Source organism: Pipistrellus kuhlii, unplaced genomic scaffold (genome assembly GCF_014108245.1).
Source record: "Pipistrellus kuhlii isolate mPipKuh1 unplaced genomic scaffold, mPipKuh1.p scaffold_m20_p_8, whole genome shotgun sequence".
Lineage (NCBI taxonomy): Eukaryota > Metazoa > Chordata > Mammalia > Chiroptera > Vespertilionidae > Pipistrellus > Pipistrellus kuhlii.
Genome location: NW_023425584.1, coordinates 36,551,430 through 36,695,608, shown reverse-complemented (window position 1 = coordinate 36,695,608; position 144,179 = coordinate 36,551,430). Strand labels below are relative to the sequence as shown.

General features: G+C 38.1%; 1 pseudogene; it reads left to right on the top strand.

The window, feature by feature from the left end:
* Window positions 1-121,970: 121,970 nt before the first annotated feature.
* On the top strand, window positions 121,971-122,079 carry LOC118711944 (annotated as a pseudogene).
* The last annotated feature ends 22,100 nt before the right edge of the window (window positions 122,080-144,179 follow it).

Genomic DNA, 144,179 nt, shown 5'->3' with positions numbered 1-144,179 from the left:
ATCCCAGGCCTACACTCAAGGCTACAAAGTTTCAATTATAGAATATAAATGAATTCCAGATACTAGGGCCTCCACTTGGGGAGCTAGGAGGTGTGGCCAGCCTGCTCACCACCACAAGCCCCTTGCCCAGGTTGCCCAATGCCCCAAGGGAACCCCCACCCTGATCCGGGTATCCAGATGTGTGGTTGTCCATTCAACCAAAGTGTAATATGCTAATGATATGCTAAGGCCACTTAACCACTTGCTATGATGTGCACTCACCACCAAGGGACAGATTCTTCAACCAGTAGGTTAGCTTGCTGTTGGGTCCAGTTGATCAGTACTGAGCAAGATGGACCAAACATGCCCTGGAGCCCTCCTGTGGTCCCTCCTCAGCTGGCCAACCTCCCATGTCCTTCCCTGGCCCGAGCTTACACCAGTGGGGTCCCTCAGCCTGGCCTGTGCCCTCTTGCAATCAGAGACCCCTTGGGGGATGTCAGAGAGCTAGTTTTGGCTTGATCATGCAGGCCAGGCTGAGGGACCCCACTGGTGCATTGGGTCTGTAGTGTGTGGGTGTGTGTGTGTGTGTGTGTATGAGAGAGAGAGAGAGAGAGAGAGAGAGAGAGAGAGAGAGAGAGAGAGAGAGAGTTGAACAATCAGAATAGCATTGTGTTCCTAGAAATTTTTCAAAAAATAAACGTAGGAGTTGGGGAAATTGCCAGAAAATATTCAAAAAGGGAATTCCAAGTATCTATCTACTAATTTACTCTTTAATTCAATCTTTGTGTGTGTATGTATGGGACAGGAATATGTCATAAGTGTATGGCATTCATATGCAATTGAATGTCTTCATTGATATAAAATTTTAATCTAAGTAATTATTTGTATATTTTGCTATGCAGAATAATTCTAGAACTCAATGAATTCTTACTTAGACTGGAAATACAGGTACCCCTGGAGTGGAAGTATTTCCTTAGTGGAATATAAGACAAAGGTGGTCTTTGCTTTATTCTTATAAGAATCTAATTGCCACAAATTGAATCAAGGAAAACTCCGTCCAAACTTATGATATTCAATAGGGACTAAGCTCATGAAGAAACAAGGGACCTTTTGGTATACATTTGTTGACTAGCTCTTAACATTCACAAAAATTAAATTTAGGACTTCTAATTTTCCTCCTTTAAATTTAAAATACTGAGATAGTTTGAGAAAAATATGGTCACAACTTACATTTTGTGCCAAGTGTTAATATTTATTTTATCCAAGGGAGAATTTTTAGCCAATATTTAAAGAACACATATGGTTCTTTTCTGTGGAAAATATTTAATATCTTTTTTTAGAAATCTGAAAATAATAATAAGAGGTGTAATCTATCAATCGTATATTTCCATCTGCTCAGGAAGAAATAAAGCACAAATAGTCTTATTTACTTAAATTTCATCCAGTAGTTTTAAAACTCCATACCTCATTTAATTTTGGCATTATTTGTTTTACCATTTCTGATTCATCAATTTTCTTGGTTGTTTTATTTTCCTTACATCATTTCACTATTCAGAAAAAAGTAGTGATAATATTATTTTAAGTTGAAGAGAAGCTAAGTTATAGCCACTATTTTTAAAAATATTTAAAGTATTAAACATGTAAAATGCAGTTACTTATTATGAATAGTTAGGTTGCAGATAATGTATATATTATTATAAAACCAAATATTTCAAGTTATCAAAGTTAAATTTAATAAAATACAAATTAAAATTATAGTTAAAATTTAATAAAATGCAAATTAGGATCCTGCAACAATTTTTGCCATTTTTAACTTTCTATGTGTATGTTAATATTTTTTTAATTCTTTATTATTTAACTAGAGACCCAGTGCATGAAAACTCATGCACTGGAGGGGGGATCCCTCAGCCTGGCCTGCCCCCCTCTCACAGTCTGGGAACCCTCAGGGGTGGGAGGTGACCTCCATCACACCTCTGCTGCAGCCACTGCTGGCAGTGCAAGCCTTGGCCAGCCCTGATTACCTGAGTCTTGGGTGGCCCTGGGTGACTGGGCATCTGCCATCCAAGGTTTGGCTGTATCTCAGGCCTACCCTGGGCAGCTGGGAAGCTGCCATCTGAGGCTTGCCTGCCCTTAGGGCATATGCAGGGCAGCCGCTATCCGAGGCTTGGCTGCACCTTAGTCCGGCCCTGGGTGGCTGGGGGCAAAGGGGTCTGGGGTACATCAGAGGCAGGTGCGTGGAGTGGCCAGGCCTACCTGGCGGGGCTGAGGGGACTGGGCACCACTATCTTGTGGTTATGGGCGCCATCATCTTTGAGAGTGTGGCAGTCAATTAGCATATTCCCTCCTTATTGGCTGAGGGTGCCACCATCTTTTTTAGGGCATGATAGTCAATTATCATATTCCCTCTTTATTAGATAGAATGTTTTTTAAATGTGTTGGGGTGACATTGGTTAATAAAATTATTCAGGTTCAAGTGTACAATTGTATGATACATTATTTGTATATTTAATTATGTGCCTACTACCCCAAATCAAATCTTCCATCACCAATTAGTTGATCCCCTTTACCTTTTACTTTCCTTACTCCCTTTTTCTCTGGTAACCATCTTACTGCTATCTGTGTCCATAAGTTTTCTTGTTTTTCTTTGTTCATTTGTTTCATTCAGTTTTATGTCCCACATATGAGTGAAATCATATGGTTCTTGACTTTTTCTGACTTATTTTGCTTGATATTCTTAAGATCCATCCATGTTGTCCATTGGTAGTACTTCATCTTTGCTTATGGCTGAGTGGTATTACATAACTTTTCATTTTTAAAGTTAATATTTTTCATCTCCAGATGTACTGCCTGTGAGGACCTTATTAGTATTGTAGTTTTTATCTCAGTTTTAAATCATCAAGTTTTATAGATAACAATGGAAGAAATTTAATCAATTCAGAAAGACAAGACCGACCTAAAAAGATTAAATAGATAAGATTAGATTAGATGTGTTAGTGAAAAAATTTTACATATATGGAAATGAAAAAATACATAATGGGAACATCTTAAAAGAAGTATATAATATACCTGAAAAAAATGACATAGTTATGACTTTCCCTATGTTCTCTGGATAAGAGATTTCTTATGTATTTAGGAAACTTACCTCTTTCATTTGAATGGTAACATCATAAAATATTTTAGGCTCTAATACATGTTTCTTTGTAATAAATGAGTATTTCTATTTATTAAGGCAGTGCATTAGTTCAGGAACTTAATGAAAGAGGGTTTATGAATTTAAAGGAAGCAAATTGTGAATGAATTTTAAACATATGTACTTAAGGGGAAAGTTAGTAGTAAGGATTAATGGCAAAAATAGTTTAGGAATAAATGCGATACTCTGTCACGCACAACACATTGAACAATTACCTCAGCAAGATGGTGCTCATTCTACATCCCCCTTACCATGCTCTGGACACTTCCTTTGATTGCACCTTTCTGCATAAAATCCTGTGCAAATGCTGGAATCCATGCAGAGAGCCTAAAGTGGATGAAAAAGGGAAAAAAAGAGAGAGAGAGAGAAAGAGAGAAAGCTCACACATTATTATATTAATAAATGTATGTTTGTGACTAATTTGATCACCATGTAAATATATATTTCATTATTGTTTTAATAATTTTAGTTAAAATATTATAAAAATTTTATTTTAAATTCTATTCCTTTTCCCAAGCAATTTAAGGAAATCATTTTGCTCCTTACTACAATTAAAAAAAAAAACAAAACCTCTAAGGAAATATTATTTTTATAGAGTATCCAAATATGTGCTGTTCTTTGATGAAGAATACTACATTAACTGAAACAAATAGAAATAGAAAATATCTTGAACAAGATCGGATAACTTATTTTCAGCATTATATTCCTAGCCATTTTGAGATATAAAAAAATTAAATAGAAAATATACCAAGTTTAGTGTCTATAATAGAAATCATATTTAAGGCAAAACAACAACAACAACAAAAAACTAACGGTTTGTTGTCATTTGCCTTTTCACAATACGACCTTCTCCCTAATCAGCCCTGGGCATCTATGTTCTTCAAATAAATTAAAACCGCTAGGGTAAGGGTGCAAAAGGAACACTTTAAAAAAAAATCAATATTTAGATTATGTTACTACCATATAGATCTTCAAGAAGATATTAAGCTTAAAAGCCAAGCATTGCTGAAGAAGAAATTAGTTTTAAAATTTTTTACCTCCCATTTTTGACCAATCAATATCCAGCCTCTGAACTAGACAAGGGAGAGAGAAGCCCTAGGCGGACCACAAGTAATAGGCAGACAGTGCGGTTCCTGGGCATTAAAATGAAAGCACCAGGCAGGGGGGCTGCTAGATGTATGTCCTCATCTCTCCTCTCTGGGCTTGGCCTTGAAGAATAAATGAGCCAATCAGTTTAATTAGGGAGCCCAGGACAAGGAGCTCCGCCCAGGCCTCCGTGTGGATCACGTGGGAAGGACCGCCGGGCAGAGGACCTTGTGTCTGAGTGAGGGGGAGTGTTATGGTTATGGGATGGAGAAAAGGACCATAGCTAAACAGAGATCATCTCCCACGCTTCCCTGAGTTCCCATGTTGGCAAGAGCCTGCTTTGGGGTAGCGGAGAGACAGAACCCAGGATCCAGAGGGGAGAAGTGTTGGCGTCTGCGCCACAGCAAGGGCTGAGTAAGCAGAGAGCTGTTGATTGAGCGGAGAAGAATTGCGTTTTGTGTTCATCAGCTCCAGATGTCAGCAGCAAATGCCAGCAGAAGATCCTGAGGAAGGACAAGGCCAACATCTGCAGCAGACACAGAACACCCACTCGGCAGTGGTCTGAAAGCCAGAGAGCATCTGATGGGTCCAAACACTCTTCCCGTTTCCTTGTATGGTCATAGAAGTCCCCAACTGGCAATATCCCCACATCCAACCTACTGCCACTCAAGACTGTCAAGTGTGAAGGGACCTTAGAAATAACGGAGTCAAGTCGTTATTTTCAAAAGACAGCAATTTTTTTTTTATGGACTATTAAAATCATTGAATTTGATTAGGTTTTAAAGCAAATTGAACAAAATGTAGCTTTTTATTTCCAGCTAATCATAAGGGAAGCCAGATTGTTGTGGCCGAAATGAAGCAAATAAACTATTTTTTTTTCTTGTTTTTCTATTTATAATGTGAGCCGCACTAAAATCTCTGTGACACAAATACCAAGTGAGCATTTAAAAAGTATTGATTTTTTCAAAGGTTAAAGATTAGTAATACTGTAGGGGAACTATAATGGGAAACTAGAGAGTAACAATGATTGATTTCCCTGGCTAGAATGAGCACTGTGTTAAGCATTTTACATTATTCAAGAACCCAGTAATTTTACAACTGAAGCCGTGAAAGTTTAAGTGATATACTGGTCTCAAACTTTAAAATGTTGCCCTTAATATGAACTGTTGTTTTAGGAAATTATGTGGTACCTGTCAGTAACTTTGTTTATTTTCATGTTTTTATTTAGGTAGTTGTACCATTATAATTCAAGATGTGAGGTTTAGTTATTTATGGTATCCTCTTCTGTTATGATTGGAGTCAAATGTGTCTACCTATTATTTAATTCAAAATAAATAGATGAGCATAGGTGTGAGAAGCTGAGATTTTAGTCATTCAGGGGGAAAAAAGGGATGTGATTATTTTTAAACCAAAAGAATTTTAAAACTAACTTTCATAAAATTATATAAAAGCAAAAAATACACTTATCTCTTCCAAAGTGTTAAAAGATAGCTATTGCAGAAGCTAGTGGGATGACTGAATATTTGGAAGTTCTTTAATTCCCTATGATATTAGGAAAATTATACATAAGCACACCAGATTTGCAATAGTATAACTTTAATATAGACTTATGATGGAAAGGAAACAATGCCTATTGACTTTTACTTGTGATAGAAGATTTAAGACTTCTAACAGCTCTTGAGATACTATTCACTCATTGCATACTCTCTAATCACTAAAAGATTTCTTAAGAGGCCATGACAGTTATATCCCAAAGTTACTATGCTGGGGGCCCCTATTTCATAGTATAGTTCATTTGCTATATTCTCATAATCTAAAATGTACATATGTGTGCACACACATGTACACACATATACCCTTGCAATAGTAGTTGCCCAGTAAAAGTGGTTTATAGCAAACACAGATTATTCTAGTTAAGTATTTAACAAATATATGAAGTAGAAGTATCCAGGCAAATTTTAAACTGGCCAAAGAATTTATAGTCCTCTGGGCATAGACTGGTGTTTTTTTCTAGGAAAACTAAGTAACATCAGTTAAAAGATTATCTCCTGAAAGATTATCTCCTGAAGATTTGCTACTAGTTTTCATTGTAATTTATAGCCTAATGTCATTGATTCTTTAGAGATCTGGAAAGGTAAAATACAAACTGAATTATTATCTATATATAAAGGGCTAATATGCTAAGTGTCCGACCATCCGATCGGTCGCTATGATACACACTGACCACCAGGGTGCAGATGCTCAATGCAGTAGCTGCCGAGTTGCAGTGACTTAGCAAAGGCAGTTCTTGGGTGATGCACCCTAAAACCAGAGAGGAGGGAGCCTGATTCTTCGCAGGGCTGTGCGATTCCACCTTCAGCCATGGGTGATGTTGTTGCTTGGGTACTGTCGGCCCAAATATGGTTTACTGCACACTTGCATCTGCGTTCCACACCTGATAAAACAGCAACATTGCAGAGTGTCCTCTCACACTCTGAGAACCCTTGCAGGATGTCAGAGAGCTGGTTTCAGCCTGATCCCTGCAGGCTAGGCCAAGAGACCCCACATTCTGAAGAGACCTTATTCACTTTGTAGACACCAGGGAGTGACCACAGGAGATTGACTCCAGGGTGTGTCTGGCCAGTCTCACCCAGTCCTGTCCCACTGGTCACCTTCTAATGAATTTCCTTTTAATGTGCATGAATCTGTGCACCAGATCACTAGTGGAATATATGAAGTTTGTCTTATAAATAATTAATATAAAGCAATGTTGAAATATCTCATAGTTAGGGCTTTTGGAAGTTACCGATTAAAAACAAAATTAAACTATTTTTTTTTAGAAGAGTAAGTGCTTGGTAAAATAACTGGAATACACAAAATAATGTTAGGAAAAAAACTATTAGCTATGGTAAGAAAATAACTTGTAATTAGTTCAAAAAAGATTACTTTTCAATGTCAAGTATGTTTACTTTTCCATTTTTTGGTAAAAGTAAAGAGACCTGATTCCAGGTGAAAAAAATATGTAAGAAAATATTGTTCCTACTCTAATTTGAACTCCAAGTAGAAAGTCAAGTGTAAAATTTTTGGATTGAGACTTTAGAGACTGAGTTCAAGTCCTGATCTAGTCACTGTTTGGCTTAGAATAGACAACTTAACCTTTCTATTGCAAGGTGAGAAGATAGAGGTGTTTAATCAGATCATCACCAGAGTTACTTTCAACACTAAACTTCTATGACTGTAGGGTTTCCAAAAGACTGGGAAAATAGAAAACTTAACTGACAATATGTCAAGATCTAAGAGATATCCTCAACCTGGTAAACCAATATTTTCCTAGTGATACGTGCATGGTGATGGTTATGCATGCAATTCACTCAAAGTGCTACATAGACCAATGAGATTTAAATATAACAGTACTAGAAGATAAATAACGTTTTTAGGATCCACATGGCAAATGCCTTCTAAGAAATTACTAGCTGAGTATTGCGTATTGTCTAAGAAAAATGTCTGTAATTATCTGAATTGGCTATTACAATTTCCTTACATTTTCCAACTGTATGTCATCTTCTTTCCTTCCTTCCTTCCTTCCTTCCTTCCTTCCTTCCTTCCTTCCTTCCTTCCTTCCTTCCATTTCTTGCTTTCTTATGTTTGCATTAAATACTAAAGTGTGTTTGAAATAATTATTGCTGACTTTAAAACATAATTTAGAGGTTACCAGCAATATCACATTGTGCTTCTTGCACATTTATGCCATCTATAAACACATTTTGTAAATTATTTTTATTTTTATTTTTAAATATTAAAAATGAAGGTATTTTTATAATGGAAAATACTGTAAAGAATCTCAATGGAACTGTGGACTCAACAAATAATTTGGAAATTCAAAAACTATGTCAAGCTTGGCACTATATATCAAATACTAGTTGGATTTTATTCTGTGGAAGTTTGAAAACTACAATTGTAGATATATTCAGTCCAAGAGACCCAGGGGTATTTGGCTCTGTCCTCTCTCTTTATGACTGAGGAGTCTGACTAGAGATATTTGCGTAGCTCATTTGCATTTAGACACTTGATACCAGAATAGGTACTAGAATGCAATGTGCTGACTCCAATCCAAAGCTAATTTGTTTCCAGCCTAGCATTCTGCCTTTCTGGAAGTGATTCATTGCACCATGCTCCCCACTGCATTCCAGCACCTCAGATACTTTGAATTTGGACTTTGATACCTCAGCACAGTGATTCTGTCTCCAGAACAAAAACTTAGCCAGGGAGATGTTGCCATCTTTGGACATGAGGCTTGTCCAACTACTTGTATTGGAATGAGCCACTATTTTGTTACTATTTAATTTAATGGAAGGGAATAAAAAAAATAAAAGTACTACAACTTGTGATTAACATCATTAATCAATAACATTATTTAGGCCGCAGGCGTCTTCAAACTACGGCCCGCGGGCCACATGCGGCCCGCAGAGGAGTCTGATCCGGCCCGCCAGGTTTTTTGGGCAGTGAGCGCAGCCGAGGTGTTACAGTAGGAATTAGTAGTTCATATAGTCCTGCCCTCCAGCTCTCTGAGGGACCGTGATCTGGCCCCCACTTTAAAAAGTTTGAGGACGCCTGATAGGGTAATCATAGGAGTCCCTTGCCCTTCTCAATCTGCAGCATCTAACAGTGCTCAATATTCAGTAAGTATTCAACAGAATCCTGTGAAATTGAATGGAACGAAAGTGAATTGAACTGAATTGAGTTGAGAAGTGAGCTACCCCTAGTGGAAAATGTGGTAACACTCTGAGACCACTAGGAGGAGATGCAATTCAGAACATCAAATTATTTCTAGGAAACCACAAATGTCAACTTTCCCCCAACGCTAAGTCTTATTTTAGTGTTGAAATTTAAACCAATGTTATACTTAGCATTCCAGGAGAAGATGAGAATATATCATTATCAAAATGTTGCTGTACTAGGTTAGGTAAAAAGATAATGTACTCTTTATTTTGAATAAAAATATGCCAAATGCTGAGGCACCACAATTGGTTTACTGGGGTTGGGGGAGGCTGGGAAAACCCTGGAGAATGTCCTTGCCACCCAAGAAAGATAACTGTCTTTCTTTTTACAATAGTCTCTGGAGATGGGAAAACCCTATCTTGGTCTAAACTTCCTATAAACAGAGAAACAAGCAAACCCCTGCCTGCTATTAATCTTAAAATGATATATACAACACAGATGGTGGTACTGAAAGATGTAGCTGAATGCTTCTCTATTATTGAAGAGTTTTAAACTTTGTAATTGCTGTACTATTTCATTTCATCCCCTTATGTCATTTTAATAATATATCTAAGACAAACAAAGAAATGTCTATAATAAATTACTCGGAGAGCGCACTTAGTTTTCTCAAGCACAAATCTGATGAGAATGGAACTTTAATGATTCTGACTGGTGCCTCTTCAGTCTTAACATGCAACCACTAGATCAACAAAACCAGCTGTTTTCAAGTTCCATTAGGAGCCAGTATTCAAATAAAAGTAAATATTAAGTCTGAACCTAATTCTATTTTACAAATATCGTCACTTATTTTTTAAAAATACTTTGCTTGATTTATCTTTTTAATTTTAACTTCTTCAGCTTGATTGCAAAATATTTTTCCTTCTCGTTTTGGATGTCAGATCATACGTGTCCCTCCCTGGAAACAAGATTTTCTGAACTACCCTTGCTACTTCACCTACCACCTCTCCCCTCCAAGAACATCTCACAGCAGTGTGAGGGCAGGGCTAGAGTGGCTTTCTGTAAAGGTACTTAAGCATGTTATAAAAGATCTGTGTGAAGTTTTACTACTTCAGCCGGATACTCAGAATCTGGGATGGTCCGAAGCATTTGGGTGAATGGAAATGTAATCTTCTACTAGGTCAGATTTCAACAATAGGAAGGACAGAGAGACTTCCTCAAAAGTCCATTTCTATGTAACCATGAAGAATATGTGCAAGGCATGTACGTTCTCCTAGGACCTGTTTGCCCTGTGGTTCATGTACATCAGCGCATATGAAATCAGTGTTCATACAATGGACGTTTTAAAACTCTATACTTGGGAAATTTAAGTAATACCCAAAAAAATCTCCTAGCTAGTAATCAGTAAAGCAACTATTCAAATGATTTTCTACCTCCTTCTTCCTGGCCTGTGTTGTTTCCATTCCTCAGTAGTCTTTACAGTCTCCAAAGATTCTTGTTTTTCTTTCTTTTTCCCCCCATGTGGGCAGAGTCACCCATCCACAAGAATCTGAAGAGTCTGTATATACTGACATGAGAACTTTACTTTATTGAACGAATTTCTTTTCCTTTATTATTTACTAGTTTGTTTAGTAAATTTATTGAAGTATTATTAACATTGGTTAATAGCATATACATTTAAGGTGTTTGATTAATAACATGATATAAACTTCAGATGAACAACATTACAATTCAATATTTGTATCCTCTTTGGCATGCTCACATCCTAAAGTCTGGTTCCCTTCCATTATTTTCCCTTCCATGTATGTGACCTCCTTTGCCTAATTTGACCCCTCTTCCCCTCCCCCATTGCTCTGGAAAGCATCAGTCTGTTGTCTTTATGAGTTTGTTTTTATTTGTTTTGTTATTTCATTTGTTACTTCTTTACTGTATATTCCACATATCAGTGAAATCATAGGGTTTTGGTCTATTTCATTCATCTTATTTCACTTCATATTAAACCCTCAAGATCCAACCATGTTGTCATAAATGGCAATATTTCATCTTTTTTATGGTTGAGCAGTATTTCATTGTATATATGTAACACAACTTCTTTATCCATTCATCCTCCAATGGACTGTTAGATTGTTTCCATATCTTAGCTATTGTAAATAATAATGCAATGAACATAGGGGTACATATATCTTTTCAAAGTAGTATTTTCATATTCTTCAGATAAATGCTCAGAATAGAAATTGCTCGGTCATATGGTAGCTCTATTCATACATTTTAAAGGAACCTCCATACTGATTTCCATAGTGGTTGCCTTAATTCATAATCCTACCAACAGTGTATGAGGATTCCCTGTCCTCCACATCCTCACCAGCACTTGCTATGTTTTTGCTTTTTTATAATAGTCATCCTAACAGGTGTGAGATGATATCTCACTGTGATTTTCATTCTAAAGATTCTCCAAGCCCATTAGCTTTGGTAACTACCTGTCCACTGCAGTATTAGGGGCTCTACTAAGTTCAAATACGGCGCTCAAAGACAAATGAGTATTCATGATTCCAAGAATCTTCTGACTTCTTCCTTTCCTAGCTCTGGTCTCTGAAGACATTACGCCCCCTTTATCTCTCTCTCTCACAGGCCATCTTCTGACCTGACCCAGGCAGTTTAACCTCTTGATTAGGAGCAGTTACTCCAAGCCTATTATTTTAGCAGTTTTCAAAATCTTGGCTCACATAAAGGCAACCCAGGGAAAAGATTTTTTTAAATGTTTTAATTAATTTTTTAAATTACATTTACAATTAGGTTTGCAATTCAGTTTCTTCATTTTATAAACAACATGAAAAATTATTCTAAGCCAAAAAAGTGATTGTTACTATCTGAATTTAAATGAAAATTAATTTATTTCACCCTAACTGGTTTGGTTCAGTGGGTAGAGTGTCAGCCCTCAGACTGAAGGGTCCCGAGTTTGATTCTAGTCAAGGCATGTACCTTAGTTGCAGACTCAATCTCCAGTAGGGGGCGTGCAGAAGGCAGCTCATTGATGTTTCTCTCTCATTGATGTTTCTAACTCTCTATCCCTCTTCCTTCCTCTCTGTAAAAATCAATAAAAAATATATTTTAAAAAATTAATTTATTGCAATTTTGAAGATAATTTTATATTTTTGCAGTGGGAGCTATATATAAGGTCAGGATGACAGAAGAAAACAAAGTTAGAGAGCAACATATAAAAATTCAAGAGACCAAAAATGTACAATGAGCCCATTTTGCATTCTTCAGAACATTTTGCTTTAAATTAAATAAAATCAACAAACAATCCACTTAAAAAATTATTAAATGGATCCAAGACACCTGAAATCATCAATAGTAATTTCTTGGCAGGTCTAAAATGTCCTTATTTTCTAAAAAAACTTTTTAACTGCTTTTCATAAGCTTTATTTGGACAATACTTTTTTAAAAAATGTAAGTCTTTAATTCTCTGTATTAAACACCTTTCTGCTCAGATCATCTGGGGTAATTTCTGTTTTCCTGTATGACTCCTGATGGTAAAAGTCTGCTTTGCTTTTTATAATTAAAACCATCTAATGAATCACCACCTCATAGGTATATATTTCATATGTGATTATATAATCACATTCTTTAATAATATGAATAGCAAATTATTGAATATAATGGGAAGATAAGTGAAAAATTTGGTGAATAGATTATGCAATTTATTATTTTTTTTATCATTATTTACATTAGTGAACTGTTTCCAAGCCCAATTAGGAAGGAATTAGAGTATATAATAACTCCCAGGATTTTAACTTCTAATACCTCAATTTTAATATTTTTAAATACTTCTAAATTGCTAAAATGCTGTATACCAATTAAATTTAAGCAAAAATATCAAAATTAGTTTGCGAACTGAAGTTTGCTAAAAGCACTTAGTAACTTGTGCTCACTGATTTCTTCCTAAGTAGTATATTTCCTTAGCAGCTAAAATAAAATTATTTTGTTTGCTGCCCTAATACACACTTCCAACATCACAGTTTAAGGTTTGGAAATTTTTAAACCAGATAACGTTGGCCACTATAGAAGACAAAGGTTTATCTTAATTACCACCCAAACATAATCCAAATAAAAAATTAGGGTTATCGAATATTCACCACATTTCACTTTTTTGTGAAGCATTTATAATATGTAACTGGGTTTTTTCCTCTAAATATTTCCTCAGCATTTTCACAGTAGCTCTTATTGGGTCTCTCTGCAAAAGTCTTTCTTTTCCATTTTCCTTCTAGACCACAACCAGAGCAATTTTCCTAATCAACATATGAACATGTCACTCTATTTTCCTTAGAAAAAAGGTCACTTCGATGCTAAAGTCAGAATCGTTAGGATCACAGACCTGCAGGCCTCATGTCAGCCATGCATCTAAAGAGGCCTAGAACATTCTCAGCACTGGCAGGAGCTGGCTAGGCACTGAGTGCATGGTGGGAAGGTCTCTCTCCTTTAATTATTCACTACATATAGGTTACATTTCTGTGAAACATTTTTCTAATCCACACTTCACTTTCTCTAGTCAGTATGCATGTTTTATCTACTTCTTTACACATAGGAAAACATTGAGGGAGACCTAATAGGGTAATGACAGAGCATATGGAAACCATAATTATCCCACACTGCCTCGAAACTTACCTGGTGACCTGTGACTCAGCGTATGCTTCTCAGGGGCTTAGGAAGGAGGCCTGTGCCCCACCCATGCACCCGGGCAGACATTGTCACCAAAGTGACCCAGAGCCAGGGGCACCAGCGTTGCCTGAAGATGACCACATGTTACACATTATTTGAGAGGGAAATAATTAACTTCTCTATCACTTAAAAATAAGATATGGGATTACAATGTTTTATTATGAACAGATATTTTTACAGGTACTTAGTTAATAAAGCTCTATTTTCCATCTATTCCTACCTGAAAGAAAACTTTTTTGTGATCACACTTTAGAAATATCATCATAGCTAGTGAATTTTCTCAGCAGTGGATAATGTACTATACTGTATGTGTGTGTGTGTGTGTGTGTGTGTGTGTGTGTGTGTGTGTGTGTAATATTTTAAATCTGTACTAAATACTATATAATGTCTATATAGATTATATATTTATGTTTTACATATTTCATAAGAATTTAGAATAGAGGGCAAGGTAACATTCCTTAAATACCAAGAATTGTTTAGAAGTCATGCTCTGTCCGGACTATAGGGCAGTACATTTATAACCAGCTGATCAGTTTTTCTACTTACTGTAGAGAAAATGGAGTCAGTGTGCTTAATAAACAATGTCCTTACCCAAAGGATCACCATGTCTATTTTAACTCAGTTCGTTTCAAAACCAGCAGTTTTGCAAAGGAAATCTGTATTGTTCAGGACAGTTCCACTATTCTTTTCTAAAACAAGGAGACTGTATTAAAAGCAAAGCTGTTCATGGCTATTTGTTGGGGGTTTTATTTTACTACTAGTAAAAGAACAAAATCTCAGACAGGACTATTGTCTGGCTCATCTGGTGCCGTACTTCCTCCACACAAACCTTGTACGACACACAATATTTCAACTGCAAGTGTTGTTTAGCTTTTCAAACAATTGCCTATCAAAGCATCCAGGTTGCATTGATAATGGAGCAAAGCCTTTCCTGCAATTGTGAGCCAGGAAATGCTGGCCCGGTTGGCAAGTCTCACATGTCCTGTTGCTTATAATGTCCCTCCCTCCTTGCTGGAATGTGTTATTTTTAAGCAGCTAGGCTAACAGGAAGAGAAAGTTGTTACTTCTTTCCATGCGATGTAGAGGGGCAGGGAGAGGCAAGCGTGCAAAAATGGGGCTTGATCAAATATTAAGAGCACTTACCAGATGCCCAGTCACCTCTAAGAGGCAAATCTTCAGTTCCAAACATAGCTTTGAATTGATAGTTAAGTTCCCCGTTCCACAACCCCAATACATTTTCCAGGCTTCCGAGGACTGAAAAATAGCCACCAACTGTATTGGAGGTGCATAGAACTCCATTGTTCTGTACTTACATGGATGAGTGTGTTTCATTTTGCAGCGAGCTGCCCTGAGAATAAATCACTTTTAAGAGAACCACAGAAATAGAGATGCACTTTATTTCATGATGATTAATGAATGTTGAACAGATATTCAATGGAACATTCTACTGACTACCCTAAACAGAATTATAAAATTTGAAAAAGAAACCATCTTTCATACTTACCTATGTAAGAAATAGCATCATAGCTTCAATCTGTCACATCAACTCATATAAAAATTTATCTTCTTGCTTAAATAATTCATGTTTTTACTCTAAGAGAATTTTCTTTAAAAAGCAGATCAGTTTTAAAAAATATACACTGAGTGACCAGATTATTATGATCTCTGAACGCATAATAATCTGGCCACTCAGTGTGTGTGTGTGTGTGTGTGTGTGTGTGCATGTGCGTGCGTGTGTGTGTGTATATATATATATACATATATATGTATATATATATAATGTGTGTGTGTGTGTGTGTGTGTGTGTGTGTGTGTGTGTGTATATATATATATATATATATATATATATATATATATATATATATATTAGAGGCCCTGTGCATGAATGTGTGCATAGGTGGGGTCCAGCCAGCCAGGCCAGGGGGAGGGTACGTGGGCCGTTGGCCAGCCTGCCTGCTGGTAGAACACCTAGTCCAGGGGATAATTTACATATTAGCTTTTTATTATATAGGATATATACTGAGTGGCCAGATTATTATGCATTCAGAGATAATAATATTCTGGCCACTCAGTGTATATCCAAGGACACGTTGAGTATAAAAGGCAGTTTTCCTGGCTCTTCTTGAACAGACAAAACCTGTCCCTGGTTTGGTGCCTTTGCTCCTGCTGTTCCTTCTCCATGAAATGCTATCCTCCCAGCCTGGACTCTGACAAGTCTTCTTTCCAACCTCAGTCAGGCCCTGCTCCTGTGTCACCTTCTGGGGATCCTATAAAATACCACACCCTCGGCCCATCCTCTTCCTCACGTCATATTTTTTCATAGCTCTTAGCATCTCTGATTTACTCTATGCATCCACTTGATTAGCTTGTGTTTTTTATAATTAACAATTTCTCCTCATAAATACTGTAATGCCCATGAGAGCAAAGATACCGTTGTTCTGTTCTCTGTGGCATCCTGAGCATCTGTGAGCGAGCCGGCCACAGCAGTAAGAAAGTGTGAATGATTGAATGAGGCCATTCTTTGTAACATTCTCATGGTGGACCCTTGTTTCCAGTTATCATTCCTCCTAGATATTCAGGTAGTTCAAATAAATCAAGACTACGGCACAGAGCAATGTGGTTTAATTTACATAAAAAATATCACCTAGGTAGTATAAAAAGTCACACATGACAATGTTTGTGTGTGCATGCTCTCATCAAGGTACTGAACACGAAAAAGGATCTGGATATAATTAATTTATCATTATTATTCTTGCCTCCATCCATCCCTTATTTGCCCTGAAAACGTAACACCAAACCATCATGGGTATAGATAATGCATTTTGAAGAGTAAACACCCTTTAAGCTCATAAATTTTACAAAATCCTCTTCCCTGCACTGATACCAAAGGCCTCCAGTATCCACCCCAGGTTTTCAGATCCATTCCTGCCAGAATTTCTCATTCATTCTCTGAGCAGTCAGGTATAAATTCTAGAAGATTCCAAGTTCATTGGTATTGAGAACAGCTCTACTATCTCTCCCTTTAGCCAGACCTTGATCTTATAAAGTTAAAATAAAAATAGTAGAAATAAGTATGGAAGAGATACAATTTTATCAAAATGTATTCCTCCTTGAATTTTTAGGCCCTCAATCTGGGCTTATATTTAAGGGGAATAGAGATCAGGCCATAGTGCTCGCTGATTTTGCTGATTTCAATCCACAAGACTGGTAAGCACAACGGTTGGCTCTTGTTCTTCTGATCATCTTCATATCAAAGTGAGGCAGCATTTAGCATGCAGGGTGATGCAGCAGGGAGAACAGTGAGTGAGGGTAGAAAACCCTCCCCATGAGAAAATTTGTTCTTCATTAAAGACTTAAATGATATAGGGACTCTCCAAGTCAGCCATAACTATTGGTGTTTTTCTGTACTTTTTCTCTCTCTTCCCATTCCTACCCCTGAGTAGGAATCAAGATTTCTGGTAGGAAAAGTCTTGCAGCAATGAGTTAAATATTCCCGCTGTTTTCAGGGAGTTCTACCTATATGTCTTAGAATGTAATGTCATGTGGGTCACATGGGCCTCCAGGCTTCTTGGGTGTGCCCTTGAGACACTTGTTACTGCGCAGGTCAGTGACAGGAGCAGCCTTACAAGATAGCATTGAGCCCTAACCCAGAGTGAAGTCACAAGCCCATGCCTTGATCCAATCCCATGCAGGAAGCTAAATTCAAGTGAAACCTGGCAAAAGATGGTCATCTTTTCATGCATCCACCAACCCATCAGCTCTGAATGTTAAATGTCCATATCTTCTCTCGGTGTTTTCCCTGAGCTTGCTGTCTGCGGCAGTCATGCCTTTGTTTCGTATCTCTATGCTCTGTGTTTCCTTGTTGCCTTGAAACCAGACCACTCAGAGTAGGGTTCATATATCTATCTGCCTACTTGTCATCTCCACTTGAATTTTTCACCAGCATCCCACACTGAACATGTTTCAAATTAAGATCCTAATCATCTCCTTCCCTCAAGAATATCTCCCACCAGTATGCTCTCACTTGTCCAAAGCACTACTACCCATTCCAGTGTTACATCCAAAGTTCTGATGCATCATTTCTCTTCGTCACCCCCCACACAAGCCACACATCAGCTTCTGTGGTTTATGCTTCAGCCCCTGCCCAAAAGGCTCTCCCAGGCCATGCAGCCTCGGTCCTCAGCATGTATTCTTCAGGCATAAGCATGAACAGCATTTCCTTTGAGAAGTCAAGCTGGTTGTCACTTAAATATCTCACCATACTCTTGATCCTGAGTTTTAAAAATGTATTCAATGCAATTGAATGTTACTTACAGTTTTACTTATTTCCTACTGACCCATTCTATTGCAAGTTCTATGAAGGCATGAAATCATGCCAAGCACAGTCAGTTCTATGTCCCCAAATAATGTTGCAATGCCTGATATCTATTAAAGATTCAAATATTTGACAAATAAATGGAAACAAAACAAAACAGTCAGTGAACATTTTATATGGCCAAGTCTATGTTCCCCAAGCTGGTGTCTCAGTTTTTTTGAAGTCCATTCAAAATTCTTCATTGACAAGAAAAAACTTGAGTGTCTCCTGAAAAATCAGTATCCTTTCTTTCACTTCTGTCTGTTTAAAAGGGATTTCTCTCTCTCTCAAAAAAAAAAAAGCATTTTAGTTCTAATAAATGTTAGCTAATAAAAGTGAATGTATTAAACAAGCAAATTGGGAAAGATAAACAAACCAAATATATGGAAAGAAAGAAGATCTGTAATAACATAAAGAGATGCCTAAAGCTTTGAACTTAAGGAAGATCTAAAAGGACAAATGTTACATTAGTAGGAAAGCAGAAAGACAATTAGATTTTAGTTATTAAGAACAGCAGCAATGAAAACCAGTATCTTCCTAGCTGGGAGCAAGAAACTCTGGCAAATAAACCAATGGTGAGTATGCCAAAGTACGAACCTAGGGAAGTTTGTGTAAACAGGAATGAAAGCCATTATGGTCCAGTATATGCTTTTCAGATGTCACAAGACATACACACCCAGTAGAATCCACGGGGTGTTTGGTAAGTAGCTCCTAGGAGTGTTGATGGTATGTAGCTCCTAGGAGTGTTGAGCTGGGAGGGTGAGGCTTCCCAGAGCCAGGCTGTGAAGGATGGGCAGGCCTGGCAAAGGCATTGTTAACAACCATGCAATAGCCAAGCTGATAAAAACACATCTGCTTTCTTTCCTTGTACACAAGGCAATACATGCTTCTAGTTAACTCCGGGTCTTACCCACGGAAACTTTGATATTGAAGATGTAAAATAAATTAAGACAAGGCGAAAGGAGGCAAATTTATTGGGAGAAAAAGCAAATGCAAATTTAGGAAGCTCAGCATGTAGATAATTGAAAGCAGGGAAGGAAATTGTTTCTAGGTGGGATTCTAATTCACATGGTTGCATTTTCCACTGATAAAGTATCTCAGGGCCCTGAGCCTGAGCCATTAGGTTTAACAAGCAAAGTGCTTTGGAGGAAAGCAATGCATTTTCATGGCTCTCATAGGGAGCAAGGCTATTATCCCCCTTTGGTAGAAATTTCTGGGTATTAGTTTTCAGGTAATTTGTTTTTTATCAAGCTTAGTGAATTTTCTTAATTTTATTTTTTTAACTTGAAACCTGTTTCTCATTGTATGTGTATAAATCCCCATCTGCTGATCTGGTCTCTATCTTGCTCATCTCTTTTCCTACCACTCCCCCTGTCCTCCTTCTCCACCCTCCCACCCCCCACCCCAGCCCCCACACACAAATACCTCCTCTCCCCATTGCTCCCTCTCCTTCCTCCTCACTGGCTTCTGCACTGTCCCATGAAGACATCAATCCCTCCTACAACAGGGCTTTTATTCTTTTAGCATGTCCTGCTCACAGGCCCATCCTGGAAGTCTAGCAGTGGAGCATACAGCCAATGTCCACCTCTCAGATGATGTTTCACAATACATGCAATTTACTGGATTATTAATGCAACCCATTGTATCAAAATAATACATATACTTCCTTATTAATTCATCCAAATAACCAGATCCAGAGAGAGGTCTAACAATAACTGTAATGTTGAAATGGAGTGCATGCAAATGTTTTTTATAATGTCTGAACACTGTTATCTAAAACTTAGAGGCCCCTGCTGAAACTGGTTTGGCTCAGTGGACAGAGTGTCTGCTTGTGGACTGAAAGGTTCAATTCTGGTCAAAGGCATGTACCTTGGTTGAGGGCACATTCCCAATGGGGGATGCAAGAGGCAGCTGATTATGTTTATCTCTCATCAACATTCCTAACTCTCTATCCCTCTCAATTCCTCTCTGTGTAAAATCAATAAAATGTAAAAAATAATAATAATAATAATAAAATTAAAATAAAACTAGAGGCCCCGATGCATGAAATTCATGCAAGAGTAGGCCTTTGCAGCCAGGGTGGCTATCTCAACATTGAAGCCATGGGTGGCAGCCTGGATCCCTTCCTCACAGCCAGCAGCTGCCTTTGTTTCTGGGGCTGTAGCCCTGGCTTTCTCCCAGAAGGATGTCCAGAAGGACATCTGGTCTAATTAGCATATTATGCTCATTATTTTAAATAAAAATATCTGTAAATTGTTTGGCTATATTCTAATTGCTGCTTGGATTCCTGTGGATTTCTGATAATTTGAGACAATACTAAATTTCAGTTAGAGGTTAATGAGAATAATAGTTTGGGTTTTTTTTTTTCCTAAATCAAGTTCATGGGCTACCTGAGTTCTAGATAGAAGTCCAAATTTAAAAATCTTGCTTAATGAAACATTCTTTTCCCAGTTACCTCCTTTACTCATATCTCACGTCCTTTAATTATCAACTTAAGTGCTCCATATAACAAGGCCTTCCCTGAGTCCCTGAGTAAAATCACACCCCTATGTTAGGTATTTCCTCTCTGCCCTACCCTGTTTATTTTTCTCCATAGCACTTCTCGACCTACTTTATATTCACTCATTTATGTTCTGTCTCCCCACTGGTATTTAAGTTCTGTGAAAATTGGGTTTTACTTTTCTTTTTCTTTTTTTCTCCCCAATCTCTGCCATAGCCCCAGTGCTTGGAACAGTGCCTGGCACAGATGCAGTCGTTAGTAGATACGTGTTGAACGTCCTGGATGAATGAATGATCTGTCAGTTTGGTCTATGAACTCTTTAAGGTCTCACCTGAGGTGGTTTTGCTAGTCTCATCTCCTGCTGCGCCCTTCTTAACTCATCCTGCCTCTGCCTCTCTGCTCTTTTCTCTGTTCATGGAAGGAACCAAGTGCCATCCTGCCTCAGGGCCCTCCTCTGGGCATCTCTCACTCTCTGAAGTGGTCCACTTCTGTCCCCCTCCTCCTCCACTGGGCCTGGTGAACTTGGCACACCTTGCAAGTCCCAGATGCCTTATTTACCCTGTAGGAGGTGGACCATCCAGTGACACACACCTACAGGTGATTCCACATTTCTTTCATGACAGTTTTCGGGAATGTAATTGGATGACTGTTAGCATAATCTTTCATCAGATGTCAGTTGTCCCAGCTAGACAATGGCTCACTGGAAGCAAACCACCCACCTTTAGAAGGGCCCGACCAACGTGATAAAAAATTAAAATGAATAAAGTGAAGAAATAAAACGAAAAAGTCACAGAGACCATCCTCTACAGATTCTCCTAAATGCAAAACTTGGAACATACTAACAACTTTACTTGGCCGAGCTTGAGCAATCATTGCCTGCACCTGTCGCCTCTGAATTAAATTCTAATGAGATGGCAGCACCCACTCATACATATTGATGAAGGGAAGGAGTTTGGCACAGACCAGCCCTGGGCTGCAAACCCCCAGTGATGCTATTTCTTGTCAGAAGCTTTTCAGGACCCCAGCCACCGGTTCCTTCCAGAAGGGCTGCCAAAAACTTTGGTCTCCAGACGGAGCTTCTTTTCTAGCCAGTTAGAAAGCCTGCACTTAGCAGGGACTCGCCATCTTCATATCATTTCATTTTAGGGGCAATCAACTTCTTCATTTCCTCCTCAAAACACTAGCTTTCAGAACACCAAACATAAGGTCGATGATTCATATAGAGTTGGTCATGTCGAGAGAAGGAATGCTTCTCACCTTTTTTTAATTCTATTGTTCACAATCGTGGTTAGGACGGTGATGTTGAAGCTTAGGAGTGAATTGTCAGTGTAGGCATATGAGTTAAAGAAGAATTTTAGAACTCAGGACCAAACCAAGCTAACAGATCAGCAACACTGTTAGTCCTCAGAAAGCCGAGGTTAACAAATCCAAGGTACAACTCCTAAATACAATGTAATATTTTCAGCATATACCTTCAGGCAATATGGATGTTTTGTTGCATTTCTGGAATACTTTACTACTAGCTGTCTAACTGTAATTAGCTGTTGGGAGATTTTTTTTTATGCCATGATGGATAAAATTAATAACATGTTTTATTAATTGTCACAAAACAATACCTGAGAGCCAATATTTTAAGAAAATACTATGGAGTGTGAGGGCCAGATATTGTTATCAATAAATAGTACAGAAAAAGTAACTCAAGGCAAGTTAAGTGGGTTATTCTGAACTTTAATTTCAGGTGATTATTTGAGAGTAGAAAAATAGCAATTCATGTCAACATTATTACTTGGGAGTAATTTTTACTTCTATCTAGGACTTTGGAATAAAAAGCAAATGTGCCAAAGACTCTCTTAAAAGTTACAGAAATATTGTTTAATATAGAAGAGAATTTGTGTGTGTGTGTGTGTGTTTTGTTTTTGTTTTTGTTTTTTACAAATTTGAGCTTTTAAAGGGGGATTTTTTAAATAAAGTCAAAAACTGTTCTTGAAGTGGTTGGAAGTAAAATGAATTTAAACCACTGAACAGACAGAAATTGTTTTGAATAAAGATTAATAGGTATACTCCTGAATTATTTTTGTAGCAGTTTAGACATTTCCATGGAAAATAATATATTCGGTTAGTGTATCTATGAAAAAGAAATAGTGATTACAGTAGAATTATATGTTTCCAACTTGCATTCTGTTGATCAGAGTGGAGTCCTGTCGTAACCGGACAACCAAGTGGTCCAGGCTGCTGGCCGCCACTTGAGCCAGTGAAGCAGGGAGAATGTTGAATTGTCTGTGGGCATTTATTCCCATAGTGCCGGCCGTATGGGAGAGCAGCCGGTCACCCACAAACATCTGCTCTGACTCCCCTTGCCAGTTGGCTGGTTATATACACTCTAAGGGGAAGATGGCTAAATGCAGCTGTGAGCTGTAGTGTAACAGGGAAAGGGGGGGGGGATGGTCTGCAGTCCGGCCTTCAGGAGCTCAAAGTCTGATAACAAAGTGGCTAATCTTCTCTGATGTTACAAACAGCCCCGCCATTCCTGGGACCCGCGCATGGTCAGCATTCCTGAGAAAAACTCCTGGAGGGGGTCAGGATCCAGGAGCAGCAACCAAGTCAAAGTGCGCCCCTGTCCTTGGTCTGTTCTCAAAATGTATTTCTTCTCTGAAATGGACCACAGAGGCATCTTATCTTTTTACAGCCTTGCTTCATCCTCCAGTTTCCCAGGGTTTGTAAGAAAACTTATCTATAGTTAGTAAGGTGAATAATTATTAGACAACAGTGGCTCTATTCTCATTACATACCTTTCCCCACTCTCACTCTCACTGTTTGGTGCATTAGCAGGCCCGTGATTGGTACAGCCACAAGATAATGTCACTGCCAATTGCTTAGTGCCCTCAGAATGCCATCACTGAAGCAAGTTCCTTAGCCCTGTGATTGGCAAACTGTGGCTCGTAAGCCACATATGGCTCTTTGGCCCCTTGAGTGTGGCTCTTCCATAACATACCACAGCCTGGGTTGAGTCTATTTTGAAGAAGTAGCATTAGAAGAAGTTTAAGTTTAAAAAATTTGGCTCTCAAAAGAAATTTCAATCCTTGTACTATTGATATTTAGCTCTGTTGACTAATGAGTTTGCCAACCACTGCCTTAGCCCTGTGTTCTCACACACATACTCACACAGTCTGCCCTTCCTGCTTCCCCCACCTCCCCACACACACTGATTCACAAGCTAGTTTTGAGAAAAGTCAGTTGAAAATAAATGTATGATAACTTATCTACTCTGCACAATATAAACAACTGAGTTTCATTCCAGTAGGAAATGAGTGATAGATAAGTCCTCTCTTGGTCTGATAGCAGTTTTGAAAAAGCAATCCTTTGGTTTGCCTTTATTACATGTATTAGCTAGTAGAAATTTTTTGCAAGTTGGACCATGAGTTTTGTTAGCTTTTCACCCATCTGCATTAAATACATTTTGTTCAACAGGTGACAAATCAATTGCAAAACTACTGCTTATCAGAATTACCATCTGCAAAGCCAGACCAGGAGTCAGTGTCATCAGCTTCAATATGTTCCATTATGCAAAGCTTTTGTGAAGTTTGAGGAGAAGAAACTTTATTAAATAATCAGGGATATATTTGAGGAGCAGACAAATCTGAAGAGTCAGGAATAGGGAGGGTTCAGAAAGGATCGTGTATGTGAATAAGTTTTGGAGAAGAGTAGATCCATTCTAGGTAGAAAAAATATTGACACAGCAACAAAGCTTCAAGAAAATGAGATTGTAATGTTCCCTCTCTTGTCACACAGTAACAGCCAGATATGCCAGAGGGGAGAGAGGGTAGGCATAGCTATATGATTTATTATATATATCATATAGTATATAGAAAGATATTGTAAAACAGATGGCACACTGTAGAACACATCTTGAAACATTAATGAATATACATTAAATCAGCTCTGCACTTTTTAAGACAAACATAAACTGCTCTGCTACTTATTCTACAACCACATATGTAGCAGAGCAATTTCACTGAGAAAGACACCGAAACTGGAGATGGGCTAGAGCATCTGCTCCCCTTACCTGATCCTGTTGCCTCAGGCTGTGCTAGCGGCTGCCTGGCTGGGGCGCAGGTGGCACAGAGGTGAGCAGGGCCGCTGAGCCCAACTCTGATGCTGCTTCAGTCGAAAGGTCACTCAGGCAGAGGGAAGTAGTGCAGTGAAGGTCAAACAGGCAGGCAGGGTGGATGGTGGATCCACTGTAGCATGAGGTGTCTCCGTGACCATTCAAGTTATTGAAGGGGTTGAGGGGGATGTTGAGAACAAGGGGCTCAGATCTTTCTTTTGGCCAGGCTTTTTGGAATTCTTTTGGAAATTCCCTTAAGAATTTAATTCCAGCATTTTATTTCCCTGAGTATATTAAACCAAGGTGAGAATAGGGAATGGGAGGGATTTGGGAGGACTCTGGGAAGGAAGGCATGAGACCTCTAATAGACAGGAGAGCTTGAATGGGTAAAAGTACAAATAATTCAGAATATACTTCATAAAAATTTACTTTACGGTGAGCATCTCTCCGAAAAATCTTTAGTAAAATCTCTTCTACTTGCCAAAACATACTGTGGTGGGGGGTTTTTGGCACTCACAGGAGCCAAGCAAATATGAATTCAAACTGGATTTTGGTGAATGATAAAGAAGCATTATGTCATTTATTGAAAGAAATATTAGCTGTTAATTCAATGTGAGCATTTGTATATGAAGGTTTTATTGGGCATAGCTTAGGAAAATAAACTCAATCGCTCATTGTCTAGAATATAATTAGATAAAGTTGACATAAAGAATTCTAATGGTAGGGAATTTGGGGGCAGCTATTTTTTGGTGGGGTGGAGAGGTTTCTTACAGTTATTTTTCATACAAGAACCATGTCCATGTGACAGGTAGCCAACAAGTCTTCTTTAAAACATGTACATTTTGCTTGGATTGTAATAATTTCTTATTAAGTGATTGCTATGTGCTTGTCATTCGATCTGTGACTTTGCACAAGTCCAGGGATTTGATGGGGAGGTTTATAATGTGGTGGTTCCTCTGGCTCCGATGGAAAGCTTGGCAGGTGTCCTCTCATTTCATCTTCACCTGGTTCCTGTGGGGCAGGTTCTATTACCTGCATTTTACAGACAATGGAAGCAAAAGTACAGAGAAGAGAAGTACCACACCCCAAGCATGGCTGAGTCAAGATCCAACCGAAGCAGTTTGCCTTCTCTAGTCCTCATGCTTGTCCCTACACTGCTGTCTGCCCAGGAAGGGAACTGCAGTGTGCAGCAGTGTGCCGTCGCCAGGCCGAGTGTGTGTGAGGCCTTAGGAAAAGGGCTTCATGTTCCTGAGGTTTAAAGTCAGTCAGTATTCTGCCAAACTTCAGTTGAAAATGTAAATGTGAAGTGAAATGTGTTCCCACTCTTAAGTGTGAGTGGGTGAAATTGTAGCAGTTACTTTGGTGGATTGAGAGGAGCCATGGTGTAAAGAACAAGCAGAGAGGAAAGTCTGTGACTTAGTTGGTCAGTATCGTCAATGACCATTTATTTAGCATACATAAAAGTATACTAAGTAATGCTATGTAACTGAAGTGTTAGCTGTTTACATGGACTATATGTGTATACGTGGTTCACTTCTAGAACATGCAGGGAATTTCATGGCCTGTCCCCTTTCCATCTCATCCTGCAACATTTAATTTTATCTTTTTCCTATCGTAGCCCCATGCCTCATTTTCTCATCTATTTTTTAATTTATTTTGGCTACATCTAGGCATCTTTGTAGCCCTCGTTGGTTTGGCTCAGTGGATAGAGCATTGCCCTGCGGACTAAAGAGTCCCAGGTTCGATTCTGGTCAGGGATTGCCTGGATTGTGGGCTCAGTCCCCAGTGGGGGTTGTGCAGGAAGCAGCTAATCAATGATTCTCTCTCATCATTGGAATGTTTCTATCTCTCCTTCCCTCTCCTTCTCCCTTTCTCTCTGAAATAAATAAAAATATTTTAAAAAATAAATCTTTCTAAAATACAATAGGGTATCTCCATTTTTTTTTAATTAAAGAAATTCAACAGAGGAACTTCTGAGGCTAGAACAAAGGACCTTTCAATGCGATTACAACAACAGTTTAAAATGTGTACAAAAGAATAAAGTAACTAGAAAGCCGTAGATCCAAAAGGACACTCAAATTCATGAGCAAACTCACACCAAACACCTTAACTTTTTGGAAAACTTCATGATGTCTAGGTCACGGATATCTAAATCAAATTTTATTGGAACTCAGCTGCACCCATTCATTTGCATACTGCTGGTGGCTGCTTCCAGCCTGCACCAGCAGTGTTAAGGGGTTGCGATGGAAAGCATAAGGCCTACACATTTTTCAATATTTACTATCAGGCCTGTGAAAGGAAACAAGTTCGTCGACTCTGGCCTCGGTGGCTGTGCCCAACCTGCTGAGTTCCTTTCCGCCAGTGGGTTTTGCACCTGTATTGTGCCCCCTCGGGTGAGCCTAAGTGGCCTGGGTGGAAGCACCCTCCCGCGGGTCCGTTAAAGAAATTCCTGACTCTGATTTCGCCATCAGTATTAATTACAACGCAGTCCTCAGGGGTCCCACTCATCAGGGACAGTTCTTTGTTTTACAGAATGTGTGCAAGCGTAATTCAGATATCTATTTATGTGGGGTGACTACCCAGACGATGTACGCTAGATTTACTGCGTACCAGACGGTTTCCACACAACCTAGAGAAAACGTCCAGGTCTCCTGATGGACTCACACATTGTACAGTTCCTGTACTTAAGATGCTCTTCTACTTCTTTTTATAAAGTGAATTAAATTTGTCAGGAGACCAGAAATTTCCTAGTAGAAGCAAAATGGACAACCTCTGTTTTGATCAGCGTAATCCAACTACTGATCTCGCAGAGGCAAAGCCATCTTTTTCCACCCATATCACATGTGTCTCTGTGTCTGTTTGCAAAAGGGCTATGAAACCTAAGGGGAGTTATTATGTTACTGATGAAAAGCTCCAATCTGTAACACATATGTGCTTTGCAATAGATAGCCTCTGCTTATTTTCATTAAATTGCATTAAATGCTTCAGTATGTGGCAGAGCCATCTACCTTAGGAAGCATCAGCTTGTGGAATCATTTGTGGTATCCCTGGGAATCCCTTTACCGTGTACCCATGGCATCCTGCCCCACAAGGCTCATTCCATCCTGCCCCCTGGTATATTTATTAAGACGGGGAAATGTTTCCTTTCTTACTCTAAGACTTTTCTCTTGTCCCAGAGCTACTGTTTTTGAACTAAAAGAAAAGGCAAGGGACACTATATTCAGGAAACATTGTAATACTACTAGAAATTACTACATGATATCTGTTTTATCACTCAAAGGCAGACCAGGAATTTTCTCTTCCTCTCTTTTTTTTTTTTTTCTTCTAAACTACAGTACTTTTAACCTAAGCTGAGACTTGAAATAGCAGAACAAAGAAAGCCGATATTTTCCAAGCAGGGGAATGTCAGCATTCATACATATTCACTGTAGTAGGTATATGCAAATCAATAATCAGGTGTTTTTTTTTTCCCTTTGCTACACAGAATACAGTCTATGTATGATTTTTGTTAAATAGTTGATTTATTTAAAATTTTCTTCTTTCGACATATTTTGCATTATTCCTGGGAAGTAACTAAATGCAAGCATACCTCAAGTTTTAAATATTATTTTGTAAGTATACTTTTGTAAGCAGCTGATAATATTTGGTGGCTAACCTTTTCACATCTTCTAGCTTGATCATGCATATTTCTATCCATTTCAACAGTAGTGCCCCAGACAGAAATTAAATGCTAAGTGAAGTTTCTTTTTAATTAAACTTAACTTCTTATCTTACTTCAAGTTTTCCTTTACTAACTGAAAGTCATTATCATGCTAATCTTGATGGAAAAGAACTCAATGTTTTTGAAATATAGAATCATAGATACAAGCTGTTCCTTATTTATATTTTGCATAGAGGGAAACAAGGGAGAAGTTGGGAAAAAAATAATTCTAGATGAACTTCGATTATTGCTTATTCACTCCAAATATAAATATGGATGGCATTGGCTCCCTAGGAAGGATAAGTAATTCAAGTGAGGGCACAGGGCAAGCTGTGAGGCATGATATCATAAAAAAAAAAAAAAAAAGTGCCTAACTCTGGACATAAAGTGTTGAGCTTGATGAGATTGTTCCTCTCATCCGGGGGGGTCATGATAACATTGATGATTATGGTTATGACTGTTAGGAGTTAAATTATATCCCAAAGGATATGCTGTAGTCCTAATCCACAGGGATTGTGACCTTATTTGGAAATAGGGTCTTTGAGGATGTGATCATGTGAAGATGTGGTCATACTAGATAAGAGTGAGTCTAAATCCAACTCTGTTGCCTCATAAGGAGGGATAGATTGAGAGACACAGACAGACACAGGAAAGAAGGACATGTGATGACAGAGGCTACGATTGGATTATGTTGCCACAAACCTAGTAGCGCCAGGAATTCTAAGCCAGAGCTGGGAAGGAGCAATAAAGGATTCTTCAAAGGAAGCACAGCTCTGCCAACACCTTGATTTTGGACCTCTAGCCTCCTGAACTAGGGAAGAAGAATTTTGTTATTATTACCTTGATGGTAATGGTGATGATGATCCATTAGGTTGAAATTTATTTATCCAGCCAAAAATCTCTATTAACTATTATAGATCAGACAATGTGATAATCTAAAAATTGTGTCGCTTAAAATAACTTTGTCTAAATTTGGTCAACTCATTATAAGCCTTGAGCATTTTTGAATCAGAATGTAAAATTTGGAAGTAAAAGTGAAGTTTATGAATTTGAAATTGTCCACACAAGTCTGTGCAAGGATCTTGTTACTGGTTCCCACATCACATGTCACAGATGGCAAGTATCAGTCTCCATCACTTTTAGAAAGCACCCAAAGAAGTAAACGAATAGGAATTTGACTTATTTCTGGAGGATCATGCCATTTTGGGATCTGGAAATTCATTTTACTACTTGGTTTATTCTGGTTAAATTATTTTAAAGATTTATTCTCTTACCGGTGTATCAAGAATGTGTTTTCTTCTGTTCATTCCCTGAGAAAAGGCGATGAACAGTCCTGGCAAAGCTCATCATTTTTCCTGACTGTAATATGGTAAATTAAATATTGTGATTTAAATTGGACTATCAGATCAGATGACTTCATGCATTCCAGATCTGAGAATGAGTTCATGTTCTCTTTTTGGGCCATGACAAAAGAAAAGTATTTTATTTATGTGGAAGACTATGGAAAAATAAATTATTTTTATGTTATGGAGCAGAGGTTGATAACTGTACACGTCTATTATGTTTGAGCCAGTATATGCTTTTGGGAGTGATTTGTTACATCAATTAGCCTATCCTAAAAAAAACACATTGCAATTCTCAATTGGTCATTACATCAAGCAAAACACACAGTATAAAAACAGCTAGACTAAGAAAAAAAGAGAGAGACACTGATATGAGTATTTTATGTTCCCATTATGAGCTATCTGTCTTTGAATTCAGCCTTCAAGGTCAAATACCATTACATCAAATTTTAATTCTCGAAAAGATGAAAAAGACAATTTGCACACATATGGGTGTGTAGGCTTGAGCATGCACTCAGTCAAGTCATCCTAAAATCAATATTGTACATTGATTGTGTCATTTAGAGAAAAGCTCTAATTCTATCCAGCAAAATGCATGTTTTCTTTTCAAATAATAAAAAAAGAATATTACTCTAATTTTTCTCAGATATAGTTCAGATTTCATAGTAATGATAAGCCATATTAAAGTAAATCAGACAGATTAAACTCTTCAGAAATTATCATTGCCAGAAAGTATCTAAAAATAGATACAGATTCATGTAAATCGAGGGGGAAAGCCTGCTTACTGTTTTCTTCGTTTAATGTAAACAAGTATCTCAGTTCAGATTTTGAAAGACATTAAAAAGTAGAACAGCTAAACTGTTTATTTGGCTTTGCCAAATACCACATTTCCTTCCATAATTCTCCTGTCTTCTGACTCTTTACTAATCCAGTTTCTCAGGAAGAATAGAGAAATGGCCTCCATCAATGCATTTATCTACTTGTTCATACTGAAGCTCTTTATGAAGCCCTGATGCGTGCAGACATTAGGGAGAAGGAGTAAAATAAGACAAGAGAGGGAACCAGTCTACTGTACATTCATGAGGTTTCACAGGAGCAGGCAAGATAATCTGTCTAAATGTGAACAGATGTTTCTGCTTCCCTGGGTGGTTTCATCTTGACCCTGGCGTCTTCTAGCTCTCTGTGCTCTCAGAGTTCTTCTCTGGAAACCAAAGATCCGGGGGAACGAGGGCAGAGCCACATTCTGCCCATTGTGAAGGACATAAACCAACTCTGTGACCTCAAACCACATTCAATGCTACCAAGCACACATGTGTAGTCAGGCTTCTGGGGAAAACCATGGATGAGAAATTGCAATGATCTCAAACATCTAGAATTTGCATTTCTGATCAAGGATATAAGGAGAGTCATTTATCCTTTATATTTAAGATAGATTGTACGTTGGTTCTTATAGGGTCTTTTGATAGAAAGCTGGTATAGTTAACCAATCTGAAGTTATTTAGGTCTCTAGGAATTAAAGGCCTAATGCTTTGTATGGAGAACATGGAAGTTAGGGTGTAGATTTTAAATCACCTTTAGACTACAAAATTGCATTCATTTGCTAGGGCCACCATAGCAAAGCAACACACATGAGGTGGCTTAAACAATAGAAATTTATTTTCTCACAATTCTGGGGGCTAAAAGTCCAAGATTAAGGTGTCAGTAGGTTCGATTTCTTCTGAAAGAGAAAAGCCTATCTCCTAGCCTTGCAAATGGCCATCTTCTCACTTTGTGCTCAGCGGGTCATCCTCCTGTCTTTGTTGAATGTGCCCTAATCTCTCCTAAGGATGCTGGTCCTGTTGTGATGTATTACTTAATCACCTCTTTGAACTTCATTGCCTCTGTATAGGCCCATGTAGTCACATTCTGAGGCCTGGCGGTTAAGGCTTCAATATATATGAATTCTCAGGGCACACAATTCAGCACAGAATAAACATATAACTTAAACATTCAAAAATTATGGAAAATTAAATTTAGCAGCTTAGCTGTGCAACTAACTACAGCTCTCAAAAATAAAAGATGTAATAAAGCTTTCTAAAATATCAAATTTAATCACATTTCAAGATCTGTAGCTAATAGATTTACCTAGACCAGTGGTCAGCAAACCGTGGCTCACGAGCCACATGCGGCTCTTTGGCCCCTTGAGTATAGCTCTTCCACAAAATACCACTTGTGGGTGCATGTACAGTGCAATTGAAACTTCATGGCCCATGTGCAGAAGTCGGTTTTTGGCCTGGGCTAGTCTATTTTGAAGAAGTGGCATTAGAACACTCAAGGAGCCAAAGAGCTGCATGTGGCTCACAAGCCTCGGTTTGCCGACCACTGACCTAGACTGATACTTTCCTTGAAAATCTTCCCAAGCTATAAAGGATTCACCCTGGACAAAAATGAATTTCTCAGAATATCTAAGATTTAAAAAGTAATTTCCAAACCTACCAAACCAGTAGCACTTTTTACATATAAAATACAGGTAACAGTATTGAAGTACAGTTATTTCTTCTTGTCTCGTATTCAGGGAGATATTCATTTTTCCTGGAATCTATAACCAGCCAGAATTACTTGAGATGCTTTATATCAATGATTATCTTCTTCAATACAAAAATGCAAATAAAAGTTATTCTCTAAAAATTGAAGTCTACTCCAAGAAGGAATAACATCCTCCTTAAGGACAAAATGGGAGGATGAGTAGTCGTGTTTGGGAGGAAATGATTTTGTCTCCCAAATGTCTGTACTGTCCAGGGGGAAAGGTTTGGGGGCAGTAAGATTAGAGTTTAATTTTTTTTTTTTTTTTAATTATTGCTTTGACCTATATTAAATTGCAAAAAATCCTAAGGGTAAGAATTTAGGCTACTTTCCATCATGTGATTTTTTTAAATTATTTTTTAGAATAAGTTTTATAAGGGAGAATGAGGCATTAATAACAAATGTCTAAGTGAATGTGTTTTGTGGTGAAGGTAGTGGTAGTTGAGGATGTATAAGAGATTGTTGGGGACATTTTTTTTCATCCTCACCTGACCTGACGATATGCTTTATTGATTTTAGGGCAAGAGGAAAGGAGGAGAGAAAGATAAACATTAATTGATTGCCTCCTGTAGTGCCCCTAACTGGGGAACCTACCTGCAACCTTTTGGTGTACAGAGTGATGGCACTAACCCACTGAGCCACCTGGCCAGGGCATAGTGGAGGAATATTGGCTGGTGGGTGAGGAAGTCAGGGATAGAAGTGAGAAAAAGTGTGAATATTTGATACATTGAACAAAACATCCATGTAAGATTGTTATTTCACACCAGCTCTTTAACTGTATTGACACAGGAGTGCCAAACATTTTACTAAATCCATTTTCATGTTTAAGTTTCAAATATTTCCCCTCCAGTTGGTACTGCCTGAGTCCTCACAAATTAATTGTAATTAGTTGAACCATTCAAGATTACAGTCAGTCATTAATTTTTTTTAAAAATAAACTTTGTAGCTACGAAAAGTAGAGTGGTATTCAGATGTTATTCTTATATTTATTCAAATAAGTATACTAAACAAATCCAACACCATCATTTCGCTCTCAAAATTCTAAATAGCCCTCCAAAAGCTTGTTCTCACAGCAGATTTTCAAATGCTTTAGCATTTTTCGATGCTCATTTTAACCTTTATCTTGTGCAAATTTTGTCATCTGAAGCAGGGCATTATTTGAATGGAATTCTTAGTAAATAAAGTGAGAAATTTCCTGATTCTCCCTGATACTGTCTTTTATACTTCAGGACATATATCAATGATTATCTTCTGCAAATGAGTTTAGGGGCTTTCCAGTAAAATAAACATGGCTCTGGGAGTCTTTGTTTTATTAGTTACTGATGGAACTTTTAAGCAAGTTAATTGACCTATTATATATATATATATATATATATATATATATATATATATATATATATGCCTAAGTGATCGTTACCATGGAATGACCAAAACCAGCAGTTGTTATGGTGTGCCCTGACCACCAGGAGGCAGATGCTTAATGCAGGAGCTGCTCCTAGCCTGCAGGCTGGCTGGCAGGCCCCTGGGCTGGGCTGGGGAACTGGGGATGGGTGGCAGGCCCCTGGGCTGGGCTGGGGAACTGGGGATGGGTGGCAGCAGACATGGCCCCTTTCTCAAGGAGGCTGAGGGCCAGCTCCCTCCTCAGGGTCAACCTCCTGAGTCCCTTCCCCTGTCCCTCCCCTCAGCCGGCAGGTCCTGATCATCTGATCAGGGCTGTGGGCTGGGCCAGTGAACTGGGAGTGGATGGTGGTGGACATGGGTGGTGAGAGAAGGAGAAGGTGGGTAAGTGGGGAAACTTATCGGCCCTGATTGCTGGCCAGGCTTAGGGACCCCACACATGAATGATTTCATGCACTAGGCCTCTAGTCTCATATAATAAAAGGCTAATATGCAAATTGCCCCCTCTTCCTGAAGTTCAATCAAGAGTTCAAATGGGAGTTCAACCAGGGGAGGGGCCGACCAGTCCCAGTTCCACCCGTGATCGGCCCTGCCCAATGGGGGATGGGACCGGCCAGCCAACCATCAAGGACCCCTCCCCAGCAGACCCCACCCCTGATCAGCTGCTCTCCTCCTCAATTGCGGACAGGGCCAGCCAACCAACCGCTTGCAACCCATTGCCCCAGCCAGGCTGGCCCAATCAGCTCTGATCAGGGATGGCCAAATCCCACCAGTGTACGAATTTGTGCACTGGGTCCTATATATATATATATATATATATATATATATATATATATATATATATATATGCCTAAGTGACTGGCCAACCAGCTACGGCTGGTAGCTATGATGTGTACTGATCACCAGGGGGAAGACACTCAACACAGTAGTGGAATCCACAGGCATGGAAACATGGAACAGAATGATGAATCTCAGAGGGACGTGGAAAGGGGAGAGGGAGGGAAGAGATTAACACAAAGATCTTATATGTATACTAGAGGCCCGGTGCATGAATGCATGCACTAGGCCTCTAGTGTAATATAAAAGGTTTATAAAGTAGGTTGAATGGGATAGTGGTTTAAAGTACTTAGCACATTGCCTGGCACATGGTTACACACTTTTTAGATCCCACTACCATTTTCTTACTATTCAGAGTTTGCACACATTGTTTAAAATATATTTTAATAATACAGAAAGTAACAGACTTGTTTCCTCTAATAGTTCTGTTAGCAGAAGGACAACTCAGTTTATCAAAGGCTACAATTGAATGTGCACTTGCTGTTGGTGTAAGCTTGCTCTGTAAATGAGGAGAGGCTCTGCAGGCCACATGGAGATTATAAAGTGGACGCCAGGCAGGTGATTCCTGATAGGGCCAAGAAGCATGAATCCTGCTTTCTGTTCTGAGCTAATGGAGGCAGAGTCCAGAACAGCAGCAGAGTGGTGAGAGACAGCTGTGCTCTGCAGTCAGTCTCCGCAGGTGGGAGGTAAAGGCTTTGAAGGCCAAGGCAATGGGCCTCCTCCGTGCTGTCACAGTTGCGGCAGTTGCAGAAGTGCTTGCACCAGTGTATGTGTTTTGGGTAGCAAACGCTACTAGGCACTTGAGTTCAGTTGCTTTAGTTCCTGGGGTTATAGCTATTAACACATAGCTCCTGCTTTCAAGTCTTTAGTTTGGTCAGAAAGACAGTGATAGCATAAAACCTCTGGAAAGGCACCCGATGTTAATGCTGACAAAACTATTTTTAAAAAAGAGAATTGGTACTCTTAAAGTTGAGTTTATTCCAGTGCTTAAGTGTGTGTGCGTGTGTGTGTGTGTTTTAAATCTGCCTTAAATATTATATTTTCTAAAAAACCTATTCAGTAATATAATTAGTATTTATACTAATTGTTTAAATACAGAAATACAGAGATTTTTTTTTGTTTGTTTAGAAAAAAAAAATCTTGCTTCTCAAGTCAGAGAAATAATTTGCCTGGGTGGGAGACAAGCACCTTGCTCTCAGGTGGACTTTAATTACTTGAAAGCAAAAACAAAACAAAACAAAACAAAAAAACAGGGGTTCTTATCTTGGGCCCATAGCCTCCAGAAGTTATTAGCTAAATGGTGTGTTTATGTAAACATTTTAGGATAGAGAGTCATCATTCTTAAATTTTGAAATGATAACTAAAAAATAAAACTAAAATTGACTTTGGAGGTAAGGCAAAGCTAAATACCAGACCTTTACATTCTAGTTTAGTGATAAAAACATCACAATGACTCATACTAGCTTTGCTAACCTTTTGTCCCTAAAATCATTTTTACACTCCCCTCAAATAAGTCCAACTTTCCCTCATCTTTATTTCTGGAATTCACTTTTCTTAACTAAAATGTTGTATTTTCCATAATGTCTGCCTATTTCCTGGAATATCAAAGTTATTTTTCATTTCAACACTATTCTCTAAATTTAATTTCCACCATATTCAACTTTATAATTTTTCCCCATAATCACTAAAGCATTTTAACAATACTACAATATTTATTCCAAGCTAAAGCTACAAACATTATTCCTTCCTGCAAAAAGTAGAGCTAAGAATAACATTTTAGATGTATTATCAGTTTAGAAATGTTTAATTATATCAGCTATAAAAATGCACTTAACTACAAGATGGATTTTTTTCCTATTACTTTGTATAAATTAACCTATTCAAATTTTGATCTCTGTTTTTGGCATAAGCCATTATCATCTCTAAAGGCTCTTTTTGGAATATAGGACAAGTTTTTAGTGTGCTTTGACTTCATTTCCTCCTAAAATATTTAAGATATGACAATTTTTAAATCTGTACGTGTAGTAATAAAACGTTATCCCACACCACAGTGGCCAATTATAACATTGCAATCTACCACCGTTTTTACTGCATGATTTTTTAAAATGAATTTATAAGGCTTGCTTGCAATATTTAACATTTTAAAATAAAATGTTAAATTTATTTTATAACTTTATAAATATTCCTTTAGTGACTCTATAAATATCTAAATATATATCTAAGAATCTGAATTTTTATATTTATTTTAATATAAATATAAATTTCTTTAAATAGCTAGAAACTAGGAATATTATGAGTCATTTTAGTGTGTTTTCCCTAAATAGTACCTTTTTATTTAAAAAATGCAATTATGAAAGTACCCAGGAATTTGATAGATTTGTAAGGACCTTCAAAGTAATTTTCTAAGAATAATTGTGGAAAAATACAACTTGGTTCATTTTATCATGTATAAGATATATTAAATGTAGCAATCACTTTATTTATAGTATAATGCTCCACTAGATGTAAAATTGTCTCCAACAAAATATTATGTTTTAGTTTATACCCACATAGCTGAATAATAATAATAGACTATAAATTTATAGAAACTAATATTCACAGTATTCCAGGACTTGACTGATATCTAACTGTCCAAGTAACTTTGGGGGAAGGTGAGCCACAAGTAATATAACATCATTAATCACTTATGATATACGGCTCTGTTTGGGTATGATTTCTTATTGTGTCTTTTTAGCAGAAGTAAAAGTCATACCTCAAATTTTTTCTCTAATTACTCTCAGTGTTTTACACACCATTTGTAATTCATTTGGTTGTTTTGGAATAAATTCTGGTTTTATTTTCCTTTTTAATGGTTCCTCACAAGTTCATATGACTTATTTTATTCAAGAAAGTTTATTAAGCATTGATAAACACTGGGTACAACAAAATACATTTTGACATTAATAATAATGACTATGAATCTCACTCATATATATAACATCTGTTAAGCAATACATTTTTACTAGACATTACCATTGAACAATTACAGCCAATACTTTCACATTTCTTAAAATTACAATGTGAATATGCATTGACATATATCTGCTCATCTTTATTGCATATTATTCTCCAATTGCAGAAAGGTTTACATAATAATATGATATGTAAAATCACAGTCAAGGATGAAGAGAGTTGGGAGCCAATAATCAAACATTATATTCAATAATCTCAATGAAGATACAGTATGCTTCTCTTCCCATTTTAAAATTTCACCTAGAACAATATTTTTGAAGTGTAGAAAATTTACATACTGGAACATTTTAAAATTTTTATTCTGGTCATCTTTGCTATCATCAGAATAAAACAACAAGAATGATTCAAAGGCAGGAAGAAATGAAGACAACTGTAGCACAATTTATATGTCAGATTTGTGGTGCCAAAGGCTTTACAAGCTTTTTACATGAGTTCTGGTACTTAGCTAATGTGGCTCCAATATCTCCAGGGCCTTTACATCCTTTTTTTCGTCTCTCAAGTGGCCTGTTAATGATGGTTAAGAGAACCATCAGATTAAAAAAGAAAAAATGACCAGAGGGGTTTTCTGGTCACTTTTTCCAGTTTGATCTTTTAAAATTAATTCCTTTTCCTTTTCATTGGTTCTGCTGATTTTAGAGAAACAGTTTATTTTACAGAAACCCGGAGGCTAACCAAATTTCTAAGAAAGTTCCACTCCCTCTTTTAGTTTTTAGTGTTGACGGTGATTTTAAAGGACTTACATATATATATATAGACAACGTATAGACAACAGCATTCTTGGACTGGGTATTTTATGAGCAAATGGAATGTAAGCTTCCCCCTCTCCTCCCATCAGCAATGAAAATGAGTCTAAAAATGGACTCAGTTAAGGGTTGTTTAATTGACCTGATGTTGAGTCTATCTTGATTTTTCTTCTCACAGATTTTAGCTACAAAATTTATGGTGTCTGAAAACGATGCTTTTTTACAATGTGTGGGAAAACTCTGTGAGCCATATCCCTCCGGGTCATGCAGAGCTTGAACATGAAGGTTAGCCGACTCAGAGAATACTTTTCTTCCTTGCTTGGTCAGCCTTCTCTTAAACATTCAAATAGTTACATTTTGTTTCTCTCATTTTATTTTTTCCTTTATGTCTTCTGGAGAAAATAGAGATGAGTAAGCAAAACATGGGACATCAACCTCCAGAGATACTTAGATACTTATAACTCAATAATGTCCCATCTTTTCTTTCAAATTATTAATAGAATGCAAGTGTCATGCGCTGGAACACTGTGCTCTTTACGCTTGGTCTAGTTCCATTGGCAAGCCTTTCTCGCTCTACTAGAGTTCAAAAAACCCATTTAAACATACTGCTAACATATAGTTAGTAAAACCAACTAAACTATCCCTTCATTTTAAGAAACTATAAATCAATCTTATTATACACAGCCCATATGAATCTGATTAGTATTTACTATTATTCCTCATTTGCAAATACATTGTGCCATAAGAAATATTCCCATGTAGTCTGCTTTTCTAATTTAAGGCCCCCTCCAACCAAAATGCAAATACAAGGTGGGGCAGAAGTAGGTTTACGGTTGTGAGTATGTGAAACAAAGTTTATTCTTGTATTATTTTTTTACTAATTATTGTATTATATTTCACACGAACAACTGTAAACCTCCTTTGGCCTCCACCCTGCATAAACAAAATAATGGAACATTCTGTATCTGCTATTTATCACTGTATAACAAGTCATCCCACCACCTAGTGGCCTGTTAAGTGAGTATGTATCATTGCTCAGGGGTCTGCAGGCCAGTCTGGCCAGGCTCCCTCCTGATCTGCAGATTCTTATGAATCACCTCCTGGGGCCTCTGCATGTTGATCAGGTGCCTTGTTTCCTTTTTCTGCTGATTTAGGTTTATTCGTTGGCTAATGGAGCAGTATTCAAGAGGATGAAGGCCTTTTGAAAGTACTTTGTAGGCTTCCTGAGTCAGATTCAAGTCCGTTCTACTAGCGAATCCAATATTATTTGTGAGGCACACATCTCTCTCTAAACTTATTGCTGCGTTGGCCATGTTGGAAGGTTATATGTCGGAAGGTTAAGGGATGAGACTGGTACTTTTCTTAGAAACCATTTTATCTGCAAAAAGGGAAGCCTGGGCATTGACTGAAGTCTTCATCAGAGTCTTATGTAACACATTAGGTTAGATCTGATTCTCAGACCTGCTTTTATGCTGGAACTCTTCATGCTTGGGAAGACAGAAGGTGAGAACCAATTTTGTTTTTATTATTTTTATTTTATAATCTTCTATATTCTCCTTGAAAACTAGACATTTCTTTCTCTAGTCCAGAGATTGGCAAACTAAGATGTGCAACCAAATGCAGCCCACCCACCTCCTTGTTTTGTACAGACTGTAAACTAAGACTATTTTTACATGTTTTTATGGTTCAAAAAAATAAGAAAGGGTAATATTGTGCGAGGCATCAAATTATGTTACATTCACATTTCAGGGCTCACAGATAAGGTTTTCTGAATCACAGCCACGGCAGTGGCAAGGGCTCAGAGCTGAGATGGGCTGCGTGTCCACAAAACCCAAGGCTCTCCCTATCTAAGGGTGTGGCTCTCCCACACATTTCTCCTCCACCACCTTATCATCTGCAGCTCAAAAAAGCCAACTGACCCTTTCACCATTTTGTCTGGAAGTCGTTTTGCCAAAGTCCAATGATTTATTAGGAGCCTAACTATTGTTCTAGTCCTGCCAATTGTTTTGTTCTTTTATAATGAGGCTCTATTTTTTTCAACCTCTACTAGTAACCTCTCACCATTTTCCAGCCTCTACTACGTACGTGCTCATCATATTTCCATTATGTACTCATTGCTTTGCTCTAACACTTGAGTTTCATATTTTAATAAACATTTCACTAAACATACCAGTTTATCAGTTACATCTTGCAGTATAAGAAACAGACACAAATGCTGTGGCATAAAACAGCATGGATTTATTATTTGTCCGGAGTCTATGGGGCAGCTGGGCAATCGTGCCCACCTAGCCTGGCTTGCTCGTGTATTTGACATTAACTTGTAGCTTGGCGAGTCTAGAGTGATCTCTTTCCCAGATCCCTTTTCAACTGGCTGACAGCTGAGGCAGCAGGATTGACTGGCCCCTAATCCGCAAGCAGATGACCCTGAGACTGTCCACCCAAAGGAATGAGAAGTGTGCCCGAGAGGCATGGACTAGACACTGACACTCCATAACCTCCTCCACAAGAGCAGCCCAGCCCAGACTGAATGAGGGAGCATAAACTCTTTTTGTACTTGCTGTTAGTCTTTAACTTTGAACGTTATAAAAATTATTCTATTTTTTCCAGTCCTCACATTGTAATAATGAATCACTCCCATAAAGCTATTAATATTGGTAAAGATCCTATTTTAGACAGAGAATTGGGGAAAAGAGGTGTAAAAGAAAGGAAGAATTGGAAATTCAGATAACTCAAATGTCATCTTCCTCTAGAGTTCATTTGGGAGGAAGAAACAGTTTTTAATCCTTCTTAAGTGCTCCAGCTAGAAACTGTTCCCCTATGTTTTGGATTCTCCTGTCTGCTCTTAGTTCTGCTGTGGGAAACTCCTCTGCTGCTGCTCGGTAGGCCTTGGGTGTCTCTGCTATATCCCCCTTCTTTAAGATTCTCTTTTCTTCCGGTTGTTGTCCCTGGAATAATGACTACTGGGTTACTCTCTTGTCTGGGTTACTTTATTCTCCACAATGTCATGTACCCATAGTAATGTAAGGGGTTAGTCTTTACTGACCAGCATAATTGCTCAGCGTAGGGCCTGAGAGTTTGCACAAAGGGCAAAGCGAGCTTTGTGGCCCACAGGCTTTGAGTGAGTCTGTTCCTTATGCACTGTTATTGCTCGCGTCCTAGTAAAACTTAAGAGGAGGAATGTGACTTGATTTTAATCCCTTGGGGTTAACAGATAGATGAAGAGGAGGATATATATATATATATATATATATATATATATATATATATATATATATATACATTTTATGTCAGCTCAGGAATCTCAGGACAAACTTCCTACTGAGATTGTTAGGACCTCTCTTCTGAGAAGCAGGGACGTAGGGCCCAATAGTAAGTTTTTTCCATGAGTTTCTTGTAGGGCCACAAGGCTCATACTGTTAGCTTCTGATGGCATTGTTTTTGTCAAGTGTAGAGTTGTAACCGAGCTAGAAAGATTCCTTTCCTGGGGACTCTTATAGGGAGCTCTGACTGGGCTTCAGATGGTGCCTGCAAAAGCACCTGTGTCTGTGGGTAAATCTTTCTCTCTGGAACATGAGGTGGGGAGAGGCAAAAGATTTAGAAATCTTTCATATGACGTGCACCAAAAGAAAATTATCCTAAGAATTAGACCTTTAACAAGGGCTTGTTTTTGCAGAGCTCCTTATTTAGGACTTGCTGCTCAGTAATCAGAACTTGCTTAGGGAGAGCCCTCCTACCTGCAGGGGGAAAATGTGGTCTTGCCCTTCATTCCCTGGCTAAGCCCCACTCATTTCTCCTGTTACCCACAATGTCACTTCCTCAGGAAAGCCTTCCTACTTCTCGATTTTTAAAAATTTTTTACTTCAGATTCTTAGAGCAGATGAGGTGACCCTCTATATTTGTGTGGCACAGCCCCCAGCTTCCTGATGGAGCCCTACTTTCTCCTCTGTCCATGGCCAGCGCTCCTCTGGTTACCTTAAAAAGACCCTGGAGACACATTTGCAGTTTCCAATATCGGAGGCCACATCACTTTTCTCTCTAGGGTGTGTCCAGATCAGTCTTCACAAATGAAATGGCAACAGTGGGAGGATTTATAATTCCCCCTTGTGAGATAATCAAGCATGGGAGTGGGCATGTGCACTGATCTTCCCATTAAATCCATATGTATTTTCCTTCCAGGCTAACTCAGTCACATATGTATTCAGTTAGCTGCTCCATCTCACAGCCCATCCCCCACTTAGAATTTCTAGTCTTGATCTGCAAGGTCATCTCATGGCACACTTAAACTAATTACTGAAAGTCTGCGGCACACCAAAAAATATATTTTATTTTTTGGAAATCTGACAACAACAAAAAAGGTATAATTTTGATTCATTCACACCAGACAGCTATTGTGTTGGCTGTTGTCATTTTTTTATCTGACAAACTAAGGAAAAAGAGGTCAGTGTCCCTGACCAAATAGTCAGGTATTACATGTTTTAAAAATTCTTGCAGCACACCAGTTAAAATAGCTATTCTAGTCCAATAGAATCCTAAGAATTTTAATGTGATTTGTTGATCTTTATTCATAAGTTTATCAGGTCTTCAAATACGTACCTGTAGGCATAGTACCACATTCATTTCTCCTACTCTCCCTTATTAATCTTTAAACAGCCAAAAACTTGTAACTTGATGGCACCATTATATAGATAGCTTTAAAACTTAGAAGAAAGGGATTATTGAATTAGATAACCTTTTTAGCTGAAAATATGCTGGCGACTTATAGACTATACGAGGCTGACATTTCTTAAGTACATTTAAAGATAGACAAAACAACAATAGAAGCATTAGTGGTTGTTTTTATGTCTAGCCATTTTAAACATTTATTTACTTTTGTGAAGTTCAGAAACATTAACATGAACATTTCCTAAGTGTGCACAGCTTGACGAATTGTCACAAACGGATCACACCTGTGTAACCAGCATCCAGGTCAATAACAGCGCGGCCAGCACCAGGGCACCTCCTGCCCCTGCTTCCTTCCAGCGGTTAGTGTTTTTGAAGGAAATCAATCTAACGTGGGAGCAGATGTAGGGGCACCTGACACCCATCCGAACTTTGTTTTCTTCATCTGTAAAGCCAGTGGAACAACAAATAGGCTGAAAAACTTGCTCTTTAGAGGTGATCAACTCTACGAAAACATGTTTTAAACCACAGCAAGCTGCACAAATGAACAGTATTATTTTAATTTTCTGTTACTACAAAGTACCCATTGCCGAGTTCACCTTGGAAAAATGATCAGACTTGGCACCAACCAGGAAGAAGAGGGAGTGTTTCTGGGGAATGCCAGCAGGCTGCCTTCCAACAGACCTCTTAGAGTTCCATTACCCCGGTAGACTTGCCTGGCTCTGAGTCTGGCCCTCAGCCTTTCCAGACTCTGAAATCTAGTTGTCTCTTTCTAAAGGGCCTAGTGGTATTAAATAAGCTCAGGGGACTGATTTTAAAAAGCAAAGCCCTGTTTTACTAATTTACTAGGAGGGGACCAGGCACTTGAGTCCTCCGGCCAAAATATTCTCCCCCTGTTGATCCTCCTTCAGGGAAATCACGCTGTATTCATTAGCTAGCTTGGCGAGCTTGGTTTCAAATAGGAATTCAGGACAAGAAGCTCCTCTTGGACTGTGATACTGATGCAACTTCCCACCTTAATGACTCTTTTCACACCACTCAGCTGCCAACCCGATGAGAGTGCTCAGAAGCCTCCCGCTTCCAAGAAATGAATCAAGAACTTTTCAGCCTAGGAAAGTCCTGTGTATGCAGTATTGCCATCACAGAGGGCAGTGAGAATGAGACCCTGAAAGTATTTTGGATTCTCAATAAAAATAAATGGTTAGTTACTATTTAAATCGTATGTGGGCCCACCAGCAATGCTACCTCTCTGATCTGGTGTCTACCCTTCTCTCTGGCAGAGGTCACTCTTGGCTGGAGCACCCAAAAGCTGCCCTATTTCCCCTTCCTTCTCTTTCTCTGTGTGGTAATTCTCAATGTTTACCTCTGGAGTTAATGTTCTTTTTTTTGTATAGTTAGTGGGGAAATGTAGATGTCCCCCAGTACAGAGATGTGGCTCCTGAAGGTAAAGGCTGAGCATCATTCCCACAGGTACATAGATGGTTCAGAGTTTTACTGCTACCCTCTTTCCCCGAAAATAAGACAGTGTCTTATATTAATTTTTTCTCCCAAAGTTGCGCTAGGTCTTATTTTCAGGGGATGTCTTATCTTTCCACGCACTAGGTCTTATTTTCGGAGGATGTCTTATTTTCGGGGAAACACTGTAGGCTATTACTTTTCACACCCAGCACTTACTTGAGTCAAGGCCACCACCTTCTTTTATATCTGACTCTTTCTATTTACTGAGCCATCCCCACCCTATTTCCAACCCAAATCAATGAAGTTAAGATATTCAATCAAGAAACTCTTGTACTTCTAGAGACATTCTTGCCCATTGGTAAATGATTTATTTTTAATGTCTGAATTGATCTAGCATGTGTTGATTCTAAGTTCTTTAGTTCATAATTGACAATACTGACAATACCATTCATTTGTTCTGGGCCAACTTCAGACTTCTGTGAACTTCAGCCCTTTGATAAAACTGGGCTGTTTGAGAATATATTGAATTAAGAAATGCAGAGCACTTAGGACAATGCCTGACACTCTTTATGGATGGGCTCCAAAACCACGTTTTTGTCCAAATAAAAAATAGTTAATGTTAAAAATAAAAGTCCATATTTATTATTTGTTATTTTGGACATTTTCCTCTTCATGAAGTTTTGAGGCATTAAAATTGATACTTTACTCTAAATTCATCCTCACAATATGTGAAGAAATTCCAAAATAGGGTTGTTCTTGAGAGATTCATGACCTAAAAAGTATTAAATGACAAAATATTTTTTAAAATCTTTAAAGGTTATTTTTTCCTACCTATAATGTTAATGTAGCAAATAATCCTAAAAGCTTGGTCTTATGATAAAACATATTTTGAACTATACTACTATATGAGTTCTGTTAAAACAAAAACACTTAATGGCTCAAGAGAATTGAAATATTCTAATTTTCAAGCTAATACACTATTGGTACATTATTAAAATACTTCTCTATTTTAAAGATTTTTTTTTTAATCACAACATTGCAATCATAAAATATGACAATAGTTTTTTCTTTTGTAAAAAAAATTTAAGTACACTTGAAATGACATTTTAACATAAGGCACAAAGAGATTGTCATTTCGGTTATATCAAGAATGCTCTCAATATTTGAAAATACATATGTAATTATTTATAATAATAATGTAATATGTCAATTAGACTGGATGTCCTTCCAGGTGATGGGGATGAAGCTGGACTTTTGAGGGAATCTGGGTCCCAGGTGCCAAAGGGAAGCCGTACCGGCAGCTGAGAGAAGGAAGGCTTACTCTTACATGAATTTCGTGAATCAGGCATCTGGTTAATAATAAACCCAAATAACATAATAAATTACTGCTGTTATTAATAGTAATTAGAAACGGCAATGGTCACAATCATCATTAATTATGAGCAAGTTCATAATTGTTTGAGAAGACAGGGCAGTGAGCACTCAGCTATGTGGCTGTCTACGGGCTGTGGGAAAACTGTGGTCAAATAGCAGGCTTTGGCTACTTTCCTGTTGATTTTTAAAATGTTATCCACATTGCCAATGTTTGGAGAATCCCTACCTAATAAGAATTCCATGAGCTCTCATGATTAGTCTTGTGTATGTTTTTCCATGTGTACATAATCTAATCTTTCCAATAACAATTCAAAATTAAGCGATAAATATACATATTAAAAAGTCATAATTCAAAAGAAACTTTCACAAATAAAGAATAAAAAATAATAACTCTGGAGGTGAGTGTTTTAAAATGCTATTACTTATGAAGAGTTTAGCATATTTCAGACAAGATTGTTTGCAGATAGCATCTTAGTAATTTTAGTTGACACATTTAAAAATTTAAATCTGAGAGAATCATATACCTGACTTAATATTCAATCATCCATGCATTTCCCTCCTCTCTTGATTCCTTTTGTTTAGAAACAGAGTGTCACTCTTAGGATATTTTAATAATTGTTATGTCAGCAATTCTTAAAGAGTCTTTCTGTTGTTATAAAAATTGGCAGACACTGAACAGACAAAGCTTTAGAATAATTGGTATGGACACAAAAGTAAGAATTTCTCTCCCAGTAGGCATACCACCTGTACAAACAACAGCTTCTAACTTTAATTTGAGTTGCTAGCTTCTGAACGCTCAGTTATTTAGGACATTTAAAGGATTACCAAGGGAAGAAATATCTACAGGCCTGAATTACAAAGGTGTTTTTTTTTTTATAATTAAAGATTCACTGTCAATAATAAATAATGAGTGTTATTGCTTTGTTGATGACAGGTGCTTTTTTTTCATCAGAATGAGCATCCTTTTATTTTATTATATTGCCAACACTTTTTATTCTGAGTGTTTAGTGTTATTTTCCTTCAAAATCTTCAGCCACACATTTTCAGAGACAGGGTATAAAAGACAGAAAGTGACCATCCAGATGTTTCCACATTCCAAGGTTGTCACTGCTTTGCCATCCAGACAGTCTGTTCTGGAGTCTTAAGAAATTAGTTTGGGTTAGAGGAGCTAACCACTTGTATAAAGTTCTCACTTGAACTGTTATGTATTACATAGCCTATTATCACAAAACATTGACAGAGCTCATTGACATGTTTAAGGGGACAATATTTTATTCGGTTTTGTTTTATTGAGGAGTGGAGATACATATTATTTTTTAATAAACATTTGTTTTTATTTTAGAGCAATTTTAGATAGATGCACATTTGCAACCAAAGTTCAAAGAGTTCTTGCATTTCTGTGCCCATTTCCCTTATTAGTGACATCTTACATCAGTATGGTACATTTGATATGTTATTTTTAACTGAAATCTATACTTATCCAGATTGCCTTACCTTTCACCTAATGTTTCATGTTGTTGTTGTTTTTTATCTCGATATAAGACATCACATTGCATTTATTCAGCATGTACCCGTAGGCCTCTCATGGCTGAGATGATTTCTCAGTTGTTCCTTGTCTTTGATGACCTGGGAGGTTTGGAGGCATATTGGCCCTGTATTTGGAAGAATATCCCTCAGTAGGAATTTGTCAGGGTTTTTTTGCCCTGAAGTTGGAGGAAGCAGACCACAGAAGCAAAGTACTATTTTCCTAAAATCTTATGAAAGGTACATGCCTCACCAGTGCTCATGTTGAGCTTAAGCACATGGCCAGGGCAGGTTTTTAGGCTTCTTCACGGCAAAGTTACTGACTCCCTTTTCCACGGGCCTCTGCACACGTCAGGAGTGGGGAGTCATGCTGAATGCCTTGAAGCACAATATCTACACAAATGATCTGTCATCCCTCTCACAGGGATTCTGTCTCTTCTCTAGTTTATGCGTGCATGTATGTTTGTAGGCATGCGCGTATTTAACCATTTGCTGACATTAGTATGGACTCATGTTAGTTTTATACACTGAGTTATAATTCAATGCTACTTTTATTGATTTTGTTGCTCAAACTGGTCTATATAACTATTGGGAGCTCTTCAGTTGTTTTCTATACCCCTTTGATCTACCTCATCTTGGCAGGTGTGTGGTGTGAGGTGTGTATGTTTTGAGCATTTTCTTAGTTTCTGGCATTACAAAATATCCCAGGCTTATCATGTGTATTTCCTGCCCCAATCCTAGAACCAGCCATCTTCAAGGAGTCTGGTTCCCTTTACTGGACAACAGTATTAGAAGCCAAGTTCCCAGTGCTGGCTGTGCACATAGCTATTGGTATCTCATTGATTCTAGGTCCTCTCAGCCAGCAGTGCAAGGAAATGTATTTATGTGTGTGCTCTAACTTCTGAACTTATACATCTCTGTAAGAGTTTACATATGAATACCTGTATCTATATGAACTAAATCTGAGTTCATTATGATGACTTCAACTCTAATTCTTTACTACATGAATCATTCTAGCCACCTCCTCTTGCTTAGCTGCAAACTGCCCCTGCAACAGTAAGAAGCCTGGATTCAACCAACCTTCATCCATTGATTTAATCAATTCCAGTATACATATATAGTAGTTACAGAGTTTTTAACTTGCACACCCACTGGAAACACTTTGACAATGTATAAGGTTCTTTAAAAAAAATGTTTAATGTACTTTATTTATTTCAGAGAGGAAGGGAGAGGGAAAGAGAGAAACATCAGTGATGAGAGAGAATCATTGATTGGTTTCCTCCTGCATGCCCCCTACTGGGGGTTGAGCCCACAACCCAGGCGTGTGCCCTGACTGGGAACCAAAGAGTGGCCTTCCAGTTCATTGGTTGCCCTCCAAACACTGAGCCACTCCGGCAAGGCTGACTAAGGTCCTTTAGACTTTAGTCTCACTAACTCCACTCATTTCCAAAGTTGCTTATGTCAACAACATTTTTTAAGTTGTTTCATATATTTGTAATATGTTAGATTATTTTCACATTCTACATTTCATTCTGGGATCCTCCAATCTCCTAAACAATTTTTTTTGAAATGTGCATACAGTAAGGTTTACTTTTGTGGTATAAAGTTCTCTGCATTTTAACAAATATATGATTTCATGTATCTAGTGTTATTGTATCATTCAGAATACTTTCACTGTCCTAAGAAATCCCTGGCACTTCATCTATTCAGTTCTCTCCTCCTTCCCCAAACTTGTGGAAACCTTTTAACCATTGTCATAATTTTACCTTTTCCACAAAGTAATATAATTGGGATGATAGATTATGTAGCTTTCTCAAACTAACTTTTTTCACTTAACAATATGCTTTCAAGACTCATCCAGGCCTTAATAACATTTATTTTTATTGCTGAATAATATTCCATTGTATGAATGTGGCATAATTTATTCATTCACTTATGAAGGACATCTTAGTTGCTTCCAGTTTTGACAATTATGAATAAAGCATACAAGTTTTTGGGTGGACAAATGTTTTCAAATCAGTAAGGTAAATAATCTAGAAGCAGAGCTGCTGTATCATACAGTAAAATTATGTTTAGATTTGTAAGAAACTGCCAAATTTTCTCCCAAAGTGGCTGTATCATTTTGAATTCCCACCAGCAATGAATGAGAGTTTTGTTACCCTCCATTCTTGCCAGTAATTGATATTGCCAGTAGTTTTGGATTTTAGCTATTCTGATATAAGCAGAGTGATATCTTGTTATTTTAATCTGCAATTTTCTGATGACAATAATGTTGAACATCTTTTTATATGCTTATTTGTCACCTGTGTATCTTCGGTGAGATGCCTGTTCCGATCTTTTGCCCACATTTTAAAAATGATTATTTATTTTCTTCTTGGTGAATTTTAGAGTTCTTTGTATATTTTGAATAAGTACACTTAATATTAATAGATAAGTACTTTGCTGCCATTTCCTCCCAGTCTGTGGCTTGTCTTTTCATTCTCTTAACAGTGTCTTTTGTGAAGCAAAAATTATAATTTTCATAAAGTGCAACCTGTCTATTTTTTATGGATTATACTTTTGGATCATGTATTTTGGGTGTTTTATCCACAAACTCATCACTAGGAAAATATTTTTACTAGCTATGTAACTGTCTTTGAATACTAGATGCTTTGAAATAGTAGCTTTCAAGTCTCTCTTCTCTGTTTCTCTGCTCTCTTTTCTATTTTCTTACTCTTCTCTTCTTTTTCTTCCTTTGTTTTCCTTTTTTCTTTTCTGGCAATAAAGAGGCTATTATAGAATGCAAAGTGCAATTCAAATAAAATAATAAGTCAATGTTGCTTTTAATTTATCCATTTTCTTCTGTGGATTATTTGCTTAAATGTTAGAAATATCACTTTGTGATGATTATCTATATCCTAGATGGTTGATGGTAAAATGTCAGTAACAGTAATCAGAGGATACTGTAATCATGCACCAATTAATCACGATCAATATATATAAAATACCATTAATTACCAGTAGAATTCATCCTATTAATTTTAAATATTTATTCAGCAAGGACTCTCTATGAATGAACACAAAGTTAGTATGTGTCATGTTTCCTACTCTCAGCTTTGGCTCTTAAAATCTAATTGAGCAAGGCACATACTATACATTCAGTGAATTTAAAAGACTATATAATATAGAGTAGCATCAAGTGTGAGAGTATTGTGCCAATGCTGCTAATTTAATGTAATGATTGATGGATGCAGAGACCAGAGGTGCTGAAGGAATCATGGAAGGTTTTGTGAAGGAGGCGGGACTTATGCTCACCATGGAGGATGATTAAAATACGGGTAGTCAAAGTTAAAGAAGAAGGGATGTTCCAAATAAAGGAAAAGATGAGCAATTAAAGCACTGACAAAAAATTGCCATACTCTTTGGGCAGACCAAGCACAACTCTGATTCACCAAGTGGCTTTTCAAATCAATGTATCAAGTAGATTAGTAGATGACAGTGGTTATCTAGGGACCTTGAGTTTTTAAATAGATAGTTGATGCAACAAAAAGGGTTTTTAAGACACATTGTGAGTATTGAAGCCGGTGCTGTGACATCGTTAGGGCACTCTAAGGACCTCTCAGCATGTGACATTCTCCTGCCCCTTGTGATGGTGCAGCCATAGGAACATAAACCAACTGGATCAGAGGGAGATTTATGATTTTAATTTCACAGTATTTAGAAGAAAATCTCTCCCTTCGGAATAATATGATATAGACATGGGACACTTGAGTTTCTACAGTCATTTTAGTTCAGTGAAGTGGAAGGCTTGCCAACAGAGGATGGTAACACAGGAAATCACAAACCACAGAGCCAGAAAAGTGATCAAAGGGTTCCTGGATTGTTATGTTAATTGAGCCAATAAATTCCTATCATGCATTTGCCTTCTTCAAGGTACACAGAAAATCTTTTCTCTTTCTCCCATATCCAACATGCAGCCTCATATTTGAAAATTATTTTTGTTCCACCTTCAAACTATATTTAGACCCTCCTACTTCTCACACCTCTACACTGCCTTCCTAGTTAAGAGCAACATCAGGAATCACCTGAATTAATGAAACAGGCTCCAAACTAGTCTTCCTTTTTTTTTTTTTTTTTTTTTTTTTTTAACCTCTTTCTTTCACAGTCAATTAACTACACAGATGGTAGTGATCTTTTAAAAACAGAAATAAGATCTCACTGCTTCTCTGCTCAGCATTCTCTCCAAGCTCCCCACATTACAAGGAATAAACTTCAAAACCCAGTAGATCATGATGTGGGTCCCTACTGCAGCCCCCAATGCCACTTCTTTCTACCCCACCCCTTGTGACGCCCTGCCATACAACAACACTTCTTTTCTTCTGCTTCTCAAACACATTCTCATCTTAGGGGCCTTCACACTTGTTGCTTCCTCTGCCTGAAACACAATTTAATGGGATATTGTTGTCTTTTTCTCTTACTTTATCCGTTTTGTGTGTGTGTGTGTGTTTTTTTTCTTATCAGAGAGGATTTGACTTGCATTGAAACCCACACACTGTCCTCACTGATACCAGATAATATTTTTGTCATCAGCTTTTTCCCCCTCAAAGCCCCTGTTGCTACTTGAGACATTATGTGTAGACTTTTTATTTTTCCCTCCTCCACTAGAATGTACATTTCAGAGGAACAGGGTGTTCTCTTTTCTTTATTGATGTTTCTAGAACCAGGAGCGGGGCCAGCAACATGCTCTTTCACTGAATTAAATTATTCTTCAAGCAACTGGAGCTGTTCTTTTTTTCTCTTCCTTTTTATTGAATTTATTGGGGTGGGAGTCGTTCTTGTTTTTGTTGTTTTCAATTTGCTACCAAAAGGGCATATGCCTGGGCTGCAGTTTCCAATAGAAGTGTTTCTCTTAAAGTGTGGTACGCGTACCCCCAAGGGTACGGGAAGAGTTTGGTGGGGGGTACGCGTCGCAGCAGAGTTTGATGGGGATATGCACTGCACCGTGCTTAGCTGCACCTAATTCTATGTTCTCATGAGTATGAGGGGTACTCGGCGTTATGGAAATTATAGAAGGGGTACACATATGTCAAAAGTTTGGGAAACACGTTAAATGTTTCTCTCTCCTTCTCACCCGCACTTCCCCTCTATCTAAAATCAATGGAAAAATATCATCAGGTGAGGACTAACACTGACAAAAAAAAAAAAAAAAAAAAAAAAATCTTCCTATGGCAAATCAGAAATATGAGGAGAACAAGGGAAGAAAATTATTCAACATCCAGAAAACTTGCCTCAAAGCAGTATGTGATAGTAGAAAATATCCTATGAACTAAAAAAAAAAAAAAAAATTACATAAAGTTGCAACAACAACAGTGCGTTACTAATGTCTAGTGGTAAGTTATTTTTGAGTGAGGAACACTAACATTTCAATGATATTTGCTCAATTTTTACTAGTAAAGTCTGATAGACAATGAAATCAGCTTGTGTTCCCGGTTGTGGCTGGAAGTTCCTACCAGGTTGGGTCTGAAAATGCTTGATGCTTTGAAATTTGAGTTGTGTGAACATCTCAAATCCCTTGCAATGGGAATCCAGCCAGGTTCACAGGCACCTCCGTCAGAACCCGACACTAGGTTCGGAACACCACAGCCACAATTGGGATAGAGGATTTTAGTGCCTCACCCTTCCCCAGGCTGCAGTCATTCAAGGAGCAAATACAATTGAACAGGCACCCGAGTTCTGGACTCTAAGCCCCTACAAGGGGCTCAGTTTTGGATTTGACATCTGCACCTTCAGTTTCCACATTTGTTCCTTCAGAACTTTGGAACCGGACTTTTCCAATATAAACCTGCCATCGGGTATGTTCCAGAACAAGACAGAAATGGCAGAAACTACCAGGTTCCCTCTGGGAACGCCAGCCACAACATCTGCGGCTCTCACAGGTCCCAGCTTAGGAGTCAAGAGGCCTATGGCACCGTTTACTGTCCCCATTCCTTCTGCTCAGCTGCTGATGGCACTGGGTTATCTACTGTGATCTCAACTCCAGAGCTTCCATGGGATTCACTCCAAATAATTTGGGTGAAACGACAGCAGCAACAACAAGCACATCAGCAACACTTTGCTAGGGCTGGCCTCACTTCCACTTGGATTCAGATTTAGACTTACATGTACCCTTTCACTTACACTTAGCCTCAGACGTGGCTGGTTTGGGAGGTTTGGTTTCCAAAAGTATAAACATAACACCAACACTTGGACTTGAGGCTCTGGGCTGGACGTTGGGACTACTGTAGCTTCTTCAGCTGTGGCCAATGAAGAGCTCACTGGCATAAGGTTTAGTGGTTCATAGTATAAAAAGGGTGATAACAGAGGAGTATGATTGGAAGATAATAAAGCACTGAATGACAAATTTCTTCCTCATGCATTGGCCAGGATGTGGAAAATCTTGGAAAATTTGTGAAGGAACAAAAAATGGATACAGAAAAAAATGTAAAGCAGTGATTAGAGGATCAGAAAGTAATAAGGCTTTAAAGTAACTTCTGCCACGGCCTGTGAGTAGGTGAGTGAAAAATACTCTCAATATCAACACCTTGAAAATAGAACTTAAGAATTCCATGAAGAAGACAGAGCTCTCAGAACCAAGACACTATGAGCTAAACTTCATCATGAAAATGCAGCTTCTCGTCACAACTGTGGCTCGGCAGTTCCTGAGGTTACTTCAGCAAGGCAGACAGTGGCTTGAAGTAGACAAGTCTTGCCACTCAAGCAAAAAAATTCACGTATAAACCCTTAATATTTGTCAAGGGCTCTGCAGAAAACATCCACATTTGAGCTTTGGCTGTACAACTTAAGTTTATTATTAAAAATGTAAAGGTGCTTAGAGCACAGTAACTTCACTGCAGAAAAGGCTTGGGATGCACTGTAGATGCATTTGAAGTCAGGTTGGCAGAAGCCAAGGAGAATGCACACAGCGTTCGGACCAGACCCACCCTGCTCAGCCCCACGCCAGTGGAGCAGCCTTGGCCGCATTCCTGGGGCAGAGTTCAGGACGGATCCAACACAGGTACTGGCACTGACTTGCAGGCAAGTGGCTTAGGCTTTTCAAACTGGAAGTCTTGGAACCAGTTCTCATTGTAGAAGCAGCACCACCAAGGCCACATTTGGATTTGGAAAAATAAATAAACCCTCAGTAATCTTAGTGCGAGCTTGGCAGCCCAGGCAGACCTGCATTTAGCTTCAACAGTTTTAGCATCAGGGTGCCCAGGGGTTGCATATACAGGTGCCCCGTCCTGTCTCTGCAGGAGTTGGGACAGGAAGGGTCTTCCTGCCATAGAAGAAGTTTCCCATTGGAAACCAAACCAGAAAAATGATAAATATATCGGTTGCTGTGGTAGGAGAAACCATGGCAGCATTGTTCACGGTGAGTCTGTTTTTCTGAAACGGATGCAGAAATTAAATTGCATCTCAGGGGACTTACAACATTTTGATATGTTTCTCTACTCTGGAATTTGAACTCTATTCATATTAGCCACACCAAACAACTTTTTCTTGTGAATATAAAACCCATTGTGTATTTTTCATTTTGTAAGATATATTCTGATTACATCTCTGTCCAGGAAAGCCTATGATTTAGCCAAGTCTTCATAGTGTTTTTGTTGATAAGGTTGACACTACACTCATACACACACACACACACACACACACACACACACACACACTTTTATTGTTCTCCTACAGATGAAATGAACTGGTGTTGATAGTAGAATTGATTTGTTCTTTGATAAAGCCCTCCTGAATGGCATTAAAGGGCATCTTTTATACAAAATAATACACACATTTGTGCACATGTATAAAATATGAATTTATAACAAGAAACTCTTGCCTCAAACTGTTTCACTTCTTAAGGGGTATTGTATTTTTCCCGGTTTAAACTTCACATCTTCAGTGCATGTAGAATAATGAGCTAGAGGCATTGAGCCATTCAAATTGGTGACTTAAAAACTTGTTGAAATAGTTCTTGACCTAAATGTTTGTCCAATTCAGTTCCATTGTGTCTAGCCTTTTCCATTTTTATGTGCACTGTGATCTTTGCAGGCTATTCCAAAGGATAAAAGCTGTGGAATTTGTCAAAAAGTTATTATTTTCTATTGATTCCTTTGTAAAAATGTTTTTTATTGATTTTAGAGAGAGAGAAAGGAAGAAAGATAGAGAGATAGAAATCTAATTGATCAGGTTCCTCTTATAGCCCCCTTCCCGCCCCCCCAATTGGGGATCAAGCCTAAAACCAGAAACTTGGGCATGTGCCCTGATCAGGAATGAAACCAGTAACCTCTTGGTTCATAGGTTGATGCTCAACCACTGGGCCACACTGGCAGAGCTCTTTAGGATATTTATTTGAAGTGTTTATTTCCCCCCACATTTAAAGGAACCTTCTGGAGCATATTTGCACTCTAGGTAGATTGTGTGCAGCTAAAGGATATACATTAGTGGAAACTTGATGAGTTCTTCTAATGTGAAGTTATATTTAACACAACTATTAATATTGACTCTAAATGAAGTGGATTATAATATCTTTATGGTTTAATATAGAATATAGAAACAGTACATTTAAAAAGCATTCTTGCCCTTGCTGGTCTGACTCAGTGGATAGAGGGTTGGCCTGCAGACTGAAGGGTCCTAGGTTCAATTTCGGTCAAGGGCGCGTACCTTGGTTGCAGGCTCCTCCTGGGCCCTGGTCAGGGCTCATGCAACCAATCCATATGTTTCTCTCACATCAATATATCTGTTTTTTTTTCTCTCTCTCTTCCACTCTCTAAAAATCAATGGAAAAATATCCTTGGGTGAGGATTAAAACAAACAAACAAATAAATTAAAAAAAAAAAAAAGGCATTCTTGGTACCAACTATAAACTCCTTCCAGTCTCCCCAAGGACCAGAGATTCAGATAATAACATGCAGGCAGGTCAGGCTGCACCTGAGTGGTGTGTCTATAACAGCAGTTAGTAAGGGAAGGGGCGGGCCTTAAAGGAAGTGCCCTTGGACAGAGAATTGCCTTCCCCCTGAATTAAGAGAGAAGCAATTAGGTTGACCTATTGACCTTTCAAGTGCATTTCCAGATGTAATCTGAACATGAAACATCATTAAAAATGGTTTGCTTTTATAGAGGTTTAATAATATGTTTTTGATGAACACTTTAGGAATCACTTTCTCCCAGGCACTATTTCCCTAAAATAGATATTGTGCATCTGGATATATTTTGTTAGTGAATGTTACCTGATTTGGGAAAAGTCTAGATTGTGGAAAAGATCATGAAAAGTGTGATTTTATGTTTTGTGAATTACTTTCAGAATAAAGTGTATGATTACATCAGTATTTTTATAAAGGACACTGCCTTAGTCTGCAAAACGCCAAATATATATCTTACTTTTAAAAATATGATTTGTGATTTTATCTATAGTAATTCATGCTAGGAGGTTAAGTGGGTTGTCATTGTCCTCATCGTCTCCACACTGTCTAGCATCTACTATTGCGTAAACAATAAAATTTAGTGTGTCAATTGTTAAAAATTAAATTGGTATGATCAAAGCCCACATATTAAAAGATTTCAAAGCTATCCAGATAAATTGTGCTGTTTTTATGGCTTGGCAAACTTTACTTTCTAGTGATAATAGAGTTCATGACAGTGACCTATGTCACTGGCCAGGGGACCTGTAGGGCTGAAGAGATTGTCCACCTTGACTGACCCCCTCTCCCACCCCGTATCCCAAATTCTTGTACTATTCCCATGGGCTCTTCCCCCTGGTATTCCATAGAAAATCCAAGCAGTTATATAGTTCAGAAACCCAGTGTTCTCAGAGCAGTACATTATTTAACATAGAAACACCTCTTTTCCATTACAAATTCTGTAGCCCTCAAGGGCACTTGGCATCTTATGACATTTTCCGTGACATCCACTCCAGAGGGTATTGCCCTGTTGTATCTTTGTGTCAAACATTATGTAACTTTTGCATGTGAGCCGAGACGCTGGAAGTCCTCCGTGCCAAAATGAGTGTGGCTTATCAAGGGATGTCCCCACCCCGACCCTGCTTAGCAGATAATGATTTGCAAGGTGACAGAAAACTAAACATGAACTGGCTGTGCCTAATCATGGGGAAAAAAATTACCCAGAGCAGCTCGGCTTCCAGATCCCTGCTGTCTAGATTGTTCTCCCATGTCCGGCTGAAGTCACTCTCGATGTATGCGAAGTTTCATTTCCAATTAGGGATGATCAGGGGAAGTGCGGGGAAAGCGGTGCCTGGCACAGCCTCTTCGGCTCAGTCCTGCTAGGGAAGGCCAGCGAAGGCTTTCGGCTGCCAAAGCATCAGGGCTCAGATGCACAGATAGGTCTTGATTAGAGAAAGGGAAGGACTTTGGCGATTTATCTTACAAGGGAATTGGAGCAGAGAGTCGGCCCCAGGAGGTTTGGGTCAGGTGTGGGCAAACATCAGGCAACAGGGCAGTCATTGCCCCCCTACTTCATTTTGTCTGTTGTTTCTCTACCACTGCCCTGCTTTTCCTTTGTTCATTCATTTGTACTGCAAATGTTATTTTTATAGTTTTTAATTTACGTTAATGTCTGGACATCAGGACTATGGAATAGGTATATATCACTAAATAGCTGATAATGTTTTGCCATTGCCAAAGGGTTTTTAAATGCGATACCATCACGTTATATTATAGTTCCTTGTATAAGTCATCTTTTCTTGCTTCTTAAACTTAAATGCAAATAAATCCTATGAAAATCTTACCTAGATGAAGATTCTGATTTAGTAGGTTTTGGTGAATGGGGAGGTTGGGCTGAGTGTCTACATTTCTAATGAGCTCTCAGGGTGGCTCTTGCTGACTGTAAATTATTCTTTGTGTAACAAAAATTAAATGATCTTTTTATCATCTTACAATTTTTAGTCCACTAGCACTTTAATCTCAAAGCTCAACATCCATTGTGATCTTTGTAAAGGTTCATCTTTTGCTTCTCATATCCTATTAGTTAGTCCCCAAATTTACTCTACTGACTTCACAACACCTAACATGCCTGTCCTTGCTTTACACTATATCCTCCTAATTCATGCAATCTATGTAGTAAATATTTACTGATAATCTACTGTGTCTGAGTCACAGCAATAATACCAGACAATGTCCCTGTTATCCCAGAATTCACTCTGGTTTCTGAATTCTTTCACTTCTTTTGCTCTATCATTCTTTTCTCTTCTGCTCATTTCAAGAGCTTCATCACTCCTTCTCCATGCACATGCTCCCCACCACTCCATTACACACCTAGAGACGAAATGGGTAGAAATTAAGACTCTGTTTGTTACATAAACAAATATCATTATGGCTGATGGTCAATATTCCCAAGAGACAGGATGTTTGGTCTTATCTCCTCTATCATAAAGAATCCGAAAGGCTTTTAGTCTCCTAAGATATAACCAAGATGGCATTCGCAGCATACTGAACTGGGCCTTGGTTTCAGTGTGCAGGGAAGTGTGGGAATTGAAACAATAACAACGAACTAAAAAAGCTCGATAGGAATGGTTAAGGGGAAGCGAGCAAGGGAAAGGGAACAGAAAGTATTTCTGAATATCCAACAAATGCAGACTCCACCAAACTAGAATTTAGAGGCAACTCAGTGGGCTAAGTCCAGGAATATTATGCATAGCCTTCCGGATTACTTGTGCACAGGTGATAAGCAGCTTTGAAAAGCCTCTACTAGAAAGTACTGACAACCTAATTCATATATTCATATCATAATTCAATGATAATAGCAATGAAAATGCTTTAGATTAGTATAGATATCCTTTAACACAGGATAAATATAAATTAATTTATAATTGTATTTTATAATTTAAAAAAAGTATTAAAAACTATAGTCCATGTCTAAGTGGAATTTATTTCAGATGTACAAAGCTACTTCAGCATTTGAAAACCATCAATGGTTTTCACTATACCCATAGACTGAAAAAGTCCTTGACAAGGTTGATAAGCTCCTTTCCATAAACCATACCCTGCCCCCCCCCATTCATATCTACAGATGCTTCAAGTCAAAAATATCATTGTCTTCATTCTCATGTATTCATTCTTTTTATATGTAGTTATAGCTGAATAGACAAATGCACATCCAGTACTTCTTTTTTACAAAATTTTCGTCAGTGCAGACAGTGAGCGTTCTGAAACTCTCTTGCTAAAACCACTTCACTTTTGTAATGCAAGCAAGCTCCTTTGCTTACAGTTGAACTAGAGGCCCAGTGCATGAATTCGTGCACATGCGGGGTCCCTTAGGGTGGCCTGTGGGGATTGGGCCCCAGCTAATGCCCCCAGGCTCACAGCCCCAGCTAGTGTCCCCAGCCTTGCAGCCCTGAAGCCCCTCCTGGCACTCTGCCATGGCCTGGTGCTGCCCCCTCACCTGTTCCATCATCCTGCCTTGGTCCCACTCTCATTGGGGCCCTTCCAGGCCAGGAGCATCTCCACTGCTGCCTGCTGCCAACGCTGCATCATCAATGCCCACCATGTTCCACGCTGTCCCCCCCATGGTCAGCACATGTCATAGCAAGCACTGGAACTCCTGGTCAAGGAGTCAATTTGCATATTAGGCTTTTATTATATAGAATGCTATTTTAGAATTCAGTTCTGGTTGAAATTATGAATGGAGAGTCAAGGCATATAAATATGTTCCCAACATGATAGAACAATTCACACAAGCAAATACAGAGTTACAACTGTACAGTAACATTCTAGGAATATAATTTCTAATTCTAAAATTCAGTGTAAGTTTTGGTACAAGCAACTTCTGAATGTGCAACTCCGTGGCCCCTGTGGTGGATACTCTATTGTGCTACCCAGACAAGCCTTCAAATATAAATGACTTATTACCTAATGGCTGGAATGCTACCGCATAAATGGCTTTCGCTATCATCTTTTGGGGGGGGGATAAGCATGCTGGAGAGATCAAGCCCAATTCCCTTACCAGATCAGAGTGCTGAAGGGTCATGCTAGATCTAGAACACATCCCATGGTGTCTACTGAGGCACCTAACTGCAACTCCACTTTGCCTATTTTGATTCTTATGTCTTCCATTGTGTATGCTGCTGCTTTCTCATCCCCTTAACCAATATGAATCTTAAGTCCACTTTGTACGCAATCTTCATATCCAAGTGCTAAAAAATTCAGCCTCTAGTAACCTTCATTTTTCTACCTGTCAAATTAGGCTAATAATATATACACTGTTTTACAGGTTTGTTTCTCAAATGAAAAAGCAAAAATATTTTAATAGGAAAAGTGTTTATCAAAATTAAATTATGGCCATTTTAATAATTAGTTTTAGCTAAGTGTTTTTTCTAAGCCAACAGATCTCATAAAGCCCTTCGCTAATTTATGAGAAATTCCAGTGACTCAATTTAAAAATGTACGGCTGCCATCTTCTATGAATGGCACTTCACATTAGCATTCCTGTGCCTATAGGAGCACTCAAATATCCTTAGGGCACGTAGAGTACAGTATTTTCCCTACTAATGAGTTAATTCTCAAAACACAGTAAGTATTTATTTTGCATCATTTTGCAGCACATAGTACATACCTTGCTGTCGGCTATTTGACGCAGTTTCAGCACCACATTATATGTGATCTTTGGAGAACTTTTATCCCCTTTGGTTTTTTTAATAAAATCTCTGGGATATAACACAAAACTCCTTAGTTGGATTTGGTAGTCTACACCTTAGGGTAGGCAATTTAGTCCTTAAAGCAGTATTCCTCGGAGCCCCTTCCTAATACCTGCATATGTGTGTGTGTGTGTGTGTGTGTGTGTGTGTGTGTGTGTGCATGCACGAACGCATATGCACTCTTGGCTAAAATATGGTAGAGGAGATAATACTAAAATATTCAACTTTAAAAATACCTATCTCATCCGAAATCAGTTTGGCTCAGTGGATAGAGCGTCAGCCTGCAGATTGAAAGGTCCCAGGTTCAATTCTGGTCAAGGGCATGTACCCTGGGTACGAGCACATCCCCAGTAGGGGATGTGCAAGATGCAGCTGATCGATGTTTCTCTCTCATCAATATTTCTAACTCTCTATCCTTCTCTCTTCCTCACTGTAAAAAAATGAATAAAATATATATATATATTTTTAAATACCTATTTCAGCCTGACCAGCGTGTTTGAATGTTGACCTATGAGCAAGAATGTCAAGGTTTGATTCTTGGTCAGGGCACATGCCTGGATTGTGGGCTCAATCCTCAGTAGGGGGCATGCAGGAGGTACCCAATAAATTATTCTCTTTCATCGTTGATGCCTTCCCCTGATTGCCAGGTCACTTTTCCTGAGGGCTCCCGCACTATGAGAGGGGGTAGGCCAGGCTGAGGGACCCCCCCCTCCAGTACATGAATTTTTATGTACCAGGCCTCTAGTGTTTACATAATAACATTTTCAAAATTAGAGAATGATTGGTTAAGTATCTAAGATAATACTAACTTTTATGAGAAGGAGTTAGGGTATTTGATCAAGGAGTGATATACTGGGCCTTCAACATTACTAATAACTTTTCATTTTTAAACTGTCAGTTCAATTAATATTTTTCAACTTCTTTTTTGAAATTGTATATGCATTCCCATTTTAGGTAAGGTATATTTCACCAAAAGCAACAAGAAGATGTAAGATGCATTTGTCACCTAAAGTGATAAGATTTAGTTAATTATCTCCCAGGGAAATATGAGTTTAAGTCTATAAATTGATTTCTTTTGGATCACTGAATCAGGAACTTCTGGAAGAAGGGTTATTTGCAGATATAAGTCACTCTTAGGAACTGAGTAATTAGGGACTCTAAAATTTTCCAATCTCTGAGGGACTTAGGTTAAGTCTTTCCATAGTGACCTTCACTCAGTGGTATAATTCTACCAATGTAACTGTAGAGAAGAATGATATTAACCTTAGGCATCACCTTGGTGATTGTGGTGCATGTTTTTTTTCTTTTATTTCATCTCCTCCTCCTCTTTCTTCTCTAGATACTGTTTTTAAAAAACAAAATAGCTCTGGCTTAAGCAGAAATCACCCTTGACTCTGAAGGGTTATTTTATGGTCATGATCAGAGAATATTTTGATTTTTACTCCCATTTAGACTGAAGGTATTTCTTCTTTGAAATCATAAGAAGGGATAATCATTAATTAGCAAAGAATTCCCTATATAATTTACTTTAAAAAAAAAAAACATCCTATGCCTCATAAATTATTTGAAAATAATCAAGTAGAAGAGAAACAATTTGGTGGATTAAGGTAACATGAGTATTACTGCACTATCTCCCTGAAACATTTCTAATATTAACATATCATAATGCTTTTAAATGTTATTGAAATAATTAAACCTTCTAAATCTTAAGACATGATCTATTAGGAATAAATAAGACAAAACAAACAACCGAAACCAAACCAAACAAAAACAGCAAAGTTTAGGCTGACCAAGTGTCACCATCTGATTCGAGAACAAATAAAATGGGGTGAAATATGGAACATTTTAATCCAATAAGCAAAATCAAGAACTATAGGGATGTAAGAACTTATCTCTTTCCTCAAATATTGAATAGTATAGGTTAACCAGAAAAGTATTTTAAAATGTATAGCAAGATGATTTATTTTTTTTCCTTTCTCTGCTCTGTGCTTCTCTTTTCTCTTTTCTTTATGGGGAAAAAATTAATAATGAAAGTAGTCTTTTGCCTCCATAGTATTTTATTCCTCTACTTTCCTTGGCCCTATCGCCACCAGGTACACCTAAGAAAAACAGCTTTGTTAGTTTTCCCAATGACTCACAAGCTATACATATATCTATCAGCTAGAAGCCATTAATAAATCTCAAGAATCTATGAATATCCAATATAACAAAGAGGTAATAATCAAATTGACCTTCACTCCAAACACAAGATGGTCCCTCTCATGTGGAACAAGATGGCCACCACGAGGTGGCCAGGAGGGAGGGCAGTTGTGGACAATCAGGCCTGAAAGGGAGGGCAGTAAGGGGGACCAGGCTGGCAATGGAATGGTTAGGAGGTGATAGGCTGGCAGGCAAAAGCAGTTAGGGACAATCAGGCAGGCAGGCAGGTGAAAGGCTGGGAACTAGCAGTCCTGGATTGTGAGAAGGATTTCCCATATTGGAGAGAATGTCTGTGAAATGTAATTTCTGGTACACTGTAGGTGCTCAGGCACTATTCACCTTTTATTTCTCACTTTTTGTTGTTGTTGTTGTTGTTGTTATTCTCTTATTCAATCCTATATAAATGAGAATCATATGACATTTGAATATGTCTCAGTGACTTGGTCTAGAAATGTATCAATCGGTAAAGAAGTTCTAAAATTAATGAGATTGAACTTCCTATTTATTATTGACTAGAGGTCCGATGCACAAAATTCATGCATGGGTAGGGTCCTTAGGCTTTCCTGGCAATCAGGGCCAATCTGTGGGGCAACTGTTGGGGTGACTGGGTGGCCCCACTGGCACCCGCTTTGGCTGGCCTGGGACCTGTAGGCTGGGGCAGCTCTTATGTTGAGTGTCTGCCCCTGGTGGTCAGTACACGTCAGAGTGACCAGTTGTTCTGCTATTTGGTCGATTTGCATATTAGGCTTTTATTATATAGGATTACTTTTGAAATAGGCCTCCCATGAGAGTATCTAGTATATGTCGGGACATGATTGTAATCCTTTTGGATAAACAAAACCATCTAGAATTAAAGCAGGTCTCAGTGCCATACACAAATAACCAAACTTGCAAAAATATTGACTGAAACCCAAGACTGAACCTCTGACCTGTGTCTTTTCACAAAAGCACTCTAAACTAAAAGGATAATAATAACAAAGTGGAAAGGATGTTTTTTTTGCTTTTTATCTCCCTTTGCTTAGCATTCCATGGGTACCAGATCTCCATCTCAGGTGTTATTTCTTTCCAGGAAGTGAGGCTAAGTCAGTGCCAGGGGTCTGCAGTGACTATCCAGGCGAGTTTCACTGGGGATTGTGTTCCTAAAGAGTCACTGTAGTGACAGCAGGAAATTGTTTCTATAGAAAAATCTAGAAAGCGTGGGGGGAAAATACTGCTTTTAGAGGCTGGTGTTCTCTTTCCACAAGTACTGCCATCATTAACATGGTGCTGTAATGGACGAAAAGCTTGTGATGAGCAGTGAAGGTCTGGGCCAGTCGTTAGCAAGGGAAGGAAGTCTCCCTGAGTCTGCACGAGTAATTTGTAAGTGAGATAGTACCAAATGATATGTCTACCCCCTAACTTTTTAATTTTTTTCCAAATGCAAATCCCCTGGTAGAGGCATCACTTTGGAAGTCAATGTGCAATTTTACTTAAACTACTTACAGTGAAGGGTTGACCCTGTAGGTGTGAGAGTTGGCAGCTGAGCTACATGGAAAATGCATAAGTGGTCAAAGAAGAAACCCAAACAGGAGCAGAGGTGGATGCCAATGGACCCTTCCCATCTGTGGCTGCCACTGCAGGGCGAGTGCTGAGGTCAGAGAACAAGGTAGCAAACACTCACTGCCTGCTGGTAGACCAGCACACCTCATGTTCCATGTGATTCTCAAATGCCACTTGAGAGATCTCCATTCTATTAAAACCCTGACAGGGATAAAAGGGGATTCTCAGTTTGTATATCATGCTGCTTAGTTTTCATTTGGGAGCTTTGAAACAGAGGATAAAACTAGAAATCAGAGAACTTCAAGTGAAATTTCAGAATAGATCACCACCTTCGAAATGTTAATCACACTGCCTTCCAAATACAGGTATTCAATAAATATTTGTTGAATTAAGCTGGATTCCAAAACAAACAGTTCTGCTGTTATTATTCAGGCTAAGAACTACTTAGGCATATTACCAAGGATAATAAAAGGGAGTACTTCTAAATTTTTCCTATACAAATGAGAATCATATGAATAATTTAACTTTTAACAAGCTGAGAACCTGATAGTTTGGAAGTAGTAACCTGTTCTAAGTATAGAATGTGGATCAAGTCCTGTAAACTCTGATAGGTTTATTATTGTCCTTTTACTCTTAATGCTGTGATGTTGGGGGTGGGGAGGAATCAGCATAATTATATGATTAAGTCAAAGTCAAATGGTTAGAAATACATTAGATAATAGAACATACTGGGAAGTATTTCCATACATTTGTTTATTGAGGAAAGCATGGGGAGTATTTGTTCTGTGACTACATAACCTCCCTTTTTCGGATTTGGGATCAGAACTTGATTATAAAGGAGAAACCCAAGCATTTCACTTACTGTAAGACCATTTCTCTAAAATATATCAGATGAATATAATGTATTTCAACCACTATAGACAAAGGGAACCTGAGAATTGCGGCAGGCTGTAGAATATCATTTGGGAGGCAGTACAATAAATTGGACTCTACAAAAAAGAAATGCAGATTTAAAACTAAGCATTTTCTGTTTATTAATTGCATAATTTTGACAGATTATCTGAGTGTCAGTTTCTTTGCTATATTGTTATTAGAAACAAATGAAGCAATTTAGAAAGCAGCTTGTACAGAACCAAGCGCATTTTTTATATTCAATAGACACTACTTTCACTACTTTCCCTTCTTTCACTTCTGACCTCTTTTTTTTTTCATCCATAGTCATCTCTCTAATTATTATGCTATACATGCAAACTTACCATACCTTTTAATTCATTAAAATGAATATTGAGCTTCAAGAGATGATGATTTATATTATCAAAAATATTTAAATGTCTGTAAATTAGCAAGAGGGAGTCTAATCAGATATTAAGAATTTGATTCTAAGACTATAAAAATGAGAAGAAAAATACTACAGAACTTTTTAAGGAAACAAAAACACTGAATAGTCTGGCTAGACTGTATGGATGGCCTGTTATTAGTATGGAAAGAAAAACAGATGTTGAGAATGGTTGTTTCCACTGACAGAATCAGGAACAGCCATTGACAAAGGTTTTCTCCCTGACCAAACTCTAGCCAGGCTCCTTTGAATGCATTTTCAGCTAGACTCCAACCTTAGCCTACAAGGTCTTGAATAAAATGCCAGCATACTTTCTAACAACTCAAGGCCGCATTCCTAAGGTGACTGAGCCCCCTTAAGGTACCCACCTGAGGAAACTCAAGGCTGCCAAAAGAATGTACTGTCTGTTCCAGCCAGCACAAGGCTCTCTCTTCCAGTCTGTGGAAGGGTAGGAGCCTAACTTTGACAAGCACCAGTTAACAAAAGGACCCCAGATGGGTTTCATGTGGACCAACTCCCTGCTTCCCACTTTCGGTAATGTTTCACTTCCCTGACTCTAATGAGTCCCTGCTCTCCCCACTCCCTGTCCCCTCATCCTACTTTAAGACTCCCAGTCACCTCTGTGCAGGTTGAAGTTGAGTTCCGATCATATGCACTCTTGTCCTTTTGGCAGTCTGTCCTTATCTCTTTAGTGTGCTTTTGTTTATCTTTGACGCCATGCAGACTTAACACAACTAAATAGTCTCTCCAGTACCCACCCAGGACAACTGCGTGACAAGGTGTTATGGATGAATACTTGTGTCTCCCCAAAATGCACATGATGAAATCAAATCCCCAGTGTGACAGCATGTGGAGGTGCAGCCTTTGGGATGTAATCAGGTCATGAGTGTGGGGCCCTTACATATAGGATTAGTGTCCTTACAGGAAAAAGGCAGAGAGCTCACTCACTCTCTGCCATGTGAGGCCACCACAAGAAGTCTGCTTCCTGAACTGAAAGAGAGATCTCCACAGGTACAGACCATGCTGGTATCCTCATCTTGGATTGCCAGCCTCCACAACTGTGAGGAATAAGTTCCTATTGTTTATAAGCCACCCAGACTATTGCAGTTCATGATAGCAGCCTGAACTAACGAGACAAGGGTAGCTGCACGGTTCCTTTCTGATCTATACTGCCAGAATACAATCTGGAATATATCTCTTGTAACATTGAAGGAACTGGAGATTTGGAAGCACAGATGGTGTTTACATCTCTTCTTACAATTGACATTATGATGTTACAAGCAAAAACGTTTATATTGGGAGTGAAATGCTGACTAGGAATTTTCATTGGCTTTGATCTTCTGTATGCAAAGCCAGAATGTCGAGCCTCCTCTTTGCAGGGGAAACTGAGGCCATCAGAGGTGGTTCCCAGGACTTCACTCCTCCTATGTTTTCCTGTCCCCTGTGCCAGCATCTAGCTCTTACCCTCTCCTTGTGCTCTTTAGCATATCCTCTCCAGGGTCCTCCAGGGCCTTGTTCCACTGATATCATCCTCTCAACGAATTAGTCACTGCACTTCCACCAGATTATACTCCTGAACCCATTTGTCTTTTTGCTATCACCAAGGATACTCCTGAAAATATGATCTGTCTTTACAGATTCTTGACTCCTTGTCACCACTCATCCCACTGTAGCTTCCACAAATGACTCAACAAATCAAATGGCTTGAAGAATATTATTGGAGAGGCAGTAAGGTGAACTGGGGGGGAGAGGGGAAGATGGTAAAGGAGGGACGAGGAAAAGGCTCTTCCTAAGATATAGCCTATTATTTGTAGCCATATTTCTAAGCAGACTTTCTGCAGCATTTGATACCAAATTGTGTATATTTTTTCTACTCCCCTGGCTTTGGAAAAACTGTGTGTCTGTGTTTTCCTATTATTTTCTCCAGGTTTTCTGGGGGCTTTTGTTTGTTTGTTTTTAAACTTAAGTTCCATGTTAAACAGTTTTAGGGAGGCTATGAGCACTCTGATTATGTGCTCATTTTTCATGGGAGAGGGTCCATAAATTTGATGACTGTATCAAAAGGTTTAGGAAACTCCAAAAAGTTTGAGGCCTTTTCTGTACACTCTGTATGGATAAGCTCATATTTTGGTGTCAAGTTCTCTCCTGAGTTTAATTTCCATCTGGCATCTCTTCCCAAATGTGCCACGGTTATCACAAATCAGATATCCTTGTCTCTGCTAGCTCCTGCCCCTGGCCAAAAAATATATATAAAAACCCTGGCATTTCAATGTCATGTTTCAGTTTCTGGTGTTGACTGTCCTAAACTAGAAAATGTGTACAAATGTCTGGCTCTTGCCTTTTTTCTCCTGCATTTCTGATTAGTCGGGAAGTAGTGATAATGCCGCCTCAGACATATCCTTAAAATACGTTTTTCTACCATCACCACCATTTTTTTATTCCTGTCTTTCACTCAGAATCATTGTTTAATTCCTTTAAAAAATGGTGGGGTGGGGGAGACTGGGAAATTCAGGAAATTCAACTTGACATTGAATCCCCCACTACCAACATGTACCTATTTGAAAGCTGGCTGCTCCACTTTGCTTGCATGATGTCTTAGTTCCTTTGAGCTGCTGAAACAAAATGCTGCAGCCTGGATGGCTTATACTCAGCAGAAACCCAATGCCCAGATTCCTGTTGCCATATTTCTCAGTTTGCATCCCTAGGGCACTTTGACACACAGCTCATTAATGTTCTCATTAAACACGTCTCTGCTCTTTTCCACAACCTTCCAAATCAGGTCTGTCTCTTACTAACGTTCATATGTTTGACATACACCCTTACTATAATATAGGAACTCTTCAATTAATGGTGATCCTTTTCACCATTGTCCTGAACTAATTTTTACAAACATATATTTTTAATTATCAACAGGTAAACAACTAGATAAAGTTTAAGGCAATAATCTTATTTTTAAATAAACAAGTGTAATTTATAATGGTGAATCTCTATTTTGCCAATAATAAAACATTTGAATCAACTCACATACAAATATTTGCAATAGTACCGAATGTCATTTTATTCCAGTTAAGACTAGTAATTTATTTTATTGAGTTTGTTTCTATTTTCTACAAATTAGAGACCACACAAAATCTTAAGTAACATTTTCAATTCTTATTAGTTTCAGAATAAAGCAATGTATAAATATACATCTTTTTTGGGGGGGAAAGTTGATTTTTCTAGTTTCCACAGACTCAGCAGGTGTGAAGCATAAAAAAATAACAGATGGGAAAGTGAAAGAAGAAAAAAGAAACCGGGAAATGTTACAGATAATTCTATTTACTATAATAAAACATAGTGTTAAAAGACTGGCCTGTTTATTTTTACTTTCCTCACTGAAATAATTAACACTGAGCAGAGCTCACAGCATTTTCTGGGACCTGAGAAGAAGAAATTATTCTATCTTTCACAAAATTCCACTTTACTTTACACAATTTTGAATGCCAACAGAACAAAATGTTTTAAATATATCTGTTACCCAGAGTAAAGAACTAATATATATTCACTCGTTTAACAAATGACTTTTTTTAAGCTTTATTGAGGTAGAATTGGCAAGTAGAATGTTAAGATATGTATAACGTATATGTGATTAACAGATTACAACCTAAATGTTACACCATCATCAATCATTTCATCATTATATGTTTCTTTGGAAATGCAGGTAAAGGAAACATTTAAAACAATATTTGCCTTTACTCATCAGAAATTGGATACTTAACATTTAAAATTTCTTAATTTAGTAAATTAATTTATTTCCAATCAGAATAACAAAGGAACTGATTATTCATAAAATGCCAAAAAATGTCATAAAACCATCCTTTTCTTTAACTTATTTTGTGAATGACACCAAAACACTTCTAGATATCTAGGTTTTGAAACTTAGAATTATAATTAGTAGCCCTTAGGCTTTTTCCATATCCAGTCATGTTCTATATCTTGCTGCTTCTGACTTCAAACAACTCTTTTACTTACTTTTTTCTACCCAGTTACCTTAATTTAGGTGCTTTTTAAAAATGTCTTGGTCATGGAATGTTCTCAAATGGCCTCTTTACTTCCATTTGGTCCTGAATAGCTAACCCTTTACACTTGTTTCAGAATTATATTTTTAGAGTTTTGCTTAAATAGGTTAGTTGAACAGTATACATGGCATATTGTCTACAAGAAAGTACACAGTTTCTCAAATATCTTCTAAAATTGCATGCAGACTCCAGCTCTGAATGCAGTATATTTCCAGATTTTTCTCCATTTCCCCAATACAGGGGAACTGGAACCCTGTCTGTTCACATCTTCTAAACATCTCCCCCGTATCCCCTTTACACAAGCCCAGTAGCTCAAAGACACGAGATTGTCTTGCATTATCTCAGCTCTGGAAAGTCGCTCACACCATTTTCCCTCTTGGGCCCCTCATAGCCCATTTCTTTATCCTATTACTCTTGCAAGGCTGTATTCTGACATTGTCTTCTGTGAAGTCTTTCCTAATATGCCAGACAGAAGCATTTTTCTATCTCCTCTAAGCTCTTTTTGTATTTTATTTATGGGATTCATATAATACATAGACAACTTTGAGCATATCCTGCCTAAGAAATTATCAAAAACTATGTCTTTTTACACTGTCAGTCACTATCTCTTACATATAAGAAACTCAAATGTTAATTATGTTAGTATTTTTATAATGTCTAACCCCATTAGTCTACTAACACAAATGTATGAAAAAACTAAAATTAACTACTGTTTTCACAGATAAAATTAGCAAAAACGAACATTGGCAATATCAGTCCTTTTGACACATCACGTGTTGGATTATATGGTTGGGGAAAAATTTGGGAAAACAATTTGGCAATAGATACTTTGAGCTTTAAAGCCTAGTGCCTGGAAATTCAAGTTTAAAATGGCATCTGGCCAGCATTCACTGGCTCTCTTTTCTAAATTCCTAGCAAAATAACAGCCAAGACAGAATTAAAATGGGAAGGCACACACACACACACACACATACACACACACACACACACAAAAAAAAATGGGATCAGCAATCAATGAATTGTCATAATCTAGAAAAAAATGTAGACTAACAGCAAGGCTGACCAAAGTTAATAAAAATAATTTCAAATAATTTCCGTTGATTAGCTGTATTGTGCTATAGCAAAAGAAGGAGTCCAAGCCTGCATAAAAACTTGTGGGAAGAACTTGGGTCTTTTTTCAACTGGCTCCTCTCTAATTTATAAATGCAATATCTACATTACACTAAAAATTATCCAACTGCCCAATGATTTTGTGGGGGTTCTTAATAACACTGTCCAAATTCTAAAAGCACCTCTTTGTTTCACAAATTGCCATTTCCAGAATAAACTTGGGAGGAATGGGGCTTAGGGATGGCCTGATGGTGGAGGAGCATCTAAGGACTGGCTGGCAGTCTTCTCAATATAAAGTAGGCACATTGTTATATTGATCAAAGACTCCAAGTATAATGGGAAATATGTGGCTTATATATTTCCTGGAACTTGATCTACTCTGTCTTTTAGGCATCTTGGAACTAGGGAATAAACAAGATACCTGATTTTTACCGCTGTGATAGGTTCTAGCATTGGAAATCTGATTAGATATAATTTTTGCCCAACTGTCTATCTGGGAAGAATTGTTGACTTAAGGCAAGGGAGTAAGTTTGGCATGGAAAAAAATCCTGAAAGCATATTTCTTAACAAATGAACATGGAATCTAAATAAAATCTTTGTTCACACTTGCGTTACAGCAAAATAAGAATAAAACATCTGAAGAAATGTTGAAGGCTAATAAACAGGGTCTATCACTTTGAATAATGAAAGAAACAGTCTCTGAAAATAATCTGCATAAGTCAGCCAAAGAAAATATTGAAATCTCTAAAGTTTTAAGTCATATAAACTTAGATTCAGAATATGCAAAACAGGAAAAAATAAACAATAAATTAATTTCAGAAAGAAAAAAATATATCCCAACCAATAATTTAAAAAAAATTAAACTATCTATAGTACTTAAAATATCATTTGGGGAAGATAGAAATAATCAATACCATACAAATTTGATGAAAATATTTATTCAGGAGGACATGTTAAGATTAAATATGTGCTGGCTAAGGTGACAATCCAATGAGAAATAAAATGCTTTTAAGAATACATGTGAATTATCAAAATTTCCTTGAGAAGAAATTGCATTGAATAGAACAATAACCCAGGAAGAAAATGCACACAGATGTTGGCAGTGGTGCTGGTAGCTGCCAAGAAGAAAATGAAAAGGAGCTGCGGTAGTGAATGCAGGAAAAGAGACCTATTTTAGTGAAATGTTCAGGGAAGTTCTTACTGAGGTTATCAGCTGTGACAGGATTATAGAGTAGTAAGGGAACTCTTATTTTCTTAGTCAAATAAAAATGTTATTATATTATGTTTCTAATCTATACAAGGGGCAGTAGAAAATATATAATGTTAAGGTTCATTCACTTTGGAGGAGTAATTCCCTATTCTAAACTCTAATTTTTGGAAAAGACACAAAAGATATAAAACATTTTTTCCCAGTGGCATTTATAACTTTTTGATAGAAAAAAATAATGGTAGCATACATGTTAATACTAAAGAAGCAACTCTATAAATGTTAGGGGAAATGGCTAGAAAATGTTACTCTGCATACTACTGAATGATAGAAACTTGGGTGACTTTCTTTTCTCATGTTACTTTTGTAGTTACTTATCTACTGCTAGAGGCCCGGTGCACAAAATTTGTACACAAGGGGTGGGGTTGTCCCCCAGCCTAGCCTGTATGCTCTCCAATCTGGGACCCCTTAAGGGATGTCCGACCACCCGTTTAGGCCCGATCCCTGTGCAGTCGGGCATTCCTCTCACAATCCAGGACTGCTGGCTCCCAAATGCCCTCCCCTACAGGCCTGGTCCCCTAAATTGCCCTTCCCTGCTGGCTTGATCCCACCCCAGCTACCCTCCCCTGCAAGCCTGGGTTCTCCCCAACTGCTCTCCCCTGCAAACCTGGCCCCCCAACTACTTTCTTCTGCAGGCCTGGTCCCCCCTCAACTACGCTCCTCTGCTAGCCTCGTCCTCCCCAGCTATCCTTCCCAATAGGCCTAATTCCCCCTCAACTGTCCTCCCCTAAAGGCTTGGTTTCCCCCAAACTGCCCTCCCCTTCAGACCTGGGTATCCACCAACTACCCTCCCCTGCAGGCCTGAGTCCCCCCCAACTGCCTTCACTTGCTGGCCTTGTCTCCACCAACTGCCCTCCTCTGTTGGCCTGGTCACCACTAACATCCCACAACTGCCCTCGCCTGCAGGCCATCTTATAGCAGCCATCTTGTGTCCACATGGGGGCAGCCATCTTTGACCACATGGGGGCGTCCGTCTTGTGTGTTGATGTGATGGTCAATTTGCATAATACTCTTTTATTAGATAGGATGGTATTAACAGAGTAAGAAAATTGTAATAAAAACTTTATTTTTGAAAAATAAAAATTGACAATTAAAAATGGAATAATAAAAAACAAAGTAAGCACATCTAAAAAACTGTGTTTAAACTATCCAAAATTTTTGTATTTAAGTTAATGTTTGTGCTTTCTAAATAATCACTGTATCTTTCTAAAAAAAATGTATCTTTCTAAAAGTAATTTAGTGTATCTTTATAAAAGAAAGAATCCACTCACAAATATCAGAGGATATTGACAATGTTGAACTTTATCTGAACTCTGTGTTCCTGAAAAGCAACAATGATAGAGAATCCCTTTCTCTTGGTGTTCCTAGAAATGCTGACTTCCCAGGGCAACCGGGCTTCCCTGTTCTGAGATAAGACCCATCTCTACCAGGCCCCAATGACTCAGGTAAGACCATCTTCATCTTTTCTCACCACTCTCATGAGATTAGCTGATGATTCTATACCTGCTTCTATAAAACCCATGACCCCACTCCTTTTCTTTGACATGTTCCTCATTAATGGACATTTCTCCTATTGCAATCACCTGGATAAAATAATCTCTCTCTAAATATCCAGTGCATAATCTTTTCTAGTTTTGGTGTAAAAGATTGGATTGGAATGGGATATGTTGGGCCTCACCTCCTAATCTCCCTTTACTCCAACCAGGTGCTCTGTCCATTCCTAACTAACAACTGGGGACCCACTGCAGTGGTGAGCCCAGCTGCTGATTTTGTGTTCCAGGCCTGACTGTGGGGAGCACGGTAAGTATTTGATTTTGATTAATTTTTAGCATTCACTTGGCTTCACTTGACAATTTTATTTGTTTCCATATATGATCATTTTTTTAATCTCTGTAAATATGGTTTATGCATATCTTCATCTGGTTTGTTAGAGTTTTCTGTTTGTCTACTTTCTATTATGGCTCAAATCATTGAGAATATGTCTACTGGACAAAGAGGTAGATGTCTAGATGGGTAAGTTTTGTGATTTTGTTTCTATGTTTGTCACAGGCTGAAACTTCATTTTCAAAGCTATAAACTCATTTTCACTGTCTGAATGTTTATCTACACTAATAAAAGAGTGAGATGCAAATTGACTGTACCCTTGTTGCACCCGCCAGCCAATCAGGAATGAGTATGCAAATTAACCCAACAAAAGTGTTGGGTTAATTTGCATATGCAAGTGCCAAGTGACTGGGAGCAGGGCAGGATGTTTGCATAGTTGCCATTGATGACACAGGCATTCTGCACTGCCCCAGCCATTCTGGGCCTCTGGGCAATGTGGGAAGGTGGAAAGGTGGCTCCAGGCCAAGACAAAGGAGATGCCTGCAGCCAGGGAAAGGAAAGCCCATTCTTGCACAAATCTTTGTGCATCGGGCCTCTAGTATGTCTATAATTCAGAAAGGCCTTTACCTTTCATTGCATGAGAGTGTCCTGCCTCCAGATGGTATTGCCAAGGTAGATTATAAAATCTCTTAAGTGAGATCTATTCTGACTGCTTACAAAATAAGAAGTGCTTACATAAATTGGATATTCCTAAAGAAATACAAAAAATAAGAAAACAGTTAATATTTTCAATGTGCTGAAAAATATATTCTTTTGGAACTTAGAAAGATTTCAAGAATTCACATTCACATAATTTAGGTATATCTTTGGCAAACAAAACAGTTTAATATTTTTGGTTTAATAAATACAGCTGTGTTTACTTTGACATAATAGTATTAAGTATTAAACATAATACAAGTGAACATTTTTATTCAACATGGGTATGTTCTTCCTAAACTTGTGTGGTTTTGCTAATTGAATAAGTTGGTATTAATTAAATCAAATGATTAAGATTATTTTTTAAATGTAAATTTATGCTTAATAGGATTTATTATGCTTTGTAGTATGTCAGCTTGAACATAATTTCCAAGATGTCTTAAAATAAGCTATTGATTTCTTGTTCACACAACTTTATAAAACTCTGGACCTCTTCTTTTCTTTAAGATGTTTTCCATTAATGATTGTAAATAAGCATACTACCCCAAACTAGGGTCTACTAATTTGAATCCATAATTACACTCCTTTAGTATATTTATTAACACAACTGATTCTGAATGACACAAATTCCACAGCTTTGGAGAAGGCTGGGCAGACCCTCCATAGAGGTAAGGCCAGAAGTTCCTTCATCATCATTACTGAGTAATATTACCATGGTGTAATTTATCTGACCCTTCTGGACTAGGAAAGCAAAGGAAAACCTCTTAATTTAGTACTTAAAATGAAGTGATACTATTGCTGTCCTAAGTACATGACAGGGTTTTTGCAATGATGCAGTGAGATAATAGTATGAAAACACACAATGGCCCAATTTTAAAGAAATCACACAATATTATTTCAACTATTAAGCATGTTTTTATTCTTATATAATAAGCTGTGACACAAATTCTGAATTACAAAAATTGTCTCACCCCAGCTTTCCATCTTGAATTTTATATTTTCTAACTTCTGGTTTTGCCAATAATATTTTTTTCTTTTAAAAATTTTTAAAAAATTTTTTATTGATTAAGATTTTACATATGTGTCCATATCCTTCCATTGCCCCCCACCCCACTCCCATACATGCCCTCTCTAAGTCAGCTTGAGAGCTACCTCAAGTTATATATCCTCCCTTAAACCATCTCTATATGAGTAGAAGATATGTTCCCTCTGGTTATGTATATCATTGAACTCACTAGATGTTTTCATTATGCATTTACATATATAATTATTTTCTTCAGATTTCCACCAGTGCTGTAAATTTTCATTAAAAAGAATTTTTCATAGATGACTACATTGCATCTATCTATACATGATCACATTTTTGTGTTAAAAAGTGAGAAAATAGTCAATCTTCACAAAATCTGCATGTAAAATTTGTTCCAAATTGGTTTCATTAGATCAGTTTTTCCCCTTTAAGTAGTACAATAAACAATTGATAATGTTTCAGTCATATATACTTTACCAAATATACTGCTTTGCTTTTATTTGACTTTTGTTTTAAATGAAAAGGAATAAAGTATGTGCACAGCAGGAGACATAGAAGATGTAGCAGCATTATTCAAGGTAGCACAAAGCTTGAGACAGTGTAAGCACACATCAATGGAGAGAGGGTAAATATATCTGTGAAGAGTTACACATTGAAACGGAGAGTATTTCAAACTAATGCACAATAATGCCATATGGTATAAACAAATACTAGCAATAAGATAAAAAATTCATTCCCATATTATTATTCAATATATTCCAATATTGTATTGTACACTTAAAACAACTTTAAAATCTTTGTCTTTAGAAATTTTTATGTGTTCAGTAAAACTATACAGAAATGGAAAGTGAGGAAACTATGAACATGGGATTCAAAACTATGCTTAACTTGAAGGATGATATAGGGCTTACTTTGGGAAGATGAAGGTAGAACTATATGGTTATATGTAGGTTATCGTCAGGACCCTATACTTCATGTGTGGAGGTGGTTGATGGATTGTTGCATTTTTAAAAATAACTAATGAACTAAATAAAAAATGAAAATTATATATACATGGAGAGTATGGTGAAAACAAAAAGGATTAAGTAAACCCAAATCTGTGTGAGATCCAATTGAGAAAAGATGGAAATGGGTTGAGGATCTAAATTTCTCAACTCTCCTCCTATGAACTCTTCCTAGATCAGTCAGCATCACTTTGGTAAAAGTTGTAAAGCAAAAACGCCAGACAGTTTCCCTTAACTGAAGGTGAATGAGTAGTAACATTCTTTTTTCCTACAAAGAGAACAGAATAAAAAGGGGACTTAATAACTTAAGTATATCTCATTCTAGAGTCTTTATCAAATGGGTCATCATTAGCTGGGTTTTTATTAGAATTGAATGTGTAGGATTATAGCATATAGCTTTCCTTCAGGATAAATTTTTCATTATCTAGTATTAAAGTCAGGATTATTAAGTCAGTAATTTTCCCATTTATAAGAATGAAAACTCACTGATACATCTACCATTTAATGAGATTTTATTCAGCCAGGAATGGGGACAATGATCTAGATAGGTTCTCACTGTTCAATGCAGTGGTCAGGAGCACATGTGGCCTTCAAATCTGATTTGAAATAGACAGGCAGTAAGTTCATCATACAGACTTGATTACAGAGACACTACAAACTAAAGGATGTGAGCTACTTCATTAATCATGTTTATCAATTCATATTGCATGAAAATATTTTAGGTACATTGAGTTAAACATAACATATTAAAATTAACTACACCTATTTCTTTTTTTAATGTAGCTACTAGAAATTTAAATTTTCATCTGATGTTCACATTCCATTTCCACTAAACATTGCTGATATAGCTAGATCAATATTCCCTAGTGATTACTCAGCCTTCCTAAACTATTAACTTCCTGATGCATTGAGTGAGAAAACTTGAAAAAAGGAGGATTTTGCTTCCAAAGTCTGAATTACCAAAGCCATTCTTTCATGTAGAAAGTTGAAAATTATTCCTGGAGGGCTATTTTTTAGAGACAGAGAAACTATTTGGTTGTTGAAGCTGATTACTCCAGAAAGAATAGCGTCTGCATGGAGCAAACTAGAAAAAAAAAATTTTCATCCCTCTTTCATGGTTTTGGGCAAAAGTAATCGCTAATGCTGTTTCAATCTGAAATGAAGAAAAAAACATGGAAAGATAATATATGCATATATAGACACAATAGAATCCTTCATTAAATATACTCTAATCTAATAGCAAAGTAGATGGTAGAGTAAGTAATGCACTAACAATTATATTAATAAAAATATTGGTAATAACAATACAAATAATAAAAATCAAGCAAAGTCCATTGTTTGTCCCAAATGGCTAAAAGTAGCTTGATTAATGAGCTTGGCATCCTAAGTGTCAAAAATGACTATCTTTGTAGAAAAGAATTTCAGAAGACAAGGCTCCAAGTCTGAGATTTCCATCAGAGGTCCCTAGTGGGAGACTCTAGCTTAGAAAACTCTTGGTTATCTACCTCAAACCACTATACACACATACATAACTCCACACAAATGCATACCATTCTAGGTGAGATGGAGGCCTCTCTAGTCAAGAAAAGTTGAGTCGAAAATAATCTTCTCAGAGTATTAGCACTTCACCTGGTCCCTCTGCCTGAGCTCCCACAGTGTCTATTGCTTAAAGGATTAATCCAACATGCAGCCTGGCATCCATTCAATCCCATTATACTTCTTGCACACTAACTTTCCCCAAATGCACATTCTCCAATCAAACTGGACCCAGTACTGGCCTCCCTTTCCTCAGGGTCCTCCAGTCACCCCACCCCACTGAGAACCACACTTTGTCTACTGTGGCTAACCTTCAACTTGCTGCCAGAAAGCACCACCCTTCCGATTATTTTTTTTTTAATTCTGTTACCTGTCTACTGTTTCCCTTCTTTGTAATCCCACACAAATTATTTTTTTCTTTCTAATGACAACTAACATTTGAGCTTTAGACTGTAATTTATTTTTATGATGTTTATTATAGATATTAAACTCTAAGCTCTAACAATCTTATCTAATAAAGAGGGAATATGCTAATTGACCCTCATACCATTGCAAAGGTGACGGCATTCACAGCCAATAAGGAGGGAATATGCTAACTGACTGCCATGCCCTCAAAGAAGGTGGCACCCACTGCCACAAGATGGCAGCACCCAGTTCCCTCAGTCCCCCGGGGCTGCAGGAGTGGCACCTGCCTCGCCAGTCCCCTCAGGCAAGCCTCGGATGGCAGCTGCCCAGCCACCCAGGGCCACCCAAGGATCAGGTAACCAGGGCTGACTGAGACTTGCGCTGCCTGCAGTGACAGCAGCAGAGGTGTGATGGGGGCATCGCTTTCCCCTGATTACCGGGTCACCTCCCTCCTCCCTCCTCTGAGGACTCCGGGCCTGTGAGAGGGGGCAGGCTGCTTAAGGGACTCCCCCTCCAGTGCAAAAAAAAAAAAGTTTCAGTTATGCTCATGCACTTTACCACTGTGAGACAGAAAAGAAAAGCTTTTGCCCACTTTTTTTCTCTTGTTTTTGGGTTGGTTTGTTTTCATTTCTCTTTATAAATGATTCCTTGATTCTGATCCTCTGTTTTGGGGCTTAGGTAATATTAAATCTCCCTCTTCTCAAAGAAGCCATACTATTTGAAGTCCCTTCAATGTTCAAGTCAGAAGATATTTTTTGGCCCTTAGAGACACTTGATCAGAATACAGTGTTTGTAGAGTCTCAAGACTCCCTCTTACTAAAATAGATTCTCACACATCAAAGCTATCCAACTCTGTTTTGAAGAAAATGGGATGACCAGCAGACCTGCCATCTTTAGTTTATTAATTGCTGTTTGCACAGGTCCATGTGCTAGTGTTTTAGACCATCACCAGCAGGACCTCGGCCTACAGCAATGCGGTTTCTCAGAGACTTTATTTCTCCAGAGTTTCTACCACCTTTCCATCCCCTTTCCTTTTAAGATTTTTTCCTTCTCCCTCCCCTCCCCGCCCCCCCAAATAATTTTTACATCCAGTGTTAAACAATATTGCATTTCATGCTCGCCTGCTGTTTCAGGTCTAGTGACCACATTTCCTATGAACCGTGTAATAGTGAAAGTCAGATTGGTTATTTGCTTTTTGATGTGAAATAGTTATTGCACATGACTGAGGTGCCACAAATTATTTTGCCTCTGATCATGTCACACGTAATAAAACAAGCAACACTCAGTCTAGAACACAGATTGACCCACAGAGTTTACAGGGGGTTCTCTTTTTATGTGAAATTTATTGCTAATGTACAGAAATAAGAATTGAGAAGTATTTGTCCTCCTGAAAATCCTATTGTACAATTTTTGAAATTAGAACCAGTTTAAATATATCTCCATGCACATCTGCATGTACACACACATACACACACATACTTACATACATACATATTATTATTAGTGATGCACTTACTTTTAAAAAATAGAATTTAAGAAAATCTCAATACTTAGGGCAGTATTGAGAATTGCAAATGAAGCTATCCCAAATAGAGTAATGAGAATCATGTGTTTGAGGGAAAGAAAGGGATAATAAAGAAGGAATATATAAAACATAAATCAGTAATTTATAGTTGACACAGGAAAATAAAAATGCTGAAAACTGATAGTTATACACACACAGAGGAGTGTTTTTGTTTTTTTACAATAAAGACTACATATTTTCTCTTTTTTTCTGTTGTTGAGGAGAAAATATGTACTACACTTCCACAATAAGAGTGCATTTGCAAAACTTAGAAGATAACTGGTGTATTTTGAAGGATTTTGTAAAATTCAATTCTTTGAAAAATAAAGAATATCCAATGATAAATTGACTAAAATATCTGTGATATCACATCATAGAATAGGGAGATTACAGCCAAATAAAATAATTTGTAATAGGAATTACTGACCTTTGGTCCAAACCATCAACCAAATGTTGCTGCCCCCCAGTCCCCAACACTTTGGGTTTGATGCAATTGCATTATTTCTTCTCTGGATAGCCTTGTGTGAACACAGGGCTCAGAATAGTCCTGGGAAATACACCTAGGTGTTTTTATACTAATGAAACGAATCAGAAGAGCAAGATTTACCTGACAAAAAGTGTTCCCCTATCACGTGAGACACACAATTCTATTTTTTCTTACTTGAGAAAGTCTCAGAAAATCCTGAGATGCTCTGCCTTGGGAGTTGAAACTGAGCTGGAAGAACATTTAGTCCAAATTCTTTGTCTGTGGAGGAATCCCCTCTACACTGACTCACTGAAGTAATCAGTCTTGTCCTGAACTCATTCAGAGACAGAAAATGCTCTTCTTACCGGATAAACATCTTTTACATATTTACTATTGGCTTCAAGGGTTTTTTTCCAGTCGACTCAAAGAGTGTCTCCAAAAACTGTTAGAAGTCAGCTTTTTTCTCTCAGCAGTGGCATATCTAATGATTTTGACACCCAGAATGAATGATTTTTAAATGCCTTGCTCTTATATTAAAAACTATATTTAGTCAAAAGGAGAAAATGACATTTAAAAAAAAAATAGTAATAGCCAGAACAGAAATGCAGTTATTGAAAAGTTTATTTAGTTAACCTTCATATGTGGATTGATATAAAATTATAATATTACAGCATTAAAAGAGGAGATTTGACTAATACATGTTAATCACATGAATAGATGGTTAGATAAAAGGGGGAAACTACCTATATATTGGTCAGTTGCATTAATTTTAAAAAATCATCCGACTTCTGTTTTTAGCCTTAAGCTTTCAAACTTGTCACTATTCCTGCCAACAGGGATCTTCTACTTGGATTCAGGTTCCCTCGACAGTAGACACAAATTTGTCAGCCAATCATCACCCACAGGGATAAAATAATATTTTTTATTAATTTCCATTTTGAAAAGTTCCTTTTGTATAAAGTCTCAGAAGTACAAATACTTAGAAGAAAATCTTAAACATAAGGATAACTTTGGCAGAGATTTTTAAAAATCTGATTTCATGATAAATTCCAGAAATAGAAGTACTATCCATAGTTTTGTTCTTTAGGTTTTATTCTCACAGCTTTTAAATATCCAAAACTTTTAAAGGCAAATAAAAATTCTAGTTTGTCTTATGGAATGACAGATTTGAAGTCACTCAATTTCTGTATCATAGTTTAAGATTGTTGCACTATCATTGCTTATAGAAATTGACTTTTTACTCAGTCTTAAGAAAATAGAATTAAGTTCCTTCTAGCAGAAGTTATGCGGTGCCCTGAGGGCTTGACCAGAAGATAAGATTAACCTGGGGCTTAGCATCTTCCTGTCTTCCTGCCTCTACGGCTTCCTGATCCTCCCCCCTAGATAGCCCAGCCTTGGAATGTTGCACCTTGGAATCTTAACATCTTTGCAACTTCCCCTTCCTGATCCTCCCCCATGGACACTGCCAGGGACCCCTCTGCATGGGCGGCCCGGCCCCCCTTTGTCTCTGCTGTATAAATACAGCCATTTCAGAGAATAAAAGTTCAAGGCTTGATCAGAAAAAAAAAAAGAAATTGACTTTTTAAAAGCAAGAATGTGTGGTGTCCTGGTGGTTAGAGACACAGGCTGCCCAAGATGTGATATCCAAAAATCCTGAATCCCTAAGGCTTTATTTTCAAAAAAGTCATGTGCAGCTAAATCTGCACTTTTCAGTATGATGATAAAACTGGGAGTTTTCCAGAAATAACTTTGATGTAGTATACGATATGTCTTAAGGGATAAGTAATAAAAATATGCTATTTGAAACATGTTATCAAAACTCAGCAAGAATTACAGGTTAGAATTTAGACTAACATACTTTCTTGGGAGAAGAGTACTTTATTGGCATAGTTTATTCATTTTTGGAATTGCCAGTGTACAGTGATAATAAAATTTAAGGCCACCTTTTAGTGAGTTTCATATCTACTTTTAAATCCTCTGCAGCTATGCACCCTATTACTGCTTATTGTGATAAAAATAAGCAGCCCCCACCTCTTTCTTTGGATACTTGTTCTGGGAAAGTTCTTTGAGGCAGGCTAGAGATTCTCTGGTTTAGCCAATTCTTCTTCCTTTAATAACTTATCATATAGTAGTATTCCCAGATCTTCATCATCCCAATCTTATACGTCCTCTGCCTTTTCAGTAGCTCACTCAATAATCAGATTAATAATAAATTAAGCTGGTGATGAATTTCTTTTTTTATTACAATCCAAAAGCTATAAAATATTAAATGTGTTCTTCAAGCATGAACTATTACATCTATAAATTTTTTGTGGTTCTCAATATTATGCCATCACTGATATAAACAATACTAGTAATAGTTATTTTATGAATGAAACCATCTCACAATATTTCTAAAAACAATTATCACAGGGAAGTAAATGAAACCTCTATATGTGTGCAATTAACATTCAGCAAATCCATCCTTATGTTTAATATGGCCCATTTTTCTACTCCATTTCTCATATAAACTGAGCTAATCAGTGTTTTATGACTTTTCTGTTTGGCCTAATTTTGTGTCCACCTATTTGTGTGTTTCCTATTGACATCAATAAGGTGAAATATTCTAGGTACGAGAAAGTATTAAAAATTAAGGTCTGATGTATTATAGGCTAATATTCTGGCTTTATAAAAAATAATTTTTAAACAAAATAATCTTTTGTAAATTAATCCTAATATTGAGGATGAAATTTTAGCAAAGAACTTTCCAGGATATCAATATGCATCTCTTGAGCTGGACAAAGTCTCAAATGCAATTTAATCAATTTCCTAAAATTAAAAAAAAAAAAATTAAGATCCATAGCCCTGGCCTGTGTGGCTCAGTGGCTAACTGGTTAGATTCCAGGCCAGGGCACATGCCTGGACGGAGGGCTCAATCCCCAGTAGGGGGCTTGCAGGAGGCAGCTGATCTATGTTTCTAAAAGAAAAGCATGACATGGTGAAAAGCTGAATGGAGGGTCCCTGGCTCATTGGTTCTAGACTCAGTGTCTAGGTTTGAATCTTGGTGCCACTTCTTAGTCTTTTCTGTTTCAGTTTTCTCATGTGTGAAATGGGATAATAATAGTACTTTACAGATTTATGATGAGGGATAAATAAGTTAATATGTGAAAAATATGTAGTGATAAACATTCTTTGAATATTAGTTTTATGCATACAGCAGAGGGCCAGTGCACAAAATTCATGCACGGGGGAGGGGTGTGTCCCTCAGCTCAGCCTGCACCCTCTCGAATACGGGACCCCTTGTGGAATGTCCGAATGCTGGTTTAGGCCTCCGAGGGGTCCTGGATTGCAAGAGGGATGTCCAATTGCCAGTTTAGGGATTGGGCGTAAACCGGCAGTCAGACATCCTCCAAGCAAGGGATGTAGCAGTGCGCCAAGCTGCAGGAGGCCAGAGAGGAGCCAGAACTTGGACCAGGTGCCGCTCGTGCTCATCTCAGCCCACTGCACCTGGTGCCACTGCTTGGTGCTGCAGCCACAAAGCCGGCGGAGGCTCTTGCTGCCGCAGCTGCATTCACCAGCCGTGAGCCCAGCTTCTGGCTGAGCGGCATTTCCCCTGTGGGAGCACACTGGCCATCAGGGGGCAGCTCCTTATGTTCAATATGGCCCATTTCTCTGTTCCATTTCTCATATAAACTGAGCTAATCAGTGTTTTATGATTCTTCTGTTTTATGACTCTTCTGTCCCTTGGTGGTCAGTGCACAACATAGCGACTGGTCGACCAGTCTTTCTGGTTGTTCCCGTCATTCATCATAATGGTCCCTTAGGCTTTTATATATAATAAAGATAGCCAGTTATAGGTGTGTATATGATTACCGCTATTGATATGATTCTCTTAAATATGGCCTTCTTTAAAAATGCCTAATTCTTTGAATGAAGAAAGCACCATTATTTTTTTCTGCTTAAAGCAACAAAAAATGTTACTCTATATGGAGAACTGAATCCTAAGGCTCCTTGAGGCAGTGTAGACAGGTGTCCTTACTGAAATTCACACAGAACTCGATGCATAACTTGGGAAGAGGGAAGGGCAAAGCATACTCTTTTCTTTTTCTCCATACCTGCTCTTCCTTTTAGACTTTTAGGTTAAAAAAAAAATGCCCACTGAAACACAATAGTGAATGCTTCCTCTGTCTTCTTGTATAACCAGATGGAAATTACTAGCTGGTCATGACAGCCCTTGATTAAGAAGAAATGACCTGTGTTCTGAAAATGCCTGTGGCATTCTCAAGTGTCTAAATCAGCAATTTTCAACTGGTGTGCCACAAGAATTCTTAAAACATGCAATCCCTTGACTGTTGAGCCAGGGCACTGACCTCTTTTCTCTTAGTTTGTCAAATAAAAAAAAAAATGGCAACAGCCAATACAACAATAGCCATCTGGTGTGAATGAATCAAAATCATATCTATTTATTTTCTATCAGATTGGCAAAAAACATAACATTGTTTTTGTGTTCTGCAGAATTTTAGTAATTAGTTTATGTGTGCCATGATATGAGAAAGGTTGAAAATCACTGGTCTCCATTATAGTCACGAAGAAGCTCAGGTATGGGCAGAGTGGAGCACCTTGTGTGAGAGACAACTGAAGGATGTGGCTCAGGAGACATGGTCCTGCACTGGGGTGACTTATCCTCAGGGGACACCTGGCAGTGTCTGGAGACATTTACAGACACAAGGTAGCAGGTCTTCGAGCACCTAGTCGGGGGAGGCCAGTGGTGCTGTCACAATGCTGGGGAAAGCCGCCCCAGAACACAGGAACTGGCTGGTCCAATATGTCAGCCCTGCTAGCTGAGAACTCCCGCTGTGCAGGGGCAGCCTGGTCTTGGAAGGCCCTTGTTCCAGGGAGCTTCTAGCTCAGCAGAGCTTTCCTACACACATGAGAATGCTGGTTTATGTTGGGCCAGCATTTCCAATCCAAATGATGAGGAGACATTTCCTGGGATACTAAAAATAGCCCCTTGGCAAAAGTAACAGGACTTTAGTGCTGTTATTTTTATCAGACCCTATTTGCCAGGAAACATTCTCTCTGTAGGTTATTATCACATAATTATGCACATCCTGCATGTGAAAATTATGCCTTTACTTTACTGTAAATATTTGCTCTAAGTGCATATGTGTCGGCATTCCCTATATTATAGCCGGGCAGTAAAATCTGCTTACTTATAAAATGCAATTCATGCCCGAGGTCTGTAAGGTGAGAAAAGCTGCTTTGAGCAGAAGATGATGTCACTGAGCCAGTGTTTCATATTATAAAATATAGACAAAAAGAGGTTTTATCTTGTTTTTGTACCATAATTATGTTCTGTACTTCTACTAACATGAGTTATTGTGATTATATAAATAGTATATTTGTGGTCAATAAAAAGTCACATGACCTCTCCCTTCTCCCATTTCCACAAGTCATACTCCCTAAAATTTACTACTCAGGACTGGGTTGCCTCGGCTTCATTTCTGGAGATCCAGGGCCTATCCCCTCCATGGAATGTGAGCACTGACCGCAAATTCTATTATGTGCATAGAATCAGCTTCAAATCAGACTAAACTGCAAGAAGCAAGCAGGTAGATTTCTCTTCATCACATCACAGCTCTCAGGTCACAATAAGAAAGATTTTCAAATCATGGGCCTCAGCTATCCTTAGGAAGTCAACTTTCAATAAGCAAAATAAAAACATCATCATTGATTTTTAGAAATAGATCTCAGTATTTAAATTTATATGACCACTTCTCTTCAATAAAAAAATCAGTAATTATGTGGCAATTGAGCTTTTTTTATATGTGGATAATTATCAACTGATGATCAGTTGATATTTTATGGACCCAGTTAATATTTTAATTGATTAAAATAAAATAATATAAAATTCCCTAAACACACACACACACACACACACACACACACACACACACACACTAGTATGCACAATGGCTTTAATGACACTTTGGGGAAGATTTCCAGGGTATTAAGTTAGTGTTGTTTGTTCATAATCGTTAATCACATGGAATTTTTTCTAGTCTATGGCTATTACATACAACTGTTTCAATTGTGTATGCATGTGGGAAGAGATAGTTATACAAATATGCATGTTTTGTTTCTATAGCTATGGTATTTAATTTTGTCTCTGACCTACCTTAGACTTGCTCCCTGAAAGTATGATGATGTAAGATTCAGGAGACATGGTTTTAGTCTTTCCTCTATCTCTCAAAGCCTCCAAAAGGTCTAGATGAACTCTAAGGCCCTATCACTCTCACTTTGTAAAACTTGATGTATAGTTTCAACAAAGCACACATATTCTCTCTGAATTTTTCTATATTCTATAAAAATTATTACAGGAAACTCCTAATTATTTTTAGTTTTAATTTACATTCTATCAAATTTAAAGATTCTTGCCCTAGCCAGTTTGGCTCAGTGGATAGAGCGTCTGCCTCTGGACCAAAGGGTCCCGGGTTTGATCCTGGTCAAGGGCAGGTACCTCGGTTACAGGCTCTTCCCAGTCCCAGGCCTGGTCGGGACTTGTGCAGGAGGCAACCAACTGATGTGTTTCTTTCACATCACTATTTCCCTCTGCCTTTCCCTCTCCCACTCTTTCTAAAAATCAATAGAAAAATATCCTTGGGTGAGGATTAAAAAAAAAAAAAAACATTAAAGAATCTTTCCATGATTTTTTTTTTTCTTGACCTAAAAGTATATGCAACAACCATTATTTCTGACAAAAAAATGTATAGTGATTGTTCAGTATCATAAATGTAACATTATTATTTAAATATATATATATATTTAAATAATAATGTTACATTTATGATACTGAACAATATATATATATATTTAAATATATATATATATATATATATATATATATATATATATATATATATGGCTATATAGATAGCCCTATAGCTAAAATAGCTAGTCATAAGATATATTTTATTTTTTGCCAAAATTTTCAAAACTTTGCTTTTTCTACAGTCTTTCCACAATCTTTTTGTGTTGGAAACCAAAGGAGTGATTATTTTTATCTAAATGAAGCCCCTCCCCACCCCATACTTCCCTTTAAAAATGATGCAAGGCCCTGGTCGGTGGCTCAGTTGGTCGGGCATCTTCCCATACACAGAAAGACAGAAAGGTTGCCAGAAGGATTCCTGGTCAGAGGACATGCCTGAGTTGTGTTAGGGGGTGGGCAGAAGGCAGCTGATTAAGATTTTGCTCTCACATCCATATTCTCTCTTTTCCTTCCCCTTCCTCTCAAATCAGTTAAAAAAAACAAAAAAACAAAAAAAAACCAAGAAGGTAATGTGTAGTAAACCAACCTATTTTGTGGAGTGCTGCAGAGATACAAAGGGACAGGGGCCACCTTCCCTGCTTGGCCTGATTAGCTGTGTGCTGGCTTGTTGGAAAGCTAATGTCCGCTCCTTTGTCCCTGGGAAGCCACTCTGCTTCCTCTCACCTGAAGCCCTGTCTCCTTTCCTATCTTTGGTAGTCTTCACCACCTGCTCCTGTTAGCTTAGAGCCTCTTGAGGTTGTATCCCCAAGAAAGTCCTTTTGCTCAGAGTTCCACCACCGCCACCACCACTCATCAATTCTTCAATTTGATCTTCACTCACCCTTGTGTTCTTAATTTGGGTTTAGACAACCGATTAAGGTGTCCTTGTCAAAAAGGAGAAACCCCAACTGGACTGTCACAGGATCCTGGGATTTTTGCCTTTAATATCCATTTTAGAGGAAATAGAGATTGAAATCTGAGCAGGAAGATCTTTTCAGGGACTCTGATTTTCCACAAAAAAAGCAAAAACTAATTGTGAGTTAAAATAAATTACCGACTTCAGATCAGGCGATGGGAAGTGAGGAGAGGGCCCAAGTCTGTTGCTCTGACTGTCTATGTTTTCCCCTCATAATTAGGGGAGAGAGCTTAAGGATCGCTTATCTTTGATTTACAATTTTCTTAGGTGGTCAATTTACAAGTGTCTCCACTTAGGGAGTCTGTATGAGGATTCCACTGCTGCTGAGAAAATTCCCTTCGACTGTACTCAGGAATTGGTGGGAATAATGCCAGCATAGTTGGGAGCCTCCCTGGAACTCTCTGTGAGACAGATTATGGTCAAAACCCTATTTATCTTCTGACCTTATCTGTATTGTAGGAGCCTTGCAAGTCCTGACAAATCAAGGTTAGCACAGAGCCATTTTCATAACCCCAAAGGGGGCAATGCTTAACTTTCTGCACTGGTGTAGTCTATTCAACGAGCTGTTTGCTGAAATGCACTTCAAGAATGTACAGGAATAAAACTGAAATTATCGATAAAACAACATCTGGAAGGAACTTTTCTTAAACTCTGAGAATTTCTTTTGCCTTTGCAATCTTTTCAGCTCTTAGCTTTTAGTTGTGCACATTCTTGGGCATCTTCTAAACTGAAGCGCACATCAATAAGTGTTATTCTTCTATAAACAGTCTCTCTCTGGCAGTAATGAGGAGTCCAGGGAGGTTTCTATAATGTACTAAGCCACTAGGTTGCCATTGGAAGATATTAAACAGTATTAATAATAATTAAAAATAGTTTTAGTGGGGGAAACCGTACAAATATAATAAGGTAAGATGCCCAAGGGATCAAAGCAATGCTTTAGGACCTCCAGAACAAGATTAAAAAAAAAAAAAACAGTTAAAGAAAATTAGTATTTCATGTGTGATGATAAAACTTGCAGCATAATTGGATTTAAAATTCGATTCAATATGATCTAAGATAAACCCGTGATTGTCCCTGAAGTACAGCAATAAAAATAATAAGCTGAATAGCATGATTATATCTTGGAAGACGTGGTGAGATTGTTTAGCAGCTAATAAATCAGACAAGGGGTGACAGATTATTTCTGCACATATTAGAGTGTGACATTTTGCTGCACTTTAATATGCCACCATTTGGGAAACCGTGTGAATAATTTAGGTCTATAACTCTTCTGACTGAAATATCAAGTAATTAAGAGCAGTGTGCTGGTTGGAATGATCTCAGTTTTTCTTTGCATCTACTTTTCCCTTTGTGCCACAGATAAACACAGGCTGTGTACAACAGGGTGATTAGGATAGAGTTCTTGTGATTAATATAGAGTTCTTGACTCATATCAATATACCTAAAAAATACCAAAAAAATGTATGAAGCATGCATAAAGTGAGTCTGATAAATGTGAATCAAATATTACTTATCGACCTGGCCGATGTTCAGTGGTTGAACGTCCACCAATGAACCAAGAGGTCACTGATGGGATTCCAGGTCAGGGTTCAGCCTGGTTGCAGACTTAATCCCCAGTTGGGGATGTGCAGGAGGCACCAAATCAGTTTCTCATTGTTGTTTCTATCTCTCGATCCCCTCTCCCTTCTTCTATCTCTCAAATCAATAAAAAATGTAAAATATTACTTATCAAAGTGGGGAAGGAAAGCTATGTTTAGTACCTGGGTCATTTTATTTATACTAAATTAGGAAAAATTTATTATCAAAATTAGAATCATGTGTTCCACCAAAAATGAAGTGAGCCATTAAAAATATGAAGGAACCAGGGTATTCATATCTTATCACTCCTTTTGAAATTTACAAACTACTTATCAAATGAAGAAGGATTCTGCATAATTGGAGGAATGTAGGCAAAATGGCTCTGCTGTGAGAGTTTTGGATTATCTATAAATATATGAAGGATGTGGGAAAGAGGCCAACCGGAGTGAAGTGAAAACTGGAAGGGAGCTTGTCTGCAGAGTTAGAATGCTTAATCCGCTTGCTAAATTGAAAACAACCAAGTCCTACATATCCTTTAAAGCTAAATTAAAGTCATGTCTTCCAAGCCTTAATATATTGCCAGTCAAAAAAAATTGTTTTCTTCCCTTGTCCTGCCGTTGCCATTTGCCTGTAATTCTGCTTTAACTCTTATGTAGCCTGTGTTGGATTACATTACTGTGTGTTTTTGTCTTCCAAACCACAGTGCGAGCTGCCAGAAGGTAGGCTCCTCTTTACTCTTCACAGTGACAGTTGGTTGGGCAGGATTAACTAACTGGATGTGACTGAGTGTGATCTCGCTGGGACAACTGTCGCGCCATTCCTGCCCGGTGTTGATTAAGCTGATCTGTCAGCCTAGACTGGAGTCCTGTGGTTTCCACATAGCTCTCCATTGTTTGTGATTCAATGAATAAACACATTTTTTCGGAGAGAAAGTGTATATTCAAATGGAGTCTTTATCATTGAATGATGAGGCTGTCACAACCTGTCATTAATTTGGATGTGAGATATATAGGGTATACATCCTGAAATATCCCAAGAATGGGGACATGACATGAAGACACAGCACACCAAAAGCAAAGGTAGAAACAGGCTTCATTTCTTGTATACGTGCATGTGTGCATGTATGCATTTTATGTCGGATACTTAAATATATGCAAGCTATGTCTGAAATCTGCAAATACACAAACGTGACTTCTAATTAATGAATGGAATGCATGTGATGCAAAATGTTATATTATGATGCATCATCTAGATGAGTAATAAAGAGAGTATAATGGATTCAGACTATGGAATTAAGACTTGTGATAATCCATTGAAGCAATTTAAATTTAACTATGACCATTAGAAACCAAATCATTAGGGGGTTTTGTACTTCTGAATACAAGAGCAATATCCCAGGCCTCCTTCAAATGAGACAATCCTTTTTTATGAATTTATCTTTATTGTTGAAAGTATTACAAGTGTATTTTTAAAATGTCAACTGTATTCATTATCTGATTCATTGGTAATCTGTATTGCTTAAGTGGTTTCAAGAGCCATTTTCAAATCATCTGCAAAGTTAAAAAAAAAAATGAACAGGCATAATTTTTCAGCTTTCTCTGTGTCTGTTTGTAGGTTGTCTCACTTTTCCAACTATTAATGGTCTGGGTCTAGTTCAAATTCCTGAGAAAGATCTGGTTGGCCAAGCTAATCATCCTAATCCTTTCTTGGGTAGATCTTTAAGTATCAGAAAGCCTAGAGATCCCTAGCCATCCTCTGTATTACCTGCCACGGGGTCAGGTGTCCATCAGGGACCTACTCCTGTGGCTCCCGGAGTGGATTCCGAGGCTGCACAGGGCTTCACTCAGCCAGTGGCAGGGATGGAGTGGTTTCCAGAAGAAGGATGACGCTATGGCAGAAACAAGATCGATCTGTCCAGTAAATATATTTTCTTATGCACATATTCTAATGTGGCCAAACTGTGCACAGGCCAAACTGGAAAATCATCTCTGAATCTGTAAAACATATGAAAATCTGAAAGCTCGGGACCCAGTGGAATTTAAGGAGAAAAATAATACATCCCATTAAAAAAGCTCTTTTTCTTAATTGGCAGTATTTCCTAGTGCATTTCTTTTTATTGTTTCCAACAAAGACTAAGTAAAGCAATTGACACCTGGAATGTTTGCCCAAGTGCATTACCCGGGGCGCAGAGAGAAGTGAATACTTGGCACACTTGGGCTCACGCCTGGCACGTCACCAAACCAAGAGATGACTTGATGCCTGAGATATGACCGCCTTGCTTTCCTTTTTTACCTAAATTGGGCTTTGCATTTTACTGCATTTAAATAAGGAATAGCAACATTCCAATATTAGGAAGCTGCAGAGGTATTGAATTCAGCATTAGCTACAGGCTGGAGCCTTCTCCAATAAACAAATGCACATCGAGAACGGCTGCCTTCAATGGAAATAGCGGCAGCCCCATTTTAAAGAGAGAGCTGATGAGCCACAACTATTTAACATGAAGAGGAATTAAACAAACACCCTTTCTTTTCCTGAATGGGCCAGGAACTAGCACAGGCCAGAGGCACCCACTCCAGACCCATGAAGGGATGTGTGTGTATACATTAAGGACCAGAAGGACTTTCAAAGGTTCTGGAGGATCAGAAGCTGGCATAACCTTTGGGTTATTAAGTTAAAGGCCACTGCACCCTCTTTGTAATTCAGTGTCTGGCTCCTGCTGCTGCCCCCACTTCTACCATGACCACGGCTGACCCTCACTCCAGGGAACCGCTGACAACACGAGCCGAAGGGCCCCAGCTGCCACGGGATGGCCTTTGCCTCACTTTCCTCTGCCAAGACTTGCTGGAGAGAATGTAATTTGTATCCAGAACTGGATCCCTAAGGGCATCCTGCTGGACGAGGCATGGAGTGGAGATGTGGAAGCTTCGTTTCTCACACAGGGCAGGGTCTTCCTCACATGCAATTTCATCTCATAGCAATCATCTACAAAATTCTGCGTAAGTAAGCCCCCATAGAGAGCGTATCACTTGGCATTAGGAGACCCATCCTTTATCTTCTACATCTTTCTTCATAAAGGAGGAAAGCAATAGTAATTAAAAAGAACTTTAGAGCCACAAATATCATCTAAGTTTTGGTGATGATGTTATGTAATATCCCACTACTGTCCAACTATAAGCATCCTGTTCTCAGAGAAGTTATTTTTACTCATAAGAACAAAACGTCTAATTGCATCTAATTGTTGGAACTATCACATCAGAATTTGTAGCAGTGATACATTTTAAGTAACTTAAATGTTTTTGCTTAAGGATGCATTTGAAAAATGATTGAATCTTGCTCTGATTCTTAAAAAGATCATTGGTGATTCTTTTCTTGTTTGATATTATTAATTATTGTTTAATAAAAAATGACTCTTTCTTGTTCAATATTCTCACTTTTTATTTTATAAGACTCCTTTAGGTAGTGGAAAAAGACTCGATTTTTCAGACAAATAAAATGCAAACATGCTAACGTGATGAAAGGAATGATCTAACATTTTTATTTACAACAAAATGATAAGTTCCTCTGAGAGGCAATTACATTTTGAATAACGCTGAATAATAATAGCATACAGTTTAATAAAATTAAGTTTAACATAGTGCAGAATCATTGATAACAACTTACAAAAATTAACATTAAAAATATAATATTAAATCTGATAATTTTTGTGACTACTTTACCTTTTTAAGTAGAATCATATCAATTTAAAATATTACTTTGATTTTTATCTACACTAAGTTTTTTATCTTTTTTGTTTCTATTATTATACTAGCTGACACCTTAAGTACTATTTTGGATGAAATTGTGGGTGATGGCCATACATATTTCTGATCTTATAGACAAGGCTTTTGATGTTTTGTCATGGAGTATTATATTTGCTTCAGGTTTTCAGGAATTATCCTTGTATAAGTTCAAGACATATCCCTTTTCAACCAAAGAACTTGTATACATGCATACATAAAGTCTAACCAATAGACACAGACAACAGGAGGGTGAGGGCATGAGTGGGGGGAGGGATGGGAGAGGTAATGGAGGATGATGACACATATATAATATTTTAATCAATAAAGAATTTTAAAAAGACATATCCCTTTTATTTGTAGTTTTATGTCAACTTTCTATGATAAATGGGTGTTGAAATTTATTTGTGCTTTTGCTGAGTCCATTGAAATAAGCATATTCTTATTTTTTCTTTAATATGCTGACATCGAAATTATATTAGTGATTAAAGAACTCGGTTGGTGTTAGGGTTTTACCAACTTGTTTAACAAACTTTAAAAGCATATCATTTCTGTTTCTTTTCCACCTCTTAATATTAGGCAGACTTCAAAATATTCTTTTTTTAAATATATTTTATTGATTTTTTTACAGAGAGGAAGGGAGAGGGATAGAGAGCTAGAAATGTCGATGAGAGAGAAACATCGACCAGCTGCCTCTTGCACACCCCCTACCGGGATGTGCCCGCAGCCAACGTACATGCCCTTGACCGGAATCGAACCTGGGACCTTTCAGTCCACAGACCGACGCTCTACCACTGAGCCAAACCGGTTTCGGCAAAATATTCTTAATATTTTGACAGACTCAGACAGGCTATTTTTGTTTTATTTTTCCTCCCATGGAAGAATTTTAAATGAATGGTTCAACCAATCCTATTCCAGGTATATAAACAGCCAGGAAATCAATTTCTTCTTGTTTCAATTTCTAAGAATATATGCCTTATAAATTTTCAAGTTTAATATTATAAATTTATGTCTTTTCTTCTTATCTTTTTAAACTCTTCTATATTAAACCATGGGCATTTTTACTTTATGAGTTTTCTTTCACTAAGGAGAAGCTGAGGCAAAGTGTTTATTCACGTAGTTTATTTGGGATCTAAGTTTCAATAGCAGGAATGAAGAGTCGGGGAGCCTGATACAGGGCTGGCAGGAGTGTGCATGTAAGTGTAAATTACCCATGTCACCACATGGGCTGTAGGGGCAGAATTCTGCAAAATCTCCTGAGAACTATACAGCTCACAAGAACAGCCTAGAGGAAAGCGTGGGCCAGGGAGCCCCTAGCCACTTCCTGCAACTAAGGGGCAGCTCCAGAGCTTCAGGAAGCACTTTGCATTTCATCATCTCACATCAGCACAAGAGGAAGGGTGCGTGCAGTAAGAGAGAGAGAAAGACCATAGGCACATAATTTTTATTACAGTATATTGTTTTAATTATTCTATTATTAGTTATTGTTGTTAATCTCTTACTATGCCTAATTTGTAAATTAAACTTTATCTAAGTGTGTACCTATAGAAAAATCATAGTATAAACAGGGTATTATCTGTGGTTTCAGGCATCCTTTGGGATCTTGGAATGTATCCTCCAAGGATAAGAGGGGACTCCACTACTGTATTATTTTTATTATATTTAGAACCAATTTTTATTGGAAAATTGTCTGCCTTTATTTTTGCAAATATTGTCCTCTCCCTCCCCACCCCTTTCTCTCTCTCTCTCTCTCCTTTCTGCTCTGCCTCCACCAGCCAAAGAGATGTAGATAAGAGAAACCTATTTCCTCTACTCACAGCACTTCTGACACCAAATGTGTGGGGTTTTCCCCCACACTAACCAATTCTCTGCAGATCCCGAGGGGGTCCTACAATTTGACTCACATCTGACATTACCTGGAGTTAGAACAGACCCCATAAGTTAGGAGCTCAGTCCCACAAGACTGCCGGCCCCCCCTGCAGAAGCCAGTTGGAAGTGATGGGTCCCAGGGAGCTCATACTTCTGTCCAGCTCGGCTACAAAGCTGAAAGTGCACACAGCCACTCCACCAGGTTGGATACTTCGCTGGAATGACTCACGAAGCTCAGGAAAACATGAGCTTCCGTTTACTATATTGTATAAAGGATGCAGATGAAGAGGTACACAGGGTGAGCTCTGGTAGGGTCCCAAGTCCAGGAGCTTCTTTCTCCCTGTAGTTAGAGTGCTCTGCCATCCAAACATGTGGATGTGTCTATCAACCAGAAGTCTCTCCAAGCCCCACTGTTTAGGGTTTCTGTGGAGGTTTCACCAGTTAGCCACAACTGCTTAAGACTCAGTGTTTCCCAAACTTTTGACATATGTGTACCTCTTCTATAATTTTCATAACGCTGAGTACCCCGCGTACTCATGAGAACATAGAATTAGGCGCAGCTAAGCATGGTGCAGTGCATATCCCCACCAAACTCAGGTGCAACGCGTACCTCCACCATACTCTTCCCGTACCCCTGGGGGTACGCATACCACACTTTGGGAAACACTGGTTAAGTCATTAACTATTAGTGATTCACACAATCTACTGCCCCCTCCCTGCTTTGGAGGTCAGGGGTAGGGAGGGAAGTCCCAATCTCTAATCACATGATTGGTCTTTCTGGTGACTAGTCTTCTTCCTGAAGCTACTTAGGTGCCCCAGCTGCCAGTCATCTCACTAGCATTCACAACAACAATTATAGCTCAAAGATGCCAAAGTCTAGGAGGCCCTTTTGTCAGGAACCATAGACCAAAAGCAAATGTTGTAACAAAAGATGTTCCTATCACCCCATCACTCAGAAAATTACAAAGGTTTTAGGAGTTCTATGCCAGGAACCAGGGATGAAGACTAAATAATATAGTTTTGATACATGACATGTATTTAATACAGGCATGTCATGCTATATTCCATGTCTCAACATGTCCTTTATGGTTCATGTTTCTTTACCTTTCTGGGATGTATTGTAATTTCCAGATTTTTGATTCTCTCTTCAATGGCATATCATCTGTCTTTTCTCCCATTCTTTGCAGGAGATATTTCTTTTTGTCATAGAAGTTCTCTGACTAATTTTCCTTTGCTGCTGGTCACTTTGTTTCTTTTCTTTACCATGATGTTGACTTCATCTTTTATTTCTTTAAACTGCTGTATATAGATCCACATTATATCTTGTATCTGATAATTCAATTTCCCCCCAAGGATGTTAAAGTGGATTTCTTTCTTTCTTTTTTTTTCTATTGATTTTTCTCTCATGATGACCTACTTTTTTTTTCTTTTATATAGTTTTTTGTTGTTTTTCATATGTAAGTAAGGTAAATCTTAACCATTGAGAACTTGACTTGTGACAATCTCAAGGGGACATAGTTGAGCATGTGTTTCCTCAGGAATGTTTTCATTTGTTTCTTCCTAGCATCAAGGGGCATTGCAAACCCAAAAACAGTTCAGTATCACTTCTTCATCTGGGTTTCCCGAAGGGGTGATGGTGGTGTGGTGGGTTGGATGAATAACATGAATTAGATTTCCTGGTCCCTTTGGGAGAATGCCTATGACAAACTTCGGAGCATGGTAATAAGGGACAATGGTGGTGGTGATGACAAAGTTTTCCACTCAGAGAGCACAACAGAGAAAGACAGGGTTTTCTTTCTGGCCTCACTTTAGCAACAGGTAGATATTTTCCAGCTCCCCTTTTATTGAGGGTGAAACATTTTCAAGGATCGTAGCTTTATACCATTAACTACTTATCAGCTTCTCTTTCTCCCACATATTTAAGCCCTGGAATGCCAACATGCATTTATCCATTATCTTTTGGTCATAGACCAATGTCCTTCATCATTCTCATACTTACTCCATATAAACATCACCACTTTTGTTTGCTTAACTGGGCATCACTTGTAGCATCTCATTTGTCTACTTTGTCATTTCATATTCTTTATATTTCACAACAATAAATTGTTGTTTTATGTTTAAAAACAGAAAAAAAAATGTATTTTCAAATTGCCTACTGTATTACTCTTTTAAAACAGAATTAAAAGAGAAAATTTTCACCCATCCATTGTGGCTCAGTGGTTGAGCGTTGACCTGGAGGTCATAGTTTGATTATGGGTCAAGGCACATGCCCACATTTTGGGTTTTATTCCCAACAGGGCATGTGCAAGAGGCAGCCAATTAATTATTTTCTGTCATCATTGATGTTTCTATCTCCTTTTCCCTTCCTTTCTGAAATTAATTTTAAAAATGTTGTTGTTTTTTTAAGAAAAGAGAAAATTTTCAAAACATTAATAAGGATTAATTGATCTTCAAAAGCCAACTGCCTACATAAAGAAGATTTTACTATATTTTCTGATACTTACAAGAGACACTCTTTCTATGTGTTTTGAAATATTACTAACATTCTTTACAAGGAATAATTTTATTATGAAACTAGAGGCTTGGTGCACAATTCATGCATGGGTAGGTTCCCTAGGCCTGGCCAGCAATCAGAAGCTGATCAGGGCCTTCTGGCTGCTGGCCAGGGCCTTCCTTCGTTCCACACTACTCCCTGGTGGTCAGTGCATGTCATAGTGAGCAATCAAACTACCAGTCTCCTGGTCAAACTCCCATGGGGACAATTTACATATTAGGCTTTTATTTAGATAGATATCTTATTAACAAGCTTTACCAACACAAATCATTTTGAAAATAGTGCAAGCAAATTTAAAATATAATATTTTTAGAAATGGTATTTGTCTTCAATAACATATTTTTCCTCTTTTTAAAATAGTCCTCTGTTCTTTCATGAATATGTATTTCAGTACCTTTAAACAATTAATTACCTTCCTTCCAAGGTAATCTTTTAGAGGCATGATGTATATGAATATAACTTCATCTGAAAAATTACTTTTCTTGTCATCTTAAAAATGGTCTTAAAGTCTACAGGCTTCTCATCATAATTTGTCTGTATACAATGATATAAGCAATAGTGACGTAGTCTTGCATTAGTCTCTTCTGATGTTCTTTATATTAATCCTCTTCAATTTGTCTGTGAAGGAAAACCAGTGAAATTATATTCTTTGATGAATCACTTAGACACTACAGAATGAATTATTATATGTAAGGATTAACTTGTCTCGATAAAATTTTTTGTTTGCTTTACATTCTTAGAAACAATGATCGTTATATATTAGGTCACTATTCACTTCCTTGGGAAAACGTAATAGATGGTTATTAGTTCCTTAAAATTAATCTATGTAAACTTGGATTGAAATATGTAGGGATTTTTTTTTTCTTTCTTTCTTCTCTTTTTACTCCATCTATTTTTTTCTCTATTTGTTTCTCTTGGTTTCTGAGATCGTTGGGGGGGGGGGGGGGGGCAGGGAAGTAATTTCTTCTGCAGTATTTTGTGTTGACACTGAAAATTTGGCTAGAGACAATTCTGCTTTAAACATTGAAGAGTGTGTGTCTGTTTTCAATATGAACTGAAACGTTAGGGAAAACATTTTAGACTTACACAGCCTTCAATGGGCGCCTGCCAGGAACTCCAAGCAGCTGCAAAACTCACTAATGAAAACTGGGACTGCTTTTTACAGAAACGGCTATCAAATATCTTTACATAGCAAATGGAGGTGAGCATAATTAACAAACTAATGTACATTTCTATGACTCTCTCTCATTCTTTCCATCTACACTGACAAAGAGAAAGCGAGTTAATTTTGCAACCTTCAAAATGATGGGTGGCAGAGATTAGTCACCTCTCACTCATGTCACTCACACGCAAACCTATTCCAGTTTCGATCTGGCAAGGGACGGGGGAGATTTTAAAGTCTGGATATCCAAAGCTGAGAAAGCAATTTTTTTCCTTGGGATTACATCGAACTGATCAAAGAAATGGGAAATTACACCACACTGCAGCGCTGTGCATTGAGGCTCCAGAAGGGTTGGAGGTGAACATTTATTTGGTCTTCCACCCATGTGTAGCTCTACTTCTGTGACTAGAAAAATGTGCTAACAAAGACAATAATAATATTTCATCTTTCGGGGGAATTGTGTATATGCATCAGAGTGGAGGCTACAGGGCTGAGGTCACAATGAATCTAATAAAAATACAAAGGGGATGATATCCCATAATTCTCCCAGTTAGTGCCTTTCCACAATGATCTAGTTCTTCAACTGTCTCACGAAATTGTTGGAGGCTGCCCATGAGTTTGAGACCACCGTTACCTGATTTCGAATGTTTTTTTGGAGTTTTTATCTCATAGTACTTCAGCATCATAAAATATGTAGAGATGCTTGAAAGGCAATTTGTGTTTTTCCAACCCCAAATATGAAAAAGTGAAAGCCAAATAATACAGGAAACATTTTCCAAGCTGGATAGTATGGTAAAATGGAGAAAGCAGTTAAGTAATCAGACTTATGCCAGAGTTAATTGACTTATCTCCAAGAAATTACTTGTTTTCCAGCAATTTTGTTTAAAATCCACTTATCTAATCAATTTTTAAAAAATATTATCCAACCAGATGGCTTCTTGCTGCTCCCTCTATGATGTGTCCCATGGCTTCCCACACTTGTCGTTCCTTCATATCACTAGACCGGGATCTTGTTAAAACGTAAACTCTGGTTCAGTCTCTCAGAGTTGGGCCCTGAGATTCTGTCTTCATGATAAATAAGCTCCCAGATGACCTTGAGACTGCTGGCATTGCTAGACTCTGGATGAGAGGATCTTCAAATCCTTGAGTGACTTCACTTGGGATTGACAAGGAAAATATTAGATAGAGAGAAGATTTTGTGTTTATTTGTAAGCTCAAATATGGGTTTGTTTACATTCAAGGAAATAACTTATTTTGACTTTTCATATAAACAAATTAATGCACGTTTTTGTATCTTTTGCATTGGGTGGGGGAAATGCCTTCGCCCAGCAGATGAAAATATGCAGTTATATTTGTCATCTGAGTGTCTGTGCTGGAAGGAGCTATGAATATTTGCACCTCTATTTTGAATGGCTACTCTGTTAGAACATTTACATGGCACTGGATCTGAGGATGTTTCTGGAGAAGGATTGGTTATATTATCTTCCTAAAACCAAGAACCCACAAAAGGCATTTCTTGGCTATTAAATGACAATTTTTAAAGTAGATAATCTTCAGTAGTGACAGTCTGGGACTGTCCTGAAATATTGTTAAAATAGAAACACAGTATTTTGTTAATTTTTGGCTGCTTATTTAGAATTTTGTTCCATGGAGACATTATTTTCTTTTCTTACCATGGAAACAGTGCCACCAGCAACATTTTATAGATTCTGTTGCCATCTTTTTAAATAAAAATAAAGCTGGGCTGTAATATTTACCTAAGACGGTGGTGTTCCTTCCTTTTTCCAGGTCTGCCATCCAACACATACCCAGCCCCTTTGGGAGCAGGCTTTCCTGCCCTCCCAGCTCCTGCTCGGCTGTAGTCACGTGTCCTTCTGGGCACATGAGGGGCTATCACTGGGCAGCTGACAGAGTGCTATTTCCAAACTTACCTGCACTGCAGGAGCAAGACTTATAGATAGCTATTCGATTTTCTATTATTTTTATAAATAATTTTTAGACATTTAAGCAGTGTAAAGACGTATTTGTTTTGCCAAGGGGAAGGTAATAAGTTGAATTTTATTAATTTTTTAAATTTTTTTTCCATTAAGGTATTATATGTGTACATATCTTACCATTGTCTCCCCGCAAATAAGTTTAATTTTAGATATATTATTGATGGCCATTTTCCAAAGGAAAATGCCCACTGGTTAATTGACCACATCATATAGCATCCCAATGGTGGGAGTAAAACTAGAGATGTTAAACTGTGCATCAGGGCTGTGGGAATAGGTGGAGTGGCTGAGGTTGCTGATCAAGAAGCGGGGCCTGAGATTAAGATACACAGTGAGGAGACCCTAGAGAGGGGCAGAGATGAGTAAAAACAGAAACCTGCTCATACATTTGTGTCTCTATTTCCCAAGTCCTGTTTCACTTCAATTTATAAACTGTTAATCTTTGGATCAACTGATATATTTTATTTCAAATGCTTGTGTCACATATTAGGATTTTTTAAAACATGCACCTAAAATATAATTTAAATTTTGGCAAATACTACCTGAAAGCTAACAACTTTATTTATTTGCAATTATTATTTAGAATGAGGTCATTGCTGATATTTTCCTAATGTCCTAAGCATATTTCATTAATATCCAATTCTAATCATTTGTTTTAAGAATAAAGATTTAAAACATTGCTAATATTTATTAAACTTTTAGATATTATTAAACCTATATTTAATAATAAAAAACCCATTTCTAAGTAATTAAATTATTTTATTCTGATTGCTATAAAATATCCAAAACTAATTCTGTATAATTATGAAAAGTCTAATCAGTTAATTTACACAGCAAATGTTCCTCCAAAACTTTGCATTTTAATCAAAGTCAACTATTAGTAAATGAGCATAGCAAGATTAAAGTATTAAAATGATAACATATTGTGTAAGTAGTAATTAACTTCTAGTATACATAATAAAAACATAAATGATACCAGAATGTAGAATTCTGCAGTTTTCTAAAATTATTTACTATTTTCATTTTTCCTTTTTCTTTCCTTTTGTATCCATTCCTAACATTCTGTATGGCTTTATTTTTTTTCCTGTGCAGGCACAAATACAAAATTTTAGAAGAGAGAAGAACAATCATATACTTAGTTTAGCTTGAGCACGAATGATCGAGTGTCACCAAGGCTCTGAGGTTTGATGACAAGGAAAATGGTTTTCTGGTATCCATTTTATTATGTGATCTCTGAACACATAATAATCTGGCCACTCAGTGTGTGTGTGTGTGTGTGTGTGTGTGTGTGTGTGTGTGTATACATATACACAATGGAATTCTACTCAGTCATAAGAAAGGATAAAATAGTGCCATTTGCAACAACATGATGGACCTTGAGAATATGCTGAATGAAGTAAGTCAGTCGGAACAAGATAAGAACCATATGATTGCATATATATATATATATATATATATATATATATATACAGTATATATATAGTATATATATATTATATATGTGTTTGTGTGTGTGTGTATATTATATATATATATATATATATATATATATATATATATATATATGCCAAACAACCAAAACAACTGGAATGACTGATTGCTATGATGTGCAGTACAGTGGCCAACCAGCTGATTGGGGTTCTGGTTGGCCCCCCACAATCTCCTGTGTCCCCTCACCCAAGCCAGCCCAGGCCCAATCGGCCACAATCAGGGTGGGCCAGCCAGACCCCACCATGCACAAATTCATGCACTAGGTCTCTAGTGTGGGATATAAAACTGAAACTCATGAACACAAACAGCAATGTGGTAATTGCCAGAGGGGAAGCTGGTAAGAGGAGAAGGGGATCCTAATACATGGTGACAGGAGAAGATTTGGCTTTGGGTGGTGAGCACTTGGTACAATATACAGATCTTAGAACATGGAAACCTGCACCTGAAACCTGTATATTCATGTTGACCAATGTCACCCCAATAAATTTAATTTTTAAAAAATTGTGTCAAGTTTTCTTGTCTAATTTGAAGAAATGACTTAAATGTTAGGAATTTCAAGCTAACTTAAGGGAAAGTTAATCACATAAAGAAATAATTGAGAAAGAATTTTGTGAGAATGGCTGGTTTTAATTACCTCAAAATACAATGTGATTGTTATTATCATTTTTAGGCTAAAGTTTAGTATAATGATTAAGAACCTCAAAATTTCTACTCCAATGATAAGTACACCTTTCCCCTTTTCACGTCTTGGAGAAAGACTGCCCCTGAATTTAAGCTTGAGTAAACTAAATTTTTATTCACAATCTCTAATGATCAAAGTTGTCCTTAAGATAGCTTCAGAATATTCTTATCAGTTTCTTCCATTTTATTTTAAATTAGCAACTAGTATTCAAGTTCTGACATATTTAATTTCTCAGTATCTTTTTCAGCAATCTCATTGTATTATCTTTTATGATGATTTTTTTTCTTTTTCTGCTAAAACATTCTTGAATAATCATCTAGTTTGTCTCTGTCATATCATCTTATGTTTTCTATTTCTCATCTCCACTTAAACTGCTTTCACTAAAGTTACCATTGTTCCTCTTTTACTCAAACCAAAGGCTTCTCTTTAAATACTTTTCAGTTACATTCCTGTCTTTTAGGCTCTTTATCATATTATTTTTAGTGCAATTTTTACTTGGTATTTATCTTATGATTCTTTGGACATTAGGTACATATTAACTCGTATATTTGTCTTAACTTTTGAAACCATCTTCATTCTGCTCATCCTTAACTCTGTGTTTTAAGTTTTGCTACAACTTACTTTGGGTACTACAGTGGATGCAAAGCCATATCAAATATGGATCCTCTTTCCAGGACATTACAGTTTAGTTAGGGAAGTGCAAAACCATGTACAAAAATATAAATACTACCCTAGCTGGTTTGGCTCAGTAGATAGTGTCGACCTGCAAACTGAAAGGTCCCAGGTTTGATTCCAGTCAAGGGCACATGCCCTGGTTGTGGGCTTGATCCCCAGTGGGAGGCTTGCATACATACACATACACACACACACACACACACACACACACACTAATACAAGACAGCAAATAAAGCCTCAGTGAGTGGGTCAGCTTTGTGGTATCAACATGTTTTTCTCCATTTTTTTTATATTAAAGAATTCTTGAGATGCAGTTTTCTGGCTTTATCCAATTTAGAAAAATGTTCATTTTTTACTTTTTTTCCTATCGTTAAATATTTCCAGGGAGTCTTTTAAAACAAAACAAAACTAACTGAAAATCCAGATAAATTCAGCTTCAGAACAGCACTTATCCTGAAAGTATGGAAGGATCAGCCTGGTTCCTGGGATTGTGGGCCTTCGCCACCAGATACTATGACTGAGGCATCTGCATGTGAGAGCTGAGGCCATACAGTCCCCGAAGTGTTACTCCAGCTTCCTGAATGCCACAGCACCAGCTTTCTGGCCGCTATTCAAGAAACATTTCCCCAGGATGATCTAAGGCAGGGCACACCCACAATTACTTGAGTGATAAATTTAGCTGCAGTCGTATATTTTTTATTCTATTATGGAAGGAGTCTGCCAATTCTTCCTTAGAAATATTATTCCAAGGCGACCTTCTCCTCCAGCACCACTTTGCTCCATAGGGTTTCAGAGTTGGAACTCTCCAGAAAGATAATCCGATTGAAATACTATATACTGATAGCAAACTAAAAATAAGGAAATAAAATAGGGTATCTGAAAACATGATTGTGAAAGACATCAGAGAAAAGATCGTTCTATAGAACAGACCTTGGGTGGTCTCAGGCTGAGCCCTGGCCGAGGAGAGGCGAAGGTCAGGCAGAAAACGGCAGCCTAAAGAAGCCAGGTTTCGAACCAGGCACCTGAATCAGAGGTGAGGCAGCTCTTCCACAAGCACTCGACTTAGATGAGGGTGAGAGGAGCCAAAAAGTAAGTGAGTGTGTGTGTGTGTGTGTGTGTGTGTGTGTGTGTGTGTACAGGGAGGGGTAGCCAAATAATCCTGGAATTTCTGGGTTAAAAAAAATGAATTGCGTTTCTTATCAGGAACTTTAATACTTGCTTGAAAATGTAAAGAAAAAATATGTACCATGTTAATGATCATCACTCTTTTTATTTTATTTTCTTTAACTGATTTAAAAATCTATTGCTGGGCAAAAAACAGCTACAGAGAGGTTTTATTCATGACACAAAGTACAGGTTTTTGTTTTGTTTTTTTAAAAACATAGATACATTTTCCTTGGTGCCTCTCACCTAGCCCTGCAGGCTGATGGCGCAAACTCCCTCTTCTCCCTGACTCCATAGTTCTCTGCCTCAGTCACAGGGCTGCTGCTGGCTTTGTTTTTTCCTACTCTTCTCTCACCTTTTTCAATCATTTCTTGGGGCAAGCTCTGTCTTTAACAACTAAATCAATCAAATGGCCAATACATGTTTTCAATGCTTTCTCACGATCCCATTATTTCAAGAATCAGCAATTTTTTTTTTAAAAGGCTGGCCATTTTTTCAGCTGATTAGAAAATGACAAGAATTTAATTCATTTATGTACAAAGATAACCTATCACCTACCTATCTATATCTGTCTATCTTTTATAAACATAAAACATGCATTTCAGAGCCTTGGGATTGCTAAAATCAATAAATAACAACTGTTACTCTTACTAATGAGAGTTTCACAGCATGAAGGGTGGAGAGACTGTGACAACCATTTTGGGAAAAAGCCCAGAAGTTAATATTCTATGTATGGAAATCTGGACTAAATAATCCCTTAAGAAACAAACATTTATTATTGAAATTGTATATAGACATAAGTAGAGAGAAAAATATAATTAATCCAATGTGCTCAGCATCCAGATTCAGCAATTATCAAATATAATCTATGTTGTTTGAGTTACACCAACACCCAGTGGTTTGTTTTAAATGGATCTCAGGCTTTATTTTTTTTTTTCATCCGTAAGTACTTCATTGTGTATTTCTGAGTGATATAGATATTTTATGTAAAACTATGCTCTTATTACACCTAGATGGTCATTTGCTATTCATTACTACCATTAAATATCCTAGGTGTATTTAAATTTCCCCCAACATTTCATAAATGCTTTTGGTAGATTTCATTTTATTATTATTACTTTGTAATTGAATACAGCAACTGCCATACAAATTTTAAAACAGAATCAAATTATTAGTACTCTCAGAGATCATTCTGATAATAATTCATACCCTGTCAACTGATCTGGCCTGATTAAAATGGAATTTAGCATTTGTTTTCGGGTATGTGGAGAAGTTTTGGTTCACATAAAAAGTGTGCCATTTTTTTCAATTATTTGATTTGGTTGAGTGGTTCCTTAAAAGCGATAAAGAAAAAAAAAACATTTTCAACTTGACACTCTTCTGTTCAAAAACCAAAAACAAACAAAAAAACAGACCACCTCAACTGAACAAAACAATATGGTCCTCCAAATTATTCCCTACTATTTCCTAAAGGATCACAAATAATGAGTAATCTGCAATATCTGGTCTTTAGAGGGTGACCTCTTTGGATTTCAACAGATTTTTTTTTTCTTTTAAAATGAAAACTGGAAATTCTAAATCTCCTGAGAAATGTTCAATGCAGAGTGCCTGGTCACTCACCTGGTGATGCCATACATGGCTTTCTGGGTACAATCATCTGCCATTGCAATGAAACTGCAACACTTTGATACTGAAATCTATAAACTAAACAAAAACAAAGCCCTGAAGACATATCATTTGCACAGAATTTCAGTCCAGAAAACTGTGGATACTGAATTCCACAATTATATTTATCTGAAAGAAAACATTCCAAAGTCATTTTTCCTACTGGTTTTTATTACTATTTACTCGTTTTTGTTTGCTGTTTTAACTTGATTTCCAAGTTATAATTTTCAACTTCCCTTCATGAATCTGATGCTTATCTTTAGTTTTCTTCTTGTTGTGTTAATCCCCACCTCAGGATTTTTTTTTTTTTTTTTTTTCAATTAAGAGGCAGAGAGAGAAAATTACTAGTAGATGTGAGACACGTTGATTGGTTGCCTCCCCCATGCAGCCTACGGAACAGAGATAAAGCCTGTGACCTAGGTACCTCCCCTTGCCTGGAATCCAACCTGAGACCCTTCTCTCTCAGGCTAGTGCTCTATGCTCAGCCAAACCATCTAGGCATTTAGCTTTTATTGTAAAAATAAACAATGGAAAATAAATTATATTACCTGAGAGGGGACCGTTAGATTAACGAAGTCTGTTACATCAGGCCCTCGGAGGAAAACTTAATTATGCTTTCTAAATAAGAATGAGATACAGTTTCCTTTTTCCTCTTGAAAAGGGTGGGCAGGGCTTAGCTCCAGGAGGTCTGAGGGTTTTGTAAGGAAAGTGGTGGGGGGACAGGGGTGGGGTGGGGGAAGAGCTGGAGAGGGGCATGTTCCAAGCTCCTGGTGTCCAAGACCCCGGCTCCTGATAAAGAACTGGATTCTTGAGAAAGGGCTGTGGGAGCTTCCCCAGAGCAACTGGTGGCCTGCTGGCAGAGGCCGCCGAAGTGCCATGGCACACAGGGCAGCCACCTCCCGGCTGTCCCCTGCATGGAGGGAGCCATGTGTGTGGTTGAGGTTCAGCTCTACGAGCCTTTGAGAGAAGCCACAGTTTCAGTTGAGAAGACACCAGCAGCAGGACCCCACAAGCTGAGGGAGGCCTGCATTGGTCTGTGGCAAAATCAGCCCTGAGGTTCAAGACCAAAGTCCTCCTGTCCTTCCATGAAAACCTCCAGGCGTCTTATCTGCTAAGGCGATGGAAGGGGCCACCTCCCAAGACCCACCAGGCAAGCGCTTCCTCACCAACCCTGGCAGGTCAGATTTAACTTGAAGAAGTATTTGAATCTGATGGAGCAAACTCAGATTTACATAAATTATCCTCCAGCCAGGCAGGCCGTTTTTCAAGAACTGCTGAAATGTTCAGGTCTTATCTGTTCTTTCCATCTGGAAGAAAGAAAAAAAAAGCTGACGTTTCAGCCTAGTATATATTTCCAAGTTGTCTTTCCTAGCTAAGAGGTCAGGTTTTATTTGCATCAATAATTAAGAAATTCTTTTTGGCTACTTCATTCCTTTGTGTTCTGCCTCCAACTTCTTGGGTTGCTTAAGTTTTATTTTGGAAATAGCTGTCATTCTGAAGCTGTCTTTTTTTCTTCATGTGTACTTTGGATAACATTCTAATTTGTTCTTCTGGATTTATTCTACTTGTTTCTTATGAAATCTCTTCCGAAGAATGTTGACATTAGTGATTGTAATCCTTGCTGGTGATTTATGGTTAGGAGTTAAGGGGGCATATTTAAGTGTTCATGTATTCACATTAAAACATACAACAGCAAGATGAGCTGATAACATGTTTGATTATGACAGTCTCAAAGTTAGGAACCCTCTCCTGGCCACCATTGTGCCCTTAATCCCTAGCCTTGGCCTGGCAGATAACACTGTGTGTAGAAACCTCCACTACATTGAGTGGGGGAATGAATGAACGAATGAATGAATGAATGAATGAAAAATTATACTTCGACAAGTTCCAACTTTTTATGAAGAAACCACCTTTGTATAAGAAGATTGAAAAACAACTTATTTAGACTTTGTTTCACATAATTTAATAAGCCAGGAAATTATTTTAATGTGTGTACTCATGCTAATTAGCCAGGGCATTAGATATAGGAGAACAAAAAGAAGCAGAACTGCCTTTAGAAACATTAGAGAAACACTCCTTATAAACATTAAACAAAAATTATTTTCCAACAGCTTTAATTTTTTTTTTTTCTTTTTAACTCCATGTCTAAGAAACTACCACACCCCTTTCTTTTCCAAGTCTCTGTCAAAATCTTCAGTCTTGGGAAAGCATACCAAGTGGACTCGTGGTTCCCTCAGTGCATTCATCATACCACGCAGGCCCTTTTCTAATTAGCAGATACTTAAACCAGAAGTTTTGCATCTTATTCCTCTGCAGGGTATAACCTATGACATATTGGTTATGAGTTCATGGGCAATTTTTGGAAGGCTTCTCAATATATGTGAACCATCTGGACACATGGTAACAATGCTGTTTTTAAAAACAGCTTAAACACTATTTCTTTGGCTCTGGTAAAACCAAACTACCATGAAGTCACTTCTATCAGGGACAAAATGGAGAAGGTCAGCACAGGCCCATGAAGGAGACTGAGCCTCGTAGGAATTTATTTATAGCTCTTCTCAGAAATCGGCAGAAGCTATCTGCCAGTCCCCAAAGGCCACGTCTGCTTACACTTGTTCCCCTGACTCAGCTCTCCTGATCCAAAGAGGGAAGAGACCGCTGGACAACCAGCCAGCCGAAAAAGCCAAAGGACTTCTGCACTAACCCCATAAAGCAAGAGTTTTGGAGAATGTAAAAGCATTATTTAATTTTCATCATCATTTAGATTCATTTGTTCCGTCTGGTTTTCAAATATGTGCATAAATACAGAAGTCCCCCTTATCTATTGTTATGCTTTCCATGGTTTCAGTTACCCACGGTCAGCCAACATCTGAAAATATTAAGTGAAAATTCCAGAAATAAATAATTCTTAAGTTTTATATTGTGCATCGTTTGGAGTAGCATGATGGAATCCCATGGGTCCTGCTCCATCCCACCCAGGAAGTGACTCATCCCTTTGTCCAGCGTCTCCATGTTGTACCCGGTCCCCGCCTGTTTGGTAACTCAGTAAGTCTTGATGATCAGGTGGACTGTCGTGGCATTGCAGTGCTTGGGTGTTCAAGTGATCCTTATCTTACTTAATACCACCATGTCCACATTGTTTGCATTGTAGTACTATGGGCCCAGTACACGAAGATTCATGTATGGCGGGAGTGGGGGGGGGAGAGGGTGTCTGATCAGCACCCTCTCCAATCTGGGAGTTTCTGTCTGTCTGCAATCATATGAGTGAATTGTCTGAGACCCCAACCAAGTTTGGTTTGTTGATCACAGAATAATAGAGGCTTTTTTTTTTCCTTTGCTTCATTGTGGAGATTTCCTGGAAATTTTAAGATATCTTCCCTTTAATTTTTCCTCGACACTCTGACTTTACTTATGTCTCTCACCTTTGCTTTTCCTCCCTCCCCACCCACAACAGTAACTTGCTCCAGGCTCACTTTGCTCTAGTGTCTAGGAGATCTGTCTGCCACCAGAACTATGATTCCCAGCATTCCTGGTGCTCTCCATGCTCTGGGCTTCCACTTCCAGTCTTGGGGCTGCCACCAGAACTACAACTCCCAGAATTCCTGCTTTTCCCTACATTCTGGGTTTTCCCTTCCTGCTCTGTCTCCATCCCACAGCCTCCCACTCTGCCAAGTTCTCCAAACTTCCAGCTCTCCCTCTCTGCTCTCCACCTGGCACCTGTGCATGCAAATTAACCCACCATCTTTGTCAGGTTAATTTGCATACTCACTCCTGATTGGCTGGTGAGCATAGTTGAAGTATGGCCAATTTACATGTTTCTCTTTTATTATATAGGATAGTGTCATAATTGTTCTATTAGAATTTTGTTATTAGTCATTGTTGCTAATCTCTTACTCTGCCTAATTTGACATTGTACCCGGTCTCCGCCTGTTTGGTAACTCAGCAAGTGCTATTTCATTACTTGATGCCTCCCGAATAGTATATACCTCTTGAGAAAGAGAGTTGATCCTAAATCAATTGATAAGTATTTCCAAAACCACAATTTCAGTTATGTGGGTAAAGGTGGGAGGGACCCTGCACTATCATAGGCACATATTTATAAAACAAAACAAAACACAGTGTTTGGGTCTGTCTCTAGTGTATATAGGTTTGGTACTATCTGCTGTTTCAGGTGTCCAAGAGAAACTGACCTATGGCTTCAAAGAGTCAGAGTATGGTTGTTGTTTTTTATTTTCATGTTACACAGTGCTTTCAATTTAAACAAATGTGTGTGTGCACTTTTTAATTTAAACAAATGTGTGTGTGTGTGTGTGTGTGTGTGATAAAACGTTATTCTTTATTAATTGTTGGTTCTCTCAAAAGGAAACCTTTAAAATCTAATTTAAAATATCTGTATTGCAATGTTGAAGAATCATGATCCTGTGCAGTTTGCCGATTGTCCTTGGAGTGGATTCTGTCCACCCCACCCCAGGCTGCCCAGAGCTTTCCTGCTCATGGTTCTCCAGGTACCAGGCCGCCTCTGCCAGGAACGCGGTGAGGAGAACAGCACCCTGACTGCCAGACTCCCTGTGGTGGAGGAGACAGAAACCATTTCAACAGGCACAATCGCACAGTGTGCCCACTGGCAATAACTGTTATGAAGGTTACATAGTTCAGGCCAGAGGAAGATGGTATTACCTAAAAGGAATATTATCTTTTTTTCTAACCAGTCCCAAATTTATGTTAACTCCTTGGCTTAGAGATTTCTACCACATACAGATAATGTTAATTCAGATGTCATACTCCACTTCAGCAAAACTGGAATTTCCATAGAAAATTTTTACATTAAAAAGTTTGTATCTTGCCGAAGCCAGTCTGGCTCAGTGGTAGAGCGTCGGTCTGCGGACTGAAAGGTCCCAGGTTCGATTCCGGTCAAGGGCATGTACATAGGTTGTGGGCACATCCCCAGTAGGGGGTGTGTAAGAGGCAGCTGGTCAATGTTTTTCTCTCATCGATGTTTCTAGCTCCCTATCTCTCTCCCTTCCTCTCTGTAAAAAATCAATAAAATATATATATTTTTTTAAGTTTGTATCTATGCATATATTAATATGTTTCATATCATGTATGTATGTATTATAAGTATATATAATGCATATATATTTATAGATTCTACATATATAGACATTCTATCTATGTTTTTCCTCTCCTAGGAATTGACTCCTTTTTTCCATTCTCCTGAGATGGTGGCAGCCCCATCTTTTGCAGTGACCTCAGTTATGACTTTCAGAACCACCTGTCCTGTTCCAGGATGGGCGCTACCATCTCAGGCCCTGGTGCTGAGGTCCCACCTGCTCTGATACCCCTAAAGCCACCACTGTGTCACTTGAAGAGCACAATGCAAGCTGGTTGCAAGTTTATCGCTCTAACTTTAAGTTTCCACTTCATCTTTGGCTTCTGCAGAGAATTGGTTTGTTAAAAATGCAAACTTTCTAGATGTTTGTCCCAGAGCCCAGCTTTATATTAGCTCAGTCCATTATGCTGTTGGCTGCTGTGCTGTTAAAAGTCCCTTGAATTTCCTCAGTCATTTAAGGATCCCTCCAAATTCCGCTTTTTGTTTATGATTATAATGTTTTTCAGAATCCCATACCTAGGAGAGAATTGCTTTGTGGGCAGGCCACAAGCTCTTCCACACTTGGAGCAGAAACATTTAGTCAGGATGTAAAAATTACTGCCCCATTAATGCAGTGTGGTATGTATGAAGGAAGGGTTTTTTTCCCCTCTGGTGTTTCTTTGCCCTGACCTTCTCTCCTCTCACACATTTAAAAGTTAGGCCATTTAGTACTCTCATTCCCAGAGGAAAGGAACACTAGCCAGTGGGGAGGAGGCTCTCTCCCCAACCTTGGAATCCAAAAGGTAAAGCTGTGAAGGGAAGACAGGGTCCTCATGACCCGGACAAAGATTTGAAAGAAAGCCTCAGGAATTAGAGAAAGGCTTCCTTGCCCTGCCACACAAGGACAGACGCCCCACGGTGGGCTTGGTGGAGGAGCCGCAGTTGGGAGAGACATTTCGGTTATGTGGGAAAAGGTGCATCCCCAGGAGACAGAGACCCTGCACCAGAGGGCTTTAGGGAAGCCCTTGGGAAAGTGCAAAATGCACAGAGAGGTGTGTGGGGCCCAGGAGAAGAGGGGATACTGAGTCCTTCTCACAGAAAGGTGTGCAAACATTGTATCTAGAGACAGCCTTGGTGGACAGTACACTGTGTGATGGAGAAGCCGATTCACTTTCATGTTTCCACAAGGCCAAGAAAATGGTGGGTAGAACTGGGTAGACTCAGAAGCCATACAAGTGACAATGGGAACCTTGCTGATGCTTAGATCTCAGCAGGTGCCAAGTAGGGCAGATGCCACTGGAGCGGTGTCTCATTACTTGATGCCTCCAGAGTAATATATGCCTCTTGAGAAAGAGAGTTGGTCCTAAATTAATTGGTAAGTATTTCCAAAACCACAAAGCTTTGGAGGACGGGAAAGGAAATTAAGTTCGGGCATAGAAACAACAAACAGGTTGGATTACTTACACAAACTGAATTCAAACCTGTACCGAAAATAATGCTTTTCTCCATCGAAACTTCCCTTTCAAGCCTATTTATTTATTTGGTTAGAAACTTTTCACCCTAAAACACCCAATGTTTTTCATTCAGTATCAAAAAAATGTAATACGCCCTTGTCAGACTGGATCAGTAGATAGAGCATCGGCCCATGGACTGAAAGACCCTTGCTTCAATTCTGATCAAGGGCATGTTTATTAGTTGCAAGCATAATCCTCAGCTCCAGTCAAGGGGACATGCAAGAGGCAACCAATCAGAGTGTGTCCCTCACATTGATGTTTCTCTCTGTGTGTCTCTCCCCTCCCTTCTATTCTCTCTAAAATTCAATGGGAAAAAATATCTTCAGGTGAGGATTAACAAAAAAACAATAACCCCAAAACATGTACTACTTAGTATCTATATATATTTTCTAAAGCACTGATTGCAAACGTATCCAAAGCCAAACTCAAATACTTTCTTTCATTCATCACCCAATGGGATGCTGGAGCCCCCTCAGACTTGCCCCCAATGTACATATTTCCTCCCAGCTCCATGTTTGCTGATGTCTTTTTTCCATGTAGCTCAAAATTGGTCATAACGGGAGTACTTACACCATAGGAAGATCAAATGCTATACATCTTCCCCCCTGAGAGCCATTGTTCAATGTTTACCAACACACACTAATTCCATATTTTTAGCTCTAGCAAGACATTTTTAAATTCCACATGTTTCTGCTACAACAGAATTTATTTTTGGTTTTTGAGCAGAAAATACCAGTCACATATGACATTTTTGATGAATCCTAAGACGTCCTGATTTGGTCAAAGTTTTGTGCTTTAAAAGCTTGAGTGACTGAATTTATGGAATGACTTTTTTTTTAATATATTTTTTTTATTGAGTTTTATACAGAGAGGAAGGGAGACAGATAGTTAGAAACATCGATGAGAGAGAGACATCGATCAGCTGCCTCCTGCACACCCCCTACTGGGGATATGCCCGCAACCAAGGTACATGCCCTTGACCGGAATCGTACATGGGACCCTTCAGTCCCCAAGCCTACGCTCTATCCATTGAGCCAAACCTGTCCCGGCTGTGGAATCACTTCTATGGTGGGATCCAGTTGCATGGCCCCAACCCCATAGTGCCAACCAGAATCCTACAGAGATGGCACCCAGATGGCCACAGCTGCCACCTTGGAAGCATCAGTGACCCAAGGGTAGGCTTCACATTAATCCTTTCCTGGAAAATAGTAGTAAGAGCTCCCCGCGGTGTGGGTATTCTGTGGGTAGATGCACAATCATAATGTTGTTTTTATCTTTTTTGAGTACTGACCAATGTCAGACTTTTAAAGAAATGAGTGATGAGCAAATTAAAGGAAGGAAGTGAAATGTACAGAGACAGTATACTTAGTTTGTCTAACCTTAGAAAATTCAGAGATAAAGGATGAAAGGCTTGTTCCAGAAGCCAAGGGTGGGAGTTGCTTTTATCTAGTGAAATGAGCATAAGTGAATTAAAAGATCGCTCGGAAATGATGTTGTTTATTATCCAGATCTCCTGTGTTTTATCTTTTATAGGAAATAACAATTTGTGAAAGCTCTGCATGATGCTCCATAGGACAAGGGGAGAAGCCTTGGTGTGGGGAGTGAGGCTAAAGACAGGAAAACATTAAGTTAAGGCAAAATAGCCTTAGGGGTTGCCGGGAGGAGAGCTAAGGCTTACAAAAAAGTGAGCACCTTCCAGACCCCACACACACTCCCTTCAACAATGGGGAAAAGGCCTCAGGATGTCATGATCCCAAAGATTTAGACAACATGATGTAGAAAAATGACTGCTGGCTCAGACGCCACCCCGGTTCTCCAGGCTCTCTCGTTTATAACAGTCATTACATTAGCTCCCGATGCCAAAAAAATTATGAACACTGGACATTTCCCTAAATCACAATCCATTTTCATTTGCAAGGGTTCTACCTTACATTATTTTCCTCTCAGACCTATATTTCAATACAGTGCTCAAAGCTACCCTCCAACAGTGTTGGATCAGTCCAGTAATACAAGAACCACACACAAACATAAGTGGATGTTCAAAATAAAGTTAAAACTATCATTTTTATATATTATATAACTCATTAAGTAATCTATATGATTCTAGAAACCGCCTTTGCTAGACTGAAAATATATATACAATTGATATGTACTGGCTGGAAAAATTAGTTGAAGTATGTTAACTTTTTTTTTTTTTTTAAAGAAAAATATGGAATGCAATATTGTAGAAACAGGCACAAGAGTAAATTGTAGAAGTGCATGGGAAGTTGAGATTTGAGACCCTTCCCTTCAAGAATGAATAAAATAACTCAAATGAAACTTTGCTCAGTAGGAATTCATACTCAAATTAAGAACAAATGCTATGAGCAGAGAATGAGGGCTTGAAGGCAACAATATAATGGGGAGGAAGGGTGAATCCCAGGTGGTGAAGTCTCTTCCTTATACCCAGTTAAATGTGATAATTATTTCCAATTGAGGATTTTATTCACTCATTCAACAAATATTCCTTGGGGCCTATGTGTCCAGCAATGGAGATATAGGAGAGAAACACACACACACACACACACACACACACACACACACACAGATGATATTAGATCATTTCCCTCAGGGTCTGACCTCCTAGGGAGAAGCTAAGGCCCCACAGAAAGTGGAGGTCCCAGCAGGAAGCAGAGGTCCCCAACTGTGTTTCACAAAGTGCTGCCTAAACCTGTGGCTTGGCTCTCTTCTCTGTCCATGCTGACTGTGGTTGAGAAAGGTCTGCTTTTGTATTCTCCCTAGATGTGCAGAGCAAAACCTTTTAAAAGCCCACAGTATGGTGTTAGTGGTGTCTCTCCCCTCTCCCTAAACCCATGATGTTAGCTATGGCTTCACCTTTGCCTGCAAAGGAAGTTAGGGAATGGCTTCCATTCTGTTTCATAAAGTTCCTTTTGAAGAATTCTACCTCTATCATCTTCCTTCAAAATTAGCTTCATCTTCACACGTGAGCTAGGTACAAGCTGAGGGCATTAATTCTTGCATGCTTTAACCATTCATAACTGAGACCTGGAATATTGTCAACTCTTGAATTCTCCTGTGATTGCCTTAGAATGTATCTGGTAGTTTATTTTAAGGGTTTGTAAAAACTTTTTATTTTATCTGATTGAAATGAGACAAGACTGAAGGCAGGAAGTATATGTTCTCTCCAGACTGAGGAGACTGGCTTCAACGCTGCTCTGGGCATCAGGAAATGCCAACTGAAATGTGTGCCCTGATTTTTTTAATGATCAAACCTGTTGCATTTGGAACTTTATAATAAAATCTATTTTCAGAGCTTTAGCCATCCTGGCTTCCCATTTTTGTCCCTCAATTATGTTTCTCTCAATCTTGCTGCAAAGCTGTCCCGGTGCCCAGAGCATGTCTCCTCTAACCCAGCCTGCCTTTCCAGCTAGTTAACTCCAATTCATCATGTTTTCTGTGAGCATCATCCTCTCCTTCAGCTTAGATTAGACTCGTTTTGTCATATATTCAAAGGGAAGCATGTGACTTTCCTGTCTAGCATTTAACAACATATAATTTTTAACTTTTTTAATATAGAAACTTGGAGAGAGTATAGTAAGATGAATTCCCAGGCACCTATCACTTTCAGCTTCAACAGCAACCGATGAACATTTTTTTTCTTAAAAATTTAGTCAGTTATAATATACATTTAATAATACTTAGTGATTTTGAATTTAAAAATTTGTTAATTTTTTCTAATGCATATAGTTTTGTAATCATCACCTCACCGCATCATGATATGAATATATCCATCACCATAGAATGTTCTTCTAGCCTGTTTAATGTCAATGTGATACCATCTTTCTTCCAAGTTGCTTTACATCTTATTAGTAACTTGTAAAAATCCTTTATACATCTTGGATTTCACTCCTTAGATATATTTTACAGATATTTTTTTCCCTAGACTGTGGCTTACTTCTTGTTTTTTAAACAGTAATTTTGCAAGGGCAAAATATTTTAATATTTATGAAGTCCAATTTATTAATTTTCCCCCAGGGTTTATGATTTCTGTGTGCTGTCTAAAAAAAAATCTATTCAAACAAAGACAGGGACAATTTTTTTCCAATATTTTCTTCTAGAAGCTTTCTAATTTTAGGATTAATCTTTAGGTCTGTGATCAGTTTTCAGTTAATTTGTATGTATAACATAAAGTAAGGGTCAAGGTTAATTCTGTATGAGGCTTTTCAATTGTTCCAGCATCATTGGTGAAGAGAATTCTTTCCATAGTCAAATATCTCCATCTTTGGGGAAAACCAGTTTATCATATGTGTATGGATCTTTTTTAGATGTGTTGTTTTTTTCCTGTGATGTACAAATTTGTCTTTATCTCAATGTCACTCATGTTGGCTCACTGACTATCACTTTAGGAAGTTATATCCATTTTAATTACCATAATAAGTCTTATGTAGTGCGTATCATTCAACTTGAACCTTCCTTTTCAACACAATTTTCAAAATAGTTTTTGGCATTTTTATTTGAATATTAAAATTAACTTCTTGATTTCTACCAATAACAACGGCAACAAAAATTCCACTACAATGTGGGGGTTACCTTAAATCTTTTCAAATAAATTTTTATAAAATTGATATGCTAACAATATTGAATCTTCTAATCCATGGACATATATCTCTCTCCACTTACTTCGATTGTTTTTCATTTATCTCAGAAATGTTTCACCTTTTTTGGTGTGTGGTTCTTGCACATATTTCCTTAAATTTGTCCTTCAGTGAGCATTCACCCTATGTCAGAACCTGTGGTAAGAATAAGGCTTTTCTATAGCACATCTCCCTTTTGTATTCATGTCACATTGATGAGGCAGTGACTGTGGTCATTATATCATATGTGAATTAGTTCTTTGAAAGCCTGGGAAAAAGATCAATGACAACAAGTTTGTAAATAGATCAATGAAAATCAGATCTGGGCCACAGAGCGCCAGATGCCATGCTCTTAATGGTGATGCTGGCCTGACTCTTCCTGGCCATCTACTGAGATGTGAATAAAAGGCCAAGTACACCCTCCCTCCTATCTATCCCTCTGCCCTCATTACCTGCCAGTGACCACGCAGGGTAGCATCCTCTTCACTAGACAGTATACTCTCTCCCCAGGTCCTGAAACAGCTGGCTCCACCCAACTTCAGGGTCTCCACACTTACTTTTTCCTTGGCCTGGGATCCATTTCCCCTTGATCTCCCTGAAATGCAACTCTACTGGAATTTTCTGTTTTGTTGACTGATAGATCTCTGGTGTTTGGAAAAATGGTATGTACCTAGTAGATGCTACATAAATATTTATACAGTGAATGAATGAATATTTAGCTAGAAAACGACAGCTAGGATGCAAGATGGATTTTTCTCACCCAGTGCTCCAGGCAGCGTTGTAGTTAGTTCTGTTTAGTATTGATAATATCACAAGTAAAATCATATTTTCATATTTATTTTATATAAAAGAAAAATAGAGAATGTACTCTGGAGTTAGGCCCAAGTCTTTACAGATAGCTCAGTAACTTGAAATCTCACAACTTTAAGCAAGTTGTAAATGTCTCAGTCAACTTCATTGTATATAAAAATTGCAAAGATTATGGTCTACCATGCACAACTTTTTTTTCCTGGTCTTACATCTTTTCTGTTATATAAATCTTAATTTTCCTTGATTAAATGTGGAAGACTGATGCGTTGCAGAAAGAAAGAAAAGCACAAAGATGAATATTTTAAGATTTAATCTCGTGTGTGTGTGTGTGTGTGTGTGTACAACATATAAGTATGTTCTATGTTTATAAAAGAAGATTAGGGATCACTTGCAGTAAGTAGGCATTTAAAATGTCTATTAACCTTATTCACATTCATTTTCCTGGAGAGCTTTAAAATTATCCCTCTTCCAGAATTCCAGGGCCAAACCCCAGCAGGTTTTCAATTACATATACATGTTACACAATTCTCCCTAGTCAGTCACTGTCATTTAAGAATGCTCAGTGATTGAGGAAGGTTTGAGCAAAAATTGTTTTTCTTAGTAGTCCCTTTCTTATTGTATTACTATTTCTTTCTACCAACTATATCTCACACATTTCCCAGTTTTTCCCTTGAACTGAAGTAAACCTTCATCCAAACCACAATAAAACAAATAAATAAAACACACACACAAAAATTAAATCTTCTTGTTCTTTTTATTAGAAGTTGTTCATCTTCCACTGGAACAGGGATTAGAAGATGAACAACTTCCAATATCTTTTTGTTGTTGTTGTTTATTATTATTTTTATCACAAGATAGATGTACTGACAGGACAGTCAGTATAAAAGAAAGCTAATTACTATAGTTGTTGGAAGATTGGGAGGAGGGTGGGACAAAGAGGACTTTCTTTTTAATTATTTATCAATATACTTTAATTCCCCATTATAGGAAATAACAAGTGATCTCCAACAGACTATTTAGAATATCCAAAAAATTAAAAGAAAAATTACAAATAGATTTCTACACAGACATGTACTCTTGATATTTGAGGCATTTTTTTTTCTGTGTTTAGTCTGGTTGTGTTTAAATAAAATAAGCAAAATAAATACTGATTCATATAAATGTAATTTGCTAGCATAATCATATTATTAGCTGCTAATTTAAAATATGACATATTTTATATTATTTTAACTTAGCTTTTGTAGATATAATTTATATCTACATCCATATCTTTATATAATATTTTTTTCTGATTGAAGAAATAGTACAAGATTTTCAATAGTCCAAAATTTCTTATTCTTCCTGAAATATAGCAAATTTTCTAGAAAGTATTTTTTTAAAATAAGTAAGTAATATTTTTTTACTTTCTTTGCATAACTAAATGTGCATTCACACATTCATTAAATATTTGATATGAAATTTTCAACACATATTTTTTCCATAAAATTATCTAAATGATGGTATATTATATTGTCTTTATTTTTTTAATTTTATTTAAATTCTTTATTGTCTAAAGTATTACATAAGTCTCCTTTTTCCCCCATTGACCTCTCCCCGGCTGTCCCGCCCCCCACCCCCAAGAAAAAAGCCTCACACACACACCCCCACCCCGATCTGTGTCCATTGGTTATGCTCTATGCATGCATACAAGTCCTTTGATTGATCTCCAACCCCTTCACCCTTCGCCTTCCCTCATAAATTAGACAGTCTGTTCGATGCTTCTGTGACACTGGTTCTATTTTTGTTCATCAGTTTATGTTGTTCGTTATATTCCACAAGTGAGTGAGATCATGTGATACTTATCTTTCTCTGACTTGCTTATTTCGCTTAGCATAACGCATTCATATAATATACCCAGAATACATAAATCCATAGACAAAGAACACAGATTAGTGGTTACCAGGGATTGAGGCAAGCAAGAGATGCAGAGAAATGTAGAAAAACCACTTAATGGATATGTTCTGTTTTTATGATTTCTTTATTCAAGTATTGACTCCTGCAACAATGGCCCTGGGCTGCTAGGAGTCTGGGTCTGTTGCTCTCCTGGGAGGAAACCTTTATTTTGCCACGTTAATAGAAGCAGTAATTTTTGGATATGAGGCTTTTAAGTCTCCCTTGTGTCCTGGAAACAGACTGCCTAAGGTCACAGGGCAATCTGAGTGTCCCAAAGAGTCTCTGAACTTCTGAGAGTGTGGTTTTCTTGAAGGAAATATGTTGTACCCAGTATATACACATATGTAAATTGAAATAAAATTTTCCTAAAACCTTATTTAATTTTACCACAGGATGTACTTTTTTTTAACTACTTGATTCTATTGCATCAAATTATATCATTCACAAGCCATTACATTGAGTATATTACCTCTAAATATCTGTGTCATCAATTAGAAAAAGAAAGTATCATTAGATGAGAGCTTGAGGCCTCAGGACTTTTTCCACCCCATGTTGACTTTTTAAAATCCCATTTGAAAATAATAAAAGGTGAGACGTGTATGAATGATGTATAGGAGATTAAATCAGGTGTTATAATACATAAACAGAAAATTGATCAATTATAAAACATCTTTTCCTTCTACCAGTCCCTTCTACACCATTAAGCCCTCCAGAAAAAAAGAGAAATGTTGTCCATAAGAATACAAAATGGCCCCGTTGGCTGGTGCATTCCAGTGGTGAGATGAAAGGAACCCCCAGCTTAGGAAACAGGGTTATTCTTCATGTGGATGACTCTGTGCCGAAAGCATGGGGACAACCAGGAAATGAAAAAAAAAAAGAAAAAAAAAGAATACAAAATGGTTTGACATGTTTCTTACCAAGAGAAGCAAAGAAAAGAAAAATTATTAAAAATAAGTAAGCCTTAATCAAAATATTTGGAAATTTTACTTGTATTTACTGAACACAGATTTACACTCTGCAACTGGTTCCATGAACCAGAATCTGAAAATCAAGTTTGACTAAAACCAGGTTAGATTAGATTTATTCACTGTCATACCTTCTAGAGGCCTCTGAATTTGTAGACTCATGATATTGAAGTTTTCCCAAGTATGTATTTTTTTCGCTTTTAATCTAAGAATAAATAATCATTTGCCATTAAGTTACTGGTAACAGATAAAAATAAAGACAAAGAATAATCAGACACCAAACATATCTGTTATTCCTGCTCTTGTTTTCTTTTTATAGGCGCGCAAATTTTTATAGATAAAAACTGGCATTTTCCTCTGTGCCATTATAGGTCAGACTGACTTAAGATTTATATAAAGTCCTAAATTCAACATTTGCTGCATGAAAAACAGTATAAGGCTTACTTTTTCCCTTAATTTTATGAGCCAAATAATTGACATGTGTATTATTCTAGCTGCCTGTTATTTTCACCAGGATTTACCATACCTGCCTAATGAGACAGCTAAAAGTACCATAAAGGAATGCTAAAGTGTCTCTAAGAAGTTTATTTAGCAAGCCTTTTCTAGTTATTTAGCTTGGGGAAGTCTGCTGATATAAGGGTAGGGTATCATTTTTCAGGTTTAACATTGGCTCCTGGTCAAAAGAGAGAGAGAGAGAGAGATTATTTCTTTGTCAAATTAAGTCATTTTTCAAGGATCCCAGGGGGGAATACACTTACTAGCTTCATGTAACAGAATTTGGTAAGGAGGTAAGGTCAAAAATATTGTTCTGAAAGTGAAGTGAGAACCAACAGCTGAGAAATGTATATTTGAAATGCAGGTTCACATGAAGTAGCAAAAGTTCAAAGTCTGTCTCTATTTCCATTTCTATGTGTTCCATATCTATTGTGCTGAGAGGCAGAAGCAGTTGAGTACTTGGAGTGATTTGTGTGCTCCCTGTCAGGAGGGGTGGTGACTGAGAGAGCCTCTCTCCAGACACCGCCATGAAGTGGGCAGTTATTTGCAACTTGATCGCTGGCTTCGCTCCTCTTGGCCTGTCTGTCTGCGTCTAGCACAAGCATGTTCGGTCCAACGTATTGTACAGTTGAGTCTCATATGCTATGTGCTACAGGCAAACACAGTAGGATTTTTTTATTTTCTTTTAAATTTTTGTACATTTGTGTTCCTTTTGGTTCAGGTAATTTCCTTCTATACCAGGGGTGGAGAACCACTTGTTTATCTATAACATCATTTGTGGGTCATACAAAATTATCAGCTTAAAAATTAGACTGCTATATTTGGTCAAACATTTAATTAGCTCACCCCTAATGCCTTGGCAGGTCCAGACCAAATGATTTCAAGGGCCTTATATGCCCCAAGGGCCAGACATTCCTCACCCCTGTTTTATACTATAAAATTTGACAAGACCACTATAGCCATTTTCTTTTCTTTTCTTTCTTTTTTTTTTTTCTGAGTAAGTCAATCACACTGAATTTGACTATTTATAGAATAAGAAAAATGCAAGCTTCAATACTACCAACATATTTTTTTAAAGAAATTGAAAATAAACCTGCATGAATAAAATTTTTAGGGAATAGAATTGAATTATTTTGGATTTTTTCTTCTACCTTAAAGAGGTAAGTGAGCATTATAAAAAAATATTATTTGTCTTCACCTACTCCCCCCCCCTTTTTTTTGGGGGGGGTGTCAGCTAAATAATACTCTTTTTTTTTTAATAAAACTCTTTAAGATTACATTTTAAAAGAAAATGAAGAAAAAACTTTTATAAATTATCACACATATCAGGTACTCTATTTTAATTTTTCATTTCTTTAGCCTCACTATTTCTTCTGCCTCACTATTCACTTTCTTTTTAAATATATTTTATTGATTTTTTACAGAGAGGAAGGGAGAGAGATAGAGAGCTAGAAACATCAATGAGAGAGAAACATCGACCAGCTGCCTCTTGCAACCAAGGTACATGCCCTTGCTGGAATCGAACCTGGGACCCTTCAGTCCGCAGACCGATGCTCTACCACTGAGCCAAACCAGTTTTGGCTATTCACTTTTTTTATATAATTTTTTAAGTTGATGTAGCAAGTGTTAGTGCTTCCACAGTAATAAAAGTTTTAACTGGGTACACAGTTGCCAAGCCCAAGGCACTATCTTCAGCTTTCTTTGTGTTGAGTTATGAGCACTCACATGCTGTGTGTCTCATGGTCTCATCTGTCAAGTCTTAGAAAGTCTTAAAACTACACCTGGTGCAGGATAAGTGCTATTTACATTTTAGGAAGAGGGAGTACATGCCTGTTAAGGAAAAGTCTACTTCTAGATCTTGCTGTAAAACAACTGGCAATATTTCCCAAGTTTCTTACCCTTTCTCACTGACGTGGAGATGCCAGGACTGAAGCAGCCACTTGAGTCCCGTGTTCGCCATGGAAACAGGTTGGCGAGCCTCTGCCAGGCCCTGGATGGCTGCCTACCATTGAGTCGTTCATGAAGCAGAAATAAATTCCTTCATGCGTAACCCACTGAAATTTGGAATATCCAGCTACTAGGGATTACTAATAATTCTCCTTTTAGGTATTTTTCTTAGAAAACTAAAACTAGATATTATTTTTTAAATTGAACTTAAGAGATTTTTTTTGGCAAAGTTATTAAGTACAACTTTGCAAACTAACAAGCATTTTATATATATATATATATATTCTATTTTAACAGACTAAAAAAAAAAAAACTAACGAGACATTATATATTACTCAAATCCGAGTAGTTATGATTACACTAACATATAAGTGGAAAGATTCTCAACTTCAAATTCATTACTTCGCAGGGAAATGTCAACAGTGTGGTGTTTATCTTCTTACAATTTCTGTGAGACATGCATGACGCAGCTATTATGTAAGGTGCTAACCAAAGCCAAAAAAAAAAACCCAGCAATTCATATACTTTGTGTGTGCACATGTGTATGAGTGTGTATTCAGAATAGCCTTCCAACAAAGACTCCAGACATCAAATTCTTTCTTTTCCATACAAAATAATATTTAATGGGAACTATAATTGAAAAATTAAATTTAAAGTTTTTTTTTTAATCATCCTTTTCCTATTTATGCCCCACAAAGTCACGAGAATATTGAAAGTTTTATCCTTAATTTTCAACGTAATTTAACAATTCAAAACTCTAGGACATCCCTGTGTTGATTAAATACTAATTTTGAGGTGCATATTTGGAACTTTTCAAAATCAAAGGTCAACCCACTTTTCTGTCCCCTTGCCCTATTTTTCTCCCAGGTATCTCATATTTTAGCCAAATAGACAGAATTAGTAATGATTTTTCTTTTGTTTTCATAGCACAATTGATTTGCATAATAGAACATTAATCAGATTGTTTTGTGGTTACTTGCTTATCTGCCTCATTAATTATACTATGAGTTTGTCACAGACCTGGGCCTCATATAATTTGCATATTATACTCTCCAGAATTTATTCCAACCATTCAGTATTATGCTTTATTTTTTTTAAACAGTATATGATTATATTTAATAACAAGTTTGATACAACCAAAAAGTAAAACACCGGAGTAAAATAGTAACAAAAACATGGTATTTCATTTGCAATGCATGAGAAATGGTTAACATCTTTAGTGATAAACAAGCTCTTAAAAACCAGTGATGCTACAAGGATGCAAGGGAACTGGGGAGATGGAATGAGGAGATGCGGTGATGCGGAAGCAGTGAGCATGTGATTGTGCTGAGCGGTGCTGGAGGTGCTTCTCCGCAGTCAGTGAGCAGAATGAAGACACTGACACCTAACAGTCTACAGCACTGAACAGTGTTTGTGCAGTTTGAGCTCAAACAGTGGAGGCAGATTAACTAGAAGGACCTAGCATGAGGGAAAGCTAACTTGAGCTTCTATATAAATTGAGTATTTTTAGCCAGAGAACAGTACTGTGTTTTAATTTAAAAGTTGTTTCTTCTAAATATTGTCTGAACTTTTTAGAGGTAGGAATAGAGTCCTAAAAAAGAGCTTCTAATATTATACATTATGTGTATTTGTGGATGTGTGCTTTTACATCAGATATTTAACCAATAAGCTACATCAAGAACAGAAAGAAATAAAAACTATAGCTAAAAAACATATTTATTTGCAAGGTGGTATTGTAAAAGGACATTAAAAGGACAAGATAAATGGTTAAAAGAATCAAGGATGTCATAAAGAGAAATAGCATGTGATCTCACATATATATGGAATCTAAAGAACAAAATGAACTGATGAATAAAATAGGATCAGAGACATGGATAAATGAAATAGACTAACACATCTCAGAGCAGAGGATGGTGGGGAGAATAGAAGGGATCAACCAAAGAATATATATGCATCTATGCATAACTCATGGACACAATAATATGGTGAAGGCCTAGGGAGAATGTGGGGGCATGATGGAAGGAGGCAATGGTGGGGAAAATGGGTGACATTTGTAATAAAGTCAGCAATAAAAAAACAGAAAAGAGAAAAAGAAATAAGGTAAGGTTTACAATACATGCTCAGGAAAGTCTGTAAAGAGAGGTTGTATATGGTTAGGATAACTTTTATGTAGAGTAAATATGTTTAGTTAAACATGTAGGACTTTGAGAAAGTTTAAAATCAATCAAATATGATGAACAGTTTGGAGATTGTCATGCTTAATTTGAAGAATGCATTTCAGTGTGTGTGTGTGTGTAGTGGGGAGGTCAGGGGGGTAGATTAGAAGCAATGGTAACCAATTTTAGGTGTGATAAAAAGAAAGTTTAAAATATTTGAAAAGATATTTTGGACTCATTATAAGTAACTCCATAAAAGAGATCTAGAACTGGTGAATAGAGGTTATAGATAGATTTGGCCTCAATAATATAAAGAAATTTCATCTATACTAAATTGAAATGAGTTAAATTTCTTGATAACCTCTTTAGGATTGTTGCATGTCATCTCTGCTTTATATAAAAAAAAAAACCCACGAGATCCTTTTAGGATGATTTGGAGTGAAATCTAAAGCAATAAATTATAAGTGAAATAGAAGCCACATCCTGGTTGAAACTTTCAGAAAGTAAACTTATTCCCATAGTATATTACTTAGCTAACATATTTCCTAAAACTTGTCCTGCCAAATCTTGTCACTAAGGATGTAATACATGGGGTGAGAAGTTGTATAAACAATTTTACCTTCAAATAGCCTTCCAATACTAAGATTTTGTCTAGTTTGTTCTTTTATTATTTGTCAACATCATCATCAATAACATTTCTCTATTAGCCTAAATCTTGGTGATCACAATTCAGCTAAAGCAGAGAGAATCAGGTTTCATGTTTTCAGGTCCCCAACATTATTGGAAGACAAGAACTTAGGACAAATGAGAGGTATATCTGACTTCCAGGTCCATTTGGGATTCTAGAGTATTTCTAGAGCTAGCTAGGAAGTGGAGGTAAAAAATGTTTAGAGGCAGACACAGTAGGTTTCTGGGACACACTATCAGAATGCCCCTTATTTACTTTTAGGAACCTGGGTGTGCTGTTTGGTCCAGGCTACCAGTTTTTGACTTGTCTTCCTTCTTTTTATCTTTTAAGTATATTTTTATTAATTTCAGAGAGGAAAGGAGAGGGAGAGAGAGATGGAAACATCAATGATGAGAAAGAATCATTGATCAGGTGCCTTCTGTATGCCCCCCACTGGGGATCAAGTCTGCAACCATGACCTCCTGGTTCATAGATTGCTGCTCAACCATTGAGCCAGGCAGGCTGGGCTTGGCTTGTGTTTTTAATAGGAATGTTCAATTCCTTATGTCCTTGATTGTTCCATCTTATCCGTGGCTGTTTCTGGATCCCTAGACTAGTTGCCTGATTGCAGGATACCACCCTCCACCTGCCCATCTTGAACTCAATGCACAAGTGAGCTATGCAGCACCGACTCCTCCCTTCCGGGAGCCAATGTCTCCAGAGCATTTGGCTTCCTTGCCATTCACACTCCCATTCTTTTTTGCCTTTTCTCAGTTCATTCTGAATTTCCAGAATCCCTCAAGATCTACTTATTTCAAACCCAGAAGATCTAGAGACAAGGTTAATTATTCAGAAGTAATAGTCACCATACTCCTTCCAGGATGTATAGATGTATATGAGAAAAACAGAGGAGCATCTGTTATAGCTAATGAATGACCCTAACCCTTTCCCAGTCCTCAGTGACCCTGGGATATGGCACCCTCCTCCATCTACTTGGTCATCCCATGGCTAATCCGGCATCTCTGCTCAAGCCATCACTTCATCAGCCCCATCAGAAGCAACTAATACCCCTTTATAGTACTTCACCGTTCTGCATACTTGCCTGATGTCAGAAGTATATATTAATAGTTTTAAAATTATTAAAACTAAATATAAGTTAAGGATGCTTTGGGGGAAAATGAAACTACAGGATTAATTACCTGCCAAATCTAGGCTTTTCATATTGTACAAACAAAAAATACACAGGTATGTGTGAACTGATTATTTTGCACAAAATACTTATTCACAAAAATACTAACATGATGGCAGTTATTTATTTCACTATTAATCTATTATTTGAATAAAAATAAAATAGGTCTGTTTTAAGGAGATAACTTTTGAAATATGGGGGAAATGATTTTATATCTGCTCAATTTCAATTATTTTTACTCTAAAGAAATATTTTTTTAATTACACAGCTTTCTGTGAAAATCATTAAAATTATATATTCCCTGACTGGAGTAATAAGTAATTATATTTTTATTTAATGTATAGCCCCAGAAAGTCAACAATTGAAAATGGGGGACAAAAAGCATATATATGTATTTACACACACACATACATATGTTTATATGTTTGTACACACATAAATATGCGCGCATATATATATATATATATATATATATATATATACATCCATTCACAAAGAAAGATAGTCCGAGACAAAGGCAGACAGAAGATAGAAGAGGGAGAGAAGAATATGAGGACTTACTAAGACAACATGTAATAATCATTAGGGCTCAATATCAAAAGCAATTTTTTAAACTTGGAAAATTGTTGGGTGACTCCTTGTGAGAATGAATTTCTTCATGCTGTTAGGCAATTCGCTCATTTTTAGTTAATTAAGTTAGGTACCCTGCACAAACAAGTGAGGATTTTTTTTAGTGTGTTTTATATAAACATAAAAAGTGGTCTAACACTGCTCAGCAGTCTTTTTTTTTATTATTTTTTTAAGAGATTTAAAATAATCTAAAATCTTGGTAAATTTTTTGTTTTTTTGTTTTCATGTCCTCTGTTCTGTTCATTTAATTTGCCTTAACACTGTAAATTTTAGTGATTGTAAATGCCTGAGGATATACAAATGCTGGTCCATACCTAAGAAATAGAAATAGATACATTTATATGTCATGGCTTATGAGAATACACATTACTCTCTTTTTTCATACATTTTTATCTACTGATATTTAATATGTTATTTATATTTTACAAAATAAAAGAAGAAAAGCTTTATTTTTTTTCTCTAAGTAGTTTGCACTAAAATCATAATATTGATTTCTGTGCACAAGTATTCAAAACATTCTGATTTAAAAAAAAAAAAAAATTCTGATTCAGTACCCAGAGTGGTATATTTTTACAGTTAGTGATCACAGGGAGAAAACAAATGATGGACAATCTTCCCAATCTTTTATTTCCTTCCTGGGTTTTCAAAGGCCAACCCAGATGGACCCCACCCCCAAACCTTCACTCCCCTACCCTACACCCTGGACATACTGCTCTAAATCACTAAGCAGGTAATTGTGTAATCCCAGCATGAATCTCTGGCCTCTATCTGTCTGACCTTTTCAAATAAGCTTCTACTCACCTACTAATTCACTCAGGGCTGTCACCAAAGTATGGGCCAATCACAGCCTAACATGTGGAGTCCAGAGAGTATCTGTCACTCATTAGCCCTCACTTCAGAATCAGGTCATTTGTGCTGCTGCTGCTGCTGTGATTGGGGGCACAAATCATCCACGAAGTCTCATGTTTTGATGTGTGGACCCAGCCCATGCTATTTAGATTTAGTGTGGGGTTCCTGACCTTGAAGCCATGGATTGTGATCATGACAACATGAAGAAGAAAGCAATAACCATTCAGACTCCCCAGCATCCCAAATTCCGAATCAAGCCAAATTCAGGGAGTTGTCTCATAAGACTAGTAAAACAACCCTAACCTGTTTGGCTCAGTAGATATAGTGTCAGTCTGCAGACTCAAGGGTCCCAGGTTCAATTCCAGTCAAAGTCATGTACCTTGGTTGTGGGCATATCCCCAGCAGGGGTTGTGCAAGAAGGCAGCTGATTAATGTTTCTCTCTTATCGATGTTTCTAATTCTCTATCTTTCTCCCTTCCTCTCTGTAAAAAAATAAAATATATATTAAAAAGACTAGTAAAGGAAATAGAGTACAATTTGCCATGGTTTACAAAGGTGCTACACTTGAGTTTAGAGAATATAGGGATGCTGGAGATCATGGGTATAAGGAAAGTAATTAGAATGTGAGCATGAGAGTAAATTCTAAGAGAACAAAAAAAAATCATTATGAGAGAAAGTCTAAATTAAGTGAAAGGACTTGTGAAAATATAAACATGGAGTATATATTGCTTGCATCTGGGTAGCAAATAGTATTTGCCTATAAACAACGTGTGTTGGCAGGGTTCTCTGCCACCAGCAGCGCTGGCAGCCACCACATATGCCCTGCAAACACCGTTGTCATTTCCAGGAAGGCCATGGAGAGAAAGAGATGGTGAGAGCACATGTGGCATGGCAAATACCTCTAGTTCACTTTGTTATCAATATGGCAACACCATGGTTTTTGTCCAATGGGCATTCTCCTTTCCACTAACTGAATTTCCCAAACAATATATTATTTGCAAATGAGAAATTCAAACAAGACTTTGTAATATGTTCTATGAAGTATTGTTGTGCCCTCCAAAGCCCAGAGGCATGCATTATATTGCTATCAATAAATTTCAGATTTCCATTGTTATGAAACGAAAGAGCACAACTATCTAAATTTATGTGGCTGGAACTTTTATGTCCCAGTTCCATCACCCCTTTTAAGATTTCTTCCAATTAAAGCATGGAGCGTCACTAAGAGGAAGGGCATTCTGCAAGCACTTCACAGTTACTACTGCAACATGGTAAGCAGGATTTAATTAATCTAGAACAGACTGTCTCCAAAGCAATTAAGACAGCTATGTCATACCCAATATATCTATCTCTCATTTTCCATAGGATGGCAAACTCGTTTCACAAAGATATATAGCAACTTAAGTAGATGCAGAAGTTACATATCAAAGGAATCTGGTTCTCTTAAGTAAAATTGAAAACTTGTGAAAGTTGTGAGCCCTTTGATAAATCACTTGAAATTATGTTTACTGTCCATTTTTTAAAAGGATATACACTGTATTTGTCTCATTAAGCCGGGGGGGGGGGGGAATGCTGTGAACTGATCCACCAATACCATACTATGTTTGGCACCAGAGCTGAGTGCAATCCAAGAGATGCAGTAAAACCAGAAGTTGACATTGTAACAAAGGAAGAAGAAATGCTATATTGATTTATAGGGAAAAGTCCGTTCTTTTGTAATGAAATAAAAGCACCTGTTACCATAAGAGAATATAAATGCCAAGGAGAATAGCTCTACTCATAAAATCTTCTACTTAGAAATGCAAAATTCAACTCAGTAAATCAAAATTGTATACACTAAAAAAAAAAAAAGCCAAGGACTAGTTTTACTGTGAAAATGGTGTTTTAAAGGCTCACTAGACCATCAATTCTGTCATGATATTGAAAAAAAAAACCACAAAAACAAAAACAAAAAAACTGCAGTTCACTATCCAATTGGCCCCTTCTTCCAGAACAAATTTTACATTGGATTCAAACATCATTTACGAATAATACCCTGCTGATATTGACATCTCGCTTATAAACTTTCTGGTTGCTTCTCAGAAGTTCATTGTATGCCTCTCTTCTTTTGGTCTCCATTTGTTTCTTTTTCTCTAACCTCTTTCTTTCTATTAAACGTATATTGAACGCCAACTATGTGTGTGACACTCCGAAAGGTCTTGGGGGAAATAAATCCTGATCCTCAGTAAGAGCAGCGGGGACTCCAGTGTTCTCAATGCACCATGCCGGAGGTGGAGTCCCCATTTTATGAGTAGGATCTGGACAAAAGAAGTCACTTGTCAGGACTGAGCCTGAGCAGCAGCAGCTGAAGAAGGAGAAGAAATAAATGCTCAAGTCATGGTCTTCCCAGGATGCAAACCCTTTGACTGGGGCTTTGGAAACAGGAAACTGGGGTCCTTGGCTGCAGGCCTCAGAGATGGAATTCACCTAGGGGAGCTGGGGCTAGGGAGGCAGAGTGGTCTTAGTTCAAATATCAAAGGTTCTTGTATTTCTCGTCAAATGTTCATAGATTTTCTTGGCTAAATTTTTCTTTATTTGCTGTTTGCTCTTAAGACCATTTCCATGTGCTGTAAATAGTTGGGTTTTTCAGATACATTTCACTGTTTTCTCTGGTGAGTGGGTCAGTGAAGGATCCCAGGTTGCCTTCTGGAGGTCAATCTCCTACCTCATCATTCTAAATTGAACAGCTGTGGTCAGTACATGAAATAGAGAACTTTCTGAGCAGCCTTCCATATCCTTTGTTTTTTTGAAGAGTATCCCTGATCAGGGTGGGGGGGGGGGTGTCCCTTGGGGCATGGGGCAACCTGGGTGAGGGGCCTGTGGTGGTTTGCAAGTTGGCCATGCCCCTTGGCAATCCAAGCAGAGGCCTTGGTATCTGGAATTTATTTATCTTCTATAATTGAAACTTTGTAGTCTGGAGCAGAGCCAAGCCTCATGCTTGCTCCGTGAAGACAGCCATTTCTATTGGTACTTATGTAACTTCTATAATTGAAACTTTGTAGCCTTAAGCAGAGGCCTAGGCCAGCTAGGGTATGTAGAAAGCTTTGCTTCCTCTATTGCTGGGGCAACCCTAGCCTGCTCTCTCCAGCTCCGTGGCTGCTTCCATTTCTGTTTGGATTTGTCTACCTTTTATAATTGAAACTTTGTAGCCTTGAGTGGAGGCCTAGGCGGGCAAGAGCAGGTGGAAAGCCTGGCTTCTTCCATTACCTGGGAAACCGAAGCCTCCCTCCTGCTCTCTGTGGCCATAGCCATCTTGGTTGGGTTTATTTGCATACTCGCTCTGATTGGCTGGTGGGTGTGGCTTGTGGGCGTGGCTTGTGGTTGTAACCGAGTGATGGTTAATTTGCATATTACTCTTTTATTAGGTAGAATAGTTTTGTCAGCTATTAAAAATAATGTACATTAATTATTTATTTTACTAAATAGTCTGAATTCTGTGCCTCCTGAAATTTGCTATGACCCAAGAACCTAATCTCCTGTGTGATATTTAAGTTGATATCCCCAGTAATTACCAGGCACCCAATACATGCTTAATGAATATTTTTTTTAAATGAATGAATAGCTTCAATATAACTACCACATACTTTGAGCAAACTTTGTTGGCTTGGTACTACTTACACTAAATAACAGAATCAAGGCTCAAAATTGAGGAAGTAAACTTTTAGGAAAAAAAATTAATCTCTGAAGTGTGTAGTTAATGCTAATTAACAGCTATCAATGTAATTGAACTCTTTCCTACAATTTGCTATTATTGGTCACCATCTGGTCTAATTAATAATAGTTCTTCTCCACTAGTTCTGATCACCAGCCAAATTTCATTTTCCCCCATCTGGCTTGATTAAAAAATATTGTGACTCCATCTGTAATAGCCTTACTTTTCTAATAAGCCAGAAACATGGCTGCTGATTATACCAATAAAGCTAGGTTCTCTCATATCTAGTCAGGCCCCATCTTGTCATTCATTCAGAAGGTATGTAAGAGGCTGAAACTCCTGGAGAGGACCCTTTCAGAAATAAGACCTCTATATAACATTATTTTAGAGATTTAGAATAGAAGTGTGCACTTTGGAAGTCAGTGATAATGTGCAAACATGCATATCAATTAAGCATAGGAATTATAAATAATCAACAGCCACAGTACTATCAAGTAAATTATGTGTTTTAGAGACTAGGGCATCCTTTTTATAAGGACAAATAACTATTATTTTATGCATCTATTCATAAGAATAAGAACAATTCTTACTTTATATGTGTATTCTTGTAAAGAATTTCCAATAATACAGGGTATTTTTTCTCAGAATCAGAAAGATTTATATTACAGTAATTTAATGCCTGATACAAAATATAGGTGGTATTCAGCTACAGATCTTTTTCTATAATCTATTCAGTCTGAACATACTTAGAGCTAGGTTGACCATTTGTAGATTGCATAACCATCCTAGCTCTTGCCTGTTGTTCCCCAATATTAGTGCCTTGTTTGAGTATAAAAATCATTTATGACCATAAATTATATTATCACTTTACAACCGGGGTAGGTGGCAGCAGAGGATGGGACTGGCAAGTGGTGGAACAGCTGACCTATTGGTTCCTCCTCCCCCTCCCCTGACCCCTCCCCTAGTCCCCTCCCCCCCGTCCCCCCACCCCCCCCCCCCGTCGAGCCTGCACACTCCCATCACCAATGGTGAATGGGAACCAGAGTGGTGGGTGGCGGGGGATGTGTGTGGCTCCAGGCCAAGGCCCCTGCCCCACTGGTCACCCCACACACAGAGAGTGACCTGTGGTAGGGGTGGGGCCAGCAAGCGGGCAGCAACAGCCAACCTCTCAGTCCCTCTCCTGCTGTCAGGCTCCTATCACCAGATGGCGAACGGTGAACCAGGATGGGTGGTGGCAAGATGGTCCTGATTACAGACTGGGCCTAGGGACGGTACCCACACATGATTTCATGTGCCAGGCCTCTAGTAAAAAATAAAGAAGCTAAATTTTCTTTTGCAAACCAGAACGAAACTTCTATAGGAAGCTCCTATAGAGACACCACAGGTAAACTCAGACTACTCCAATAATTTATTTGGTTTATTTTTTAGATAAATATTCAGTCTTTTAAATCTCCTCTCCTCTTTTGTGCTTCTCTGAATTGAGTACACATGTCTATTAATACTTCACCTTATCTATCTAGGGAGAATTGGGTCCTCAGATCTATGATTATATATATATATATATATATATATATATATATATATATATATATATATATTGTCTGGATCCTTTGAACTTCATGGAAAGATCTCTTACATGCCTATTAGCTTTGTCTCTTCTTGGCATCAAAGGATATGTAGTTACTAATAACAAAGGGGAAACATACATAGGGACCCTTACTTTCCTACCCAACCCAGACTCTCCCGGAAGCGTGCTTCTTTAACAGTGTTGCCCAGGTGCTTGTGCCAAAAACCTTGGAGTCATATTGATGTCTATCTTTCTCTCACATATCCCATCCCATCTGTCAACACATTCGATTGGATTCAGTATTAAATTTTATCAAATCTCTGACAGCTGCTCTCCAACACTCACCCTATAAATGTGGTCCAAGCCACCATCATCTTTGTCCTCGTAATTGCAACATGACCACTCTCTCTCATGTCCAGTGTCACCACAGTTATTCACACAGAACACTCGCAGCAGTTGTTTTACAGTGAGTAGCAAACTTTTCCAACTGCTGTCCCAAATCACACAAAAGCTTTCCATCTTACCCACAGCATAAGCCACACAGTCTGGCCCCTTCTAATGTCTTTGAATTCAATTCTTTTTGTTTGTTTGTTTGGTTTTGGTTTTTTGGATTTTTTTTTGTTGCTCACGCTAATCAACCACACTAACATCTGAGAGTCCTGTAATCTACCACCCTGAACTCCTGGGGCCCTCCTGTGATCAACCATGCTAAATGAACACTGGGGAACCCTGTAATCCACCACCCTGTACACCTAGGGCCTCCTGTCTAATCCACTACGCTGAAAAACAGGCCTTTCTTACAATCCACCACCCTGAACACCTGGGGCCTCCCTTCTAATCCAACATACTGAAAACCCAGGGCCTCCCCTATAATGTACCATGTAGAACAAATGGCCCCACCATTTAATCCCTCACGCTGATCACCTGAGGTGCCCCTGTAATCAACCTTGCTGAACATTTGGGGACCCCTGCAATCCACTAACCTGAAAACCTGGGGCCTTTATTGTAATCCATCACCCTGAACACCTGGGGCCTCCCCTACAATCCAAAAGGCTGGACACCTGGATCCCCCCTGTACTTCACCACACTGAACGCCTGAGACTTCCCTCTAATCCACCATGCTGAACACATGGGTCCCCTTGTAATCCACCATGATGAAAACAACTGGTGCCTCCCCTCAAATCCACCATCCAAACACCTGGGGCCTTTCTTGTAATCCACCACCCTGACATATGGGCTTCCCCTGTAATCCACCAAGGGCTTGACCTCCAGGTCATCGGGTGGTGGTCAGGACTCCTGTGGAAGTCTGGACCCAGATAAATGACTGGATACTGGGTTTGAGGACCTGGCCTCGGGATGGCCTTCTGGGAACTGGCATACAGGTCTGTGACACGTATGCTGGTCTGAGCCCCGTTTTGATATATGGGTCCTGGTAGGGAGATTCGGGCCCCAGAAGGAGATCTGGGCCCTGGGGAGAAGTCTGGCTTATGGGCTAGACAACTGGGTCAAGGAATGGTGGTCTGGACTACTGTAGAGGTCTGGACTCTGAAAAAGGACTAGATACTGAGTTCAAGGTCTGAGACATGGCATGAATGTTAGGGACCCAGATGTAGGTCTAAAGCCCTGATGGTGGTCTAGGTCCCTAGTTGGAGTTCTGACCAATGGAGGGTGGTTTGGGGCCTAGGATGGAGGCCTGGGTCAGGTGCTAGATCTCCAGGATATGCAATGGTGGTCTGGACTCTTAGGAGGTCTGCACCCTGACAAAGGAATGGTTACTGGGTTCGATGACGATTCCCCAATATGGTCTTCTGGAAATTGGGATATAGGTCTGGGACCTGGATGTAGGTCTGAGCCCAGTTTTGAGATATGGGTGCTAGGAGGGAGGTCTGGCATTGGAGGGTCGGTCTGGGCCCCAGGTGGACCTCTGGGTCATGGAATGGTGGTCTGGACCCCGATAAAGGACTGGATAACAGGTTTGAGGACCTTGCCCCGTGATTGCCTTCTGGGAATTGGCAAACAGTTCAGGATTAAGATGTAGGTCTGAGCCCCAATGGAGGTATGGTTCCTGATAGGGAGGTTTGGGCCCCGGAGGGAGTTCTGGGCCCTGGGCAAAAGTCTGGCTTCTCGTCTGGGCCCCCGGGTCAAGAAATGGTGGTCTGGACTACTGTGGAGCTCTGGACTCAAATTAATGATTGAATACTGGGTTCGAGGACCTGGCTCCAGGATGGCCTTCTGGGAAGAGGCATACGAGTCTGGGACTCTGATGTAGGTCTGAGCCCAGGATGGAAGTATGGGTCCTGTTAGGGAGGTCTGAGCACTAGAGGGCGGTCTGAGCCTTGGGTGGAGGTCTGGGTCAGGAGCTGGACATCTGGGTCATGGATTGGTGGTTTGGACTACATTGGAGGTCTGGATCCGGATAAAGGACTAGATACTGGATTTGATGTCTGGGCCCCGGCATGAAGTTTAGGGACCCGGATGTTGTTCTGAAACCTGGATGGAGGTCTGAGTCCTAAACTGGACCTCTTGGTCATCAAATGGTGGTCAGGGCTACTATAGAACTCTGGACCCCAATAATTAACTGGATAAAGGGTTCAAGACCTGGGCCCCAGGATGGCGTCTGGGCCCTGGCATGAAGGTCTGGGACCTGAATGTAGATCTGATGAGATCAGATGGAGGTATGGGTCTGGGAAACTGAGATGTAGGTCTCAGCTCTGGATGGAGCTATGAGTCCTGGGGAGAGATCCGGGCACTAGAGGGAGGTTGGGGCCCTAGTGGAAGTCTGGGTCATGTAATGGTGGTCTAGACTGTGTAGATCTGGACCCCAATAAAGGCCTAGATACTGGGTTCAAGGGCTTTGTCCCAGGATGGCCTTCTTGGAACTGGCTTACAGGTCTGAGACCCGGATGTAGGTCTCAGCCCTGAATGTAGGTATGGGTCCTGGGGAGAGGGCTGGGCATTAGAGGGTAGTCTGAGGCCTGGTTGGAGGTCTGGGTCAGGAGCTGGACATCTGGGTCATGGAATTGTGGTCTGGACTTCTTTGAAAGTCTGGACCTCGATAAAGGACTGGATACTGTATTTGAGGCCCTTGTCCCGGCATGGCCTTCTTGGTACTGGCATTCAGGTCTGGGACCCGGATGAAGTCCTGGATGGAGGCATGATTCCTTGGAGAGAGGACTAAGGAGGGTGGTCTGGGTCTTGGGTGGAGGTCTGTGTCAGGGGCTGGACCTCTGGGTCCGGGAATGGTGGGCTGGACTACTGTAGAGGTCTGGATTCTGATAAAGGGCTCAATACTGTGTTTGAGGACTGGGCCCCAGCATTAAGGTTAGGGACCCGGATGTAGGTCTGAACACCTGGGACCTTCCCGCTAATCCACCATACTAAACATGTGAAATCCCCTGTAATCACCACGTGAACACCTGGGGCATCCCCTCTAATCCACCATCCTGAATACCTGGGGCCTCCCTGTAATCCACCAGGCTGAATAGCTGTGGCCTCCTGGCTAATCCACCACACTGAACACCTGGCCACACCATGTAATCCTAGACCCTGTTTACCTGGGACCCCCCTGTAATCAACCATGCTGAACATTGGGGCCTCCCCTGTAATCTACCACACTGAACACCTGGGGCACCTCTGTAATCCACCAGGCTGAACACCTAGGACCTCTCCTATAAACTACCATGCTGAACAGCTGGGACCTCACCTGTAATCCACCATGCTGAACACATGGGGCTTCCCCTTTAACTCGCCATGTTGAACACCTGGTGCCCCAGTGTAATCCACCACCTTGACTACCTACGGTCTACCTGTAATCAACTATGCTGAACACCTGGGGATCCCCTCTTATTTACCATTCCTGGGGACTCTTCTGTAATCCAGCACCCTTGACTTAGAATCTTACCACTAACTTTCACTTGCCCCCTCTCTCCTCTTTGCATTGTCCTCAAACAGGACGGGGCCTCTATTCCTTAAGAGGTTTATTTTTATTCCTCTACTTGTAATAATAATTGTGGCTTTCTTACCTCCTACAAGTCTACTTTCAAATGAACTATTATTGCAGAAATTGAAAGCCCCACTCCTATCTTGACTTAAAAATGTATTATTACTTTATACATACTAGTATAAAAAAACACACACACACAAAAAAAACACCCTAGTATAAAATTGTATTTTTAACCATTGAAATGGAAGCTCCATAATTTGGGAAGCCTAATTTACCCTCTATATCAATCATTTTTAGAACAATGAGTGCCCCATGGTAGGTAACTAATGGTTATTTACTAAATAAATTTATCTTCATAGTCAGATCAGTTGGAATTCAGTAGTTTAAATTCCAATCCTTTTCAAACTGGAAAATAAACTTTTTTTTATTTAGTGCATTTTTTTTATTTCAGTAAATTTTAGACATTGTATATGATGCCTAATGAAAAGTTCTCATGGTAGAACAGGATCCTTCAGACTTTGATATTGTTTTGATTCTTCTTGCTGCATACTAAGCAACTTCTAATTCCAATCATCTTTGTTTCTGTCTCTTAACCACTGACCTGTACTCATACTCCCTTCACCATTATCAGAGAAAGAAACATTTACAATTCCCTAATATTCTCTTCCATCCCCCACCTTCTTAAACTTGTCTTTATTCATCTTCTTCATTTTTAGTCAAAGGAAGAAATGTCCTTCTTTCTCGAGTTACCATATTTTTCGGACCATAAGATGCACAAGTTTTTAGAGAAGGGAAATGAAGAAAAAAAGATTCTGAAACAAATAGTGTCCTAAAATATTTTATGTGCATTAAAACCCAACATCACAGTCATAAACACATGTAATCAACCCTGTAAAGTAAACAGCAGCATTTAGAACCATTTTAGAGCCGGGCAAGCACACAGAGACCACACAGAGCCGGGCAAGTAAAAAACCTTTTTTTTTAAAGTATATGTGTAGGCTATATTTGGACCATAAGACTCAGGGACTTTTCTCCCCCACTTCTGGGGGGAAAAAAGTGTGTCTTATGGTCCGAAAAATACGGTAATTCTTACAGTGGAGCTCTGGGTCCATCTCTCATTTCTTCTAGCTTGATCTCCTCCCTTTTCTCCTCTCTCTCTATACTCTCTCTTTTCTGACATTGTACACCCATCTTTGACTGGACTATTTAGCCATGACCTTATTTCCATCATTCTCCACTTGAGTGGATTACATTTTCATGACATTATTCCCTCTTTCTCTGAATTTTCACTGACCTCCACATCAAAAGATCTCAATGACCTCTTATTGCCTACATCTGACTACCTAAGCAGGCCTACCTGTCCATTGGTTTCTTAGACTCATGCTGATGCTTCTGCTCCTCTTATTATGGACTCAGCAGTGATGGTCTTTCAACGCTGTGTAACAAACCACGTGAAGAACTAATGAAGGCCAGACTCCTCCTACAGCTCAGGGCCAGTGCTTTGTCTTGACTCGAAGACAAGAGTTTAAGAAACATTGCTCTAATGATTTTTAAGATCACAATGTCTTAGTCCCCAAAAGTATGTGATGTTTTTTCCCATTCCACCCTCTCAGAACTGTCTTTCTCCTCATTTTTATCACAGAGGGGCCCCCCTGGACCTGACTCCACTTGGTCAGTCTTCCCCCAGCAGACTCTCAGGAAATGTTTGTTGAAGGGAACTGTGTAAACAGAGTCTTTATGAAAAATCAGGCCTTTAGTCTGCTTTGCTTTAACTCAAGTTTAATTTCCTTTAGAAATTAGCCTACAGTTATTACATTTTCAGAATAACAACACAGACTTTGCTCTACAGTTCTATAGGCAATTCATTTGTGATAAAACTCCAGGTACCAATACTACAATTCTTCTCCCTACTAGGCCATGTTTAAATTGGATTTAGAGACAGCGACCTCAACAATGACAACTTTGCCTAAGGAAAAATAGATTTTATATAATTTTGTAATGCTTTATTGCTACTTTGCTGGTGAATCGATGAGAAGGCAGCATGTGGCTCTGATTCACAAATTATGTTTCTAATTCAAGGGCATATTCAACCAATGAAATAGAGTTTTTAGTTTAAATTTCAGGACATATTGAAATATTTGATAGAAAATTGAGTTTGGGGGGCCTATGGCTGTTTCCCTCAGAGGATCCTAATTGAAGCCAAATTCTAATGAAGCTAATAAAAATTTAGTAGATTGACATTTGATTGCAGGAATGCATTTGTTGCCAACTTACTAAAATTAATCTACTCCATATGTAAAAACAGCTTATGAGGCTATTCTTCTTCTCTTCGACTTGTGTTATTTTAGCTTTAATACCTGCCTTAGGATCCAAGCTCTCTTACAGGTTATCTTCCCTGCAATTGCTGGTGATAATCCACACATGATTTCCATGGTTGTGCGGTGAGCACACATGAGCATATGCCTATGTATTCGCACACATATTCCTAGTAACGGATCACAGGCATGTAAGTAAAATTTTATCAGTGTTAAGCCCCCATGTATCAAGACATTCAGAAGTTGGGTTCTCACAGCAACTTGAAGCTCGCGGTGGTGTGCTGTGCTGTGACAAGGTTTTTCCATTACACAATCAGATAACCCTGTAACATGACATAAATATTTGGCAGATCTTCACTTTGCAAACATACATTTACTGTGTCATGTTGTATAAAAAGCTTCTGCAGTGCGGACGATACAGAGAAAGAAAGTTCTTGGTTCTATACATTATACGTAAATATTTTGCTTATGGGACATGCATTAATTTTGAAAGCATAACACTAGAGAGGATTGCTCTTTAACAGACAGAATTTTGTTTAACAATGTATATTTAATGTCAACAGAAAGAACAAATGTTGGAAGATTAATTAATAACCAGAAATGGTAAATGAGGGATATTTGCTAAACATAAGACAGACAATATCCCTTTGCTCATAAAAAGAGTTTGTTTTTAGTTTATAATCTTACACAAAGTTAGGTACTTGGGAATGCAACAAGCCTAAGGAAAAGATTTTTAAGTGTGGGGAATGAAAATGAATGTAAAGTCTTAAAAAGCATAAACTATTAAAATCCTTATTCCTTACATGTCATAATGCATATTTAAAACTAATGACAGAAATATTTTATTGTTGTTTCATAAATAGTTTATAGTGAAAATACAAATATTTACCAAAAATAAGAAATATTGATTGAGTGCAACTTCTTAAATGTCTTCTAGATCATCATCAGATTGCATAAGAAAAAAAATAGCACTGAAATGCAGTTATTTGCATTTTGGGTTGTTTGCAGTCTTAACAAGTCTAAGTCAAAACATAGAAAATGAGTCTTAAATGTCTACCCTTTAATTTAAATTAATTTAATGCCAATTACATATCGAACAACATACAATACTGGCTCTGGAGTCCCAGCAGGGAAGAGATGGCTCCTTATTAATCATGCAGTCTCCTCAAGCTCTGGCCTGTTTGGTCTTTAACCATTCATTGACTCAATTAATGGCCCTTCGAGTTCTCTGTGCCAAGCACTGTGCCAGCCCGGGGATCAGGGATGACTTGCATAGACAAGGGCACTTCTCTCAGCCTTTTCCATCTGCAAGGAAGACAGACAGTCAGAATTCTCTCTTTACATGACCGTTTCCACCAGGAATAGTCACTGAGCTATATAAAATACAATTTTTAAAAGAACAAAAATTATGCTTTCTAAATTTGAATGTTTAAATGTTTTCTATAAGAACTGAAAACTAATTTTTATACTAATACTAATAGTATATTATCATCAACCTTCATATTCATCTTAGTAGATTTAAGTTCAAAAATAATAAACTATAAGGAAATATTTATTTCTAAGGTATTAACTGTTATAAAATACTAGATGCCCCTTGCAGGAAGATTCCTGCAATAGGGCTTCCTGATGTGGTCACTGCCCCGCCTGTTTCCCTCCCTTCTTCCTGACCGGCCTCCTTCCCTTCCTTCTCCCCTACCTTGGTTGCTTGTTTCTCTGCATGCTTGACCTGGATATGCAAATTAACCGCCATCTTGGTTAGGTTAATTTGCATACTGTACCTGATTGGCTGGTGGGCGGGTCTTGTGGGCATAGCGAAGGTGCAGTCAATTTGCATGTTTCTCTTTTATTAAGTAGGATTACACAAGAAAATAGTTTAAAAATATAACTTGGTTTTCCCCACAATAATTTTCCTTCATATGGGTCAATTACTCTTGATTATTCAACTCTATGTTCCACTGAAAAATTAATATGAATTATTATAATGTGAAAAATTACAGAATTATAATTTTTTCTGTTAGTTGCATACCATATAAATGAAAGTAAAAATTATAAATCATATTTTTTAAGATTTTAAATTGATTTTGAGAGAGAAAGAGAGAGAGGAAAGGAGAGGGAGAGAGAGAGAAAGAACATTGATGTGAGAGAAGAACATACATCAACTGCCTCCTGCATGCTCCCTACCAGGGATCAAGCCTGCAAATGGGACTGATTGGAAGTTGAACCAACAATCTTTCGGTGCAAGGCCAACAACTGAGCCACATGAGCCAGGGCTATAAATCAACATTTTTATTCTTGAAAGATTTTAGCCAAAAATAAAAAAGAATAATACCTAAGGGTTTTTGTACACCTATTATATAACTGAGTTAATATGAAACTGTGAGTAGAAAGATCTTTTTCATGAGTGGACAATTATCTACAATACTAGTGGCCTGGTGCACAAAATTCGTGCTGCCAGTTTAGGCCCTATACTGCAGGGATCCACGCAGGATCAGGCCCAAACTGGCAGTTGGACATCCCTCTCACAATTCAGGACCACTGGCTCCTAAC